Genomic DNA, 143,823 nt, shown 5'->3' with positions numbered 1-143,823 from the left:
AAAATATGTAATATTAAAATGGCTGCCCCTCAACTCTGCAGCCAACTTAAAAGCTAGAACATCACCAGTAAATTGCATCCACCTACCCCATCCCCAGACTTCCCCCACCCAAAGTAGCAAAATCTTGAATTTTATGCACATCATTCCTTTATGTTTTGTACATAATGTTTTCTCATATAAATGAATTATAAAATTGGATTCATACTACATGTAGCCTTCTGCAGGCAAGCTTATTTTACTCAATATTATGTTTCTAAGATGCAACCACGTTGTTCTGGAAAGCTGAGATTCGTTCACTTTATTTGCTGTATAATATTCCTTTGTGTAAATGTATCCTAATTTTACATATCCATTGGTCTGCCTACAGGCATTGGAGTTGTTTGCATTGTTGAGGTTTCTGTGCTGTACTCACACGCTACTGTAAACATTTTTGTACACATCTCATGGTGTCCATTCATATGCAAGAGGCTCTCTGGGCTGTACACCTACAAGCAACATGACTGGATCAATTGATATTCAAATGTTGAATTTCACGAGGTACTATCCAAAGCATTCTCACATTATCTCTTTATCTGCCTGCAATATTGTTTCCCATTATCACTCTCCAACCTATAAGAGCATTGATTATAAATCCCTACCCATATCTATGACTTGCAGCGCTTTGCTGTGTAGAATATACCTCCCTGCCACATGACTTGTGTTAGTTGGTGGAACATGAACAGGTGTGACAAGTACTTTATCTAAGCCAAAACTTTAGGAACCGCCACAAAATTCTGCCTCTGTTCTTTTTACCTCTGCCATGAGAACATCATGTCCTCAATGAGAGCCGTTCTACCAGGCTTAATCCTAGGATGAACATACCTGGAACACTGTTGCAGCCAACATAAATGACAAAAGAGAGTAGTGAGAAATAAATTTTTATTGTCTTAAGCCATTTAATTGTTTGTTACTGCATCATAATATAGCAAAAGCTGCCAGATACAAGACATTCAACAAATATTTACTGAGCATCTCCTACACATCAGATATTGTGCTAGGTTCTGTAAAAGCATGAATTCTTTGAGACAGACAAGACCCATGGCCCTATAAAGTTCACACTCTCAATAAACAGCAGGTCCCAAAGGCCCTAGAGACTTTCTAGGATAACTCCCAGAGAGAAACTCATCAGTTAGGAGCCTTTCTGTTAAAAATGACATACTTGATAGAGAAACATGGGAACTGGGCACACAGTGGCTCATGCCTGTAATCCCAACACTTTGGGAGGCTGAGGCGGGTGGATCACGTGGTCAAGAGATCAAGACCATCCTGGCTAACACGATGAAACCCCATCTCTACTAAAAATACAAAAAATTAGTCTGGCGTGGTGTCAGGTGCCTGTAGTCCCAGCTACTCTGGAGGCTGAGGCAGGAGAATGGCGTGAACCTGGGAGGTGGAGCTTGCAGTGAGCCGAGATCGCATCACTGCACTCCAGCCTGGGCAACAGAGCGAGACACAGTCTCAAAAAAAAAAAAAAAAGAAACATGAGAACTGATTGATTCTTATAAGCAGGGATAGATCCCAGAGCAAACAATATTATCAGGGCCCATTCTCTCCATCTCCCAGTTCGTTTTCCTCTATGTTTGTCTCCACTCTCAGACAGCCATTCCTTTTATGGTGGCAAACTGGCTACTCCTTCATAATTTAAAATCCTGGGCCTGACTCCCAGAGCTAAAATGAGTCGCAAGCCCATCCCTGAACCAATCAATGTCCAGGGAGATGGAATACACTGATGGTTCAGTCCCGGGTCATGCATCATCCTCAGAGCTGATGATAGCGTTATCATACCCAAAACTCATGGGCCAAGAATAGGGTGGGAGTTGATGCCCTGTGGAAAAATCGGGGCATTCTTGCCAGAAGGGGAAATGGATGCAGGACAAGTAAACCACACATTTCCACACAGCAAGCTCATTCCCCTTTCCAGTGGTATAGTAGAACTGGCTCATATTGGCCTGTGAAAGACACATCTCTTCCAAACTCCACATTCAGTGACATCACATTGGTAGCATGAAACCAACCACTGCGGGAATGTTTACACCATGGAAATAGGCAAGCGCCACAAATCAGGACTTGAATTTTCCCAGAAAACTTGTTGTTACACACTTACCAGCATACCATAGCCCCCAACACCAAGTGTCATGTTGGTTATATTTCCAGCTCTGCCCCATGACACAGTGTCACTTGGACCGTCCTTTGCTCTCTCTGGGCTTGATTTTTTTCAACTGCAAAGTGGGAAAGTTGGGCTCACTTCTTCTGAAGTTGTATTCATCCTCTGACAGTTTGTGAGCCTATGAGGCCCTGGAAGGGATGTGTGTGTGTGTGCATGCACGCTCTCGTGTATATGCACATGCATGGGTGTGAGCTTAAATTTGCTTTCCCTGCATCAGAAATCATAGATGCAGGCATTGGCTATAAACTCCAATACAATTTGGTGAGCTATACCTCTTCACTTGGGCTATTAAATCATTTTCCCTCCAAAGGTACACATGTTGTGGCATAAGGAGCAAACTGTTGACAGATGGTGGAGAAACTTCACAGGCCCATAATTGAGACTTATTTTCATACATTCGTGCCAGTTTGAAATCTAATTGCCAATAAAACAATACTGTGATACTGCCACATCTAATACCTCCGCCACTCTCCAAAGTTACACTTGAATCCACTAGTAAATTCTAATCTCCCAGAGAAAATTATTTCCCCCTCTCCGTCGGAAAAGCAGCACTATAAATCCACGTACAGTGGTTCATTTTCAAATGCAAACCTCCTTTCCCTGGTCCCCAAAGAGCCCTTACTCGGCTAATGTTAGTGCCTGCCTGAGAGCAGTAGATATTCTTTGTTTACTTGACAGAAGCACAAATGTGGCTTGGTGAGCCTGTGGTGGGGTCTTTTGCAAAGAAACACTTTGATAGGCCAGAGTAGCCTCCCCACCCCTTCAAGTGACTCAGTACTCCGCTTTGGTGCTATTTGTTTCAACAGTGGGGAAATGGCCCGAGATCCACCACTACTTGATGAGCAAGGGAAGGTGGAGGAGCCCAACTTCCCCTCCCTGCTCTTCTATTCTCAGTCACCTGATGAAAAGGTTTGAGGATAGATTGATCCAGATCAATTTGAAGCTGTAAATAAAAAAAAACGGGCTTTCAGTGGGAAGAAGGAGCATGTGGGCTGGGTTGGTTTGTGTGCCCTGAGAAACACAAACTGTCACCTCAAATCACAAGCCTGCTAGAACCAGTAATAGCCACCCTTCTCAAATTAGAGCTATGCCAGTTTACAAAGAAACAATTTTTTGTGTTTTGGACTTTTTTTTTTCTTTTTGAGACAGGGTCTCCCACTGGTACCCAGGCTAAAGTGCAGTGGTACAATCATGGCTCACTGCAGCTTGAACCCCTAGGCTCAAGCAATCCTGTCACCTCAGCCTTTCGAGTAGCTGGGACCACAGGCTCACACTGCCATGCACAATCTTTTTTTTTTTTTTTTTTTTTTTTTTTTGTAAAGCTAAGGTCTCCCCATGTTGCCCAGGCTGGTCTCAAACTTCTGGGCTCAAGTAATCCTCCCCTCAGCCTCCCAAAGTGCTGGGATTACAAGCATGAGCCACTGTGCCTGGCCTTACAAAGAAATAGTTCTTGAGGGTTCACTCTGCGGCAGGTCTGTGCCAAGCCCAGAGATGCTGCAGTAAATGTAGCAAATATGGTCCCTGCCCACATAGTCTGTACATTACCCCTGGGAGGCAGATTATTATTTTTCCTGTTTTACAGATAGTAAACTAAGGCTCAGAGAGGTTAATTCTTTCTTCAGGATGCACAGTGATTGGCAGAAGTGAAATGTGAACTTGATCTAAGTTCAGTTCTTTTGTTTCAAGGATTAAGTGAGATAATTAACTAAAGAAAGCTTCCTAAAGTCCAGTTCCCTTCCTCCTACCCCCACCCCACCACTGCCTGTGGTCCTGGCTCTTCCACTTTGGAACATCTTCCTCACCTTGCACACAACAGACCTTTAACTATCTGAAGACTGTTATCATAGCTTCCTGGAGCTTTTTCCCTTTTGGTTGCAATGTATACTCAGTTTCTTCAGACATTCCCCCAAATCATGGCCTGAACTCCCGACGGGGCTTCTCAACCTTTAACTGGCAGAGGAACCATATGGAGAATTTGCTGAAATACAAATTGCAATTCAAAGTTTGCAGTATCCAATATTGCTAGCCACTGGCTACATGTGAATACTGAGCACTGGAAATGCTGCTAGTGCAACAGAGAAAACAAAACTTTTATTGTATTTAATTTTAATTATTTAAAATTTAAATTAGGCTGGGAGTGAGTGGTGGCTCACACCTGTAATTCCAGCACTTTGGGAGACCGTGGCTGGTGGATCACTTGGGGCCAGGAGTTTGGAACCAGCCTGGCCAACCTGGTGAAACCTCATCTCTACTAAAAAATACAAAAAGTAGCCGGGCACGGTGGCACGCGTCTGTAATCCTAGCTACTTGGGAGGCTGAGGTACAAGAATTGCTTGAACCCGGGAGGCGGTGTTTGCAGTGAGCCAACATTGCATCACTGCATACCACCTGTGTGACAGAGCAAGCCTCTGTCTCAAAAATATAAATAAATAAATAAAACTTAAAAAATAAAGCCGTATAAAATATTTTTTCACTAAACACAACTTATTATTTCGGTAGGAATCTATTTCAGTTTAATCAAAAATCGAGCATCTGAATTGAGATGCGCTGGAAGTGTAAAATATATACTAAATTTCAAAGACTTAGTACTTAGGGAGGAAAAAGAATGTAATATCTTATTAATAATGTGGTTATATGGATTACATGTTGAAACGATAATGTTTTCGATATCTTGAGTTACCTAAAATATATTATCAACTAGGCATAGTGGTTTGTGCCTGTAATCCCAGCTATTCAGAAGGCTGGGCAGGAGGATTACTTGAGCCCAGGGGTTCAAGACTAGACTGAGTAACATAGCAAGACTCCATGTCTAAAAACAAAACAAAATAGGCCGGGCGCGGTGGCTCAAGCCTGTAATCCCAGCACTTTGGAAGGCTGAGACGGGCGGATCACGAGGTCAGGAGATCGAGACCATCCTGGCTAACACGGTGAAACCCCGTCTCTACTAAAGAATACAAAAAAACTAGCCGGGCGAGGTGGCGGGCGCCTGTAGTCCCTGCTACTCAGAAGGCTGAGGCAAGAGAATGGCGTAAACCCAGGAGGCGGAGCCTGCAGTGAGCCGAGATCCGGCCACTGCACTCCAGCCCAGGCAACAGAGCCAGACTCCGTCTCAAAAAAAAAAAAACACACACACACAAAACAAAATAAAACAAAATATATTATTGGCTACTAGAAATTATATATATTTATATATATGTATATGTATATTTATATATATATATACACAGATGCTCCTTGACTTACAATGTGGTTACATTCTGATAAATCCATCATAAGTTGAAAATATTGTAAATTAAAAAATGCGTTTCATACATCTAACCTAACCTAATAAGCTAACGTTGTAGCTTAGCCTAGCCAACCACAAATGTGCCCAGAACACTTACCTTAGCCTACATTGGGCAAAACCATCTAATACAATGACTATTTCATAATAAAGTTTTGACCACTTTATGTAATTTATTAAATACTGTAGTGAAAGTAAAAAACAGAATGGTTGTATGGATTCTCTAAGTATGGTTTCTACCAAAAATGTATTGCTGGCCCACCACGGTGATTTATGCTTGTAATCCCAGCACTTTGGGAGGGGGAGGCAGGTGGGTCACTTGAGGCCAGGAGTTTGAGACCAGCCTTGCCAACATGGCGAACCCTTGTCTCTACTAAAAATACAAAAATTAGGCAGTAGTGGTGGCACATGCCTGTAATCCCAGCTATTCGGGAGGCTGAGGCAGGAGAATAGATTGAACCCAGGGGGCTGAGGTTGCAGTAAGCTGAGACCACGCCATTGCACTCCAGCCTGGGCGACAGAATGAGACCTTGTCTCGAAAAAATAAAAGTGTATTGCTTTCGCACCATTGCCAGGTCAAAAAGTCCTGAGGTGAACCATTATAAGTCAGGGACCGTCTGTATGTCAGTTGTACTTCAGTATCTGTGGGGGATTGGGTCCAGGACCCTAAACACACACATGGATACCAAAATCCATAGATGCTTAAATCCCTTATATAAAATGGTATAGTGTTTGTATGTAACATACATACATTCTCCCATATACTTTGAATCATCTCTAGATTACATATGATACCTAATACAAAGCAAATGCTATGTAAATAGTTGTTATGCTATATTTTTTAGGGAATAATGATGAGGGGGAAAAAAGTCTGTACATGTTCAGTACAAATGCAACCACTCAATTTTCCTTTTGTGAACACTTTTGAATATGTTGGTTGAATCCATAGATGTGGAACCCGTGGACAGAGAGGGCCAGCTGTATACACACACACACACACACACACACACACACACACACACAAAAGGTTTACATCACATTTCTACTGAACAGCTGTGGTCTACATCATACAATAGCCTGATCACCTTCTCTTGGGTCGAGCTCTAGCTTGTCAACATCCGCTGACAACATATGGTCAGGACACTACACTCAAACTGATATTGCCTGAGTCTATAGGGTATTTTGCATGAGTGTTGAGGGTAACCACTTAACATCCACATCTCTATTATTTTGAATCACCTAGTGTCCTGCCAGGTCTCCCCTAGCCTTCACATGTATGCTCTAAATTTTTGAAATGTTACCATTTTCAAGACATTACAATTTTCCCCTTCAATTTGTCCTGTTTGTTTCAGCCCATCCTCCCTGCCAGTCAGGGTCTCCTTGCATCTTGATTCTGTCACTCAGCATATCCTTCTCAACCTCACAGCTTCCTCATCTTTGATAAGCTTGCCTTCATGTCTTCAACCAGGGCAGCAATTAACTTGTTGATGGGGATAGGCCACATCTAGAAACTTATCTTTGGCCCCCAGAGTCCTGCTTCCAGGTTGACAGCAGCCCATTTATCAGTACCTTTTGGGTACCATTGTTCATGCTGGCTGGCTGTGCCATCACCCAAAATCTGCTCCTTCCTCTATCTGCAGGAAGGCAAAAGAACTTGTCTGCAACTCAGCTGAAATTCCATTGTCAGGAAATTGCCCTAAGGAAATAACCATGGGTATATGTAAAAGTCAAGCCATAAGGAAGATCATAACAGTGCTGTTTATAAGAGAAAACAGTAAGGAATAACTTGTGTGATGTCTGCACTAGGAATTGGTTAAAACAGAATATTAGTCCACTTACTAGAATGATCTGCATATTTTTAAATGATGTTATAGAAAAATATTTAATGACATGGAAAATCGTCCTTAGTATATTTAAGCGCTAAAAGCATATTATAGAATGATATTATTTTAGGTATGTATTTATATATTTGGAAAAAAGACTGTTACAAAAAATACACTGAAATGGTAAACACAGTTATCTCTCAATGATGAAATCCGTTTTATTTTCCAAGCTGCGAGATCTGTTTTCATTGCCTTGTTTAATACTTACAATTCTGTGGAGTGGGTGGGATCATCTGCCTTTTACAAAAGAGACAAAAACTGAGATTCAGAGAGATTACCCAGCCTATCCTAGGCCCTTCAGTGGAAGCACAGGGCCACTAGAGACCCAGTCTTTTCATAGGCAAAGCCAGAGAGCTCTTTGCCAAGATTTACCAACCCCCTCCTAGAGAGTGGGACCTGAAGGGTATGGGATTTCTATCAAACGTCTAATTACAGCCAACCTTCCATGGTTAGATCCTCCCTTACCTACTCAAGAATGTGGCTTCAGCAACCCATCCCCCCCGCCTCCTATATCATGTTCACCTTTCTACAGAATCATCCCTTTCAGCATATAAACATGCTATCGGGCCAGGCAGTGCCTCACACCTGTAATCCCAGCATGTAAGGAGGCCAAGGCCGGCAGATCACCTGAGTTCAGGAGTTCAAGACCAACTTGGGCAACATGGCAAACCCTGTCTCCACAAAAAATACAAAAATTAGCCGGGTGTGGTAGTGTGCACCTGTAGTCCCAGTTACTTGGGAGGCTGAGGCAGGAGAATTGCTTGAGCCTGGAAGGCAGAGGTTACAGTGAGCAGAGATCACCACATTGCACTCCAATCTGGGTGATGGAGGGAGACCCTATCTTAAAATATATATATAAGAAAAAAAAAAAACTATCATAAACTATCATACTATCAGTCGAGTGTGGTGGCTCATACCTGTAATCCTAGCACTTCAGAAGGCCAAAGCAGGAGGATCACTTGAGCCCAGGAGTTTGAGACCAACCCTGGCAACATAGTGATATTCCATCTCTAGAAAAAATTTGAATTAGCCAAGTGTGGTGGTACACACCTGTAGTCTTAGCTACCTGGGAGACTAAGGTGGGTGGATCACTTGAGCCTAGGAGTTTGAGGCTGCAGTAAGTTGTGCTTGTACCACTCTACTCCGGCCAGGACAACAGCGCAAGACTCTGTCTCTAAAGAAAAAAATGTTTATTTAAATGCTATTTTCTTTTAATTAAAGAAAAAAAACAGCCTCTCCTAACCCCACTTTTCCCCCCCGGTTACCACTCCATGTCTCTCTTTCCTTTTTCAACAAAACTCCTTGAAAATGGAGCACAAAGAAGTCTTCAACAAATGATGCCTGATAGGGTTTGGATCTGTGTCCCCACCAAATCTCATGTCAAACTGTAATCCCCAAAGTTGGAGGTGGGGCCTGCCAGGAGGTGGCTGGATCATGGGGGTGAATTTCTCATGAATGGTTTAGCATCATCCCCTTTGACATTGTCCTCATGATAGTGAATGAGGTTTCTCCTTAGATCTGGTTGTTTAAAAATGTGTAACACCTCCTTCCTCACTCTCTACTGCTCCTACCATTGTAAGCTACCTGAGGCCTCCCCAGAAGTTGAGCAGATGCCAGCATTATGCTTCCTGTATAGTCTGATGACTGGCCACAGGTACCCACCATCGGTGTGTGCCACAACCTGTCTAAACAGATGGGCCTCGTACCCCTTCACTCTCTCCAAGGATGGGGCTCTTTCCCTTGGCTGCATATGAGTAGGCAGGAGGCAGAATTATTCCTTGCATTTGCTTTACTGACCTGACCTGGAGAGGGTATGTTCTCTGGGTGAGGGCCAACATGGTTGGAGGGTAAAGAATCTGATCTTAGTTTCTTGGAACACAGGAGAAATTCTCTAATGTAATTTTACATTTGCTATACAATTTACATATTGTCACCTGGTAAAATTAACGGTTCCTCAGTGCTATGGACTGATTCATGTCCCCAAAAATTCATATGTTGAAGCCCTAATCCCCAATGTGATGGTAGCTGGAGATGGGTCTTTTAGGGAGTAATTGGGGTTAGATGAGGTCATGAGGTTGAGACCTTCATGATGGGATTAGTGCTCCCTTTAAGAAGAGACTCTACAGAGGCTCTCTCTCTCTATCTTTCTCTCTCTCACTCTCCCTCGCTCTTACCCTCACTCTCACTCTCTTTCTCTCCAACCGTATGCACTGCAAAAAGGCCATGTGAAGACAAAACAAGAAGACAGCTATCTGTAACCCAAGGAGAGAGCCCTCACCAGATACCAATCCTGCTGGTACCTTGGTTTTGGACTTCCAGTCACCAGAACTATAAGAAATATGTTTCTGTTGTTTAAGCCACTCAGTCTATGGTATTTTGTTATGGCAGCCCAAGCTGACTAGGACACTCAGTCATTTAATCTGATGTACAAAAAATACTGATGTGTATAATCATAATGTTTTGGAAATACTTATCAAAAATATAATATTTATTAAGACAGTTAATCTTTTCCATCAGTCAAACTTTAGGTGCAAAAATAATGACTCAGCAATTTCTGAAGAAATAAATGCTTATGAGATAGTTCAGTGCTGTTCTCAGGCATCCTGGATCTTTATACAATCCCCCTCCCACCTTGATCTTGGGTGTGAGGCAAGAGCCTTCTTTTAAATTTCCAGGGAAATTAAAAAGAACATAGGTTTTTGAAAAAGACCAAAGCAGACCTGAAGTGGATAAGAAATTAGACCTCAGGAAAGAAATGAAAGAAAGCAATAAAATTAATTATGGAAATGCAAACTGTGTTATTACAGAAACAGTTAAAACAGAAACAGTAAGAAGTAGATACAGAATCAAGACATGAAGACAACTTTAGAGAAATTTGCAAAACTTAAAAAAATCAAAGAGATAATCTCTATATTGAGGATAGATAAATTACATACCACAAGCACTTTCTTGATGTTCTTGAATTATTTTTTTTAAAAATTCATAAAGCAGAAAAATAGCCAAAGATATGATAGAAAATGCTATGCTTTGAATGTGTCTCCCAAAAGTTTATGTGTTGGGACTTAATCCACAGACAATGTTGAAAGGTGAGATCTTTAAAAGATGATTAGGCCATGGAAGCACCACCCTCATGAAGGGACTAAGGCTGTTATTTGAAGGTGGGTTAATTATCTCAGGAGTGGGTTCTTGATAAAAATGATGAGTTCAGCCTGATTTCCTCTCTCTGTCTCGCACACTCTCACACTCTCTTTCCCTTCCTTGTGATGAGATGACTCTCGCTAGACACTGGCACCATGCTCCTGGACTTCCTAGCCTTCAGAACCAAGGCCAAATAGTTTATGAGCCAAATAAACTTTTTGTCTCATAAACTACCCGGTCTGTGGTATTCTGTTATAGCAGCAGAAAATGGACAGAGACAGAAGACAATATACTAAAATAAAGAAAGATCTGAAACTGCAGATAAGATTTGCAAAGCTACAATTTGTGCTCTCAGACTAATTTACTCAAGAAATAAAAACTCCAATGGGCAACCCAGCAAAGAAATCAAGTCATCTATGAGGGGACACAGTGAGCTTGCCTCAAAGTTCCTCTCTGCAATAGTCCAAGTCAAAAGAGGAAAGGAAAACTCACAGAATTCAGGGGTTGGAAGTGGGCAGGATATGACTCACAATTTTTTATAAACCCAGTCAAAGTGTCACCATGTATGAAAACAAATGGGAATTTCTCAGGAAATAGAGCACCAATCAAACCCTTCGTAGTGATAAGATCTAGCCAACCAATAAAGGAATCGAAAAGAGGCCTGGCCTTACTGAGCTGATCACTAATGAGCTGGGAATACCAGTTGGGTCAGTGAGAACCAGCTCCAGGACCTCTGCTGAGGATTTCAGGAAAAGGGTACTCTGTCTTCTGCTGGCATTGTTTAGCCAGTAGGATGTACACCTGAAGCAACTGGTGGCAATTTTTGAAGACCCTGTCTGAGAAGTAACCCAACACAGAAGAAGCAAAGCCTCAAGATATTTCTGATAATAAAATAGGTCCAATAATGCCTGGATTCTCATATTTTCAGTTACTAGTGTCAATAAATTTCTCATTTTTCTTAATCTAGTTGTGTTGAGTTTCTATTATATGAGTTTGTTTCTGTTCTGGCTAGGACCTACAGGACAAGGCTGAATACAAGCAGGAGGGCAGACATCCTTGTTTTGTAAATAATCTTGAGGGGAAGCATTCAGTCTTTCACATTAAGTATGATGCTAGCTGTGGATTTTTCATGGATGTTCTTTATTAGGTTGAGGAAATTTCCCCTCTGTATTAGTTTCTTACAGCTGCCATAACAAATAGCCATAAGATTCATGACTTAAAATAACAGAAATGTATTATCTCACAATTCTGAAAGCCAAGGTTTAAAAATCAAGGTGTTGTAGGGCTATGCTCCTTCCAAAGGCACTGGAGGAGAATCCTTTTTTGCCTCTCCTGGCCCCTAGTGACTATGTATTCCTTGGCTTGTGGCTGCATCACTCAGTTTCTGCCTCCATCTTCTCATGAACTTCTTCCCCGTGTCTTTATGTCTTTTCTCTCTTGTAAAGACTCATGTCATTAGATTTAAGGCCCACTAGAATAATCTCATCTCTAGATCCTTAACGACATCTGCAAAGACCTGTTTTCCAAATAAGGTCACATTCACAGGTTCTGAAATGTGGACATATTGGGGAGGAGGGCACCATTCAACCCACTACATCTTCTATTCCTAGTTTGTTGTGTGATTTTAATATAAAACCATGTTGCATTTTAAGTGCTTTTTCTGTACCTACTGATGTGATCATGTGGGTTTTGTTATTCATAATATTGATATGATATATTGCATTGATAGATCATTAGATGTTAAACTAACCTTGCATTCCTGGGATAAATGCTACTTGATCATGGCATATAATCCTCTGTTTATGTTGCTGGACTTGATTTACTAGTATTTTGCTGAGGATTTCTGCATCTATATTCATAAAGGATATAGTCTTTAATTTTAGTTCTTGTGATGTCTTTGGTTTTGGTATCTGGGTAATATGGTATCTGACTTCACAGAATGTGTTGGGAAGTGTTTCTTCTGCTGCCGCTATTTTTAAGAGTTTGTGATTGTTACTAATTTTTCTTTAAATATTTGGTAGAATTCACTAGTGATGCCATCTGGCCCTGGTATTTTTTTTGTGGAAAGTTTAATTACTAATTCAATCTCTTTACTCATTATAAGTCTGTTCAAATTTCCATTTCTCTTGAGTCAGTTTTTGTAGTTGGTGTCTTTTTAGGAATTTGTTCATTTTACCTAGGTTATCTAGTTTGTTGGCATACAGTTGTTCATAGTATTCCCTTATAACCCATTTATTTCTGTAAGACCAATAGTTACATTTTCTTTTTACTCCTGATTTTAGTCACTTGATACTTCTCTCTTTTCTTCTTAGTCAATCTAGGTAAAGACTTACCAATTTTGTTAATCTTTTTAAAGAAACAACTTTTAGTTTCATTGGCTTTCTCTATTGTTTTTCTATTTTCTATTTTAAGTTTGTTGAAACTTGGTTTATGGCATACCATGGTCTAAACTGGAAAATGTTCCATGTATACTTAAGAAGAATGTATATTTTGCTTTTGTTGGATATTCTATAGGTATCTGTTAGGTCTAGTTGGTTTAGAACATTGCTCAAATCTTCTATTTCCCTGTTGATCTTCTGCCTTATAGTTCTATCCATTATTAAAGGTGGGGTATTGAAGTCTTCAACTATTATTGTTGAATTGTCTATTTCTCCCTTCAATGCTGTCAGTTTTTCTTTGTATTTGAGACTCTGTTGTTAGATGCACATGTTTTCATAATTTTTATGTCTTCATGATGGCCTGACCCCTTCGTCATTATGAATGTCCTTCTTTGCCTCTAGAAGCAAGTCCCATCTTAAAGTCTATTCTATCTGCTAATAGTATAGACATTCCAGCTCTCTGCTGGTTATTATTTATGTGGTATATTTTTTCCATCATTTTATTTTAACCCTATTTGTATTTTTGAACCTAAAGTGTGTCTTTTATAGATAGCCCAGCAGTTTACTTTAAAACAAATGCCAAGCATCACATCATTTCATCTGTAAATCCTTCTGTAGATATTTCTAAAGGATTGGGACTTTTTACAAAATGTAAACACAATACCATTATCACAACCAAAAAAAATTTCACAATAATTTTCTAATATCATCAAATACCCAGTCAGCAATTAACATTCATTCTTGAAATTCCGAACTCACAGGCTCCTGGGCATAGTTCTCTCCTGGTCTCTGCTATATCTTGAAGCACTCTCCTCTTTCCATGGGCTACAATTTTTGTCTAAATCTTCAAAAGATATCTCTTTTCCCTGAAACTCTGTCTTCAACTCTCTGATCTTCCATCTCCACATCCTTTCAGGCAACACATCTTTTCCTTGGGGACCAACAATCAGTTCAATATGAGAGATATCCAAGATTTGTTTGCATGCATGAGTTTCACACTTTCATCTGTGTGATGGAGCATCTGCATGGGAGCCCCACTTCAAACTTCACATTTCTCAAACTTAACACCTGATCTGGCACCCAGACTTGCTCTCCTCCCATCTTCATCCTCGTCACTCACCAGCATCCTTCTAATCAGCTACACTAAAGATTCCTGTCATCTCAGCTTACCTGTTTACCACATCCCACATGAGCCTACAGGCACACAATCCTGCCAGGACTGCCTGGGGTGCCCACCACTACCTGTCTCTGCCCATTTCCCTCTGGCACATCCTTGGAGTTTCTGCTGTCATAACCCATCCTTCCTGAGGGGGATCCATGTCACTGTACTGCCATTCAGCATGTCTCATCATCAGCATGTCCTCAATGAATCATCCTCTCACAGTCCCTTAGGTTTGTACAGGGTTTGGGATATCTTCTTTGAGACTCAAACTGCAGGTGAGGAAGTAGTGGCCCAAATAAATTAATTCGTTTCTCAAGGATGCACAGGTGTTCATTGGAGGCATTGAGACTTCATCCAGGTCTATCCATCTCCAAGCTGTTACTTCCTGATTGGTATGAGGTACTTCACTGGTTTTCTATTAGGTTGGTGCAAAAGTAATTGCAGTTTTTGCCATTACTTTCAAGTGGCAAAAGTCGCAATTACTTTTGCACCAACCTAATAGAGGGGATAAAGATGACTAAGCCATAGTCCTTTTCTTCCAGGAGTTCATCATCTTGATGGGAGCCAGAACATAAATAAGAAAAAAGTCTATTTTTCAAAACAGATTTAAAGCTCAGCAAAGCAGCAACATAAGAGACAAGAGAAGGATTTTCCAGATGCTTGAGGGATAAGTCTATATTTCTATTCCTATTTTATAGGTGAGAAAAAGAGGCTCAGAGATGCTAAATATTCTCTCAAGTTCTCAAGGGTCGTAAGTTTTGGAGCCAGGACTTCAATCCCAGCCCATCTGTCCTCTGAGTAATATACTCCACCATTGTCCCTGCTGGGCCATTCCTCTTTGGCTAGTTGCTAGACCCACTCTAACTTTGTTTTCCCTATTTCAAATAGACTCAGTGGTCTCTAAGGTCCTTTTCAGGCCAAGGAGGCAGACAGCATAGTTTGAGTTTGCAGTTCATATAGTGAAGCAGGTATCTCTCTCCTCTGCCTGTAAAGTGACACCCCTGTAAAGTGACAGTGAGGGAACTAAAAAGGCACAAACCCGAAACAACAAAGAGAACAGGGATAGAACATTAATGGAGAGAAGATTTCACATATATCTTGAATATAGAAACTGATTAGAAATTGATGACGTAGAATGGAAGAAGAGGCAGCCTAGAACACATGGGAATGGGGTTACAGCCAGTGCGGAAGCCATCCTGCCATGTCCCATCACAGAGATGTTTGAGACTCAAAGTTGCCAGGTAAGAAGGAGGGTGGGAGGGCAGAATGGGGGTGAAAAGGGAAGGGTTAAATTGAAGTTTTTATGAGGAATGCCTCCCTTTCCCTTCATATCCAGTTAAGGAAGGATGTGAGAAGGAAGTATGTGCTCTCAGGAGCTGGAATAAACTACCTGGGAAGACGAAAGATAGCTCGTGTGAGCATTGTGGCCTCCACCTTCTGGTACTGAAACTCTCCCATGGTATTAGTAATTTCCTGCTCACCCTCCATGGGGGAACCCTGCAAGCCCTATGTCCTCAGAGCTTCCAAGCACCTCTTTCTTATACACAAAATGGACAACTAAGGATCCTCAGCACCTCTTTCTTATACACAAAATGGATAACTAATGATCCTCAGCCATTTGAGGCAAGCCTCCAACGCAAAAGTGAGAGACCAAAAGATAGAAAAACAGATCTTTGAGGAAGTATCAAAGTGGCAAAGGCAAATTTTATTCAGTACTATTGCAATTGGGGAACAGAGTCCCCAGAATAGAACTAGGCTCCATTCCAAATACAGCAAGGACAAGTGCAGATTTATAGCCAAGGAGCTGGGAGGTCAATGGACAGAAAATTACTAAGGAGATATCAAGTGTGGGGGAATTCTGGCTGAAACACTCTGAAAGGATTTCTGCTGAAGGCAGGCCAGGTAATCAGATATGCTGGGTAGGGAGCAAGGGTTTTTTTAAATCAGATTCATAAGTGATCAAGTATCAAGGGTGTGGGATTCTTACTAAACTAACTTAACACAAGGCTTTTTGTCAACACAGAACTTTGCAAGGAAGTACACAGATGGGCCTAAGAGAAAGTTCAGACACCTACGTTTTGTCAAGTAAAGAATCGCTGTCAGAAGGTATGATAATTCAGTAAATGGAAAAGCAGAGACAGTCAGGGCAAGGTGGCTCATGCCTGTAATCCTAGCACTTTGGGAGTTTAAGGTGGGCAGATCACCTGAGGTCAGAAGTTCAAGACAAGCCTGACCAACATGGCAAAACCCCATCTCTACTAAAAATACAAAAATTAGCCAGGCGTGGTGGTGTATGCCTGTAATGCCAGCTAATAGGGAGTCTGAGACACGAGAATGACTTGAACCCGGAAGGTGGAGGTGAGCCGAGATCACACCACTGCACTCCAGCCTAGGTGACAGAGCAAGGATCTGTCTCAAAAAAAAAAAAAAAAAAAAAAAGGAAAGAAAAGCAGAAGCAGAGAGATTCAAGAAGATATTTAATTCAAGAAGCAAGAAACATAAGACATGAAACAAGTACAAAGTATGGTGAAAACCAGAACAAGAAAAAGCTGCTGGAAATTTAAAATGAGATTATTGAAATAAAATTTTCCATAAGGGTTAGAAGACAGTCAAGGAAATTCTCCATAAAGTATTTGTGCAAAAACAATTGAGGAGATAATCCAGTGATTCATCCAAGAGGTCTAAAGAAAAAGAGAGAGAGTAACTTCGTCAGAGAGATGTCTTCTGACAGTGATGGGACAGGCATTTCAGACAGAGGGAACAGCATGTGCGAAGACACAGAGGACTGAGAGAGCATGAGCTGTTGAGGGGACCACAAACAGTTCTGTATAACAAAAGGACAGGATTCCTGAAAGGAAAGGGAAGGCAGTGAGATCTGAGGTAGATCCAGAACGTTATTGTGAATAACACACAAAAGTGTTGGCCTTTAACCTACAAGCTTGTGAGGGTTTTTTAAACAGAGGAGTAAGATGATCAGGTTCACAATAAGGAAAGATCCGTCTAGAGTCCAAAATATAAGACATGAGCTGTTCCAGTTATCAGTTGCTGAGTAACAAATCACCACAAACAGTGGCTTAAAACAAAACAACAATGGTCTTGCTCAGGTGTGGTGGCTCATGCCTGTAACCCCAGCACATTGGGAGGCTGAGACGGGCAGATCATATGAGGTCAGGAGTTTGAGACCAGCCTGGCCAACAAGATGAAACCCTGTCTCTACAAGAAATACAAAAATTAGCTGGGTGTGGTGGCACGGGCCTGTAATCCCAGCTACTTAGGAGGCTGAGGCATGAGAATCGCTAGAACCCAGGAGGCGGAGGCTGCAGTGGGCCAAGATCGCACCCCTGCACCCCAGCCTGGGCGAGAGAGTGAGACTGTCTGCAGGGCTGTTGGGGGGAGGAGTCTTATTTTTCCTTGCAAATATGCAATTTGGACAGGTCTTGGTGGGGACAGTTGTCTCTGTGGCACCAGTGGCACCAGTTGTGTGGCACCAGTTGAAGAGGTTCAAATGCTGGGAGTGACTTGATGGCTTCAAGGCTGGAATTAAAATAGCCGCTGCAGCTCCTGCCTTACATCCCCTTCAGGAAAAGTGAGAGAATGGCTTTCCCTAAATTCCCAGCAAATGGCTCATTGAGCCTCAGAGTCTCTGATTGGGTCTCACATATACATCACTGAGCCAATCACCATTGATCAGTTAATACAGTGCAATGATTGGCCCAGCCTTGGTCAAATGCTGGCCCCTCACTTGAACTGGAGAGAAGGCCCACGGTAGCACGGATTGAGAGTGGCAAATGAGAGCATCCCCAAATGATAGGCAGAGGGGAAAACAAGATGGATCCTGGAGGGCAAGCATCAAGCATGTAGGCCTCTCTATCTCCTTGCTACTCCCCTCCCCTTCTGCCTGCACTTCCATGGAAGAAAGGCCCTGCTCCCATGTCTTGCTTGGTGGAAGGAATGCTAATTCCTCTAACTGGAGAGCTCTGTACTCAGAAGGCCCATTTACACTCTGCTCAATATGACTGATGAAGCATAAACTAATTAATTCTTAGAGTGTGAGCATCCCTATCAGGTTTTTCCCAAATAGTAATGAATCATTATCAGCCAAAACCTTAACATCTGCCTAATCAATCCACTGCTAGTCACATGCTATTAATGTCAACTGCACTGTCGCCCCAGTACCAGGCAGCCTGGATCCCCAAGCCCAGAGTCTCATTAGCCTATGTGGCCAGAGGACCTCAAGCCTGTAAGAGTCTGAGAATTTTTTTTTTTACCAGCACTCGGGTGAGACATGTTGGGGGATAGCTGAGGGCGCAGTGAAACAGTGACCTATTTCCAACTCTTTATAATCAGAAAATCTCGGAGCTGAAGGGAACTTTGAGCCAAAAGCTCTTCCGATCTCCTCTTACACACCTCTGCTAAAGGCGAGGTCATGATTTCACATGGCAGCACATACCATTTAACACATCTGACTATTAGAATTTCTCAGTCTGTCCAATTAATTAGTTAATTATATCCAAACTTGAGACAGCTTGAATGGTTGTGTCCAACGCCAAGGGGTAAAATGAACAGCAAAATAAATCAAGTAGTATGACTAGCATGATTAACATTAGAAAAGCAAACCATCCCATTCTATAGAGCTACAAATTTGATGTGAAGTTTCCTTGTGGCCAAAAGAAAGAGGAAACAACCATCCCTTACAAATCACAGCATCAGTAAGAAATAAATAAAAGATGCATAGATCATTAGACAGATACATAGATAACAAAAAAAAAAGTTAAAACAACTTGTTGCTGAAGTTTGTTTTTCCTGAACGTGTTTATTTGTACTGAACCACAATCTATCTCCCTCTAATTTCTACACATCAATTTAACTCAACAGACATTTAAGAAAGCCCCAGTGACTGTCTTATTCCACAGACTCCCAATGTCTGTGCTGAGCAAGACATCACATATGCTCTTTGGAGTTCATACTCCCTAACTCATATCCTTTATTCCCCGTGAGACCTTCAGCAAGTTTCTTAATTAACTCACGAGCTTCTGTTTCCTCATCATAACGTGGAAACAGACAGCCCTACTTTGCAGGGTGGGTTGTGCAAATGATACATGAGCTCTGCTCCACCCCTCAAAGATTGAGTCCTACTCTACCTGTTCGATCTTATCATCAACCACTCCCTTTCACAAACTGCTGAAGGTGAATCTACCTTCCTGGTATATCCCCCAGTTTTCACTTCTCAGTCTGTCTTGCTCAAGCTGCATCTTCCACTCGGAATGCCTTCCTCCCTACTCCTACTCCCACCTCCAATCTTTAAATCCTGCCCAGCCTTCACAGCCCAACTCCAATGCCAGCTCCTACCGGAAATCTGCTAGGATTCCTACAGCTGCTAATTATATTTACCTTCCCCAAATCCTTTAGCTCATATCTGCACCTGCCTCCACACTAGTGTATCCACTCAGAAATTCTTTTCTAAATTTAAATTTCCTTTCTAAACTTAAATTTCTCAGGAAGTCTAAATGTTTTCCAAATCTCAATTCCCTAAGAAAAATTGAGAAAACAAGAGAAAGTATCATAATTCTCCTGTGAGAATTAGAGCTTATCAATTCAAAGACATTACTGGTTCAGAGGAATTCACTGATGTCGAGCCACTCCCAAAAATTGGAAACGCTGACATCCAGAGTTAAAGGTTAAGTCTGACATCAGTCAATCTTACGTGTAACTGTTGTCATGTTATTGGTGTGTGTTTGTTGCTCTTTTTGCTGTGATCAATGAGTTATTCTTGCAAATAAAATAATATTAACATGTTCATATGCATTGTATACTTTACACAAATTCTATGAGTGGTGTTCCAAGAAATAAGTTTTGGAAACAAAAGAGAAGTCCCTAAATTCATAATTTTGATATATGATTCTGCATGGTACTGTTAACCTTGCTAGGAGATCTCAATGTTACATTATTTAAATACTGTCCAATAATGTTCCCTGGCATTTTCCCGTGGTTTAATATCCACTATAGGCTATAGTTCTACAATACTAACTTCATATTTCTTATTTCTTAAACAAAACTGTATTTATACATAATAATGAGCAGACAAAATGAAGGACATTAGTATCTGAGATCTGGCCACTGCACTCCAGCCTGGGCGACAGAGCGAGACTCCGCCTCAAAAAAAAAAAAAAAAAAAAAAATAACTTATGATTTTAAAAATTCCCAAGAAGCCAGTGGAGTTCTGATTTTCTTTTCTTTTCTTTTTTCTTTTTTTTTTCTTCCAGAACCCTGAAGATTGGTATCACTACATTAACATACTCCTGCTTTCTATTTTGTATTACAATTATTCCCTCACTGTCTCAGCTCCTCTAATAGACTGCTGGGTTTGATGACAAGGTTCACATCCAGGCACCTGCTAAAACTCTTACCTCACCTGCACTGCTTAGCATGGACCCTGCAGACAGAAAATCAAAATGGAGTCTCAAGATAGAAAGAGCACAGGCATTGGAGTGTGAATGTCAGCTTCATCACACTCTCATTGTCTGGACCTATGAGTGGCTTAACTCTCTAAACTTTAGCTTTCTCATCTGTAAAATGGGGTAATAACAATGTCTCTCTCAAAGGGTTGCAATGAGAATCAAGTGAGATAATGTGTATGAAATACACCCAATACATATGTTACCTTTCTTCCCAATAAAAGCTCAGTGCTAATAGGATGGATGGTTGAACAGATAAATGACTAAATTGTATTGGAGAAAATGTCAAGTGCTTCCCATACACACACTCCCTACTCCTACCCCCCCAAGTTCTTGTCTTAATCAGAGAAAGAGACTAAGCTAAAAGATTTTAATGAGAGACAATGACATTGCCCTAGTTGCAGAGAAAGGAGCCATCAAAAGCTAGTGTACTATCTGTGATGCCATAGACCCAAAAGAAGCAAGAATAGATCCCATGTTCTTCAGCAAAACTGTGGAGATCTGTTGTCTCTTAAAGGGCAGGACCATAATCCTGCTAACAGGGACAAATTTTTCCTTCCATACAGGTTTAGATTGTGCTTCTCTAAAAAAAAGAAAGAGAAAGAGGGAGGAAAGGAAGGAGAGAGGAAGGGAGGGAGGGAGAAGGAAGGGAAAGAAAAGAAGGAAGGAAAGATTTTGAGTAGTGGGCTCACTCTATTAGTCTCCTCAAGCTGCCATAATAAAATAAAATAAACTGGGTGACTTAACAACAGAAATTTATTTTCTCACAGTTCTGGATGCTGAAAGTCCAAGATCAGGATGCCAGCGTGGTCAGGAGTGGGATCTCTTCCAGGCTTGCCGATGGCTGCCTTCTCACTGTGTGTTCACATGGCTTTCCTCAGTGCTTGTGCATGAAATTGCGGGGGAAGGGGAGGGTGCAAAGGAGCGAAGGGAGAGCATAAGCTCTGATCTTTCTGATATCTCTTCTTATAAGGGTTAGTTTCATCATTAAGCCCCAACCCTACTTACGTCCCAAAGGCCTCATTCCAAATACCATCACACTGAGGGTAGAGCTTCAACATATGAATTCGGAAGATACAAACATTTAGTTCTTAACAGTCACCTAGTAAGGAAATTAGCAAGTCAACAGTTCTCATTCATGGGAAGATGAAATAACAATTAGTGAGCCATGTTTTTTTTTTCTTTTCCTCATTGGCGTGAAACTCACTCATACATATATACTAGCCTTCAAGGCTGGGCCATCTCAGACATGTGGGATTAGTCAATACTCTTTCAGCTGCAAGTGACAGGAATCCAGCTCAAAATGACTTTAGCAAATAAAATGTATTGTCTCCAGTAAAGTCCAGGGTAGATCTAAATTCACTCAGAATTGAATATAGGAGTTCAAGCCCTTTCTTCAAGCCTCTTTCTCTCCCTCAACTCTCATTTTCTCTCTCTCTCTCTCTCTCTCCCCCCTCCATTTTTCAGCTCTGCTCCCCTCTGTTTTGAATTCATTCTCAGGGATACAGCCTCCCTATGGTGGCTCTTGCCTGGCTTACTTTTCACCAGCTTAGCAGACTCTAAAAAGGGAACTTCTACACTAGCAAAAAAAAAAAAAAAAAAAAACACACAGTTAAAAATGAAATTTCCTCCAGGCACTGTGGCTCACATCTATAATCCCAGCACTCTGGGAGGCTGAGGTGGGTGGATTACCTGAGGGCAGGAGTTTGATACCAGCCTGGCCAACATGGTGAAACCCCGTCTCCACTAAAAATACAAAAATAAGTTGGGTGTGGTGGCATGTGCCTGTAATTCCAGCTACTTGGAAGGCTGGGACAGGAAAATCTCTAGAACCTGGGTGGCAGGGGTTGCAGTGAGCAGAGATTGCACCACTGCACTCCAACCTGGGTGACAGAGCGAGACCGTCTCCAAAAAAAAAAGAAAAAGAAAAAAAATTCTTTAAAATACTTTTTACAGTAGCACCAAAAAGTATAAAATACTTTGTAATGAACATAATAAAAGACCTCTTCACTGAAAACAATGAATCATTACTGGGAGGAATTAAAGAAAAACTAAATAAATGGATAGATATACCATATTCATGGAACAGAAGACTCACTATGAATAAGATGTCAGCTTTCTCCAAATTAATCTATAGATTCAATCAGATACCAACCAAAATCCCAGAATGCTTTCTGAGAATCTAATATTTATATAAAAACATAAATAACCTACAAAGTAAACAATCTTTAAAAAATTAGGAAATGTATACTGTCTGGCTTTGAGACTTACTATAAAACTACCAAAATCAGGTCAGTGTGATATTTGATTAAGAACATACAAATAAATAAACAGAAGAGAATGAAAAGTTCTAGAACAAGGAAAATAATCTATAGTGATAAACATCAGAATAGCGCTTGCCTCTGGTGTATGTGTGTTAGGGAGAGGGTGGCATTGACCAGGAAGAGACAGAGGGAACTTTCTGGCATAAACTGGAAAAGAGCCTATTGGAATCTCTTAGGGTGATGAAAATGATCTATATCTTTGTTTGGGTGTTGATTACACAAATGTGTATACATTTGTCAAAACTCTTTACACTGAACTCTAAGGATCTATACATTTTCACCCTATGTAAATCACATCCCAATTCAAGAAAAAGAGAGAGCTTCTCTGTTATAAAGTTCTAATAAGTTATCAGAGCTGCCTCTCATTGCACAGATGTGGCTCACACGTTCATCCCTGGACCAGCCACTGACCAGAACAGGATACTCTGATTACACAGGACTGATTTACCTGTCTGTCTCTGGAACTCAGACATGGAGTCAGCACCCAAGGACCACATGGCCTGGAACAAGGTACTTCTGCAAAGTAAAGCCAGGGTGTTCATCCCTTCATGGAAAGGAAAAGATGGGTAGAGGGAAGGGAAGCTGGAGGTGAGGTCAAAGTATTCTACCTTTCCTCTTCAAGCTGTGTTTCACTTCGAGGATACATTAGAGAGATTGAGAGGAAAACCAAGGCCATCCAAAAAACTGAAGACCTACTTCCCATGTCTATTAGCAGGAGTCTGTGAGCCTACAAGAAAAGCCACTCATTTCCAACATGGCAGAGGGTGATGGCACAGTAAGACTGCAGGAAATGGTCTGACGAATGAGCCTGTGGCAGCACCCCTGACACTCCATCAGGAGAGCACATCAAAGTACCAAGAGAACAGAGGCCTGAGATCAAACAAAGAGGCCACCATGGATAGGAACCTTGTGACTTGAGGACAAATGGCCAAAACCATAGAAGCCACCAGCAGCCTATCACCAAGGAGGCAAGAAGAGGCCTGTCATGCCTTAGTGGCCTACAATCCAGGGAGCAGGCTGGACTAGCCCTGGATATGGAAGACACAGTGTGGACCTGAGGCTCCTTATCCCTGCTGTCTTGTGGTTACAGTAAACCCCTTAAATACCCAGGCACCATCTTGGAGAGGAGAAGGAAAAAGAGTGAAACTCTGAAAGATGGAGCTTTTACTTAAAGAGTCATTGAGTAATCCCAAAAGGACTATTTGAGTCAGCCCTGATAGCAAGATAGAAAAGCCAGAGTGGAAACATTTTCACTGAAAGAGACTAAATAGACGGGTAGACACTCAACTGGCATGTTAAGTGTCCCTGTTCTCCTATAGAAAAGGGGCTCAAAAGGAAGGTATGATAAACTAGAGGGGCTACATGTTGCAGCATATTAAAGTATGGTTTGAGGAAATTTACAGGTTCTACCATTTAATTTTAGTGTCAGAAAAGCAAAGTTCCATGCCCAGGATCATACAGATGGTAAAAGAAGTGAACAAATGTGAACCTGAAAGAGCAAATCCTTAAAGATAGATCCCAAGTGGCTAACCGGGCCTAAATTTAAAACAGAGCCAGTGGCCATTTGCTGACTAGAGGTCACATACTCTGAGTTCTCCAGAAACCCACAACTTTTTAACTTTCTGAGTTCACCTGAACTCAGAAACAATCAGAGCTCACCTACCTCAACTAACCAGGGCTCAGCTGTATTGACCAATGGAACTCAGCTGTGTGAACCAATTAGAACTAAGCACGTTTTAATTCTTCATTTGCATAAAGAAACCTGGGCTGGAAATTTTGCTATAAAACTCAAACCCTGGCCTGGTGCAGTGGCTCGCACCTATAGTCCCAGCACTTTGGAAGGCTGAGGTGGATGGATCGCCTGAGCTCAGGAGTTTGAGACCAGCCTGGGCAATATAGCAAGACCCCATCTCTACAAAAAATACAAAAATTAACCAGGCATGGTGACATGCACCTGTAGTCCCAACTACTCAGGAGGCTGAAGTGGAAAATCCCTTGAGCACAGAACATCCAGGCTGCAGTGAGCCATGATCACGCCACTGCACTCCAGCCCAGGTGACAGAGCAAGACTTTGTCTCAAAAGAAGAAAAAATGCTCAGCCCTCTCTTTGTTCTCTGGAATGTACCTTTGTTTTACACTGAAGGCTGCCTCTCCCTGGTTTGCAAACTGTTGACTGGAATAAAGTCTCTTTCCTCCAAATTTATTTTCAGATAACTCTTATTCACAAAGACTAGGCTGAGAACTGAACAAGATCTGCCATGAGCCAGAGATGCATTCTTGATGCTGACCTATGCCACCCACCTGCCTCCCTGCCTTCCAGGGTCTGTCCTGCTGCATCTGGAAACTTCTCCCACTGTCTCCACCAACCCTGACATGCCTTTCTCTTGAGGGATGTTTCTGCCTAAACTAGATCCTTCCTGTTTCCCACCTGCTAAGGGGATAATGACTCTATGGGCAGACAGCCCCAGCACTAATGCTCAATGGTAGCCGTAGGAACTGCAGACTCCCAGGCTTCCTATTCCCCCTCATTAGCATGCCAAATCCCACTCTAAATGTTCCCCCATAGCCTGAGAGAGCACAGTCAAACTCCTCAGCCTGCATGCCTGACAACTCCTGATCTGGCTCCAACCTGCCTTTTCTCTTGCCCCCTCTGTTCTTACACATTCTCAGTGCCAATCAGCTCTGCCTACTCTTTGTCCCTGAGCCCTTTGTGTGCACTCTCATCTCAGCACCTTTGCTTGCCACCCTCCTTGCTTCCAGGCCATCCTTCATCCTGGAGTCCCTCCTCAAGACTATTCCACCCAACAACGGCCTCTGCTTCCTGTAACTCCAAAACTCTTTCACTGGGGAATTGTAGCTGGGTGGAGACTTTTGAAAAACAGACAGATCTGGGTTCAAATCTCACCTACTAGTTGTTTGACATTGGCAAGTCACATAATCTCTTGATGCCTCAGTTTGACTCATCCACAAAATTGGAATGTAATTGCTTACCTTAGAGTAGCCATAGGAGTGAAATGAGATAATACATGCCAAGTGTCTAGTGGGGCCTGGCACATAGTAAGTGCCCTTTTGCTGCATCCTGATGAACTTCCTAATTTTATTCTCTTACCCACAAAGGAATAATAATGTAAACATGTCTTATCTTGTCTACTTTAGAAGGGTGACTTATATCCGGAAAACGGCACAAGATAGCAAGGATGGCTTTTAAAAGTGCATACTTGGGCCAGGCATGGCAGCTCATGCCTGTAATCCCAACACTTTGGAGGTCAAGGCAGAAGGATCACTTGAGTTCAGGACTTGAAGACCAGCCTGGGCAACATGGCAAAACCCCATCTGATATGGTTTGGCTCTGTGTCCCCACCCAATCTCATCTTGAATTGTACAAGATGTTGTGGGAGGGACCCGGTGGGAGATAATTGAAGCACTGAGGAGTTTACCCCATACTGTTCTCGTGGTAGTGGATAAGTCTCATGAGATCTGATGGTTTTATCAGGGGTTTCCGCTTTTGCGTCTTCCTCATGCTCTCTTTGCCTGCTCTGCCACTCATGTAAGGTGGGACTTACTCCTCCTTGCTTTCTGCCACGATTGTGAGGCTTCCCAAGCCATGTGGAACTGTAAGTCCAATTAAACCTCTTTCTTTTGTAAATTGCCCAGTCTTGAATATGTCTTTATCAGTAGCATGAAAACAGACTAATACAGTAAATTGGTACCAGTGGAGTGGGGCACTGCTGAAAAGATACCTGAAAATGTGGAAGCAACTGTGGAACTGGGTAACAGGCAGGGGTTGGAACAGTTTGGAGGGCTCAGAAGAAGACAGGAAAATGTGGGAAAGTTTGGAACCTCCTAGAGATTTGTTGAATGGCTTTCCCCAAAATGCTGATAGCAATATGGACAATGAAATCCAGCTCGAGGTGGTCTCAGAGAGAGATGAGGTACTAGTTGGGAAATGGAGTAAAGGGGACTCTTATTATGTTTTAGTGAAGAGACCAGTGGCATTTTACTCTGGCCCTAGAGATTTGTGGGACTTTGAACTTGAGATAGCTGATTTAGGGTATCTGGAGGAAGAAATTTCTAAGCAGTGAAGCATTCAAGAGGTGACTTGGATGTTGTTAAAAGCATTCAGTTTTATAAGGGAAGCAGAACATAAAAGTTCAAAAAGTTTGCAGCCTGACAATTTGATAGAAAAGAAAAACCTATTTCCTGAGGAGAAATTCAAGCTGGCTGTATAAATTTGCATAAGTAACGAGGAGCGGAATGTTAATCCCCAAGACAATGGGGAAATGTCTTCAGGGCATGTCAGAGGTCTTCACAGCAGCCCCTCCCATCACAGACCAGGAGGTCTAGGAGGAAAAAGTGGTTTTGTGAGCTGGGTCCAGGGTCCCTGTGCTGTGTGCAGCCTAGGGAATTGGTACCCTGCATCCCAGCCACTCCAACCATGGATGAAATGGGCCAATATAGAGCTTGGACCATGGCTTCAGAGGATGCAAGCCTCAAGCCTTGGCAGCTTCCACATGGTCTTGAGCCTGTGAGTGTGTAGAAATCAAGAATTGAGGTTTGGGAACCTCTGCCTAGATTTCAGAAGATGTATGGAAATGCTTGGATGTCCAGGCAGAAGTTTGCTGCAGGGGTGAGGCTCTCATGGAGAAATTATGCTAAGGCAGCACAGAAGGGAAATGTGGGGTTGGAGCCCCCACACTGAGTCCCCACTGGGACACTGCCTAATGGAGCTGTGAGAAGAGGACCACTGTTCTCCAGACCCCAGAATGGTAGATCCACTGACAGCTTGCACCATGCACCCGGAAAAGCTGCAGACACTCAATGCCAGCCTGTGAAAGCGGCCAGAAGCGGGGGCTATACCCTGCAGAATCACAGAGGCAGAGCTGCCCAAGGCCATGGGAGGCCACATCTTGCATCAGTGTGAATTGGATGTGAGACATGGGGTCAAAAGAGATCATTTTGGAGCTTTAAGATTTGACTGCCCTGCTGGATTTTGGACTTGCATGGGTTCTGTAGCCCCTTTGTTTTGACCAATTTCTCCCATTTGAAATGGCTGAATTTTCCCAATGCCTGTACTCCCATTGTATCTAGGAAGTAACTAACTTGCTTTTTGATTTACAGGTTCATAGGCAGAAGGTACTTGCCTTGTCTTGGATGAGACTTTGGACTGTGGACTTTTAAGTTAATGCTAAGATGAGTTAAGACTTTGGGGGACTGTTGGGAGGGGATGATTGATTTTGAAATGAGAGAACATGAGATTTGGCAGGAGCCAGGGGCAGAATGATATAGTTTGGCTCTGTGTCCCCACCCAAATCTCAACTTGAATTGTACTCCTATAATTCCCACCTGTTGTGGGAGGGACCTGGGGGGAAATAATGGAATCATGGGGGCAGTTTCCCCCATACTGTTCTCGTGGTAGTGAAGAAGTCTCACGAGATCTGATGGTTTTATCAGGGGCTTCTGCTTTTGCATCTTCCTCATTCTCTCTTTGCCTGCTACCATCCATGTAAGATGGGACTTGCTCCTCCTTGCCTTCCTCCATGATTTTGAGGCTTCCCCATCCACGTGGAACTGTAAATCCGATTGAACCTCTTTCTTTTGTAAATTGCCCAGTTTTGGTATGTATTTATTAGCAGCATGAAAATGGACTAATATATGGCCAGAATTGAGCCATTCTGTCAAGACCCATCCTAAGCAGCTGGCTGCAGGGGAAGAAAGCTTAAGAGCAAAAGCCTTTGAGATGGTCCTCGAAGAGTGGTGGTTGAGGGGAATCAGAGGAGGTCAAGTTGAGCCACTCTTGGGGATGTCTAGTGGACAGCCTCCCTTCCTTTGGGATCTCCTGGGAGCTCATGCATGCATTCCAAGATCAGTTTAGGAGCTACCACATAGGGATTCTTACCAGAGACAGCAAAAAGAGGGCTGTGTGAGAGCCATTAGCCACCCATATTAGTTAGATAGGCTAGACTATGCTAAGTAACAAAGTCCCCAAATCTTTGTGCCTTATGACAATACAGAAATCTTTCTTGTTCATTCTTCATGTCTGTCTCTACTCATCCTAGTGGAATACATGCTCACATGGCATTTACTATATTAAGTCCCATGGCTCCACCTAACTTCAAGGGGACAGAAAAGTATAACCTTATTATGTGCTGGAAGGGCAAAAGAGCAGGCTGTGGCCCCTCCTCATGGCCAGATTCTCAGGCTGATTGGCAGCTGGCCTGAGAGGAAGGAGAGGATGAAATTAGACATGCAATTGCAATTTGAAGCCAGACTAGACTTTCATTTTAAATATTGAAAATGAAAGGAGTCTGGGGGCTCTGCATATGTCTTTATAGTAGGATGATTTATAATCCTTTGGGTATATACCCAGTAATGGAATTGCTGGGTCAAATGGTATTTGTAGTTCTAGATCCTTGAGCAATCACCACACTGTCTTCCACAATGGTTGAGCTAATTAACACTCCCACCAACAGTGTAAAAGCATTCCTAGTTCTCCACATCCTCTCCAGCATCTGTTGTTTCCTGACTTTTTAATGATCACCATTCTAACTGGCGTGAGATGGTATCTCATTGTAGTTTTGATTTGCATTTCTCTAATGACCAGTGATGGTGAGCTTTTTTTCATATGTTTGTTGGCTGCATAAATGTCTTCTTTTGAGAAGTGTCTGTTCATGTCCTTCACCCACTTTTCGATGGTGTTGTTTTTTTCTTGTAAATTTGTTTAAGCTCTTTGTAGATTCTTTGTCAGATGGATAGATTGCAAAAATTTTCTCCCATTTTGTAGGCTGCCTCTTCACTCTGATGATAGTTTCTTTTGCTGTGCAGAAGCTCTTTAGTATAATTAGATCCCACTTGTCAATTTTGGCTTTTGTTAACATTGCTTTTGGTATTTTAGTTATGAAGTCTTTGCCCATGCCTATGCCCTGAATGATATTGTCTAGGTTTTCTTCTAGGGTTTTTATGGTTTTAGGTCTTACGTTTAAGTCTTTAATCCAACTTGAGTTAATTTTCATATATGGTGTAAGGAAGGGATCCAGTTTCAGCTTCCTGCATATGGCTAGCCAGTTTTCCCAACACCATTTATTAAATAGGGAACCCTTTCCCCATTGCTCGTTTCTGTCAGGTTTGTCAAAGATCAGATGGTTGTAGACTCATGGTGTTATTTCTGAGGCCTCTGTTCTGTTCCGTTGGTCTATATATCTGTTTTGCTACCAGTACTATGCTGTTTTGGTTACTGTAGCTTTGTAGTGTAGTTTGAAGTCAGGTAACATAACGCCTCCAGCTTTGTTCTTTTTGCATAGGATTGTCTTGGCTATGTGGGCTCTTTTTTGGTTCCATATGAAATTTAAAGTAGTTTCTTCCAATTCTGTAAAGAAAGTCAATGGTAGCTTGAAGGGTATAGCATTGAATCTATAAATTACTTTGGGCAGTATGGCCATTTTCACAGTATTGATTCTTCCTATCCACGAGCATGGAACGTTTTTCCATTTGTTTGTGTTCTCTCTTTTTTCCTTGAGGTTTGTAGTTCTCCTTGAAGAGGTCCTCCACATCCCTTGTAAGTTGTATTCCTAGGTATTTTATTCTCTTTGTAGCAATTGTGAATGGGAGTTCACTCGTGATTTGGCTCTCTGTTTGTTATTGGTGTATAGGAATGGTTGTAATTTTTGCACATTGATTTTGTATCCTGAGACTTTGCTGAAGTTTCTTATCAGCTTAAGGAGATTTGGGGCTAAGATGATGGGGTTTTCTAAATATACAATCATGTCATCTGCAAACAGAGATAATTTGACTTCCTCTTTTCCTAATACCCTTTCTTTCTTTCTCTTGGCTGATTGCCTGGCCAGAACTTCCAATACTATGTTGAATAGGAGTTGTGAGAGCAGCTATCCTTGTCTTCCGCAGGTTTTCAAAGGGCATGCTTCCAGTTTTTGCCCATTCAGTATGATATTGGCTGTGGGTTTGTCATGAATAGATCTTATTATTTTGAGATATGTTCCATCAATACCTAGTTTATTGAGAGTTTTCAGCATGAAGAGATGTTGAATTATGTTGAAGGCCTTTTCCGCATCTATTGAGATAATCAGGTGGTTTTTGTCATTGGTTTTGTTTATGTGATGGATTACATTTATTGATTTGTGCATGTTGAACCAGCCTTGCATCCCAGAGATGAAGCCGACTTGATCATGGTGGATAAGCTTTTTGATATGCTGCTGGATTCGGTTTACCAGTATTTTATTGAGGATTTTCGCATTGATATTCATCAGGGATATTGGCCTGAGAGTTTCTTTTTTTGTTGTGTCTCTGCCAAGTTTTGGTATCAGGATGATGCTGGCCTCATAAAATGAGTTAGGGAGGATTCCCTCTTTTCCTATTGTTTGGAATACTTTCAGAAGGAATGGTACCAGCTCCTCTTTGTACCTCTGGTTGAATTTGGCTCTGAATCCATCTGGTCCTGGATTTTTTTTGGTTAGTAGGCTATTAATTGCTGCCTCAATTTCAGAACTTGCTATTGGTCTATTCAGGGATTTGACTTCTTCCTGGTTTAGTCTTGGGAAGGTGTATGTGTCCAGGAATTTATCCATTTCTTCTAGATTTTCTGGTTTTTTTGTGTAGAGGTGTTTATAGCATTCTGTGATGGTAGTTTGTATTTCTGTGGGATTGGTGGTGATATCCTCTTTATCATTTTTTATTGCATGTTTGATTCTTCTCTCTTTTCTTCTTTATTAGTCTGGCTAGCCGTCTATCAATTTTGTTGATCTTTTCAAAAAACCAGCTCCTGGATTCATTGATTTTTTTTTGAAGGATTTTTCGTGCCTCTGTCTCCTTCATTTCTGCTCTGATCTTCGTTATTTCTTGTCTTCTGCTAGCTTTTGAATTTGTTTGCTTTTGCTACTCTAGTTCTTTTTATTGTGATGTTAGTGTGTCAATTTTAGATCTTTCCTTAGTGCTATAAATTTCCCTCTACACATTGCTTTAAATGTGTACCAGAGATTCTGGTACATTGTGTCTTTGTTCCCACTGGTTTCAAAGAATTTTTTTTTTTTTTTTTTTGAGACATAGTCTCACTCTGTCACCCAGGCTGCAGTGCAGTGGCATAATCTCTGCTCACTGAAATCTCTGCCTCCTGGGTTCAAGCTATTATCTTGCTCAGCCTCCCAAGTAGCTAGGATTACAGGTACCCACCACCATGCCTGGCTAAATTTTGTATTTTTAGTAGAGGTGGGGTTTCACCATCTTGGCCAGGCTGGTCTTGAACTCCTGACCTCGTGATCCACCTGCCTCAGCCTCCCAAAGTGCTGGGATTACAGGCATGAGCCACCGCACTCAGCCCCAAAAAACATCTGTATTTCTGCCTTCATTTTGTTATTTGCCCAGTAGTCATTCAGCAGCAGGTTGCTCAGTTTCCATGTAGTTGTGCAGTTTTGAGTGAGTTTCTTAATCCTGAGTTCTAATTTGATTGCACTGTGGTCTGAGAGACTGTTATGATTTCCATTCTTTTGCATTTGCTGAGGAGTGTTTTACTTCCAATTATGTGGTCAATTTTAGAATAAGTGCAATGTGGTGCTGAGAAGAATGTATATTCTGTTGATCTGAGGTGGAGAGTTCTGTAGATGTCTATTAGGTCCACTTGGTCCAGAGCTGAGTTCAAGTCCTGGATACCCTTGTTAGTTTTCTGTCTCATTGATCTAATGTTGACAGTGGGGTTTTAAAGTCTCCCACTAGTATTGTGTGGGAGTCTAAGACTCTTTGTGCATCTCTGAGAACTTGCTTTATGAATCTGGGTGCTCCTGTACTGGGTGTATATAGACTTAGGATAGTTATCTCTTCTTGTTGCATTAATCCCTTTACCATTATGTAATGGCCTTCTTTGTCTCTTTTGATCTTTGTTGGTTTAAAGTCTGTTTTATCAGAGACTACCATTGCAACCCCTGGTTTTTTTTGTTTTTTGTTTTTTGTTTTTTTGTTTTTGCTTTCCATTTGCTTGGTAGATATTCCTCCATCCCTTTATTTTGAGGCTATCTTCACATGTGAGATGGGTCCCCTGAATACAGCACACCAATAGGTCTTGACTCTTTATCCAATTTGGCAGTCTGTGTCTTTTAGTTGGGCAATTAGTCCATTTACATTTAAAGTTAATATTGATATGTGTGAATTTGATCCTACCATTATGATGCTAACTAGTTATTTTGCCCATTAGTTGATGCAGTTTCTTCATAGCATTGATGATCTTTACAATTTGCTATGTTTTTGCAGTAGCTGGTACTGGTTGCTCCTTTCCATGTTTAGTGTTTCCTTCAGGAGCTCTCATAAGCCAGGCCTGGTGGTGACAAAATCTCTCAGCATTTGCTTGTCTGTAAAGGATTTTATTTCTCCTTCGCTTATGAAGCATAGTTTGGCTGGATATGAAATTCTGAGTTGAAAATTTTCTTTGAGAATATTTAATATTGCCCCCCAATCTCTTCTGGCTTATAGGGTTTCTGCCGAGAGATCTGCTGTTAGTCTGATGGGCTTCCCTTTGTGGGTAACCCAACCTTTCTGTCTGGCTGCCCTTAACATTTTTTCCCTCATTTCAACCTTGGTGAATCTGATGATTATGTGTCTTGGGGTTGCTGTTCTTGAGGAGTGTCTTCATGGTGTTCTCTACATTTCCTGAATTTGAATGTTGCCCTGCCTTGCTAGGTTGGGGAAGTTCTCCTGGGTGATACCCTGAAGAGTGTTCTCCAACTTGGTTACATTTTCCTCGTCACTTTCAGGTACACCAATCAAACATAAATTTGGTCTTTTCACATAGTCCCATATTTTTGGAAGCTTTGTTTGTTTCTTTTCACTCTTTTTTCTCTAATCTTGTCTTCTCACTTTATTTCATTGAGTTGATCTTCAATCTCTGATATCCTTTCTTCCACTTGATCAATTCGGCTATTGATACTTGTGTATGCTCCATGAAGTTCTCATGCTGTGTTTTTCAGCTCCATCAGGTCATTTATGTTCTTCTCTAAACTGGTTATTCTAGTTAGCAATTTGTCTAACCTTTTTTCAAGGTTCTTAGCTTCCTTGTATTGGATCAGAACATGCTCCTTTAGCTCTGAAGAGTTTGTTATTACCCACCTTCTGAAGCCTGCTTCTGTCAATTTGTCTAACTCATTCTCCATTCAGTTTTGTTCCCTTGCTGGTAAGGAGCTGTGATCCTTTGGAGGAAAAGAGATGTTCTGGTTTTTGGAATTTTCAGACTTTTTGCACTGGTTTTCTCTCCATATTCATGGATTTATCTACCTTTGGTCTTTGAAGTCAGTAACCTTCAGCTGGGGTCTCTGAGTGGATGTCCTTTTGTTGATGTTGATACTATTCCTATTTGTTAGTTTTCCTTCTAACGGTCAGGCCCCTCTGCTGCAGGTCTGCTGGAGTTTGCTGGCTGTCCACTCCAGACCCTGTTTGCCTGGGTATAACTGGCAGAGGCTGCAGAACAGCAAAGATTGCTGCCTGTTCCTTCCTCTGGAAGTTTCTTCCCAGAGGGGCACCGGCCAGATGCCAGCAAGAGCTCTCCTGTATGAGATGTCTTTTGGCCCCTACTGGGAGGTGTCTCCTAGTCAGGATACACGGGGGTCAGGGACCCACTTGAGGAGGCACTCTGTCCCTTATCAGAGCTCAAACGCTGTGCTGGGAGATCCACTGCTCTCTTCAGAGCTGCCAGGCAGGGACGTTTAAGTCTGCTGAAGTTGTGCCCACAACCGCCCCTTCCCCCAGGTGCTCTGTCCCAGGGAGGTGGGGGTTTTATCTGTAAGTCCGTGACTGAGGCTACAGCCTTTTTTTCAGAGATGCCCTGCCCAGAGAGGAGGGAATCTAGAGAGGCAATCTGGCCACAGCAGCCTTGCTGAGCTGCGGTGGGCTCCGCCCAGTTCAAACTTCCTGGCGGCTTTGTTTACACCGTCAGGGTAAAACCACCTCCTCAAGCCTCAGCAATGGAGGACGCCCCGCCCCCCACCAGGCTCAAGCATCCTAGGTCAAGCTCAGACTTCTTTGCCGGCAGCAAGAATTTCAAGCCAGTAGATCTTAGCTTTCTGGACTCCGTTGGGGTGGGACCTGCCAGCTACACCACTTGGCTCCCTGGCTTCAGCCCCCTTTCCAGGGGAGTGAATGGTTTTGTCTTACTGGCATTCCAGGTGCCGCTGGGGTGTGAAAAAAAAGACTCCTGTGGCTAGCTCGGTGTCTGCCCAAACAGCTTCCCAGTTTTGTGCTGGAAACCCAGGGTCCTGGTGGTGTAGGTACCAGAGGGAATCTCCTGGTCTGCAGGTTGTGAAGACCATGGGAAAAGCGTAGTATCTGGGCCAGAGTACATGATACAGTCCCTAATGGCGTCCCTTGACTGGAAGAAGGAGTTCCCCAATCTCTTGCACTTCCCAGGTGAGGTGACACCCCACCCTGCTTTGGCTCACCCTCCTTGGGCTGCACCCACTCTCCAACCAGTCCCAATGAGATGAACCAAGTACCTCAGTTGGAAATGCATAAATCACTCACCTTCTGTGTTGATCTCACTGGGAGCTGAAGACCAGAGCTGATCGTATTCGGCCACCTTGCCAGCAAGGGGAAGTCCTTTATAAAACCAGCAGATCTCATGAGAACTAACTCACTATTATGAGAACAGGATGGGGGAAACTGTCCCCATGATTCAATTATCTCCACCTGGTCCCTCCCATGACGTGTCATGTGGGGATTATGGAAAACACAATTCAAGATAAGATTTGGGTGGGGACACAGCCAAACCATATCACCAATCTTCATCAGCTCCTCCAAATCTCTGTGAGTAATTCTCTTAGAACTCTTTACTTGAGATGGAGGACAAATTCCCCTCTAACCTCTCCCTGAGAAATCAGGGGAGCCACAGTCACTATCCTCCAAGGACTCCCTAACCTCTTGAGATAAATTCTTTGAATATCTAAACCAGCACTGTCCAATAGAAATATAATGCAAGATAGATATGTAATTTTAAATTGTAGTCATATTTAGTCATATTAAAGCAAGTAATATGACTATTGGTTGAATTTTAATACTATATTTTATTTAACTCAATTATCTCTAAAATATTGCAACGTACTCAACATAAAAAATTATTAATGAGATAACTTCACACTATTTTATTGCATAAGTCTTCACCATCCATTGTGTATTTTACATTTATAGCACATCTCAGTCGGGACTAGCCACATTTCAAATACTCAACAGCCACCTGAGGTTAGTGACTACCATTATTGGACAGTGCCAGACATACTTTCATCTGTTAGGCTGGGACTATGTGGGCTTCACACAGGGCTGAGCTTCAGTGATAGCTGGAGGTAGAAGAACCCATTTGGTAGCTTCGGGAGGGTTGCCTGCTCCTCTTTGTTTTGAGTATTCTTTATGACACAAGTGCATTCTGCCTCTTGTCCCTACCTTTACTTCCTGATGATCCATTCTGAGGCAAGGGGAATTCACCATGCTTTTAAACATGTGAAGTGCTTAGCTCAGTGCTTAGCTCATAGTCCATATTCAATAAACACTATTATCCCACATCATGCCAAGAATAGGGACGGACACATGGTAGGTGCCCCCAAAGAACTTGTTGAGTGAATTGACTTTTACTTAGTCCCCAGGTAGAACTTCCAAGTTCCATCAAGTTATCCCAACACCAGGTGCAGGGCCAGGCACAAAACAGGACTCAATGAGCATATCCACCCTACAGGGCCTGGTCCTGGGTGCCAACCACAGCAGGTGCTCAACAAGAATACACTTGCACTTCACAACGAAGTGGAAAGGAGTGTTCAGTGTAGAAGTGGAAACTAGACTCCTTCCCTCAAAGCACAAAGCTATAGCCAATTAAGGAATTTAAAACATAGATAACAGTGTAGAATGTCAAAGCTAGGATAAAATGTCTCTGAAAGGCTGCCTCATCCAACCCCTTTGTCATGTGGAGAGTGGGAAGCTGAGGTCTAGAAATTGAAAGGAATTTGTAGACCTGGGAAGGACAACCCAAGTCCCCTCTCAGCAAAGCAAGAGCTTAGTTTAAAATAAAGACTCCAAAATGTTTCTCAGGGCTTTTAATGCAGAGGAAAAGCAATGTTCTGACTTTGTGGGTGGAGGGGCTGTTAGAAGTGAATCTGAAAGCTCTCATCTTGACTCTGCCTCCAACTTCCCACAAGATCTTGAGAAAGCTCCTTTCCTCTTGGATACCCATCAGGTTCCAGAGGACAAAGAGAATAATCGAGCAAATGAGATGCTGCCAAGCTTCTACCAAGGTGTCATAGAATCACACAGAACATCCATCCCACGTTCCATTTTACAGATGGAAAAACTAAGGCCCAGAGATGGAAAGGGACTTAAATAAGATCACCCAACAAATTAGCAGCAGATCCTCACTCCCACCCTGAGGTTATAGGACTCTTTCTTCCATGCCAGAAACATCTCTCCAGATAACAGCACTCACTTCCTTTCCATCCTACCTCTTTGATTCTGAAATATTGGGCAGAGGCCGCCACTCCTTTGGAAGACAGAAGGGATCTGGAGGATGAGTGGGCAGTCAGCTGACTTTTCTAAAGATGGCTCTGACACTGGGGGGGAAAAAATGGGAATTCAGGGGCCAGACTGGGATGAGAGCTGACAGCCAACAATCAGGCCTAGAGAAAAATGCAAATGAAATGCTGCTAAGAAGAAATGCAAAGATCTGAGGCCAATTCCACCAAGCTTACACACATACACACACACACACACAGCCACAGCCTCAGCCTTGCATCCCACGTCATTCAATTCCCCTGCGTGTTCTAAACCTAGATGATCTGATAATAAGAGGTTGAGTGGTATGCATAACATCAAGTTGATTAAATTTGTTTACTGGTAATTCTTTCAGGTTCCCATGAATATCGTGTAATTTCCTTGCTGTATTTCAAACAGATTTGGGCTAATGCATTATTGACAGCACCCTTGCAGACCATCTCCACAATGTCATTCAGGATAATTATTTCACAACAGATTTCCAGGGCCTCTGGTTCCTGTTGGGATTCACTTGGGCATAAATTACAGAGCCGAATATTTAATCAGGGTCCCCATTAGAACCCTGTGGCTTATTTTTAGGAATTGAGGAGGGAGAGCGAGTGGGAGAGACGATACTTGTATTATTATGGCATGAATACATTTCTTCTGGGCTGGGTGGGTTGTTGTACTGGTGTTTTTTTTCTTTTTTCCCAAAGCTCAACCAAGCTGAAAAGCAGCCTGAAGCATCCTTGCCTTTTTTAGAAATAAACACATGCATTAATCTTTGACTGCATTAAATTAAATATTAATGTTAACGGATCACATAATGCGAAGTTAAAAAAACGATTAACATTTACACCACATTCTCTCTTCATGACTTTTCTGTTACACAAATCAGTCCCTCTCTTAACTAATAAGACCTAAGAACTGTCATTCTGGAGCGGTAGGACCAGGAGGCAGGAGCTGGGTGATTGTTTAGGGCATTTCTGAAACAAACAAAAAAAAAAAACAAGGGGAAAGGTGTCCACCGGCAGCCACGAACTCAACCTGCCTCCTGCTCAGGTAGTTCAGCCATAACTCAGGTGTGATGGAGTTGCTTCCTTGCAAGGAATAATCTCAGAGCTAATTAGCAATGCCGAGTCGTGGTATGCCAGGTCCGGCAGTGTTTGCATTTCCGACTAGCTGTGTAGTTCTAGCAGCAGCATTAATCCTGCCACCATCGTGCCCTAGAAAACCACACTGGGCTGCCATCGGCCTCCTTGCTGCCCATTCCAACCACTTCTCTTCAGCCCTCCCCAGACCGGCCTCCTCTGTAGCTGTAGAGTTGCTATTGCCCCTCATTTGTAAAAGGGTGTGCCTCTGGGGTGTTGAGACTTCTCCTGACCCCTTTTCACTGTATTATACACAGCACAGCCCCTCAGAGGCCACCAGGCAATGTAGTCTCCCCTACCCTTTTCCCTTCTTTCTTTTTGTTTTTGTTTTGTTTTGTTTGTTTTTGAGACAGAGCCTCGTTCTGTCACCCAGGCTGGAGCACTGCGGCGCAATCTGGGCTCACTACAACCTCCACCTCCCAGGTTCAAGCGATTCTCCTGCCTCAGCCTGCAAGTAGCTGGGATTACAGCCATGCACCACCATGTCTAGCTAATTCTTGTATTTAAGTAGAGACAGGGTTTTACCATGTTGGCCAGGCTGATCTCGAACTCCTGACCTCAAGTGATCCGCCTGCCTCAGCCTCCCAAAGTGCTGGAATTACAGGTATGAGCCACCATGCCCAGCCATGGATCTCTTTATTCTTGCATTGCTAGGCTCCCAGACAGAGTGAGATATTAATCCTCTCCTCAGAGATGGCAGTCAGGACTTGGATTCCTTGATATTGCCCACCCCATGGGCAATATCCTTTATGCTTAAATATCAATTATACCCTTTTTTTTTTTTTTGAGACAGAGTCTCGCTATGTTGCCCAGGCTGGAGTGCACGATCCTGGCTCACTGCAACTCCGCCTCCCAGGTTCAAGTGATTTCTGGCTAATTTTTGTATTTTTAGTAAAGTCAGGGTCTCATCTTGTTAGCCGGGCTGGTGTCAAACTCCTGACCTCAAGTGATTCGCCTGCCTTGGTCTCCCAAACTGCTAGGATTACAGGTGTGAGCTACTGCGCCTGGCAAACTACACCGTTTTCAAAGCTATCCTATCTATTGTCCCACCTCATTGTCAGAGCCCACAGGTGAAGTAGACAGAACAGGTCTTTGTTATTGGCAGGGGAGGTTGATAGGGACCAGACAGCATGAAGGCTGGGCCTCAGGACACTTAAGGGTACATTTGTTATCATTACTATTAACAGCAATAATGCAAGCCACCACTTGTTAAGGGATGGCTATTTGCAAGTACTGTGCTAACACTTCATATACATCGTGCAACTCTGCCATGTAGGTATTTGGATCCCCATTCTAGTAATAAGAAACAAGCTCAGAGAAGTTAAAAAATGTGCTTAACGGCATCAGCTACTAAGTTCAGAGAAAGGACTTGAATCTAGGTCTGTCTGGCTCCAAAGTGATAATTCTTAGCCACTATATTAAATGGCTCCCACTGTTGGCCACTGCCTAGCTCTCCAGACAAGCCACATAAGCCAGGGTCCAGTGTCACTAGCTGCAAAGTGAGTGCTCTGACTTGCACACTGACGTTTAGATTCTCCAGGTGAAAACAGAGCTCCCTTGAGACAAGGTTTTCTTGAGCTAAGCTCTGGTGGGGGAAGGAATTTAATTAGAACACAGGTCTCCTGAATCCCAGCACCAAGACTCAGTGGACAGGCTCACATCCAGCCAGCCATGGAGCCCTGATTGGACATGCAACTCATCATTAGTAAGTCCTCTCTCCTGTTCTTTGGGCTGTCTTGGAGGCAGGGGGCTGGCTGGACAGGTGGGAATCGCAATGCTGATCCACTCCACCAGCTAATTGGGAAGGATTCTAATTACAAAGCCCCAGGAAGCAAGTCCTGGGGGGCAGGTTGGATCTGCCCATTACTGTGCCTGCCTGTACTTTGCCCCAGGGGCAGTGCAGAAAGGGAGCACAGAGCAAAGGAAGGCTGGTCAGAGAAGAGAGGGCCTATCTCTGCCAGTGAGGGAAGGGGATGGCAGTCCTGCATGGTAGCAAGGAGAAGGACTGGGTTCTAGGAGGCTCAGGTGAGGGCCCAAAAAGCTGACTCAGCCCTTCCCAGTGCTCAGAGGAGATGGAGCCACACCCACCCAGCCCAGGGGGACCAATTAGGGCATTTACAGGAAAACAGGGGAGGGGAAGCACCTTCCGGCTCCATCTTGCCGCATTGGTGGAAGGAGCACCTATGACATTACACAGATTAACACTCCACTGAGCAAATTAATCCTTGGGATTTCACTCACTACCTGTGGCTTATACATTTTAATTGGCTCTAAACTGCCACCTGAATTGATGTGAGTGCTTGGTAATGTGAGGGAAGACATCAGAGACAGCACCACCAATGCACACGTGTAGCTTGGGATGGAGGGGAACCATGTTCCAGGTGCCAAAGGTGAAGGGAAAAGGAAACATCTTTCAGGTTCCCATCCCCAGTATCGCCATCTGCATTCAAGGAGGTGGGAGGAGGAAAAAAGGGGCAGGCCCCCAGCCTTCTCCCTCCCTCCACTTGTCCCACGTTCACTTGACAGCTCAATGAGCTTTGGTGGAGCATCGGTGTGTTCCTCGTCCTGGGCTGGGTGACGGGGAGTCAACCACTCCTCATCACTGGGGTTGCAAGAACAAAAACTCACTCAAACTATCTTGGGTAAAAGTGGGGGCAGCATTGATTTGAAGACACCTAGGTGTCACGGGAACTGGAAGTCCATCAGGGCCCCATTCTCTCTGCTTCTGTCACATGCAGGGGTGCAGGTCTGCTGCCTTGCTCCCTCTCTCTACACAGACAGGCTTCGCATCTCCCTGCACTCAGCCTTCCCAGCCACCCAAACATGGCAGCCCCAGGCCCTGAGTCTAATGACCTTCCAACTCACCACCACCTGCCAACTGTCCTCGACCTTGGGCAACAAGCGTGCCCTCCACTTTTAAAGTGTTCCACTCTGGTCCTTCTGTGGCCACACCCCTCTCTCTCCCAAGGTGAGGAATCTGTGGATCCAAGGGTATATGCCAATGCAGACACCATGGGCCCCTTCTAGACCAGCACTGTCTTGCACAACTTTCTGCAAGGATGGAGAAGTTCTGCAGTTGCACTGTCCAGTGGTAGCCATGGCCTGCATGTGACAATGGAGCCTTTGGGATGGTGGCTGCTACTACTGAAGAACTCATTTTATTTTTCTTTAATTCGTTTTACCTCCCACTTGGCTCCCAGCACTGTCAGACTTCTTCTGTAGCCCCAGCCCCACTCAATAGCAGTTTTTGAGTCACTCCCCACTCCTATAAAATGTCGAGTGATCCTCTATCACCTGTATTTCAGAATAAAGTCTAACTTTTCAGCCTCATGCCCAAAGGTTTTGTAATACCACTTCAACTCCTGCCATTCTTCCTCCTGGCCCCTCAGCACACAGACGCACAAAGCAACGTCTGCACCCTTTCTCTCTGTTCTTTGAACAACTCCTACCCTTTCTCACCTCTGTGCCTTACAAAGACTGTTCCCTCTGCTCAAAATGTCCCTCATCCCACCATCGCTCCAGTGCTAGAAAACGATTCATCCTTCAAGACCCCAAGTGAACTGTCACCTCACCACCCACCGTGACCTTTCCTGACCCCCTTCTCTCTGCCTGTTGGTTATGCCTGGCTCAGTGCCCAGGGACCAAGCTCAGGCCTGTACAAGCTTTGGGCAGACCTAGACCTGTGAAGACTTAACACTGAGATCACATTCATATAACTACTCTTCAGGCCAGGTGTAGTAGCTCACGCTTATAATCCCACCACTTTGGGAGGTTGAGGCGGGTAGATCATAAGGTCAGGAGTTCGAGATCAGCCTGGCCAACACAATGAAACCCCATCTCTACTAAAATAAATACAAACATTAGCTAGGTGTGGTGGCAGACCTCTGTAATCCCAGCTACTTGGGAGGCTGAGGCAGGATAATCACTTGAACTCGAGAGGCAGAGATTGCAGTGAGCCAAAATTGCACCACTGCACTCCAGCCTGGGAGACTCCATCTCTCTCTCTCTTACACACACAGACACATACACACACATACACATACACACACACATATATATATATAATCTATCCAATGTCCCACACATACACAAGCATCCCTGCAGGCCTCTGCAAAGGAGTAGTTTGTCATTTTGCAGAGATGTGGGTTAGAATCTCAGGTGGGAAGGCTGGCATGCAGGAGTTGTGCAGCAGACACCTGAGCCCAACTAACCACCAGCATCCACATCTCAACACGTATTGGTTATTCTCTAGTCATTATTTATGAAGTAAAGTGATTTTTTGTAATGAAAAAAATCTTTATTTGTTAAAAAAAAATGCCCCTCTCATCAACACCAACCAAAAAGAGCTCTGTGACAGTGGTGTATATAAATCCAGATGCAGGCCAGGCATGGTAGCTCACACCTGTAACCTGAGCAGTTTGGTAGGCCAGGGTGGGTGGATCACATGAGGTCAGGAGTTCAAGACCAGCCTGGCCAACATGGTGAAAGCCCGTCTCTACTAAAAATACAAAAATTAGCCAGATGTGGTGGCATGTGCCTGTAATCCCAGCTACTTGGGAGGCTGGGGCAGGAGAATTGCTTAAACCTGGGAGGCAGAGGTTGCAGTGAGCTAAGATCACAAGGCTGCATTCCAGACTGGGCAACAGAGCGAGACTCTGTCTATAAATAAATAAATAAATAAGCAAATCAAGATGGTTTCAGCATATAACCAGCCTCCCGCAGTGGTTCTCAGAGGGTGATCACTACACTGGAGCGTCAGTGTCCCCTGGGAACCTGTTAGCTATGCCAATTAGCAGCCCTCATCAGCCCCAGTGCATCAGAACTCTGGGGTGGGGCCCAGCACTCTGTGTTTGAACAGGCCCTGCACTGGTGCTGATGCCCAGGTCCAGGTCCATTTATGTATTGTGAGTTTTGGAAGGTGGGGGCTCTGCCAGCCTCAGCTCTCCCTAGCAGGCCCTGGACCAGTGCTCTCGAGTGATGGGCCTTCCTTAGCTTCACATGTATGTGTTCAGTGAGCGAATGAATGCATGCATGGTGAATGAACAGAAAGTTCAAAACAAGTGGAAGAGAAATTGAGCATCAGATACAAAAGAAGCTCAGCGCACTCCATTCAGGCTTTCATTCAGCCCTGCTGATCCAATGAGGAGGAAGAAAAGGGTGGCAGAGGACAATGTAGGTGTTGCAGACTCCCCTCTCCCACTGGGACCTCACCTCCCACTCCCACCCGCCCCCCACCTTCACACCTGTCCCTGAACTAAGGCCTGAGTGACAACCCTTCACCACTCAACCCCTCCAAGCTAAGTCCCAGGTGAAAACTGTCCCAATGATTATTTCCTCAACCCCCAGAAGCAAGGGAGCACTTGGTCCTAAATGGCCTGTGCAGGACCCATAAATTAATTACTTAATATCATTTACAGAAGGCCAGTTGCTCTCCAGATGAATGGAACTAATGCTGTTCTTGGCATCCAACTTAAAGATGCAAGGCGCCAGAAATACAAAGGAAGGTTTCTTTCAACTTCCAGACTAGACTGCTAAATAAAAGTGGAAGGATGGGATGAGGGCCCCTATTCAAGGAAGGAATAAAGGTTTCTTTGGTGAAGAAATATTAATCTCAATATTCACATGGCATTAAAATATATGTTTGAGATCTCCAGAATGAGATGTTCATAAATAGATAAGCTCTAAGTGGATGATTTTTTAGCCTTGATTTTCCTTTACTGAAATATAATTAACACTTCCTGAAACCAGCTAGCTTGGAATAATTTAGTTCAATTGTAAGTATGCAAAACACTTAACAATTAGCTCCATGAAATGAGACCAGCAAGCACTGAGCCGACTTCATTAATGCCCTAAGTGCATATGCTCTATTATAAGAGCTTTCAGAAATATTGTATAAATCTGAAATATCCCCACAGAATGGAACAGGGAGGGAGTTTCGATTATTTCCATTCATTTGAAAGCTACATCTCATAAATGCAGCGGTCTGAAACATGATGGCAATTGGTTTTAATATTTTTATAGCCACTTCCAAGGTGGTAAAAAGAAAAGAAACTGAGATATTGTAATGGGGTCTTTAAAGCCAGTGTGACTAAACCTTCCATAAAGAGGGGCAGCTTGGACAGAGGGAAAACTCATGGGTTCTCGGAGTTAGAGGCCCTGGTTTCAGCTGCCTGGCTTCACACACATTCTTCCCCTATCTGAGTTTTCTCATCTGTAAAATGGGGATAATCAGTTACTCTTTAAATAGGTAACCATCAGTACAGCATGGGCTCTGACCAATTGGAGTGGACGGTGGCAGTAACCTGCTTGCCCATGCATCCTTGTTGAATCGGAGCGGAATAATAATACCTCACTCAGAGACCTGTTGAGAGCATTGCAGGAGGTAATGAACAGGACAGGGCTTCAAAAGGGAAAAGCCTCTATTCAAATGCAGGAGATCCAGATGAAAAGGAAGATTAGGGACAAATCTTTCATGTGATTAAGATCAACTCAGGCTACTTCCCCTTCTAGAAGCTCAGAGTAGAGTGAAAATGAAGAACTGCCAAAGCCAGAATGCAAGCCAAAAAAAAAGTGAAGAATTTTCAATGTGTGCATTTACCAATATATTGTTTTAACCCACCAACCCAAAACAAAGTGCAATGCAATATGATTTTGCTGGTCGTAAAATAAATCCTGTATTCCTGACAAGTATGAAGTCAAAGTCAAGGGCACGACAGGTAATGAGCGGCAGGACTGAGGCATGAGTTCAAAACCCCAAGATGCACATCTTCTTTCAGGCCCACCAGCTAGCTCTGGGACTGCAAGTATGACCTCATGGGGAAATGACCTCAAAAGTCCATATCTGAAGCCTTCGATAATGTGAGCCCTGAGCTGAATGTCCCATCCATGCCCAAGTGGGACAGGCCCCAGGTGAGGACAGTTATAACATCTGGGTCCCCCAAAACAGGAGAGGTATCAAGGAGATGGTTCAACCTCAGGAAAGCCCTGGCTAAAAGTGAGCTTTTTGTACTGCCTAGTCCTGATTCTGTCCTTGAGGAGACCCACCAGACAGGAAACACTCAGCATGACCTCCAGAGTCAAAGGGGCTCTCCTAGGGAAGAGAATCCCCAGATGCATCCAAGCCTGGGAGAAGGAGGTAGCAAGATGGATTGGGTGAGAATCTGCCAAGTGCCAAGCCCACCACGTCAAGTACTTTTCCTGTGTTAAACTCTCTACTTTGTAGATAAGGAAACTGAGGCTCAGAGAGGTCAGGTGACTGGCCCAAGATTACACCACAAATGAGAGGGGAGCTGGGATTCCTGCTCAGATCTTCTACATCAAAGCCCACTCAGGCCAGGTGCGGTGGCTCACCACTGTAATCCCAGCACTTTGGGGGCCGAGGAGGGTCAGGAGTTCAAGACCAGCCTGGCCAACATGGTGAAACCCCATCTCTAGTAAAAATACAAAAATTAACTGGACGTGGTGGCGTGCACCTGTAGTCCCAACTACTCAGGAGGCTGAGGCAGGAGAATTGTTTGAACCTGGGAGGCAGAGGTTGCAGTGAGCTGAGATCACACCACTGCATTCCAGCCTGGGTGACAGGGCAAGACTCTGTCTCAAAAAAAAAAAAAAAAAATTATGACCTTACAGTTCTAGAGGTCAGAAGCCCAAAATAAGTGGGCAAGAGTGCACTCCTCACAGAAGCTCTAGAGGAGAAGCTGCTCCCAGCTTCTAGAGGCTGCCTGTGTTCCTTGGCTCATGGCCCCCCTTCTTCCATCTTCAAAGCCAGCAACAAACCACCCTTATCTTTCTCTGTGTGTGACCTTTACGTCCATCATCCTATCTTCTCCATCTCAGATCCTCCTGACTCCTTCTTATAAGGACCTTTGTGGCTACATTGGGCCCACCCAGATCATCTACCACTATCTCTCCATCTCAAGATTCTCAATTGAACCACATCTGCAAAGTCCTTTTTGCTATGTAAGTTAACATATTCACAGGGTCCAGAACTAGGACTGGGATATTTTGGGGAGCCGTTACTCAACCACAGACCTTACTAAATGAAATCATAATGAAACCACTCCTATAGAGTTGACAGGAATTGCATGCTGAGTTCTGAGCAAAAATATACTTATAATTAAGCATTAATCAGGCTGCATTTTGGTTCACTTCCTTGTTGCTGAAAGTCATGCAGCACTAGATCCTGACCAATTGTATCCCCCTGTTCCTGTAGACAGGATTTCTGACATTAGGATCATAACACTGTTTAAAAATTGACTTGCGGCCGGGCGCGGTGGCTCATGCCTGTAATCCCAGCACTTTGGGAGGCCAAGGCAGGCAGGTCACCTGAGATCAGGAGTTCAAGACCAGCCTGTCCATCATGGTGAAACCCTGTCTCTACTAAAAATACAAAAATTAGCTGGGCGTGGTGGTGCATGCCTGTACTTGGGAGGCTGAGGCAAGAGAATCTCTTGAACCCGGAGGCAGAGGTTGCAGTGAGCCAAAATCAAGCCAGTGTCCTCCAACCTGGGCAATAGAGCAAGACTCCATCTCAAAAAAAAAAAAAAAAAAGAATTGACTTGCATTCCCATTGTTCCCACAGACAGGGTCTCTAACATTAGAATCATAAGGCTTTTGTTGAAGGATCACTTAAGATGTTTTTCAATCACCAATTCCAGCAACCAGTTTGAAGACTCCAAGAGAGGAACGGGATTGGCACAAGAATACAGCTGCTGCTTCAACCTGCCCAGTGACTTCACCCTTCACTCTTCCACCTCCACACTTTGGCCCACTCCAAATCCCTTAAAACCCTACCCCAAATTCCTTGCGGAGATGGATTTGAGGTCCCCTCTCATCTCTTTATTCAGTGACTCTATGATCAAATCTCTTTATCGGCTGCAACCCCATGTCTCCCGTGTCTTGGCATGTTGACTTGCTGTGTGTGTCGGGCAATGAACCTATTACGGTAACAACTAAAGAACTTATTCACGTAACCAAACACCACCTGTTCCCCAAAAACCTATGGAAATAAAAATAAAAAATAAAAATAAAATAAAACCTATTAAGATTACAATAATAGCCATGCCTTCTTTAGGTCTTAACAAAAAATTATTGCATTAATCAGACTGCACTAAGTTGCAACAAACATAATTCCAGGTTTTCAGGGTAAGACTCAGTATCAAATACTGGCACTTCTTATCAATAATAATAAAAATTTAGAGCTACCACTTACATCCTTGGCAATGTAATAAGTGTCTTCCAAGGACTGTATCATTTCATCCTTAAAAAACATCCTGCAAACTTAAAATTATGGGTCAGGCACAGTGGCTCACACCAGTAATCCCAGCACTTTGAGAGACTGAGGCAGGAGGGTCGCTTAAGCCCAGGAGTTTGAGATCATCTTGGGCAACATAGTGAGACCTCATTTCTACAAAATGTAAAAAACACTAGCCAGGTGAGGCAGCACAGGCCAATGGCCTCAGCTACTTAGGAGGCTCAGATGGGAGGATAGCCTAAGCCCAGGATGTCAAGGCTGCAGTGAGTTGTGATTGAGCTACTGCTCTCCAGCTTGGGTGACAGACTTTGTCTCAAAAATAAATAATAATAATAATAATAATTTACCAATAGGAAGCAGTTATGCTGACTACTGATCAAGTATTGTTAAACAGGATTATTAAAGAATGTGGACAAATAATATATATGTATAAGAGATAATGTAAAAATAAAATTTAGGGGGGAAAAACTTTGAAACTAGTAAATTCAGATTTGAGGAGGTTCATGTTTGGGTCGAATAACTCTCCAAAGGAAAGAACAAGTGGAGAAAAGCATATAGTCCTCTAAAAAGAAATTATAAACAGCTTAATAGCATTTCTTAAATAATTGCCACTAACAAGCCAACAGGCTAAGAAGTTAGAGTGGCTGAGATTTGAGCACAGCAGACACACAAAACTATGAAGTTCTGTTAAACTCTTTAAGGAAATATTGAATCTTTGCTAGGAACTATGTGGGAAATAATGAGCAAAACATTCTTACCATTGCAAAAGATCTCAGATGCACTAACATGGCTAGGGAAAATTATGACAATCGTTTAATTCATGGAGTGTTCAAAGTGGAGGGGAATTAGATGTAAACTGGGTGCTGATTAAAAGTAAAGCACTCAGCCAAGTTTGCGGGTGAACTTTTCCTTAGTTCTGGAAATAGCAATGGGAATGGCAAAAAAAGTTACAGAAGAAAACGATGGCTGGCAGGAACTCTTTCCCTCGGGCAACAGTGAATGTAGCCCTGAAGGAAATAGATAGAAGGTTTTGATGTCACCTCATTAATATTTTCATATTTGAAAATGATGGAAACTTTGAATTAAAAAAATAGCTTCACAAAGAGGATTAGAGATGCACTAAATGAAGTAGTTTGAAATTGTTCTTTAGTTCTTTTTTCTTTTTCTTTTTTTTTTTTTTTTGAGATGGAGTCTCGCTCTGTCGCCCAGGCTGGAGTGCAGTGGCTGGATCTCAGCTCACTGTAAGCTCTGCCTCCCGGGTTTACGCCATTCTCCTGCCGCAGCCTCCCGAGTAGCTGGGACTACAGGCGCCCGCCACCACGCCCGGCTAGTTTTTTGTATTTTTTTTAGTAGAGACGGAATTTCACCGTGTTAGCCAGGATGGTCTCAATCTCCTGACCTCGTGATCCGCCCGTCTCGGCCTCCCAAAGTGCTGGGATTATAGGCTTGAGCCACCGCGCCCGGCTAGTTCTTTTTTCTTAATGGGACCTGACCCTGGACTTTAATCTCTGATCTGAAATTTACTGACTTTATGATTTTGGGTTAGTACTACAATATTTTCAAATCCCACTGTCTCAGTTTCATAAATGGAGATGATATTTACCTCACAGAGGTGCTGTGAGGGATAATGTGGAAGATAAATGTCTCACTTTTAGTAAATGGTCAGTGATTAATAAATTACCTTTGATGACTGCTTCTAAAAAAATAAAAATTAATAAATAATAAAATAAAACACATCCTGTAATTAGACATTATTATCCCTAATTTACAAAGTAGAAACTAAGGTTTCAACAATTGCATGACTTGCTCCAGGTCAGACTTATTAAATGGTGGAGCTGGATTTGAACCTCGCCTATCTGAGTTTAGACTGACCATCCAATCAGGAATTGCTGGCTTAGGAATTATGGCCACTGTACAAACAAACTATGCATGGAAGAGAAGGTGCTCTGGAAGATACAAAGATGGTCTTAATATTAAAGGGAAGCACATGAAATAATATGGAAGTATCTGGGGTCAAATCCCAGTTCTGCCACTTGGACCTTGATCTCCTCATCTGTAAAATGGCCTTAATAACACCCACCTCCTTGGATTGTGTGGAGATTAAAATGAGGTAATGCATGTGATGTGATGTATTGTAACAGGGTTCAGAAAGGCCAGGCAGTCTTACGAGCCCTAGAACAAGACTAATCCTGGTCGACCTTGAGCTTCTTCTGTCTGGACCCAAGCCTCCTCTCATATACTGTGGAAAACATGAACTAAATGCTCTCCAAGGCCCTCCTCTTCTGACTTTTGGGAACAAGACCTTACAGGCTTCCCCTGACTCCAGACCAAAGATCTCTGGCTTCCCAACACTGCCAGCTTTTCCTTCCCCTGGCCCCAAGGTGTCCTCAGAATCAATGGGAATGTGTTAAAAGGTCTTAAAGAATCTTGCTCAGAACCACTTTGCACAGATGCCCTTCAAGCCTCTAAAGCAGAATCGTTTATCAGGCCCGTGAAAATGACTGTGGGGCCTGGAGCCCGGACCCAAACTGCGTATTGCATGTGGATTAATGACTGGTGTGATCAAGTAGGAAAGGCTGGCTAGGGCAGCTTTGTGCTGACGCCCTCCATGCAGCTCCTTTTGTCCCTGGGAAGAGAAGCTCCATCCCTTGCTGCCTCACACTCTTGGGACAGTCCCATCCATACCCCAGCTGCAGTGGGCGGAACAGGCAGGTGGGCCAGGCGACCAGCTACACCTGTGTCATGAGGCCCAGGGCCCTGCCCCCAAGCCGGCAGCAGGACAGTGGCAACACAGCGGCCCCGAGTGCAGGGAAGTGGCTCGTGACTGTCTGCTCTGCCTCTGATAATTCTGTGACCTTGAGCAAGTCACCACCCTCTCAGTGCTTCAGTTCCATCGACTATAAAACAGAGGAAGTAATGTACCTATTTCACAGGGCTGTTGTGAATTAAAACATGTAAGGTGTTTAGAAGAGTGCTCACCCATAGTAAGCACTATATACTATTAGTAGCTACTTACTATCTTAGTAGAACTTGGCTCCGAGTCCCTTGACTGCAACATTAATGCTCTTTGCATGACATCAAAGCCACCTCTTGCCAGGTTAGTGCTCTGACATTGCTAAGTGTTTTCTCTCATCAGCTAAAATGGAAATCCTGAAGCAACAGGAACCCAAAGTCTTCTCTCATTCTCCCAGCTTATCCAAAATAGGACTGGCCCCTTCACCACGTACTCTCAGTGGTGGCTTCTGCAGTAGCTCTAACACAAGGAGTTTATCGTAATGACCTGGGAGCTTCAAACTAATAGCCAAAAGCTCTCTCTCTGTGCAATGAAGGCAACCAGGCAGAGGGGAGAAGGCTGTCACCCAGGTTCCAGAAAGCCAGCCAAGCCAGTTGGTGCCTGCTGGGGAGAAGCTGTCTCAGATCCGGAGGGTGAGAGAAAAGCTGCTGCTTGCTCCCCAGCCTTCCGAGCATCGCGGGGCGGCTGCCACTTCTAGAGGCAGGAGGCCTGTATGGAGGGAGCAGGACCTGGTTGGCTGTTGTGATAGCCAATTAAGGACAGTCACCTTGTCACTTTGCTCACTAAAAGGCCTAATGCTAAGGCCTCCTTTTGTCTCTCTCTCTCTCTCTCTCTCTCTCACGTGCACACACACACACATACACACAGCTTGTTATTCAGTAAAGACATGACTCCAACATCAGGAGAGTCCACAGGGGCACAGGGGACATGGCTGGCAGGGGCAGCTCTGACAAACATGGTCCTGCTCAGCCAGCTGGGCCTGCAGAGCTCCCAGACACAAACACAATGCCACAGTGTGGAGGCCAAGCATCCCTGAGACCCCAAGATGGGGAGCACCAAGCAGGAGGAGCAGGATTGAGGACAGGAGGCAGAAATGAAGGAGGAAGGTAGGAGGGGCACACGCAAAAACCCCACTCCCCATCCCCACTTCAACACTCACAGTAACCAGCTCAGGTCAAGGCCATGACAACATTCTTCCCCAGGCTGCCCCTTGGCCAGCAGAGATTCATCTTTGCCCAGAATTTTTGTATTGTGTGATAAGAGGCCATCAGGCCTGGGCTCCAATTCACATTGTTACACTTACTAGCTGTGTGATCTTCTGTAAGGAACTTAACTTCCCTGAACTTCAGTTTTCTTATTTGTAAAATGGGTTTAAAAGGGAAGTCTCTTGAATTAAATGGGGATATGATTTTTTTTAATGGAAATTCTTTCATAGGGTTGTTCTAAGAATTAAAAGGGACACGGGCCAGGCGCCATGGCTCACACCTATAATCCCAGCACTTTGGGAGGCCAGAGCGGGTGGATCTCCTGAGGTCAGGAGTTTGAGACCAGCCTGGCCAACATGGTGAAGCCCCGTCCTACTAAAAACATACAAAAATTAGCTGGGTGTGGTGGCGTGTGCCTGTAATGCCAACTACTCAGGAGGCTGAGGCAGGAGAATCACTTCAACCTGGGAGGCAGAGGTTGCAGTGAGCCGAGATTGCGCCCTTGCACTCCAGCCTGGGCAACAAGAGTGAAATCCCATCTCAAAAGAAAAGGGGTGGGAGGATATGTATATGTAAAACCCTTAGTTAGCATGGTCTCTGGTCCATAGTTAGCTTGCAGCAGCATTATCCGTTGTGCACCATCATATCCCCAGCACAGCCGTGGTACCCAGGAAGCACTCAGTAAGTACTTGACGAACGAATGGATGTGACTTCATTTGTGTAATGGTAGTAATCAGGTCCTTTTTTTCTGGCAGGCTTGTGAAAATGAAATGAGATTCCCTGAGTAAAATGTTGAGCACAGTGCCTGGCATGTGGGAGATGCTCAGAGCAGGGTATTATTAGACTCTTGAGTTTGTGATTGCAGGTCTCCCACAGCACTCCGTCTTCTTCATGGGCTCCCAATGACTTGAATTCAAAGGGAAACTCACCAACCAATGGCTGTTTCATGGTCCTCCCCAAAAGCACAGTCTCCCAGCTCAGAGTCTTCAGAGGCAGCTGCACGCTCTGAAGAGATCAGACCATGAGACACTGAGCCCGGGAAGCCATGCTCCAGGTTCTGCCCTCCCACTGATGGTCTGGAGTGAAGCAAATGTCCTCAGCTAGCCCCTGGTCCAGGCAGATGTGTTAAAGCATCTTTGTCTTAGGTGCAGCTCTAGGAAGTATGAAGCCATGGTTGTACCACACACTCTCCCTTGATTACAGATAGATACCTGCCCTAAGGACCTCAAAGCAGATCATCCAAGAGGATAGTTACTCAGAGGAGGAAGGCTGGCTGTGCAGGGCAGTCATCTATAGCCACACCCTCCAGGCCGTCACGGCCATTGTCAAGGCTGCAGGCAACCTACAGACTGACTTTGCCAACCTTTTCTGTATGGATGACACCAGGCAACGGTTTGCAATGTTTTGCACAGTTGTGGGCCAGGGTGCACTCCCTGAGGACCTGTCCAGATGCCACCTGCAAACTGAAGCTGTCCAGCATCATCCAGAGTCTCTTGGCTGCCCACTGGATTTGCTCCATGGGATGCCTGTTTCATCCTGCTTTGGTTACCCATAGGACACCAGCTCCACAGCTCAGCCGACTTCCACCTGAATGACCTGGAGTCACAGGGCACAGAGTGGGTGTGACTCACACAACAGGTTGGGCTGCGGAGCTACTTAAAGATGCCCTTTACCTCCAGGGACCTACTCTCTTTGAGATGGCTGAGGTGGTGGTCAGCAGTCTGGGCAGCAGTGGACCCACTGCTTTGAGGGCATCACAGCCACCATCTTCTGTGCAACCTTGAGCATCTTGGCCTGAGCTGAGGATGAGCTGAATCAGCCCTACTCAGCCAGCTGAGCACACACCAGAACATGAAGCTGTTTGGCAGCATCTGTGTCAAGTGGTCATGGAAACATCTGTCATCCTCTTCATCAAGAAGAAGGACCTGTGTGAGGAGAAAATCACACGCAGCCCCCACCACCTGCTTCCGAAAGTACACAGGGGTCAGCAAGTCTGACAAGGCCTCCAGCTACATCAGAGTAAGTGAGAGGGCCTGAATAGTGCAAGGACACCAGGGAGATCCATGCACACGTCACCTGTGCTGTCACCAACACAAAAAACAGAATGTGTAGAGCATGGTTGACGTCACCATCAAGAACAGCCAGAAGAGCTGGGTGTGGTGGCTTATGCTTATTATTCCAACACTGTGAGAGGCCGAGGCAGGAGGATATCTTGAAGCCAGGAGTTCAAAATTAGCCTGGACAATAGAGTGAGACCCCATCTCTACAAAAAAAATTTTAAAAAATAGCCAGGCACAGTGACATGCACCTGTAGTCCCAGCTGCTTGGGACTAGGATCCTGAGGCAGGAGGATGGCTTAAGCCCGAGAGTTAGAGGCTGCAGCGAGCTACGATCACACCACTGCACTCCAACCTGGGTGACAGAGCAAGACCCTGTCTCAAAATAAAAAATCATAGCCAGAAGAACTGTGGCCTCTTCTGAGGAGTGATGAGGCTGGCAGGATGGGCCAACTCTGTGCCCCTGGCCCTGAGGATGATGGGGTCAAGAAGACCATCCTCCTTCTGTCTGTCCCCCTGGCCACTTTTCCCAGTGCCCACAACAATGGGATAGCGCTTCCCATGGAGCATTCTGAAGGGGCCGCAGGGCATCTTCCGAGGCCTCTTGGCCCTGGGTATAGACTATGACTCCACACTGTCTGAATGTTCTTCCCAAGGGCCCAAGCCCCACAGGCCTGCAAAGATTTTCCAAAATTCCTGTGGGAGTCTACAGATGAGGCCACCACGGAACTCAGGACACCATGGCCCAGCCGTCTTTGAAGATGAGAAGAGAGATGTGTAAAATATTCCTCTCTCTGTTCTTGGCTCCCCCGTCTCCTCCCTCAGCTCCAAAGATGGGAGGGGTTGCCACAGGCCTCCCTGTTTGAAGCCTGCCCTTGTTCTAGGTGCCTGGAGTGGCCACAGTACCTGCTTCCTAGGCATCCGTTCCAGTTTTTAAACATTGCCTTGCTCTGTGATGGGGAAGGGGACACATGCTGAGTCTCCCAAGGCCTGTGTCTGGAGGGGCACTCACTTGTCCAGCCTGGGCACCCACTGACCAGCATCCACCCACCCCTTCCAACGATTCTGAGCCTTGAGTGCATCTGTGGGTTGATGCCACCCCTCCTCTGGGGACACCACCCCTGCCCTGCCTTCCACAGAGCTAGGTTCCCAGGGCTGCTCCAGACAACAATCTGCTAATGTCACCATCAGGCCTGCCCCTGCCCTGGCCCAGTCCCCATTAACCTAAATGCAGCTCCTCAGCACTAACCCGGGAGCCACCGCCGCCTCCTGCCCCCATACTCTTACTCCATGCCCAGGCTTTCAGCACTGGGCACATCCTTGCTTTTTTCGCATGTTTTATGGAATTCTTCGCCTAGTTTAAAATCACAAAATGTAGAAAGAAAAAACAGAATGTAAGTAAGATGGTGATGGCATTTAGGGTTGTGTGTGGTCATGGCCGCAAGGGGCCCTCTAGAAAACCAAGCTACCTGCAAACTGAAGCTGGAGGGGGGAGCACAGAGCAGAGAAGCCAGAGCAAGCAGGGGAAGCCTGGCTCAAATTGGAAAACAGAGCAGAAGCTCAGAAATAGGCAAAGAGCTAAGCCACACTTAGCCCAAGAGAGACGGGAGACAGAGAGAGCAGCTGCTCCCTCTCTGGGGTTTCCAAGATCCAGTTCTCACCAGCCGCTGTCCTCACTGTCCATCTAGACATCCATTCCTGTCCCACTCCAATAACCGTGCCCTGCCCGGGCCCCCCCCATCTGCAACCCTCGTGTCTGAGCTGGCTGCATAGACTCCCGCCCACAACAATGGGATAGCGCTTCCCGTGGGGCACCCCGAAGGAGCAGCGGGGCATCTTCTTGGCCATGGGTACAGGCTATGGCTCCACATTTCTGATTGTTCTTCCCAAGGGGCCAACCCCCACATGCCTGCAAAGACTTCCCTAAATTCCTATGGGAGTCTGCAGACAAGGCCACCACAGAACTCAGGACACCATGGCTCAGCTGCCTTTGAAGATGACAAAAGAGATGTGTAAAATATTCCCGGAGCCACTGCCCTTCACTGAGGAAGTTTCAGCCCAGCCATGGCATAAAGAATTGTTTGTTTTGGTCGCCTGGAACTGAAAGCGTCTCCTCAACTAAATAAAAATATAACCTTTCAAGGCCAATCTAGCATTAGCCAAGCAGGCCATTTGGAGACAGAAGACCGGGGTTTAAATTCTGGCTCTGCTACTGCCTATCCCTGTGGCCTCAGGAAAATTTCCTAACCTCTCTGTTGCTCAAATGTCTCCACTCCCATGGAGATAGGATCTGATGGGTATGGTTTGGGAACGATCTAGTAAAATAATGCATCTCACATAAAATATTGAACGAGGTTATCCATCTGCCTGCCTTTCTTTCATTGTAAGTAACCAGCAACAAGTAGGCACTAAATAAACATGTTGTGATGGGGTGGGTGGGGGTGAGCTGATTGGTTTGTTGTTTGGTTTTAAGAAACTCATCTGTGGTGGGGGGAGTTCTACCAGAAGGAGAGAAATTCAGGTAGAAGTGTGAATAGTGCTTTATTTTTTCATAGGAGCTGATCTTTTCCCAACACTTTCACAAATTATGTGTTTGCTCATAACAAACATTCTGGGGGAGGCAGAACTGTGATCCCAACTCACAGAAAAATTATCTGACTCCCGCCTGCCCTTCCCACCTCTCACTGGGATGATCCGACTCCCCTTTTCAGAGAGGAGCCCCACATGGGTGGACCAGTTGTTCCTCTCCTGGGCACTCCCTTTCCCAGCTTCAGGGCCAGAAGGAAGTCCCAAGCCTTGGAGCTGCTACCTTTTGTCTGTGGGTGGTGGGAGGGACCCCTGGAATAGGTCCAGGATGATTAGCACGACCGGACTGTTAGATCTCAGAAAGTCAGGAGGGCTGCCTCTGCCCAGTGAAGCAACAGATCACTTCTGTCAACCCCAGAGCCACTCTTGATGGACGCAGTTCAGAGCCTTCCTCTCCTGGGGGGCACCTCACCCCCTCTGTATCACACAATATGTCGCAGAACTATACCCCATAGTCTGCTGCACTGCAATTTGTTCCTGTAGGTCAGCCTGCCCCAACATGTAGATTAAAAGCACCCAGGTATTAAGAAGCACCCCTCCCCCTCTGCAGGTGACTGGCTGTGCTGCCCACTGCCATTAAACACACACATCACAGAGCATGCTCACAGCTCCCACTAAACCACAAACCCCTTGAGAACAAGAGCTATATCTTCTTCATTCTGCTATCCTCCAATTCCCACTGCAGGCTCTGCCACAGAGTGGAAGGATGAAGAAATCAATGAATGGTTTCCTTATAGCATGTTCCCCTCCAGAATTGTTTGGCTCTAGTTATCAAGAAAATGCATTTAGGCCGGGAAGGGTGGCTCACGCCTGTAGTCCCAGCACTTTGGGAGGCAGAGGCAGGTGGATTGCTTGAGCTCAGGAGTTCAAGACCAGCCTGGGCAACATGGCAAAACCCTGTTTCTGCCAAACAATAAAAAAAATTAGCCAGGTGTAGTGGCACATGCCTGTAGTCCCAGTTACTCGGGAGGCTGAGGTGGGAGGATCACTTGAGCTGAGGACGTCAAGGCTGCAGCAAGCCATGATCGCACTACCGTACTCCAGCCTGGAAGACAGAGCAAGACCCTGTCTCAAAAAAAAAGAAAATGTATTCTGTGAATTCTCACCAGTTGCCTGGAAGAGCCAGGAGCCTAGGTACGTGCTTTGGACCGGGATTCCCATCAAACTGGGATGGAGCACACCCACCATGGATCACGTATCTGTGAATGTCGCTGGGTCACTAGGCAGGGACACTCCGCTTCTTCTGAGCCCAGGAACAGATTCTCAGCTGGGACACTGGCTCCCTGCCAATCTCTCTCGACCCACACACGCTAGGGAAGAAGGCTACCAACCAACCTCAGCTAGAGGGTCCCAATCCTCTTGGACAGTTGAGTGGCAGCCAGGAGTTGTGGGGAGCTGGCCAGGCCAGAACTCATAGAGATACCTCAGGGTCCACACAACACAGGTCCTTTTCCTGAGGACTGTCCTGCCATGTGTAAAATGTCAATGCCAACGGAGATGGATCCAACTGGGCTGCCTATTCAAGGGACCAGATGGAATCTGGGGGCCAAATTCTGCAGCAAAGTCAAGGATTAAGAAAGCAAAGGGAAGTCAAAGATCAAGGAGATTAAGAATTCAGACCAAGAGCGGAACCTAGAGGAAGGATCAGGGTGAGGGCACAGGGGCTGGCCTTATGGTCCCTGTCTTACCCCAATTGGTCCCTCCAGGCCACCTCCCATAGGGGAGACTTCACTATCCTCACCTACTGGCTACATAGCATCCAAATGAGAAGATATTATGTGGTCAGCCACCCCACCCCATCATTAACCCTGTGGTGGGATGAACGGCAGGGGTGAAGGTTTGGTGCAGAGGAGTCGACCACAACTCACCCATGGATGATTGAAAGGAGGGAGGTGCTAGAAACAGAGTCAGGAAACCAGCCTATCTTTTCCCACTCCCCACCCTGCACTTTTGACCCTAGGAACATGGAACTGCTCCAAGTTCTTAGCACATGCTAGTCCATGCCTCCATGCCTTTGTTCTTGTTGTTTCCTTTCCCTGCAATGCCTCCTATTTCTCACTTTGTTACTTATTGCAATTTGAGACTGAGCCCAAAGATCATCCCTCCCAGAAGCCGTTCCTTTGTGCCCAGGAAAGGTGGCATATTCATGCCCTGTGCTTACCTTAGCTCTTCCCATTTCATACTGAGGATCTCTCCTTGGGTAAATGGCTCCCACAGTGCCAAGAGTTCTTTGAGGGCAGCAACCATTTTTGGTTGTCCCTGCATCCCCAGCACCTATCACAGGACTTTGTGCATAGTACTTGCTCAATTGAGTGCTTGTGGGGCAAATTCTTACTATAGAGAAAACACTGGCTTGGATTGTGGGAGAAAGAAGGGAAGGAAAGATGATGAGGTTGGGTATGAGCAGACTGAAACTGGTGGGATAGCTTTTCCCGCCTTAGGGAAGAGGTGGAATGGTTTCAGCCCCCTACTTCTGTTTCTCAATAAGACAGAAACAGAAGTCCACAGAGGACTCCTGCAGAGAAAGCTCAGGGCTGGTGGAGGAGACTTGGGGGTCTCCCGCACGGAGGGGATAATTAGAGGCATGGGAGCAATTTGGGTTGGGAGGTGACTTAGGGATAGAAGTGAAGGGGAAAAGCAGGAGGACCTCATGATGTTTCTAAAATCTTTCCAGTCCTAAACAAACCCTCAGTCTAAGTGTGTGCAACAGGATCTCAAGTGAGATTTTTTGTTTTTAACTGTAGCCCCAAGACACTGGAAACAAAACTAAAGGCAAACATGTGCTCACTATCACATATCTAAAGAGACCCACCAGCGGCAGACATGTCCCCAAGGTCTTCATCGAAAAGAAACAGAACCAGCCCCTCTAATACCAGGCTCCACTCCAAACCACAAACACACACCGTCTATAGGAAAGACTGATGAGGGAAGAGAAAAAAGAGGGAGTGGGGGACGTGGTCATGTAGAGAGCCATCATTGTGATGAGAGGAGCTCCAAAAGAATCCCTCATAGAAATGGGAGTGCCCCAGGGAGGGGAGGATCACACACCGGGGCCTGTCGGAAGGTGGGGGTCTAGCAGAGGAATAGCATTAGGAGAAATACCTAATGTAGATGATGGGTTGATGGGTGCAGCAAACCACCATGGCACGTATATACCTATGTAACAAACCTGCACGTACTGCATATGTATCTGAGAACTTAAAGTATAATAAAAAAAGGTATTTTGATATTTACCTTTTACATTCTTTCGGTTTTTGAATCATGTAAATATATTATTTATTCAAAACTTAAATGTAAAAAGAGTCCCCAGTCTTCCTTATCACAGAAAAAAAGAAATGGGGGTGCCTGAAAGATGGAAGATGGCGTTTCCCTCCCCAGTCAGGTGCCTGCCGACCTGCAGGATCTGCAGTACCACTCTGTGGCTGCCGTGGGAGAGGAACAAGATCTAGGGAGGGAGTGCTCCCACGAGGTTAACCCAGGACACCTGGAGCTTGGGAATAGATGTGAGCGTCGGTGCCCAGGTCCCCCTAGAGATCTCGGAAGGCAGAGGGCTTGTGGAAGACCCCACACCACCAGCAGGGTATGGAAGACACAGGGTAGACTGCTCAGGAATAAAAGAGTGGGGGCCTCTGCACCCCCATTTCACGGCCCCTCCTGTGGAGCCACATGGAGATGTGGAGGTCAGAGGATGGGTCGGAATCCCAGGACAGTCCAGGAGACACAATGCCCCACTCAGAAAGAGGGCTGGGGGAGTGCACCACTCACAGGGCTGAAGAGAGCCCCCAGCTTCTCTCGGAAGGGATATTCAGTGATGGATGATGCTGGCATGAGCTGAACTCTGTCCCAAGGACACCTGCCCCACCATCTACATGGAAACCACCACACCAGCCAAGGAAGCAAACTGTTGATGAAGCAGGGTCACAGTAGAGTCACCTTCCACCCCCAGAGGAAGCCCTGCCTCCAACCCCAGACAGGAAGACCCAAGACTCTGGAGTGGGCAGAGGCATGAGAGAAGAGACACTGCCCCTCCCCACTTTCCTCACCCAAGCACGGGTCTGGCCTCCGATGGGGAAGGTGGGAGCTCCAACAGAAATGAGCCAGTTTTGAACCAGACTCAGCTACAAGTGACCATAAAACTCTGGACTCTGCTGCAGCTTGGGTTAAAGATAATTTGACAGAGTTCAGCAGAGAGAAGGATCTGGAGAAAAATAAAATCATTTCACATCTCTATGCCACCAACATGACACTCGTCAATAAGCCAGTCACATGGAGGCCAACACAGAAGCCCCTCTCTAAGCAGATGGGCAAAGTAAAGAGGGAAGAGGTGGAATGGTCTCAGCCCCCTACCTCTGTTTCTCAATAAGACAGAACTTAAGTCAAAACCTCCTCAGTCTTAATTACCAAACAAAAAAATAACCAGACGAGCCTCTCACTGTATGTCTTTATTTATACTGTCATCTGCTCCGGCATTTTAATATCCAACTTTCCGTTGGAAGACAGATGCCTGGATGTTCACACCCCGTTCTAATGGCTTAATACCCTGGGTACTGGAGCAGGGAGGGGCTGCGAGGAAGGAGGGGGATGAGAGCCACCAACACATTGAGCACAACTTTGGAGCAAATGGGCTTGAATATTCATTGAACAACATTTAATTTAAACACCCAAACTCTGAAAGCAGCAGCATATGGCCTGTTTTATTTTACATAAACTGAATAGGAGGTTGGGCCATTAGTTTCTGCAGACATAATGTTCATTACCAATGAAGAATGCTTTCCTTTGAGGAGGCCCCCACACTGTACTGGGCCCACTGCCCCACTCCCCCACCACAGGGTCAGACAAGCTCAAATCGAGGGCTCCGTGGCAGCCCCACTCATGGTGGCACAGCGACGTTGACCAAATCCCATTAGGGTGCAGATTAAGAGCTTCACTGGCTCCTTGGTTTGCACCTGGGGAGAGTGGATTGGGTAGAATTCTGATCCTCCTGGATTGGGCCTCCTTAGTGCCTGGGGGCAGTGTCCAGATGGCATGAATCTGACCTCCTCTGTCCACCCTGCCTAGAACTTAGAATTGTGTGCACATGTGTACAGGAAGCGCTGGGTACAGAGCCAAGCATATGTGTCCACATGCTTCTGTGTGTGAGCATGTGTCCCAGCAGCTCTGTGGGCAGGTATAAGTGTAAGTTGTGTGTACATTTCTGCGGGGTGTGTGTGCACATGGCCCCATATGCTGCATACAAGCATGTGCATGTACACATGCAGTGTGTCTCTGATATGCCTGTGACTGTGTGTGTGTGTGTGTGCACAGCAGGCCCACCTGGAGTGGGAAGAGGTGTCTCCTGTAGCTTTCTCTGTGGGTAGGAGAATCCTGGTAGATGCATAGGTGCATATATCTACACAATGTAATACACACACACAAGCATTTTTTGAACTACCTGTCACCCAGGGGTTCTTAATTTGGGATGCACAACCACTCCCCATGGGGTCCATGGATAGAATGCAGGGGTCCCATGAACTTGGATAGGAAAAAAGTTACATCTTTATTTTCACTGACCTCTAAGATTTTTTTTTTTTTTTTTTTTTTTGAGACAAAGTTTTGCTCTTTTTGTCCAGGCTGGAGTGCAACAGTGCAATCTCGGCTCACCGCAACCTCCACTACTCGGGTTCAAGCGATTCTCCTGCCTCAACCTCCCGAGTAGCTGGGATTACAGGCATGTACCACCAGCCCAGCTAATTTTGTATTTTTAGTAGAGATGAGATTTCTCCATGTTGGTCAGGCTGGTCTTGAACTCCCGACCTCAGGTGATCCACCCACCTCAGCCTTCCAAAGTGCTGGGATTACAGGCGTGAGCACCGCGCCTGGACCTGACCTCCAAGATTTTTGTTTTTTTTGGTTCTTTTCTAAGATTTTTCCAACGTGAATGTAGATAATAAATCCCTGTACTTTGAGCATTTCCAGAGACTTCGTGGCCAGTAGAAATCACAGATATTTTCATATAACATCACAGCTGCTACAGATATTTCAAATGTCACTAGGGTCTCCATCCCTACTTTGAATTATAGTAGTAATTAGGCCTGCCACAAGATAGCTATTATTGCATTAATAAGGAAACATTTATGTTACTTCATCACAAATGTTGAAATATTTTGCTAAGTGTACTTGAACAGACTTGGTTTTCTTTGTAAGTTCATGTTTTTTCTGCATGTATAAATATTCCAGGAAGGAGGCCACTGGTCATCACCTACCAAGGGGCAAAGTAAGGTAAAGAACCCCACCTGTGGGGCAGCAGGAAGCCATCTGTAGCTCTAGTAAGCACATGCTAACAGGTGCCCATGTGGACGTGTGCACAGACCTCTGTCAAAGGCGTGATCAGTGCTGTCGCCTCTGATCAATACCCTCCCAAGAGGGTACGTGTCCACAAACAGAAGGGAAGGATAAAAAGCCAGTGACTCTGTAGGAAGACAGATTTCTTTCCATGGCCCCAACGGTGCTAGAAACCATGCTGACAGCCCAAGCTGCCCCACTTTCAGGAAGAAACAGCTCAGAGGATTTCTTGGCACTTGCCCTCCAGGTCTGCTGGGAGAGAAGGCTTCTCAGAGGAGCGGGACTTAGGCAGGACTCTGGAACACATTTCAAGCAAAATCCACATCTGGCCAGGCATAGTGGCTCACACCTATAATCCTAGCACTTTGAGAGGTCAAGGAGGGAGGATCACTTGAGCTCAGGAGTTCGAGATCAGCCTGGGCAACAAAGGGAGACCACCTCTCTACAAAAATAAAAAATAATCAGCTGGCCAGATGTGGTGGCTCACAGCTGTAATCCCAGCACTTTGGGAGGCCGAGGCAGGAGGATCGCTTCAGTCCAGGAGTTCGAGACCAGCCTGGGCAACATAGGGAGACCCTGTCACTACAAAAAATAGGAAAAACAAATTAGCCAAGTGTGGTAGTGTGTGCCTATGGTCCCAGCAACTCAGAAGGCAAGGCAGGAGTACCTCTTGAACCTGGGAGGTTGAAGCTGCAGTGAACAATCATCACACTACATTCCAGCCTGGGTGACAGAGCAAGACCTTGTCTCAAAAAGAAAATATATATATACACACATATATTTTATATATGTACACATATATATTTATTTATATATATATACACACACACACACACACACACACACACACACATATATAAATATATTTTACCAGGCATGGTGGTGCACGCCTGTGGTCCCAGCTACTTTGGAGCCTGAGGTGGGAGAATCACTTGGGCCCAGGAGGTCGAGGCTGCAGTGAGCTTTGATCACGCCACTGCATTCCAGCCTGGGCAACAGAGTGAGTCCTTTTCTCCAAAAGAAAAAAAAAAAAAAAGAAAGAAAAAGAAAAAATAGTCACATCTATCTCTGGCCATCCCCATCCACACCCACACTTCCCCATGATTGCCTATCACTCAAATATCAGTTAAGATTTCTTCCTTGACAATGCTAGGATTAAACAAGGGGCCGCCCAGGATTTTGTCACTTTGCTTCCTGCAGATGGGCCTTGCCTCTGGGCTCTGTCACCCTGACACTCAAAGTGCTCCTTACTGCTACACCTTCTCTTGATCTTAGAAAGGTGAGAATTTTCCAGAATTCCTGGGGTTCATGAGTAACATGGAGAAAACCAACAAGAAACCAGATCTTTAGAGCAAAGACCAGGCAAATAAATGATCTCTATCTCATCAGTGATCAGGCCAGAAAATCTGTTTCGGTTTTGCTTCTATTCTTCCTCAACTTGGCTATGTGTCTGTCTATAATTACGTGTGATATTTGTGTTTCTTTTCTTTCTTTCTTTTTTTTTTTAAAATAGAGACAGGTCTCACTATGTTGCCCAGGCTGGTCTCAAACTCTTGAACTCAAGTGATCTGCCTGCCTCGGTATTTCTGTTTTTTTATTGCTCTCAGAGGGTAAGGATAATATAGGTCTTATTCCCTATAAGAATATATTATAGAACCCAGCACACAGAAAATCTTTAATACAATTTTTGATGAAAATGGAAAAACTTCTTTTTTCTTTTCTTTCATTTTTGAGACAGTCTTGCTCTGTTGCCAGAGCGAGTGCAGTGGCACTATCTCAGCTCACTGCAACCTCTGCCTCCTGGACTCGAGCGGTCCTCCTGCCTCAGCCTCCCAAGCAGCTGGAACTAACAGATGTGTATCACCACACCCAGCCAAAAAAAAATGCTTTTTCAATAACAAATGACAGATAAACCAACTCAAACTACCTTAAATAGTATACAACATTTATTAGCCCCCATAACTAGAGTCCAGGGGTTTTCATTCTTCAGGGAGGCTTGAGCAAGACTCTGGCTGTTTCCCTGCTGTTCTCTCAGCTCTGCCCTGCTCCAAATTGTCAACTGTGTCCTCAGCCTGGCTTCACTTGTGGTAGCAAAACGTCTGCAGCAGTTCCAAGCCTCAGATCTGCACATCATGACCTCTGGAGCAAGTGTGACCTCTCCAACCATCAAATGAGAGCCTTCTCACAACTCTGGTTGCACCAGCCTCAATCAACCACTTTGGCCAGGGGCAATTCCATGCACTGATTGGTTCAGGTCTGGGTCATTGCCTATTCCTAAGCTATTGCTACGGCAGGAGTAGACGCCACACTTTCTTGGCTTGAGCCAATCAAGACACACCCCCAAGAAAAGCAAACTGTGGGAGCAGAAGGGGAATAGAATGAATTCTTGAAGAGGCAACCAGAAGATCCTCCGAGGTCTGTGTTTCCTCAAACTGCTAAGCAGGCATCTCATCTTCCAAATCGACTGGCAGTGCCCTAGGACAGGAGCCATCTTCTGACTCCCTATTCACCAACCTCAAGGTGACCACTGAGAAAAGCACTTTGTATGTGTCCTCAGTCACCACAACAGACCCTCAACCAGCCACCAAGTTCACTAACAGACACTCACAGTCACTGCCACACTGGTCTTCCCACCAGAGGCATCTCCCCCTCACCCACAAAGAGAGGAGAGGCCTTTAATAACGAGATGTACGGCCAGGCACGGTGGCTCATGCCTGTAATCCCAACACGTTGGGAGGCCAAGGTGGGTGGATCATGAGGTCAGGAGTTTGAGGCCACCCTGACTAACACGATGAAACCTCATCTCTACTAAAAATACAAAAATTAGCCAGGCATGGTGGTGTGCACCTGTAATCCCAGACACTCAGGAGGCTGAGACAGGAGAATTGCTTGAACCTGGGAGGCGGAGGTTGCAGTGAGCGAAGATGGCACCACTGCACTCCAGCCTGGGTGACAGAGCAAGACTCCATCTCAAAAAAAAGAAAAGAAAAGAAAAAACAAGAAGATATCCATCTGGGAGACAAGGGGTGCTAAGTTTTGCCCCTAACTTGGTGAGGAATTCCTTTTGTGTACCTCAGTTTCCCCACATGCACTAAGAGGGGATTAGGCAAACTAAATCTAAAAGCCTTCTCGAGTGACCGGTTCATGTGCCACAGCAGAGGAAGAGTTTCTAAACTTGGCATTTCACAGCCCCAAGAACCACCATCATCTCCTGCCTGAGTTTCTGCCGCAGCCTCTGCCTCACAGTCCAATCCACTCCCCACACAGCCGTCATTCCGTCAGTCAGTCAGTCATTCAACAAGTATTTATTTAGTCTACTGTGTACTGTGTCCAATGCATTGTTCTAGGTGCCAGGGGTACAGCAATGAGCTAATTAGGAACACAGACCAAAAACAAACAAACAAACAAAAAAAAACTGTAACTTCACGCAGCTTCATTTCTAGTGGGAAAATATCAATAAACAAGAAAATAATAAAATCAACTGCTGAGGAAGAAAAATTAAGACTAGGAAGGCAAGCCTAAAATGTGGTAGGAGCCGCTGGAGCTGGAAGGTGGTGGGAGGCCAGAGGCCAGGTCATGGAGGATTGTGGGGGCTTGGGGAGGTCTTCGGCATTTGGGTGAGTGAGATGTGGAGCCCTGGAGGGTTCTGAACAGAGGTGCCAGCTCATCTGACTCCAATTTCCATGGTGCACTGCTGGCTGCTGAGTGGAGAAGAAGGTGGAAGGATGAAGCATCCTCAGGAATGCAGCAAGGTGGGCATGACAGTGACATTGGTGGCCCAGACCAGAGAGCTGGGAAGGTGGGGAGAAGCAATTGGATTCCTGGTGGATTTCAAAGAAAGGGCCAAAACACTTGTTGACGGCCTGGATGTGGTATGACAGAGTCAAGATTGCTGACAAGGCTTCCGGCAAGTGGAGGAGCAAGTCGCCGTCCACAGGGTGGGGAGAACCAGCAGGACTAGGTGAGGCAGGCGACATCAAGTCTCCGTTTCTGACCAGTGCCCTCTCCAAAAGTCACGCCTGGCAGCACTGTTCTCTGTTTTCAGTCTTCCTCCAGGTAACGCCCACCTGTAAATACCTGCCACAGCCCCTCTGCAACCTGCCACATGTCCACACACTCCACGGTCCTGGCATTTCTACCTGCCACACAACCCCCCGGCTTTCTCTTGCCTTCTAGTTCTTCACATCTGTGCATCTCTCTTCCTGGGAAATTCTTCCCAATGCTTGCACTCCAAGCCCCAATTCCCTCATCTGCAAAAGCGGGAAGGAGAGAGTAGTCTCAGAGGATTGTCCAGGTGCCTTCCAGCTGCCCTGTTCTGAGCCTGTGGCCTGGGATTCTGAACCTCCCTCACTTGGTACCAGGGAAGATCAGCAGCAGTCAGTGGCGAAGCTTGAAGGAAGAGCACTTGGGAGGGCTGTAAAAGCCAAGTACCTGCAGGAGTTCAAGCCTCAGAACAGAGGGAGGAACGAAAACATCATGGTCTGGAGTAAACAAGAACCCCCACACCAATCTGCCTCTGCCCCACAGAGCCCTCCACCAGAGCCACCTTTCCCTTCCCTTCCCACTCCTCCTTCACAGCCAGTGCCAGTGGCTCCTTCCCTGCACTAATCCCCAGCCCTCCTCTGCCTGCCCAGGCTCTCTGGCCATTCGCCCAGCAGCACTCCAGGCCAAGCCTTAGGATCTTGAGGAGCACCCTAGGCCACCCATGCCCTGGGAAAGCTCACCAAGTCATAGCCTTCACCCACACCACGTGACTAGGAGGTAGGAAAATTGAACTCCAGGGTGCTCTCCAGGACTGTTTCCAAACTCAGCTCAAATCCCCCTTCCCTAGGTTGCCATCCTGCTGCCTCCAGACCATCCCGCTCTGCAAATTGGTTCATGGTAGACATGTTGGTCTCCTCCCAAGCTTGGGGCTCAGGCTTCACCTTGCCCACCTTGATGTCTACCCACTCCCAGCCCTGAAAGAGTCCACCTGGAGACTCACGCACCCATATACTGTGCCCAACACAGGAGCTTCCCGCTGGGAGACACCCCTTCATCCAGTGAGCAACCTGCTCTTTACGAGAGGGGAAAGCCAGCAGGGCTGTGGTGCAGATGCTCCCCCAGCCCTGGCCCGCTCCTGCTCTGCCATTTCCTCTCCCCTTCAGGAGGTGAAGAAGCCAAAGAGGTTCCTTCTCCCCTCTCAGGCTCCCTCACCTTCCACCCAGGGATGTTAGGAGAATTAATGGGGTAACAGATGTAATGACTCCAAGGAAACGGGCCACATAAATCCAAAGTGTTGTTATTAAATTCCAAATTTAGCCCTCGGGATGGGCGAGACATGATGAATCTGGGCTGGGAGAGATCCCAGCTGTGTGAACAGGAAGTCCCTATGAAATCAGAAGCTATGACATACAGGCTCTAGGCGTTCAAGGAAACCCTAAAAATCCCCCAGGACTCTGAACCCAAAGAGTTTCTACAACCGCCTCACCTAGAAAGCAGCCAGGCTCTGCTTGTGTACCACCAGCAACAGGAAGCTTGCTGCTTCCCAGGGGCAGGCCCCTTCCATTAGCTTTGAGGTTTTCTCCTTTTTTTCTTTCTTTACTTTATTTATTATTATTTTTTTTTTTTTGGTGTTGTTGTTTCTGTTTTTTGTTTGTTTGTTTGAGATGGAGTTTTACTCTTGTTGCCCAGCCTGAAGTGCAATGGCACAATCTCGGCTCACTGTAACTTCCACCTTCCAGGTTCAAGCGATTCTCCTGCCTCAGCCTCCCAAGCAGCTGGGATTACAAGGTGCCCTCCACCATATCCAGCTAACTTTTTGTATTTTAGTAGAGATGGGATTTCATCATATTGGTCAGGATGGTCTCAAACTTCTGACCTCAGGTGATCCACCCACTTCAGCCTCCCGAAGTGCTGGGATTATAGACGTGAGCCACTGTGCCCAGTCTGCTCCATGTTTTAAAAACTGCCTGCTATCCAGGCCAAATCATTTCCCCATATGTTCCACACTCCAGGACAAATGTTACCCTTCTTTCACATGATAGTCCTTGACCAAGGGTACCTCTCTCTCCTTATTTCCAGCTAAACAGGGCTCACTCCCCATCATCTCAAGGCAGCCCCCATCAGGATGCTCTTGTCTGAATGGACTCTTCCTCGTGACTTCCAAATCCAACATAACCCCTAGAAGGGGTCCAACAGGAGATAGGGCAGAGCAGAACCTGCCATGCCTTTGCTCCAGATGCCCACCTCCCATGGCGGCAGCTGAGGGCAACATTTGCTTTTTTTTAGCATCTTCATCACACCATGAAATGGGGACAATAATCCCCACCTTGTAAAACTCTTTCCAGGACAAAAGGTAATATATACAATGTGCCCAACACAGTAAACAGTAGGCACTCAATAAAAGGAAGGTATTAATGTTACATTCAAAGTCTCCTGGGAACCCTGACAGCAGTTTCCAAGGACAGAAAAACCAGGAACTAGGCCAGGTGTGGTGGTGGGCACCTGTAATCCCAGCACTTTGGGAGGCTGAGGCAGGTGGATCACTTGAGGGCAGGAGTCCGAGACTAGCCTGGCCAACATGGTGAAACCCCGTCTCTACTAAAAATACAACAATTAGCTGGGAATGGTGGTGCACGCCTGTAATCCCAGCTACTCAGGAGGCAGAGGCATGAGAATCGCTTGAACCTGGGAGGCAGAGGTTGCACTGAGCCAAGATCAAGCCACTGCATCCAGTCTGGGAGAAAGAGCAAGACTCTGTCTCGAAAGGAAAGAAGGAAAAGAAAAGAAAAGAAAGAGAGAGAGAGAGAGAAGGAAGGAAGGAAGGAGGAAGGAAGGAAGGAAGGAAGGAAGGAAGGGAGGGAGGGAGGGAGGGAGGGAGGGAGGGAGGGAGGGAGGAGGGAGGGAGGGAAGGAGGGAGGGAAGGAGGGAGGGAAAGAGAGAGAAAGAAAGAAAGAAAGAGAGAGAGAGAGAGAGAGAGAGAGAGAGAAAGAAAGAAGGAAGGAAGGAGAGAAAGAAAGAAAGAGAGAAAGAGAGGAAAGAGAAGAAAGAGAGAGAGGAAAGAAAGAAAGGAAAGGAAAGGAAGGAAGGAAGGAAGGAAGGAAGAAAGAAAGAAAGAAAAGAAAGAAAGAAAAGAAAAGAAGGAAGGAAGGAAGGAAGGAAGGAAAGAAGGAAAGGGACAATCCACAGAATGGGAGAAAATATTTGCAAACCATATATCTGATAAGAGATTTGTACCCAGGATGTATAAACTAACACGACACAATAAAAAGACAAATCACCCCATTTTAAAATAAGCAAAGGATTCCAACAGGCATTTTTCTAAAGAAGACATATAAACAGCCAATAAGCACATGAAATTATGCTCAACACCATTAGTTATTATGAAATGCAAATCAAAACCATAATGAGATACCACTTCATACCTACTTGCATGGCTAAAATCAAGTACAGATAATAACAAGTGTCAAGAAGGACATGGAGAAATTAGAACCTTTGTACATTGCTGGTGGGAATGTAAAATGGTGCTTCCTCTGTGGAAAACAGTTAACCAGAGAGTCACCATAAGGCCCAGCAATTCCACATCCAGGTGTATATCCAAAAGAAGTGAAAATGTCCACACAAAAACTTGCACATGATTTTTCATAGCTGCAAAATTATTCAGAATAGCCAAAAAGCAGAAACAACACAAATACCTATCAACTGATGTTGATGTGGTAAATCCACACAAAAGAATGTTATTTGGTGATTAAAAGGAATAAATTACTGATACATGCTACAGTGTGGACATAGCATGGAAATATTATGCTGAGTGAAAGAATCCAGTCATAAAAACCTATATACTGTATGATTTCATTTACATGAAGTTTCCAGAATAGGCAAATTTATAAAAACAGAAAATAGATTAGTGGTTGCCAGGGGCTGGGGCAGAGGTTGAGGGAAATAGGGAGTGACTGCTAATGTCTACAGGATTTCTTTTTTTTGTTGTTTGAGACAGAGTCTTACCCACTCTGTTGCCCAGCCTAGAGTGCAATGGCAAAACCTCAGCTCACTGCAACCTCTGCCTCCCAGGTTCAAGCGATTCTCCTGCCTCAGCCTCCCAAGTAGCTGGGATTACAGGTGCTCACCACCGTGCCCGTCTAATTTTTGTATTTTTAGTAGAGACAGGGTTTTGCCATGTTGGCCGTGCTGGTCTCAAACTCCTGACCTCAGGTGATCTGCTCGCTTTGGCCTCCCAAAATGCAGGGATTATAAGCGTGAGCCACCTGCCCAGCTAAGGGTTTCTTTTTGGCATAATAAAAATGATCAAAAATGGCTGGGTATGGTGGGAGGATAGCTTGAGGCCAGGAGGTGCAACATAATTTTGTAGAGACTCTGTCTCTACAAAAACTAAAAAAAAAAAAAGAAGAAAAAACAATAGCTGGGCATGGTGGTGTGCACCTGTAGTCCTAGTTATGCGGAAGGCTGAAGTGGAAGGATCTCTTGGGCTTAGGAGTTCAAGGATGCAGTGAGCTATGATCACATTACTGCACTCCAGGCTGGGTGACAGAGTGAGATCCCATCTCAAAACAAATAAAAAATAAAATGTTTAAAAATAAAATTAGGTAGTGGTGGCGGTTGCACCACTCTGCAAATATATTGAAACCCATTGAATTGCACACTTTACAAGGGTGAATATATGGTCTGTGAATTAAACCTCAATAAAGCTGTTATTCTTTTTTTAAAGCGGCCACTTGCAGAGGTCTGGGAGTGACAAGAAGGAGAGACAGACAGATATCTCAGCAGGGTGAGTGGTGGCTGCAGTGGACACATCAGCAGCCCTCCTGCCCTCAACCCTTCCCAACAGGTGCTCCTCAACCCCAGGGAAGTGGGAGTGGGCTCCATGGGAGTGGGCACCAGTCAGCGTCTTGTCCCTGGGAAGTGGCAAGGAGGATGCAGGTCTAACTAACCTGGCTGGAAGTTTGGAATGGGGAGCAATAAAATCCTGGTTGTGGCAGCCATGGGGCAGAAAGGGGGGAAAAAAGCCAGCCTGGAGAGAGAGAGAGAGAGAGGCATAGACTCAAAGAGGGGGAAGGAGGGGAGAAGGAAGAGCTGATTTGTTCTGAAATGATTTTCCAGACCCAAATCCAGGGAGGCTGCCAGCACCGCCTACCTTTTGGTTTTGTTAGACCACCCACCGCTTCCCAGTAAACTTCCCCCTTTTGCTGGGAGGCTTCTGTTGAAAGGATCCCTATGAAGCAACCATTTTCTTCCTGCTGTGGCAAAGACTGGTCATTGTCCCCAAAAACTGTGCTCCCACATCCACCTGAGCTGGAACAAGCCTATATTTCCCAGCCCACCTCACAGTTATTAGGTGTTGCAGGAGACTACATCCTAGCTGATGGAAGAGGAGCAGAAAAAACATAGGTGACTTCTGATATGTCCTTTGTGGTGAGTGGGTGGGGCCTCCTGCAGGCCCCAGGACTAGGGCAAGGTGCTCTTAGGGTTGAGGAGATACTGGCCTTGCACTAGCAGCACCGTAGGTGAAGACCTCCTTGGATTTCACATGCTGAGTGCTTCATTGCCTCATCAGTCCCAGCCCCACTGTGATTGGCAACTATCCCTCAGAATGACACCAGTACTGGCAGCAAAGTGGAGAGAGAAAACATCTAGGCCTTCGAAGACGCTGTTAAACTGCAGTGTCCACCAACCCTGAAGGCCCCGGGGCATCCAGGGGGTTCTTACAGGAGCTAATAAGCAACCTCACTGTTCAAGGCAGCGCAAGCTGACTTCTCAGAGACTTGCAGCAGAAGGTCTCCTCCCTAACACACCGTCTAAACCCAGGACAAAGCCAGCTCAGGAGCACCAGTGGGCGATGTTTCAACTCTAGCTTCCCAGGGTACGTTTCCGTACCAGTGACACACTCTGTGAGATGGCACAGGGCAATAAACTGAACAGCAGGGAAAAGGTACCCCAAGCAGCATGCAGTGCTTTGTTAACTTAAAAATGCAAGAAACAGCACTTGAGTAGCAAACGGCTCACTTGCTGTCCGGAGGGGAGTGAACTCCAGGAGAAGAGGCCTGAAGCTCCCTCCTTTCCCCAGCATGAATGAGCTGAAGGACTTGGGGTAATTCATCTACCCTCTCTGTGCCTCATCCATAAACAGAAGAAAAAGCAGCACGTCCCGCATGCTGCATGAAGGTGCCAGAGGAACTCAAGAGCTCTCCTTCCCAGCTCCAAGGAGGCCTGATGGAAAGAGACATCATGTTTAACTTGTTTCCTCCAGCAAGGACAGCTGCAGTTAACAATGTTTGCCTATGGGTTGGGCAATTTTTTTTTTTTTTTTTTTTTTGATATGGAGTCTCTCTCTGTCGTCCAGGCTGGAGTGCAAGCGTGTGATCGCGGCTCACTGCAACCTCCCTCTCCCAGGTTCAAGTGATTCTTTGCCTCCTGAGCAGCTGGGACTACAGGTACCTGCCACCATGCCCGGCTAATTTTTGTATTTTTAGTAGAGATGGGGTTTCACCATATTGTCTAGGCTGGTCTCGAACTCCTGACCTCATGATCTGCCCGCTTTGGCCTCCCAAAGTGTGGAGATTACAGGCTTGAGCCACCGTGCCCTGCTGGTTTCTGACCAGACTCTCTGAATATCACCATCGATGGTGGGAGCCAGCAGAGGGTTGGACCACTCTCTTGAATCGCCTTATAACCCAGGGATGAGCACATCTATAGCACTCTGAAAAGGCAGTTCTGGAGATTTCCTGCCTAGGGAGAGCAGTGGCTCAGCCGGGTGAGCAGTCACCGAGAGTATAGGATGCCAATCCCTGCATTAATGATGTGAATGCCAAAGACCCTCTGAGGCAATGTATTTTTGGAAGAAATACACACTGCAGCAGAAAAGAGAACATGGTATAAATTTTCCTTCTTCCCAACAGTGCAGAATAGAAACCTATAAAAGCAAATCCTGGATGTCTGAAGATATGGACTTTTTAAAAAATCTAGTTTGAGAGATTCCACCTTACTGCCTTGCACCATATCACTGGAAACGTTTACTTAAGTGGCTACTGGAGATGGATGTCATGTCGCAGGGCTTACAGCTCCCCTGCAATCCGAGGTCCTTGAGAAGCACAAGGCGGTCTCCTCCTCCACTCCCAGGGCAGGATTTTCTAGTGGAAAGAGACGCTGGCAGCCACCTTCTCAGCACCACTATTTCATCCTACAGTGTAGGAAACTGAGGCCCAGAGGAGAAAGGGGTCTTGCCAGAGATCATAAAGTGTGGCCGGGCAGAGCTAAGGCTTGAAAACAGGTCTTGGACCCAGCACTGTGGCCCCGGACCCATGCTTGTCAAAAAATAGGACAGAGTCATAGCACTGTAGGGAGAAGGCTGAAGCAGAATTGGGCTGCTGGGGTTCCCAGCCTTCGCACCCCCCGCCCCATGGAAACCGCAAGCTGCCTGGCTGGGCAGCTACAAAAGGGGGAATGCTGTTTGCACAGGATCTGCAGAGACCTGGCAGCACGGATGGGTAGACATCACCATGCACATATGAACAGCAGAAAGCCCTCCAGGTTCAGCTTCCCTACGAGGGCCCAATCCTATAAACAAGATTACCACTCCCATTAGACCTTCTCTGAGAAGAAAGAGTGACCTCTCCAGTTGATCTGGCATCAGGCTTTTTTCACGCTTCCACAAGGGTAGCGGTCTTGACAACAAAGCAGACAGCTTCCACGCCTGTACCCACAGTGCCCCCTCGTGGGAGTCTGCATGGTGCATCACATGTCTTTATTTCACCAAGTGAAAAGGCAGGGATAGGGCAGTCTACAGCACTGTCCTTCCGGGTCTCCATAGCTGTCCCCCTCTGGAATATCCTCCCCTGCCCTAAGCTCAGTGGTTCTCAAACTTTAGCGTGCATCTGAATTACCTGGAGGGCTTGTCAAAACACAGGTTCCAGCTGGGCGCGGTGGCTCACACCTATAATCCCAGCACTTTGGGAGGCGGGGGTGGGCAGATCACCTGAGGTCAGGAGTTCAAGACCAGCCAGGCCAACATGGTGAAACCCCATCTTTACTAAAAAGCACAAAAAAAAAAAAAATTAGCCGGGCGTGGTGGCAGACACTTGTAGTCCCAGCTACTCAGGGAGCTGAGGTGGAGAATCGCACCCAGGAGGCGGAGGTTGCAGTGAAGTGAGATCATGCCACTGCACTCCAGCCTGGGCAACTCAAAAAAAAAAAAAAAACAGGTTCCCTGGCCCCACCCACAGCTTCTGATTCAGTAATTCTAGGGTGGAGCCCAAGAAATTGTATTTCCCTGGTGACGCTGTTGCTGCTGTCCAGGACCACACCTGGAGAACCGCTGCCTCAGCTAATCACCTCCACCCATTTAAGGTTCAGGACCATTTCTAGCTCCTTGGCGAGATGTTCCACAAATGCCCCCAGACTTATCATAGGATGCCACAGTTGTGTAACTTTAACCAAGTTCCTTAACCTCTTTGAGCCTCAATTTCCTCATCTATAAAATGGGGGTAATAGTACTTTCCTCCGAGTGTAGGTAAATGAGGCCAGGTGCAGTGGCTCAGGCCTGTAATTCCAGCACTTTTGGAGGCCGAGGCGGGTGGGTCACCTGAGGTCTGGAGTTCAAGATCAGTCTGGCCAACAAGGAGAAACTCTGTCTCTACTATACAAAAATTAGCCAGGTGTGGTGGTACATGCCTGTAATCCTAGCTACTCAGGAGGCTGAGGCAGGAGAATCACTTGAACCCAGGAGGTGGAGGCTGCAGTGAGCTGAGATCGCACCACTGATGCAATCCAGTGCTCCAGCCTGGGCAACAGAGGGAGACTCATTCTCAAAAAAAAGGTAAATGAGATAATCTGAGCAAGACTTAGCTCAGTACCTGGCACATGGTAAACCATAAATGTTACCTATTCTGCGATCATTAATTAGCAATAGTATTACTGTTCATTTGCCAGCTTCTTGAGGACAGGGACAGTGTTCCCATTAGAGACAGAATTCTCAGAGGCAGAAGGGATCTTAGAGACCCTTCACTCCAGTTTCCCAAGCCTGACCTCACCTGGGAAGCTTCAGTCCAGTTCCCCAAGCAGCCTCACCTGGGAAGCTATTAAAACGTCAGATGTTTGGGGGCTACCCAGATCTACTAACTCTGAAAACGGGGGCAAGAGGCTGGGCATTTGTTGTTGTTTTTGAGACAGAGCCTCGCTCTCTCGCCCAGGCTGGAGTGCAGTGTCATGATCTCGGCTCACCGCAACCTCTGTCTACTGGGTTCAAGCAATTCTCGTGCCTCCACCTCCCGAGTAACTGAGATTACAGGCACGTGCCACCATGCCCAGTTAATTTTTGTATTTTTAACAGAGATATTTCACCATGTTGGCCAGGCTGGTCTCGAACTCCTGACCTCAAGTGATCCACCTACCTCGGCCTCCCAAAGTGCCGGGATTACAGATATGAGCCACCACACCTAGCCAGCATTTGTATTTTTAACAAGCCTCCAGCCTGGCCAACAAGGTGAAACCCCATCTCTACTAAAAATACAAAAAATTACCCAAGCATGGTGGCAGGCACCTGTAATCCCAGCTACTCGGAAGGTTGAGGCAGGAAAATCACTTGAACTTGGGAGGCAGAGGTTGCAGTGAGCCAAAACAGCACCACTGCACTCCAGCCTGGGTCACAGAGTGACACTCCATCTCAAAAAAAAAAAAAGCCCCCACGTGCCAGGTTTGGAAACTACTCATCCAGCCTGGATAGCAGACACACGGGCACAGAGAGGGAAACAGAAACCCAGAAAATGGAAGTCTTTTGCCCATCCATGGCCCCAGCTGATTGGAAGCTGGGTGGAGATCAGGAACTGTGTCTCCTGATTCCTGATCTGGTCCCTTTTCCCGAGTTACTAATACTTGGGGCCAGGCGTGGTGGCTCACACCTGTAATCCCAGCACTTTGGGAGGCTGGGGTGGGCGGATCACCTGAGGTCAGGAGTTCATGGAGAAACCCCATCCCCACTAAAAATACAAAATTAGCCAGGCGTGGTGGCGCATGCCCGTAATCCCAGCTACTCGGGAAGCTGAGGCACGAGAATCGCTTAAACCCGGGATGCGGAGGTTGCAGTGAGGCAAGATCTTGCCGTTGCACTCCAGCCTGGGCAACAAAAGCCAAACTCCGTCTCAAAAAAATAAATACTTTGATGCCATCTCATCGACCTATAACCTTCTACACAAATCGCCTCTCCAACATGCATGATGAGCAGCCAGAGTGTTGATCTATTCCCCACTGACCTCTCCAGCCTCATTTCTTACCAGAACCTCACCTGTACTCTCTCATCCAGACTGTGGGCACTGGGAGGCAGGTCTCATTTCTGCCTCCCCTCAACATCTGGCATGCGGGAAGTTCAAGGGTGAGTGGATGGGGAAGGACAGTTGGATGAATGTACGGAGGTGTGTTCACAGAGCTCTAAAACCCAGGAGAGCCTCCCTGCCAGCATAAATGAGTCAGGTGTCATACTCCTGAGCTCTCGCAGCCAACCTGAAGACTATTTTTGAAATGGAGTATCTCCCACCAGAAATGCATTGTGCAAAACTCTGCCCAAAGGCAACAAAGTCACGCAGGGCCTTCCATCTTGGTGATTCATGTCTACCTACCCACTCTGCTCCCACCTCCCCAGTCTCATCTTCACTCTTCCCCCCTGTGGAATGACTGGTCTCACCTTGTCCCACACTGCCTGCTCCCATCTCCCTGCTTTCTTTCCTATTTTTCATGGCCTCAAATGAAATTACAGTAATCCTCCCTTATCCATGGGGCATACGTTCCTAGACCCCCAGTGGATGCCTGAAACCACAAACTCTATCTATACCAAGTTTGTTGCTATATATACATAATTAAAGTTTATAATTTAGGCAGATATTAACAACTAATAAACAATTGTACTGTAGTAGGTTGCATGAACTCTTTTCCTCTCAATCTCTAACTGTATTCACACACGTGATGGGAGATAAAATACCTATGTGGTGAGAGGAAGGGAGGTGAATGACGTAGGCATGGTGACATGTGTTAGGCTACTATTGACCTTCTGATGACAGTTCAAGAGGATCATCACTTTTGGGTGATCCCAGACCATTGAGCCATGGTAATTTTCCAGACTGCAGTTGACGGACAGCAACTGAAACTAGGTAGGTGGGGACTGCTATATGTCTCCTGGAAGCCTTCCAAAACCCAGCCTCCCTGCACTGATCTTCTTGGCTCTCAATTTCTATCATGTCACAGTCATACACTATCCGCTACTTCACAGAAAGGAACAGAAGCCAAACCATGAGATCGTGGTTAGCTACCTCAGAGCTTTCAAGACAGAACAGCTTCTTTATCCCCAACTTCCAGAACTGGGACACATAGCAAGTGGTCAGTAAATGGGGAATTTGACTAGCCAAATAACACTTGTCCAATAAACCCACTGCAACTGGCACCCTGCTAGCAGTCGTAAGTTTTATATACCATTATATGTACAATGCAAAGTAGCTTAATACTGGAGTGCCTGAAAAAATGCAGTGTTTTGGAGTCAGATTATTGCATTCCAATCCCATCCCCACCACTTGATGGCTGAGACACTGGTAAGATGCTTAACTGCTCTACACCCTTTCCAGCGTGGGTCCAGTAAGACATGCTTCTTGGAGTTACTATGCAGATTAGGCTGGGCGCGGTGGCTCACACCTGCAATCCCAGCACTCTGGGAGGCCAAGGCGGGCGGATCATGAGGTCAGGAGAACGAGACCATCCTGACTAACACAGTGAAACCCTGTCTGCACTAAAAATACAAAAAACTACCCGGGCATGGTGGCAGACACCTACAGTCCCAGCTACTTGGGAGGCTGAGGCAGAATGGCATGAACTCGTGAGGCAGAGCTTGCAGTGAGCCAAGATTCTGCCACTGCACTCCAGCCTGGGCGACAGTGAGACTCCGTCTCAAAAAAAAAAAAAAATATATATATATATATATATACACACACACACACACACACACGATTAATAGAGATCATTGTTCAGAGTTTAGGACAGCACCTGTCTCAGCTCCATGAGAGCACCATGTAAGATGCCGTCTTTAAGGGCAGCCTAAAATAAGCAACTTGCCAGGGAAGAAAGGAAAAGTGCAGAGTTGAAAGCTGCCTGATTACATAGGCACATCCAGCTACAAATAGAACTCATGGGTGTGGTGCTAGGAAAAGCTAAAAAAGCAGCACCCCAAATATTCACTGCAGGTACTCTCCCAGAACCACCTCTAGCTTTCTCATCACTCTTCAAAGATCCCTACTATCTCTCATTTAAGCCACAGCTTCCCACCAGTGCCAAGCGGAAGGATATGCTCCCTCAATATTGATTCAGCTTAGTCAAGTTTGCATTTTATGGAGGCTCTTCCAAAGCCTGCTAACAGCACAGGGTAGCCTGGTTACTGAGAGGGCCTACAATGTGCTGAATCTGTCCACAATTTTGAGTTCCCACAAGTCCGTGCTTCCTGACACACAATTGCTTAGCACTAGTTTCCGAACTGTTTTCTTTTTTTTTTTTTTTTTTGAGACGGAGTCTTGCTCTGTCGCCCGGGCTGGAGTGCAGTGGCCGGATCTCAGCTCACTGCAAGCTCCGCCTCCCGGGTTTACGCCATTCTCCTGCCTCAGCCTCCGGAGTAGCTGGGACTACAGGCGCCCGCCACCTCTCCCGGCTAGGTTTTTTTTGTATTTTTAGTAGAGACGGGGTTTCACCGTGTTAGCCAGGATGGTCTCGATCTCCTGACCTCGTGATCCGCCCGTCTCGGCCTCCCAAAGTGCTGGGATTACAGGCTTGAGCCACCCCGCCCGGCCCCGAACTGTTTTCACAGTTGTTACATCCTCAGCCTCAAAAAAGCCTTGTGAGCCAGGGTAGTTAGCAGATACCCCTGGGAGCCCAATTTAAATGCAAACTAACCCAAACAAGGTACCAGGTGACTTCCCCAAAAACACACTGGGATGGACTAGATGGAAGAGAAGCAGGCAGCAGGGACAGAAGACCAGAGGGCAGGTAGAGGAGGGTGTTAGCTGGCTGTAGGAGCAAAGGCTGTGGAGACTGGAAAATACCTGTGCCGAGACGCAGCCAGCCTGGAGCCCTGCCAATTGTCATCACACAGGAAGGTGGGCTACTATTGCTGCTTCTGATATTTCAAGAGGTGGGAAATCCAGACCTTTATGTATAATTTGCCAAGTTTCCAAATGTTATGCCTAACAAGTCTCACAGCAAGACTGCCACATTTTCTTTAACATCCCAACCCAAGCGGATCCTCTGGAAAAACACGGCCGAGCCTGAGTTTCATCCCACCTCCCTTCCCAAGGCTACTGGCTGAAAGACTACTACTTCTGCCCTGAGCACAGTCCAACAGAAAAGCCTCCCCACTTTGTGACTTTGATGCCAACCTTCAATCATTCAGGCTCTCTGCAGCTATGCCCTTTTTCTTCACATCAGAAACTATTTCCTACCTTTCAGTTCTCACTCACTCAATTACTTCCTTCCACTCTCCCTGCTCAACTTAGCAATCAACTCCAGCTCCATGTCCCATCCTGTCCCTGCAGCACTGTCAGGATCCTCACCACCTTGCCTCCGCAAGTTGCTCATAGGGTGCCTTCTCTGCTTCCACACTACAGCTCAGTCACAGGAAACTGCATCTCAAACCCCAAGCTTTGCTGCCCCTAGCATTACCTTCAGCCTCTATGCACTGTTCATCAAAAATGGCCAATCACATCAAAGACCCCATTCTTCCACACTAGCAAGCTGTTTCCTGGTTCTAGCAAAGGAGTAGCAGATTCCTTAGCAAGAGAACCCACAGGGCCAGAGGCCCTACAAACCAAAGTACACAGCCTCTGTAGATACAAAAACAGAACTCCAACCACTCCCTGGCCAGCAGGCCCAGCCCCATGACTTAACTCTTCATAGCCCTGCCCTCCCGTCTGTAGGTGCTCCACGCAGGGGCTCTCACCATCTTTTCTCCACAACATTCCACCACCCTTCCTTCCTGCAACCTCAACCCTTCTGCCTTCATGGTATTGCTTCTCCTGGGTCCCCTTCATGCCCAACCAAGTCTCAGTTCTCTACTGCTTCCTGAGATTTCTCCAGTTTATCTAGACATGCTACTTTTTAAAGACACTCTTAGCCGGACGTGGTGACTCATGCCAGTACTTTATGTGGCCAAAGTACAGCACTTTGGGTGGCCAAGGTGGGAGGATGGCTTCAGCCCATGAGTTCAATCAAGATCAGCCTAGGTAACGACACTAGATCCTGTCTGGACAAAAAAAAAAAAAAAAACCCTCACTGTAGCCTCGAGTTCCTGGGCTTAAGTGTAATCACCCCACGCAAGCCTCCCAAAAGTGTTGATTACTGTGAGCCACTACACTGCATCCAGAGCAGCCATGGTTCTTACACAGCATTTACAAGTTTGACTCCCAGATGAACCCACCTAAGCTATAAACCAATCAGCAAACAAACACCACCCCATGACATTAAGTTTTCACTGAATGCTTCATGGAGCATGTGAACTTGGGCAGCAACTGAAATCAGCAGACTAACCACCTAGCAGTCCCAATAAACCGCAAATACATTTCAAACAACCAGACACATGAAAGTTTTTAGTTTATTAATCTGCTCGTGAAAAATCCAAAATGGACACAGGTAGCCTTTACTGCAGCAGCACCTTTACTCCTTCGGCTGTGAATCAAGAGAAAGAAGTTTAGTCAGCAACTGCCTTTAAAATTCTTTAAAGTCTTAAATTCCAAAAGTAGTAACATTCATGCACCACAATTACTAGTAACCTAGAATATCAAGTTATTTTGATGTTATATTAACACAATGTAAGCATCAAGAAATAAAACTTACATTCAAGTTAGAAATAAAACAAAAATAATGTCCATCTGTGACAGACTGGATAAGAAAATGTGGCACATATACACCATGGAATACTATGCAGCCATAAAAAAGGATGAGTTTGCATCCTTTGTAGGGACATGGATGCAGCTGGAAACCATGATTCTTAGCAAACTATCACAAGAAGAGAAAACCAAACACCGCATGTTCTCACTCATAGGTGGGAACTGAACAATGAGATCACTTGGACTCGGGAAGGGGAACATCACACACTGGGGCCTATCATGGGGAGGGGGGAGGAGGGAGGGATTGCATTGGGGAGTTATACATGATATAAACGTCATGCACATGTACCCTAGAACTTAAAGTATAATAAAATAAAAAATAAAAAAATAAAAAAATAAAAAAAAAAAAAAAAAAGAAATAAAACAAAAATAATGGGCTAAATATTGCTAAACCTTAAAAACAAAACCATGTCACTGTATTTTAAAAGGTTACAACTCTTCAGAATATCTGTAAATCTACTTCTAAATGTACTACACATGATCTGCTTTTACATTGCTACATCAGTACACCAAGGAGTCTAGTGATCTACATGACTACATGAAAAGCTTGAATTATACCTGTGATCCAATCTCCAGCTCACTAAATCAGTGGTGGGGAAGGGAAAAAGAGAAAGGAGGGAAAAGAAAGATTTCATTAATAGTCCCTTTTCAAACTCAGAAATAATCTGCATTTAAGTGCATGCAATCAGGTACCTTAAAGTTGACCATTTTGTTCTTTGCAATTGTATACAGAGCACTCCTTCGAGACTCACTGATTTTATTCCTCCCAATTCTGACAATACCTTCCCTGATTACTGTAGTTCTTATGCAAACAAGGTAGCCCAACTTCACAATGAAGAGATCATTAAGCCAATGTGGTACCCAGGATGGCCTTGCCCACTTGTCAATGAAGTACATACCTGAGCCTCTGCCCCTGTGCTCTGCCCAGCAACACTGTGCTGGACACACACCAGGAACAGATATGAGAATCATTACAGATTCAAGTCTAATTTAACCTCAATGGGAGTGCTCTAAATGATCAGTCAAGTCTTTTAAAAGCTGCCTCAGTTCAATAAAAGATACTATTCACAGCCACAAAAGTAGTACAAGTTAGTATTTAAAGAGAGGCATCAATTTAGCTGAACTAAAAATACAATTGCTCTTCAGATATGAGACTACTAATGCCTTAGTATAAGTAACTTAGTATATAACTCCACTGCAACCAAAAGGCAACAACAAACACCAGTTCTAACATCTGAACAAAACTGAATTAAAAGCAATATTGCTATGGCATTTCTTTGGAGCCAAAGAATTTATGTACTCAAAAGCACTGATTTTTCTAGCTGGCTTCTCAGAACAGTGCTGGTACGAAGCAGGAATAGTGATGGCTCAGGTCTCCACAGGTAGCTCCTCCGTACATGTGGGACTCAAAGGCTAAGCGAACTAACTCATAGGACTCAAAGGCTGGATGAAGAGAAGAATCAATGTGTTAAATCTCCTTCAGACCTAGGTCACAGGACAAATTTTGACTAATTCTTTTGCAACTTCTCTCAACAGGTACAATCCTGACAAACAGGGAGCAGTTAGTGAGTAGTTCTGCTGGCAGTTCATTCATTACACACTCCATGGCGCTGGGACGTCAATGTGATTACAGTCCTGGGCAGGCAATCCCAGGTTTACTGCCTTGCCTGGCACGGAATCACTGCAAAAGGATGCCACAAGAACAAGGGCCTTCATTGATTCAAAATCCCACTATGCCCACCCCACTCCTACCCCACTTTACACATTACAATTTTAGACTGTTCAGATGTACAAAATTTGTTTTAAATCAGGTAACAGGCTGGGCACAGTGGCTCACACCTGTAATCCCAGCACTTTGAAAGGCTTAGACAAGAGGATCGCTCAAGTCCGGAGTTCAACAGCAGCCTGAGCAACACAGCTAAATACTGTCTCTACAAAAAACTGGCAGGGCATGGTGGTACATGCCTGTGGTCCCAGCTACAAGGCTGAGGTGGGAGAATCACCCAAGCCCGGGAGGTACAGTAAACCATGATCATGCCACTGTACTCCAGTCTGGGTGATGAGAGACCCTGTCTCAAAAAATAAATAAATGAGGTAATGGGCCATTTTAACCAAGTGCTTGTGGGAAAAAGCATATCCACCAAGGACTTTGATATGAATAATTACCTCAAAAATTTTCTATTTAAAAAAAAAAAAAAAAAGACACCAGGCAGAAAGTTGGAGATTAAGTAATTAAAAAGCAATGGAAATGGTAAAAGGCAGCTCTGCATGTATCCAAACAGGACAGAGGCTTTGCCAGATTTCACAGACTAGTTTATTACCAGAGCTGCCAGGCTGGTTTCATGGCTCCAGAGAGGACTGCTCCTCGGATAAGACAGCCCTTCCCAAGCCCAGTGTTAACTGAAGCCATTTCCTAAGTATGTGGATACAGCATTCCCCAAGTGCAAGTTAAACGGTGCCTACTCGGTAAAGCACTCACCTTCCTCCTGTGAGTCACTTCACATGTAACATGCATTTTGGAGTTTCCAAAATAAACATGATTTTAAAAGTTGTCTCCTTTGCTCATAATATACTACCTTAAAACATATTAGGTTAGTGCAAAAGTAATTGCGGTTTTTGCCACCACAATTACTCTTGCACCAGCCTAAATAGCACTGGCATTATAATCGACCATACTATAAAACTGTCATCCAAAGGCCAACATGCAAAGCATCATCAAAGCAAACTCAGTGAAGGTGATGCATCCCCACACCGTGCTTACAATCTCAGTACCTGCCAGACACTTCATTTCTGATGAACAAGAAATCCAAGAAAGTAGAGAGGAAAAGCAAAAAAACAAAAAAAAAAGTTCACAGAACACTTGATTATTTGTTAATTTAACAACCCAACACCTTAATTCTATTCAATGATTTACAATGTCCAACTATTTACAGCTAGCAAAGCTGGTAAAAAGCTGCTTAACGCTAAAATCACTTGTCTTGGCCAACTGGAGAGGAACGCAATCCTGAGATCTCAGTTGCCTCTCCAGTGTGCCAGGAAAACACGGGCCACATTGATCCAACTGCTTCTTAAACCAGTGTCCATACTAACAAGTAAAATCACAGGGAATGAGATCCGCTCTGCATTGAAGGTTCTATGCCAATTAGTAAAATTAAAACTTCTTGTGATAGGCTTGAAAGGTGCCCACCAGGATCAACGAACCAATGTGGCCCCCAGATTGTGCTGTGAGGTGACAAGGGGTGGGCCAAGCTACTCTACTGAAGTGTTAAGACACTATGCTACATAATTTCTTAAAACATGTTACCTTCTGTAATCCAGAAGAAGAGGGAAAAGAAGAAACATTAAGAAACGTTATTTAAAAAATAAAATTCCTTCTTTCCTAGAAACTAAAGACCTACAATTAATGTTTCTGTATTTTCCTTGAACTATACCTTTTTGCCAGCACCAACATTGGCCTTTGCAGTCCCCCTGACTTTCTTCATTCTGTTCTTGCGTTCCTTTCGTTGCTTTCTTGAGGTCTTTTTCTTCTCATACAGGCCATGCTGAATGAGAAAAGAGTACATCCAGGTGACTTGCAAACATTAAAATCATTACCCACCACTCTGGTAGGGAAACTTACCCAGTCTGCACTTAACACAACTTTCTAAACCAAAACTTTACAAGTATATTCAATACTTGTTTTTGCTAGAACAGAAAGCATCATCAAGGGATTTTAAGTATAGAATAGCCTCACAGGAAAACAAATGGTCCACTCAATACTCTCTGAGCAGGAAGTTTGGGAGACTGGCTGTTCTTGTCCAGACTTGAGCTCACAGATCACTATTTTTTTCTTCTTTTGCACTACCAAAACAAGGCACCTCCCAAGTGGCTGAGGGATCTGTTCGCATTGCAACTCCCCATTACTCCCTGCTGACAGAGAAGCCTTTACAACCCCCACACCATGGAGATTCCGATCTGCTCATCGCCACTCTGCCCACCTTTGCACTTGCTGTTCCTGGGGCCTACAAGACTGTTTCTGTATCTTTACAAAGACTACTTTCAAATCTTTACAAGGATCTCAGCTTCAGTGTCACCAGCTCAGCAAGGTCTTCTGAGAACATGAATGCAAAATCAGTTAAAAATAGTGCAGCCTCGGCTGGACGTGGTGGCTCACACCTATATTCCCAACACTGGAAGGCCGAGGCGGGCGGATCACGAGGTCAGGAGTTTGAGACCAGCCTGACCAACACGGTGAAACCGTGTCTCTACTAAAAATACAAAAATTACCCAGGTGTGGTGGCACACGCCTATAATCCCAGCTACTCAGGAGGCTGAGGCAGAAGAGTCGCGTCAACCTGGGAGGCAGAGGTTGCAGTGAGCCGAGACTGCGCCACTGCACTCCAGCCTGGGAGCTACACTCTGTCTCAGGAAAAAAAAAAAAAGTGCAGCTTCTATCTATGACATCACCAGAATTTTCCCTCACAGCTATCCTATGGGAAGATTCATCTAACAGCATGGGGTAAAGTGGGTTAAAGGAACAAACAAAAGAAGCACTTCAAGGTAATGATGCTTACTAGAATGTATGCTGGGGAGCTTGCCCAGATCACTGCTATAGTTCACTCTGCAGTGCTTGACACTCAGTATACAATCAAAAACCTTTCCTGGTTCCTGGCTACCTATGGGTTTAAGCCCAGACTCAGACTTAATCCAAACTAAATGAATTCGGTGCCAGGCTACCTTTCCAAACACATCCCCTTACTTCCCCTCTGGAAAACAATCCTTACCCCAGCCCAACTCCAAGAACACTACTTCAGCTGCCCTTGTGAGCTCAGCTCAAATGCCAGACTTCAATTCTGAACCTCCGTACTCCACCTGCGCAGTTTATCAAATAACTTTTTCTTAATCCCTTCAGAGTTGTCTCCCAGACTGCTTGGTCTTGCCCACTCACAACACAACGCCATTGAAAAATAAATGTCTTCAGTAGCTGATGAACAAATGAAAAGACACCTACTCTTGCAAGTCTATGTTTGGGTTCATTTTTCTTTGCATAATCCAGGGAGTCATAAATCATGCCAAAGCCAGTTGTCTTGCCACCACCAAAATGAGTTCTGAATCCAAATACGAAGATGACATCCGGTGTGGTCTTGTACATTTTGGCTAGTTTTTCCCGAATTTCTGTCTTAGGCACTGTTGCCTTCCCAGGGTGAAGAACATCAATGACCTAAAAGGAGATATCAAGTTTAGTGTTCACTATGATAAAATACATCTTCAGAGTAAAGGACAATTAAGCAAAGATTGACGTGCCCTTCCTTACCATTTGTTTCCTCTGAAGTAGTCGGTTGGTCATGAACTTTCTAGTGCGGATAGTTACAGTGTCATTCTGAAAACAAACACTCTGGTTAATAAAACTACTCAAACTTTTCTTGGCCTTGCTGTGATTTTTCAAGACCTAGAATGTTGCAGTCCAATTTGTAGCCATTAGTCATGTAGCGAATTAAAGTAAATAAAACCCACTAGGCAGGGCCAAATTCACAGGATACACCTAACTAATAGAGAAAATACCAAGAAAATATAACGGTTTCACATGAATCTGTACAACTTACTTCACTAGGTTATGTGTATCTCTGGGGCAGGGTTTCTCAACCTCAGCACTACTGATATTTCCATACGGATAATTCCTGTTGTGGGGACTGTGTTTTAGAGTAACTATAAAAATCCTAGCCCTCTAACCACTAGAGGCCAGAAGGACTTCCCACCTTTCCCAGCTGTGACAATCAAAAATGTCTCCAGACTTAGCCAACTGTTCCCTTAGGGGAAAAATCACTCCGAGTCGAGAACTACTTCTCTGAGGTAAAAACTGCTGTGGCTCATATAAAGGTCACACTCAATGAACTGTGTTTATCATGTCTTGCACAAACGTGACCCAAACCTTGTACTCACTACGTGCATGTCATCTATCCTTCTAGAATGGCCACAGCAGAAATCAGAGAAAATGGTATTCCCTTCTGAAGGACTGAACTGCACCTTTACTTAATACCTAATAAAGAATGTAAGCATTAAGCAATTTACGCTAACAATTTTACCAAAAAGGAGGCGCAAGAGACTTTCATAGCAGCAAATGACTTGCTAGAGTTTCTCCATTTCACTCTGAGAAACCACACTAAATTAAATCCACGTCAGTGGTACTCAATTCTTGGGGGAAAAAAAAAGATTGTAGATAAGGTTAAAAACGGATGCTGGAGAAGCTAATAACGCATGATTGAGGGCAGGACCACCTTTTTATAACATCCCTTTCCAGGGCCTGTTTCCCCAGTATGAAACATGAAGACCCATTCAGCTGACAAGTTTTCTAGCTTACACATGGGAATGGTTTCGCTTGCCGCAACTCGCCCAGGCGCTGCCGGTACCTTCTTCACCTCTCGGGCTACCATCACCTGCAAGCCGCCTACCTAGCCCAATTTGGAACTGCAGATGAGATGTGTCTGCCAGTGTCCATCTATCCCGCCCCGCACCCCCATCCACTGTGCTCCACGAAGTCAACAAGCGCCAACAGTTCCTGCACTGCCCAGGCGCTGTGACCCGAAGCCCAGCGTGTCCGGCTCTGCAGCGCAGCCCGCCAGCCCGGATTCCCTGCCAACAGCCCCGAGCCTCTCGACAACCATCCTCCGACAGAAACGGCCAGAGAAGAGCAACCGGCCTTCGCGCGCCTATAGCTCAGATACTGGGACCCGGGGACGAAGGATGGCTCGGATACGCGGCAGATGACCGCACCGGCCAGGGAGACTCACCATGATGGCGTCCTATCTTCAGACAGTCAGGAAGGAAAAGAGAGCCACTATTCGCCGGCCAATCATATCAACGCGCACGGAAGGACCCCGGGAAGCGCCGGCGTGGGGGCGTGGCCGCGCCGCGAGGCTGACCGCGGCGATGCCTGATTGAAGCTGCCTACGGCCCCGCCTCACAGACCTTTGGCCACACCCCTGGAACGCTAGACTGGCCAATCCGCAAGCAGAACAACTGGAGCCGACTAGGTTTACGCAAGCAGGTGTTCAATTTCAGTTCAATTTATTATGTTGAATTGTACGTATTTGAATTCCGGTAAACCAAATTAGTTTAAATTGCCTTCTTCCGAGTTAGAGGTGGGTAAACTTGGAAGGCATCTTAGGATATCCTCTCTAACAGTCTTCTGTTTATACAGCTAGGGAAACTGCAGAAACCCTGACTCTAAAACCTTTGTTATTTCAAGTACTTAACATTGCCCATTCTAATTTGTTATTCCTAAGTATTATTTTTTGAGACTTTTATGATGAGTTTTTAATTTAAAAGATCTCTTTAATTTGTATTTTTCTGCAAATCTTGGTCCTTATGCAAAATTAGTGTTTGAAAAATATTTGGCTGGGCGCGATGGCCATGCCTGTAATCTCAGCACTTTGGGAGGGCGAGGCGGGCGAATCACCTGAGATCAGGAGTTCGATACCAGCCTGGCCCACACGGCGAAACCCCGTCTCTACTTTAAAAAAAAAAAAAAAATACAAAATACAAATACAAAATTAGCCGGGCATGGTGGCTAATGTCTGTAATCCCAGCTACTCGAGAGGCTGAGGCAGGAGAATCGCTAGAACCCGGGAAGTGGAGGTTGCAGTGAGCCAAGATCACGCCATTGCACTCCAGCCTGGGCAACAGGAGCAAAGTAAATCCGTCTCATAAAAAAAAAGAAAGAAAAAAAAACAAAAACTGGAGGCCGGGCACACTGGCTCACGCCTGTAATCCCAACACTTTGGGAGGCTGAAGCGGGTAGATCACCTGAGGTCAGAAGTTCGATACCAGCCTGGCCAAAATGGCAAAACCCGTCTCTAATACAAAAAAAAAAAAAATTATCTGGGCGTGGTGGTGCATGCCTCTAATTCCAGCTATTGGGGAGGCTGAGGCAGGAGAATCGCTTGAACCCGGGAGGCGGAGGTTGCAGTGGGCTGAGATGGCGCCATTGAACTCCAGCCTGGGCAATAAGAGCGAAACTCCGTACCCTCCCCCTCCAAAAAAAAGGAAGAAAAAATTTGGTTGCTCCAGAAATATTTTCCTTAACGTGAAACAGACATGTAAAGAACGTAAATATACATATTCCAGAGAAACAAGAAGAAGAATTTCCCAAATGTTGGTGCAGACGAGGTGTCCAAGGTGCAGGCTTTGCGGGCAGCTTTCCTCTTTTCTTCACCTCCCCCCCCCCCAAGACCAGGTCTCGCTCTTGTCACCCAGGCTGGAGTGCAATGGCTTGATCACCGCTCACTGCAACCTCTGCCTCCCGGATTCAAGCAATTCTCCTGCCTCAGCCTCTGGAGTAGCTAAAATTACAGGCCTGCGCCACCACGCCAAGCTAATTTTTGTATTCTTAGGAGAGACGGGTTTCACCATGTTGGCCAGGCTGTTCTCAAACCCCTGACTGCAAGTGATTCGCCCCTGGCTTGGCCTTTCAAAGTGCTGGGATTACAGGCGTGAGCCACCGTCCCCGGCCGACTATTTTCTTTTTATTAGTTTTTTTGTTTTGTTTTGTTTTGAGACTGCATCTCGCTCTGTCACCCAGGCTGGAGTGCAGTGGTGGGATCTTGGGTCACTGCAACATCTGCCTCCCGAGTTCAAGCAATTCTTCTGCCTCAGCCTCCCGAGGTGACCAACTATACTTCTTAAGAAAATAGTCGGCTGGCCTGGCACGGCCACAGGCACGGTGGCTCACGCCTGTAATCCCAGCTCTCTGGAAGGCCGAGGCAGGCAGATCACGAGGTCAGGAGTTCAAGACCATCCTGGCCAATATGGTGAAACCCTGTCTCTACTAAAAATACAAAAATTAGCCAGGCATGGTGGTGCGCACCTGTAGTCCCAGCTACTTGGGAGGCTGTGGCAGAAGAATATTTATAGAGTGATTGCAATGTGACTGTTAACATTCTAATTACTTTTACCTTCATTTTGCTATTTAACCTTCCCACTGACTCTAAGAAACAGGATACATATTACTCATCCATGTTATAAATGGGGAAACTAACACACAATAAGATTATTAAATAACTTTCCCAAGTTCACACTTTATATATATTTTTGTTTGTTTGTTTGTTTGTTTGTTTGAGGCAAAGTCTCACTCTGTCACCCAGGCTGGAGTGCAGTGGCACAATCTTGACTCACTGCAACCTCCGCCTCCCGGATTTAAGCGAATCTCCTGCCTTAGCCTCCTGAGTAGCTGGGATTACAGGAATGCACCACCACACCAGGCTAATGTTTGTATTTTTTAGTAGAGACAGAGTTTCACCATATTGGTCAGGCTGGTCTCGAATTCCTGACCTGGTGATCCTCCCAACTCAGCCTCTCAAAGTGCCGGAATTACAGGCGTGAGCCACTGTGCCCGGCCTACACAACTTTATTTTTTATTTATTTTTATTTTTATTTTTTTCTTTTTGAGACGGAGTTTCACTCTTGTCGCCCAGGCTGCAGTGCAATGGTGTGGTCTCGACTCACTGCAACCTCCACCTCCCAGATTCAAGCAATTCTCCTGCCTCAGCCTCCTGAATAGCTGGGATTACAGGTGCACACCACCACACCCAGCTAATTTTTGTATTTTTAGTAGAGTTGGGGTTTCACCATGTTGACCAGGCTGGTCTCGAACTCCTGACCTCAGGTGATCTGCCCACTATGGCCTCCCAAAGTGCTAGGATTACAGGCATGAGCCACCACATCTGGCTGCCTACACAACTTCAAATGGTGAAAGCTAGACTCCCATGATGGGACTGTGATTTCATAACTTTTGCTCTTAACCTCTAGAAAAGTCACTCACGATCCAAACCTTGTGGTATAATATTGTCAACATTAGAGCCGGGTGTGGGGGCTCACACCTGTAATCCTAGCACTTTGGGAGACCAAGGCAGGCAGATCACAAGGTCAGGGATTCGAGACCAGCCTGGCCAACATAGTGAAACCCTGTCTCTACTAAAAACATAAAAATTAGCTGGGCATGGTGGCAGGCATCTGTAGTCCCAGCTACTTGGGAGGCTGAGCCAGGAGAATCACTCGAACCCAGGAGGCAGAGGTTGCAGTGAGCTGAAATTTCACCACTGCACTCCAGCCTAGGCGACAGAGTGAGACTCCATCTCAAAAAAAAAAAAAAATTGTCAACATTATTCCATTTTTAAGTGATGGAGTACTGAAATAACTTAGGAAAACCTGATATGCCTTGTTTTTTGTCTGTGACATTGTGTTTTGTTAGTGAGGAGCCATGGCGTCTGAAAATGAGAGAGCATCCCTTCTTAAAATTGAAAGTTGTTAAAACACTTTTGTTCAGTTCTGTTTTGAGTTTCTCACAAATAATGAGGACTTAGTTCTAGGTTGTATAGCGCTGAGCCCTGTGGTGATGTGATTTCCTTGCTAGGCTCATGCACTAATATATCACACTAGGACCACCTCCCACAAGTTGTCACGGACTATAGACAATTTATTTCAAGACATGAATGATCTTTACTTTCCATTCTCCCTTTTCTTCTGTAGATCACCATGGCGGTTTTCGCTCTAACAGATTTTCAGCTGTTTTTATAATGAAGAATGTAAGTTTAATTCTTCCCCCCCCCCATAACTCCATGAACTGGAAGCGCATGTGCGCCCGTATTTTCTGCTGTTTTCCTTTGTTGGTCCTCCAGATAGTGCCCTCTGTTGGATGGGCCGGTTCATTTCAGCCTCCACCTTCCCTTAAACAATTAGAAGCTCTTAATTTAGATGGTACTGATGTTAATGATGATGGTTTTCCATTTTATGCAAGTTTTGACCCTCTGCTTGTCTAAAAGTCTTGAGGCAAAGAGTTATATGCAGCTTCTCTGCAGGTGTCTGATTACCTGGAGAAATTGACTATAAATGGGATTTTTAAAATACAGCGCAGGCCTTGGTGCGGTTTCCAGGAAGCGCCACCAGGTGACGGTGCCGAGAAAGGGGGGAAAAAAAAAAAAAAAACCGGCGTGCCGGAAGTCTCTCTTGACAGACAGACGCCCTGGCGAGTAGCGGAAGAGGAAGTGGACACGTGGGGCACTCTACGGTGGCCGAGAGGATACCACAGATGTGTTAGCGGCGAGTCCAGACGCAGCCCCAGGAGGTGCGGGGGGCATCGTTTCTCTAATCTGGCCTCCCAAGTGGCAAGGAGACATCCCGGCAGCCGTCATCATGGTGAAGGAGCAGTTCCGGGAGACGGATGTGGCCAAGAAAATGTAAGACGGAGAAAGAGTGGCCAAAGGACTGAGAAATAGGGCAAGGGGTCCGAGGTCAGCGGTCCGGGGTGTTGGAGGGTCAGAGATGGGGTACAATGGGAAGGGGAAGGCCACTACTCCATAGGTGTGACCAGCGCCCAGAAGTACCAGCGTAGGTCAAAGAGCATTGGTCAGGCTGAGGGGATTTCAGCACCTCGAGAGGTCCCTGGACTTGGGTGGAGAAATCGGAGTGGCCTGAGCCTTAATGATTTGTGCACCCTGGGCCAAAGCTCGCGTTCTCCTGAAGTCATACGATGATCCCTGTTCTTCAGCGAACCTATCCCCTGCTACAGCGAGGGGAGCAATCTGGGGTGGGGACTGTCTCTAATTCTGTCAGCCGCAGAGCGTCTGACACGAAGGCAGTAGTTGCTTACCAAAAGGATGAGGTTACCCACTGGAAAGCTATACCACAGCCCGACGAATGGCAGTGTCGGAAATAAAGTTGCTATATCCGGGCTTTTGCCTTCAGAAACACGTTATTAAGCGGTGGCTTCTTAAGAGTTCTCAGCAAGAAAGTGAATCCAGCGGGGCGCGGTGGCTTACTCCTGTAATCCCAGCACTTTGGGAGGCCGAAGCGGGTGAATCTCCTGAGCTCAGGAGTTCGAGACTAGCCTGGGCAATGTGGCGAAACCCCGTCTCTACCAAAAATACAAAAATTAGCCTGGGTGGTGGCGCACGCTTGCGGTCCAGGTACTCAGGAGGCTGAGGCCGGAAAATCACTTGAGCCTGGGAGGCGGAGGTTGCAGTGGGCAACCTCCTGCACTCCAGCCTGGGTGACAGAGTGATATGCTGTCTCAAAAAAAAAAAAAAAAAAAAAGTGAATTCATCATTCTTACAGCAGACACTGAGGAGGGTACTGCTTGTTATTCCAGTGTTGGACGTTAAAGATACGGTCTGAATAAAATTTTATTGCCTAATCTAGTTGGAGAAGGTACACAAATCAACACTGGGTACAACAAGTGCAATGACAAGGGTAGGTCCAGGGCGTTTTGAGAGCACATAATGGGTCCAGGCAAAAGAAAGGAGACCAAACTGTTTTCTTCAAGGAGCAGACTGGAGGGAGAGAGCACAGGTGATGAGAAGGAAGCAGAAGACTTGAAGCTGTGTTAAGAAGGCATCTTGCAGACAGTGAGGAACCATTGAAGGATTTTCAACAGGAGAGTATCTTGATAAGAGTTCTCCTTCTGGAAAATCTCTTGATTCATGGTGGAAAGAATTAGAGGTCGAGAGACCTTGAGATGGATATACAGAATGCCTTGCTTGGGCAGCTGTGTGGATAGTTGCCATTCATTAGAACAGGTGCCTTACCTAGGTGAATGCAGCATCCTCCCGTATGGTAGCTCCACATCAACACTGGCCCTTCACACCCACCTGCACACCTGCACCCAGTCAGATATAATACATTCTCTCTTTTTTTTTTTTTTTTTTGAGACGGAGTCTCGCTCTGTCGCCCAGGCTGGAGTGCAGTGGTGTGATCTCGGCTCACTGCAAGCTCCGACTCCCAGATTCACGCCATTCTCCTGCCTCAGCCTCATGAGTAGCTGGGACTACAGGCGCCTGCCACCGCGCTCGGCTAATTTTTTGTATTTTTAGTAGAGACGGGGTTTCACCGTGGTCTCGATCTCCTGACCTTGTGATCCGCCCGCCTCGGCCTCCCAAAGTGCTGGGATTACAGGCGTGAGCCCCCGCGCCCGGCCAATACATTCTCACAAAACAGATCAAGTGCTTCTGTCAAAGTGCAAATTAGGGGTATTGTCAATTTAGTTTAAAATCCTCTAGCAGAGGCTGGGAGTGGTGGCTCACGTTTGTAATCCCAGCACTTTGGGAGACCATGGGAGGCAGATCATGAGGTCAGAAGTTCAAGACCAGACTGGCAAACATGGTAAAACCTCATCTCTACTAAAAATACAAAAATTAGCCGGGTGCAGTGGCGCATGCCTGTAACACCAGCTACTTGGGAGGCTGAGGCAGGAGAATCGCTTGAACCCAGAGGTGGAGGTTGCAGTGAGCTGAGATCATACCACTGCACTCCAGCCTGGGTGACAGATCAAGACTCCGTCTCAAAAAAAAAAGAAAAAAATCCTCTAGCAACTTTCCATTGTGTGTGCCACCACACCCAGCAAATTTTTTGTATTTTTAGTAGAGACAGGGTTTCACCATGTTACCCAGGATTGTCTTGATCTCCTGACCTTGTGATCCACCTGCCTCAGCCTGCCAAAGTGCTGGGATTACAGGCATGAGCCACTGCACCCGGCCGCATTTACATTATTTAAATAAATTCCCTACCAAAGTTCCCAAGCTCTCATGCTTTAGCTCCTGTATGCTTCCCTGACTTCATCTTGTACTATTAGCTCTCTATGCTCCAGTATATACTGATTTCATTTGGTTCCTTGAAAATGCCAAGCGTGTGTCAGTCCCAGGATCCTGGCCCTAGTCATTCTCTCCACTTCAGATGCTCTTCCTTCTGATTGTCAGTTTTACAGCAAGGCTTTCTGACCATGCAACATAAAGTAATTCCTCAGGCTCTACTGCTTATATCACTTCTGCATGTGTTCACATTTGTGTATTTGTTTGTTTGTGGTCTGTCTTTCCCATCCTGACCTGTGAGCTCTGTGTTGGCAAGGACCTTGTCTGACTTAGCTAATCTGTATCCGCAGCCTCTAGGATGGTGCCTGGCACATAGGAAATAGCCAATTTGTTGGAAAAATGAATGAAAGGACAGATATGGGAGAAAAAGTTTTGGGGTCTGTTTTCAATGTGTGTGGTTTGAAGTGCCTGTGAGATATCTAGGTGGAACGGTCCAGCAGGAGTTGTCTGTACAGATGTCCAGTTGGGTAGCAGTAGCTGGCCTACAGAGATAGATTTGATAGGCATCAACATGTATGTGAGTGGCATGATCACTCAGGAGAATGTGTAGGATAAGAAGATAAGAGGATGAAGTTTGTAATGCTAGATGGTGCAGTACACCAATATTTAAGGGATAGCAGTAAAAGAAAAGACCTCAAAAGAGACTGTACAAGGAGCAGCCAGAGAAGGGAAGAAGAAAACTCAAAGAGTGTATGATGTCACCAAAGCCCAGAGAAAAGCACTTCAAGATTGGGCAGGGTGGTACCAGTGCTGCAGAGGTAAAATGAGGACGTTCTTATTGGATTCAGCGGCAGGCAGGTTGTCTACGTGGCCTTGGTGAGCACTGTTCCTTTGATGGTGAGAATAGGAACTGGATTCCAGTAAAATGAAGGGATGTTTGTGAAGGAAAAATGAGAGAGGGTTGAATGTATTTAATACTGGTAGGAAAAGCCAGTGGAGATAGTTGGAAGGATAGGTTGGTTATGGTGGGCTATGTATGTAATAGAAATTTTTGGTGATGGGTTTTGCTGTAATTTTCACCTTTTTCTTCCCATTCCAGAAGCCACATCTGTTTTGGAATGAAGTCACCTGAGGAGATGCGTCAGCAGGCACACATCCAAGTTGTGAGTAAGAACCTGTACAGCCAGGACAACCAACATGCCCCCTTGCTATATGGGGTGCTCGACCATAGGATGGTAAGGCCTCCTGACCCCTCCCGGTACCTGTGTCTTGCCCTGCTGATAAATCTGGTGGCTTACCAGATTGAAAGGAGCAGGGGCTTCCTTCCATCTCCCCAACTCCCACTGCACATATCAGACTAGGTCAAGAACTCTAGCCTTTAGTCAGCAACCTGATTCTGATTCTGAGTCATGAAAATTAAGAAAGAAAAAGAAAAACAGTGGGAAGTGATCTCAGAAAGGAGATTTAAAAAGCAAACGAAATGATTCTGTGTCACCTGGCCAGGCATGATGGCTGGGCCCTCTTTCCCATCCAGCAGTCTGTGTTGATCATTGGGTGTGCTTTTTTTCAAAGGGTACAAGTGAGAAGGATCGTCCATGTGAAACCTGTGGGAAAAACTTGGCTGACTGTCTAGGCCACTATGGGTATATTGACCTGGAGTTGCCGTGTTTTCATGTAGGGTACTTCAGAGCAGTCATAGGCATCTTACAGGTAAGCACACAGGTGCTGATTTCCAAGACGTAAGTTCTGGAGTGATTGGTCAGGGATGCTAGAATGAATTTAGGAACTATGAGTGGTGGGGGATACATCTAGGGGACTCTTTTATACTAAATACATAATATTTTCATCTCACACTACATGAAGCCACACAAGGATTATTTATTTATCTTGATAAATAGTAGATATGTGTTGTTAAAAAAATAACAATAGTGGTAATTCAGACAATACAGAATAGCACAAAGAAAAAAATAAAGTTAACAAAGTCTGGCTACTGGCCGTGAGTACTGCTCATCTGGTGAACACAGGCTTCCTCTCTATGCATATCTATAGTATAGAGCCATTTGCAGATCTGTGTGTATGGCCACTCAGTTAAGGGTACAAGACAGGGTGATGGCATTTTTAAAAGAAAAGAATTTTTCATTCTCCCTTATGCTTTTATCTGTCTTGCTTAATTTGAAAAAGATGATCTGCAAAACCTGCTGCCACATCATGTTGTCCCAAGAGGAGAAGAAGCAGTTTCTGGACTATTTAAAGAGGCCCGGCCTGACCTACCTTCAGAAGCGAGGACTGAAGAAGAAAATCTCTGACAAGTGCCGAAAGAAAAACATCTGCCATCACTGTGGCGCTTTTAATGGTGAGTGGAATGCACAGAAGGCTAAACGATAGCCCTTTTCACTCACTATCTTCTGTTTAGTTTATTAGGTTTACATAATGTTCTGGAGTCAGTTTTTCTCCTTATAAATTAGGCTTAAGAGCCCAACAACTGATGTCCTATTACAAAATGGACCTCTCATCTTTCACTGCTATAGTAGTTTCAGTACTTTTCGTTAACCAAACTACAACCTCTGGCCAATCTGAGAACCTAATTTTTTAGTTCTTGGTAAATAAATTAATCCTTATAGGTACTGTAAAGAAGTGTGGATTACTGAAGATAATTCATGAGAAATACAAGACCAACAAAAAAGTGGTGGATCCCATTGTATCAAATTTCCTTCAGTCTTTTGAAACAGCCATTGAACATAATAAAGAAGTGGAGCCTCTGCTGGGAAGGGCACAGGTGAGCCTGAGAATGCATGCCCGCCTTCCGCCTGTCACACACACACTCCCTCCCCCACCTCCACCCCACCCCTAGACACCCACTCTCTTCCAAAATGAGAGGTCCAGTTAGGTTTGACAGCTCTCCAGTAATTCTTCTGTTTTTGTTTATGGTGTTTTTTTTGAGACGAAGATGGAGTCTCGCTCTCACCCAGGCTGGAGTGAAGTGGTGCAAATCTTGGCTCACTGCAACCTCTACACCCAAGGTTCAAACAATTCTCCTGCCTCAGCCTCCCACAATTCTCCTGCCTCAGCCTCCCAAGTAGCTGGGATTACAGGCATGTGCCACCATGCCCAGCTCATTTTTGTACTTTTAGTAGAGATGGGGTTTCTCCATGTTTGTCAGGCTGGTCTCAAACTCCCGACCTCATGTAATCTGCCTGCCTCGGCCTCCCAAAGTGCTGGGATTACAGGCCTGAGCCACTGCGCCCAGCCTCCAGCTGCCAGTAATTTATGAACATTTTTTATGTCAATTGCTATGTTTGTCTAGTATCTTTCTTTTTTTTTTCCAATGGCTTGCTGCTTTTCCACATATGGATATACCATGATTTTATGTAGCCAGTAAATTGTCAGGCTATTTCCAACTTTTCGCTGTTAAGAACAGTTTTTATTACCTTCCTGTTCTCTCACATGGATAAAAAATAACAACCAAAAAAAACAGCTTTTGTGAGCATTCTTGTAGCTAAATTTCTGTGTTCATTTCTGAAGTTACACCCTTGGGAATAATTATGACAAGTGGAATTTTTGGCTTGAAAAATTGGAATAAAAGACATACACATTTTTAAGGCTCTTGCAGCATAGCATGTCATCCATAGAAATCTCTGTTGTCACTTATCTTAAGTGACAGATAGGTTAGAAAACATGGTGAAGGAAAACCTTGCCAAAGCTATGGAAAACTAATATAGTATCTCCATTTCTACCTTTCTTTGTTTCCATAGGAAAACTTGAATCCCTTAGTAGTTCTGAATTTATTTAAACGAATCCCAGCTGAAGATGTTCCTCTACTTCTGATGAACCCAGAAGCTGGAAAGCCGTCTGATTTGATTCTCACACGACTTTTGGTGCCTCCTTTGTGTATCAGACCCTCTGTTGTGAGTGATTTGAAGTCTGGCACCAATGAAGATGATCTGACAATGAAATTGACAGAAATCATTTTCCTAAACGATGTTATTAAAAAGGTCAGTGCCTCACATTAGCTTGTAAGTTTCGTAGTATATCTATCCAAGAACTTCTGGTCAAGAAAATGTGAGAAAACTCAAACTGACCAGGTTTGTGTCTGTTCGGGCTGTGCTGGTTTTAGCATCGGATCTCAGGAGCCAAGACCCAGATGATCATGGAGGACTGGGATTTCCTGCAGCTGCAGTGTGCCCTCTACATTAACAGTGAGCTCTCGGGTATTCCCCTCAACATGGCACCAAAGAAGTGGACCAGAGGCTTCGTCCAACGCCTGAAGGGAAAACAGGGTAGGTTTCCCAGAAGATGTGCAGAAGCTGGCCTGCTCTCTTTGGTTCATTTTCATAGAATGTCTGTCCAGCTTCTCTAGTTGGAAGTCACAGGCTTTCCTCAGTCTCTCTGTTCTTATTATTCCCATCAGCACATGGTATGTCATGGGGAACTATGACATGTTTTTGGCTATTTAGGTCGATTTAGAGGAAATCTCTCAGGAAAGAGAGTGGATTTTTCTGGCAGAACAGTCATCTCACCTGACCCCAACCTCCGGATTGATGAGGTAGCTGTGCCAGTTCATGTGGCCAAAATTCTAACTTTTCCTGAGAAGGTAAGTGACCACTCAGCTGCTCAATTCGTTGTTTTAAATTCAGTCTTTTACATTATATTTTGGTATTGCAAACAACAGGCAGTAGAAAGTCCCCAGTAACCCACTCGACCTACAGTTTGGTTTATATGAGTGTACGTGTCTTCCCAGTTTGTTTTATACATATATGGTGGTATATATTCTCTAAACCATCTGCAGCTACAGTTGTTTCTGGCTTCATGTGTATATACTCATATATATGCTATACTTTTTTGCAATGCTTTTTTGCAAGTAATAACATCTTGACTGAGCATGGTGGCTAACGCCTGTAATCCCAACACTTAGGGAGGCCAAGGCAGGTAGATCATCTGAGCCCAGGAGTTCAAGACCCAACCTGGGCAACACAGTGAAAACCTTGTCTCTACCAAAAATACAAAAAATTAGCCAGGAGTGGTCGCAGGCACCTGTGGTCCCAGCTACTGGGGAGACTGAGGTGGAAGGATTGCTTGAGCATGCGAGGTGGAGGTTGTGAGCCAAGGTCACGCCAATGCACTCCAGCCTGGTGAAAAATTCTAAAACAATTTTTTTAGAGATGGGATTCTCAGTTTGTTGCCCAGGCTGGTCTTGAACTCCCAGCCCTGTCTTAAAAAAAGAAAAGAAAAAAAAACTTAAGACACTTTTCTATGTTAGTTCATACCTCATATTTTAAACTAACTGAATGGTAAACATTACCCCTAGTTAATATCCTTGGGATAGGTTTTTATTCTTAAAACCTTACAATCACTGAGTCACAACATTTTAAGGCTATTGCTGCATGCCGAGAAAGGCTTTTTTTTTTTTTTTTTTTTAAGAAACAGACTCTCACTCTGTCACCCAGGCCGAAGTGCAGTGGTGTGTTCATAGTTCACTATAACCTCAAACTCCTGGCCTCAAGCCATTCTTACACCTCAGCCTCCCGAGTAGCTAGGACTGCAGGTGCACACCACTATGCCCAACTAATTTTTAAAAAATTTTTTTAGAGACAGGATTCTCAGTATGTTGCCCAGGCTGGTCTTGAACTCCCAGCCTCAAGTGATCATCCCACCTTAGCCTCCCAAGTCACTGAAAGTCACTGAGATTACAGGGCCCTATGCCCAGCTAGTACTTTTTTTTTTTTTTTTGAGACTGAATTTCACTCTATTGCCCAGGCTAGAGTGCAGTGGCACAGTCTTGGCTTACTGCAACCTCCACCTCCTGGGTTCAAGTGATTCTCCTGCCTCAGCCTCCTGAGTAGCTGGGATTACAGGCACCCACCACCACGCCCAGCTAGTTTTTGTATTCTTAGTAGAGACGGGGTTTCGTCATGTTGGCCAGGCTGGTCTCGAACTTCTGACCTTAAGTGATCCACCTGCCTTGGCCTCCCAAAGTGCTGGGATTATAGGCATGAGCCACCGCACCCAGCCCATACTTTCTTTTTTTTTTTTAATTGAGGTCTAAATAACAGAAGGGCATCATGCTAACAAGAGAATATTGATTGGCTTTACCTGTGAGACTCACAGTTAGCCCAGATCATAGATGTTCCTGGTCAGCTTGCGTCGTGTGTCCTCAGTTGAGTTACTAATGATCCAAGAGTTTATTTCTCCAGAATGGTGTCCCACAAGACAATTGTTTAAGAGGTTGCAGAACACATTCAATGCAAACCAGGGCTTGTGCTGGTGTCACAACTTTTAAACCTTACAAGACCCCAGTAAGTTATTGCAGATCGAGTTGCCACCTGTTTCTAGGATCACAGAAGGTCCCTATAGATCAATCTAGCCTACCCGTTTTACCAGTGAGGAAACCAAGCACCAGGAAAGGACTTGACCGTGTTACCCGGTGAGCAAACAGCTGAGTTGACACTGGAAGCTGGGGGCTTGTTTGCCAGTCCATTGTTCACATTATACTCAAGACCATAGGCAGCAGACTGCCCAGGATGCCTCTCTTTCTCCTAGAATCTGTACAGGGAAAGTAAAGATTAAGACATATTTCAGTATCATTTGTTAGCTTCTAGATACCTGAGAGTAACATTGTGGTTCTTCCCTGATACAGGTAAACAAAGCAAACATCAGTTTCTTGAGGAAACTGGTTCAAAACGGCCCCGAGGTTCACCCGGGAGCAAACTTCATTCAGCAGAGACATACACAGATGAAAAGGTAATCTTTTCCCAATCTAGTTGGATTTAACTACCTTTTCATGGCAAAGTTCACTGTGGTCACACTCAGTCACAGAATGCAATCCAGAATACAGTTTGTGTGACATTTTGGCATGTGGAAAATATCTGTTTAAATTTCCGTGAGCCGAGGTATGTCATTTGCTCTGTTCAGTTGTTCAATATAAATGAAATTCTCCTTTGTACTCAGGCTTGTAATGTTATTGGATCCAGGAGGACAAAATACCGTGGATACTAAAGTCTAAAGTGGATCGTTATGGCTGGGCTTGGTGGCTCACACATGTAATCCCAGCACTTTGGGAGGCTGTGGGCAGATCACTTGAGGCCAGGACTTCAAGACCAGCCTGGCCAACATGGTGAAACCCCTTTTCTACTAAAAATACAAAAATTAGCCAAGCGAGGTGGCGCACGTATGTAGTCCCAGATTCTCAGGAGGCTGAGGCACAAGAATCGCTTGAACCCAGGAGGCAGAGGTTGCAGTGAGCTGAGATCACACCACTGCACTCCAGCCTGGGCGACAGAGCAAGACTCTGTCTCAGAAATACAATAAATATATAAAGTGGATCATTGCCTGTGTCACCTAGGCTCTGAGGGCTTTTAGCATTTCTAAAATTAGGATATATCTTTTTTCTTTTTTCAAGACTGAGTCTTGCTCTGTCACCCAGGCTGGAGTGCAATGGTGCAATCTCGACTCACTGCAGCTTCTGCCTCCTGGGTTCAAGCAATTCTCCTGCCTCAGTATCCCGAGTGACTGGGATTACAGGCACTCGCCACCGCACCTGGCTAATTTTTGTATTTTTAGTAGAGACGGGGTTTCACCATGTTGGCCAGGCTGGTCTCGAACTCCTGACCTTGTGATCCTCCTTGAGGATCCTGACCTTGAGGCTGTGTGCCTCAGCCTCCCAAAGTGCTGGGATTACAGGCATGAGCCACCACGCCCTGCTGGATATATCTTAAGATCAATTTATCATAGCTTTTTGTTTTTGTTTTTGTTTTTTGATGAGGTCTTACTCTGTCACTCAGGCTGGAGTGCAATGGCACAACCGTGGCTCACTGCAGTCTCCACCTCCTATGCTCAGGTGATTCTCCCACCTTAGCCTCCCAACTAGATGAGATTACAGGCACACACACCCCACCACGCTTGGCTAATTTTTGTATTTTTTGTAGAGACAAGGTCTCACCATATTGCCCAGTCTGGTCTCTATCTCTTGGGATCAAGCAATCCACCCATATCAGCCTCCCAAAGTGCTGAGATTACAAGAGTGAGTCACCTCGCCCACCCTGTCATAGTTTAATAGGGAGCTTTTTTCTTGGCATGTAAAACTATATGACATTAAAACAGAGGCGTCTTAGTTTTGATGAAATAACATATTAAACATTGAATCCTGATCTAAAGAGGGAGAAACTTGGTGAGAGAGCTTTGTTTTCACAGGTTATGTTTATTGTTGGACATTCAGGTTTTTGAAATATGGGAATCGAGAAAAGATGGCTCAAGAGCTCAAGTATGGTGACATCGTAGAGAGGCATCTCATTGATGGAGATGTGGTGCTATTCAACCGGCAGCCCTCACTGCACAAATTGAGCATTATGGCTCATCTGGTGAGTAGGACTGCGTTTTTAATTTTCCATTATGTAGAAATTTGCCATGACTGTTCAGTGCTAAACTCTGGACTTCTAAAATTAAAATTGCCTGTTATCTCAAGTTTTCATAACCTTTTTTTTTTTTTATTTGAGACAGAGTCTTGCTCTGTCACCTAGGCTGGAGTGCAGTGACACAATCACAGCTCACTGCAACCTTGACCTCCCAGGCCCAAGCAAGCCTCTCACCTCAGCCTCCAAAGTAGCTGGGAGCACGGACGTGTACCACCAAACCTGGCTAATTTTTTTTTTGGTTGAGACAGGAGTCTCACTATTTTGCCCAAGCTAGTCTGGAACTCCTGGGCTCAAGCGATCCTCCTTCAGTCTCCCAAAGTTCTGGGATTATAGGCGTGAGCAGCACCCACACCTGGCCCAAGCTTTCATAACTATCGGTCTCCCTCTTCTCTCACATTTTAGTTTGGGTGAAACTTTTTAATTTCAAGCTTCCTTTTAGTAAGCTTTAATATTTTTTATATTAAATTTTTAATATTTGCAATGTAATATTCATACAAAACACTAAGAGAGGATTTAATTGAAAGTGACTTGCATGATTTCACAAAAACATACACATGTATATGTGTTGTGTGCACAAACTTATGTAAAATAGGTATGGCAGAAAATTGACTTTTTTTTTTTGGAGACAGTCTCACTCTGTTACCCAGGCTAGAGTGCGGTGGCACAATCTGGCTCATTGCAGCTTTTACTGCCTCGGCTCAAGGGATCCTCCCACCTCAGCCTGCCGTAGCTAGGACTATAGGCATGTGCCATGATGGCCAGCTCTTCTTTTTGAGACAGAGTCTCACTCTGTTGCTCAGGCAAGATGTGCAGTGGCGCAGTCTTGGCTCACAGCAGCCTCTGCCTCCCGGGTTCAAGTGAGTCTCCTGCCTCAGCCTCCCAAGTAGCTGGAGTTACAGGTGCATGCCACCACACTCCACTAATTTTTGTATTTTTAGTAGAGGCAGGATTTCACCATGTTGGCCTGGCTGGTCTCAAACTCTTGACCTCAAGTGATTCCCCCACCTGGGCCTCCCAAAGTGCTGGGATTACAAACAGAAGCCACCGTGCTCAGCGTTTTTTTTTTTTTTTTTTTTTTAGTAGAGCTGAGGTCTTGGTGTATTGCCCAGACAGGTTGCAATCTCCTATGCTCAATGGATCCTCCCAGAGTGCTGGGATTATAGGTATGACCCACTGTGCCCAGCCAGAAAATTGACTTTTGATTTAACTTTGCATATTAACTAAGCAACTAAAATGCTTAAAAGATTTTTTCTTTACAGTAGTCCTCCAACTAAGACCTTAAACCGTATTTTTTTGGTGATTTAGTTTTGCGACAGCAGTAGTCCCTTTTTCTGGAGATTTAAAATGGAAATGAGATACAGCTTTAATTTGTTCAATATTCATAGATTCTCCTATCTGTAAAGCTGTTAATCCATGAGCCTTTGCAAACAGTGTTTAAGCAGCCTCTTATGGTAATATTTTTTTCTAGATTCATTTTGGAGTAGTCTGGACACATTATATCAGTCTGTTTACCTAACAGTAGAAATAACTAAGAAGTAGTTTGTGATTATGGGATTATGATTGTGAGAATGTAGAGCGTTAACTAAAGCTTTCTCTTTCTGGAACGTTTTGCTTGGCTTTGGAATATTACAAAATATAATTTTTAGTTTTTTTTGACTGGCAATGGCACACACCTGTAGCCCCAGCTACTCAGGAGGCTGAGGCAGGAGGATCGCGTGAGCCTGGGAGTTCAAGGCTACAGTGTGCTATGATCACTAGCTGCTGCACTCCAGCCTGGGCAACATAATGAGACCCTGTCTCTAAAAAAAAAAGTAGAAATTTTTTTTGTTTGAAAATTTTGAGACCAGGTGCAGTGGCTCATGCCTGTAATCCCAGCACTCTGGTAGGCCAAGGTGGGTGGATCACTTGAGGTCAGGAGTTTGAGACCAACCTGGACAACATAATGAAACCCCATCTTTACTAAAATACAAAAAATTAGCCGAGTGTGGTGGCACGTGCCTGTAATCCCAGCTACTTGGGAGACTGAGGCAGGAGAATCACTTGAACCGGGAAGCAGAGGTTGCAGTGAGCCAAGATTGCGCCACTACATTCCAGCCTGGGTGACAGAACGAAACTGCATCTCAAAAAAAAGAAAAAGAAAAGCTTCAAATGTACACTAAAGTAGAGAGAATGATCTAATGAACTTACACATTCCCATCCTCTATATGCAATAATTTTCAAGATTTAGCCACATTTGTTTTGTCTTTCCTATTTTTTTTCAATGAACCCACATCTGTGTCGGTTTTCAATATGTATTCAGTTTACATTTGTAAGAAAAACTTACATAACCACGGTGCTGTAATCATACCTAACAAAACTAACAGTCATCTATCTCTTGGCTTTGCCAGGTCCATACCCTGGTTCATATTCAGATTTCCCCGTTTGTCTCAAAAATGTTTTTTTGTGGTTTGAGTCAAGATGCAAGCAGTGAATTCATTTTAATTAATTCATTTATCATCATTGCCTGTGTTATTTTATTGAGCTACAAAATGGAAGCTCACTTTTTGAATCTATCATTCATTTCACATTTTTTATCTAGAATTCTTGTAATGGAAAATACCCCCTTGTTAATTAGGTCTGTTTGCTTGCCCAGAGGAGCAGCTCTTAAAGCAAAGGCAGTGTAAATGGTTAAGTGTTTTTCCTTTATTGTCATTTTGGGTAGTAAGAACTTAGTGCTCCCCTGTGTTCGTGTCCTTAGGGAAAAAAAATTTTTTTTTAAAGAAAGGAGCGGGCACGGTGGCTCATGCCTGTAATCCCAGCACTTTGGGAGGCCAAGGTGGGTGGATCATGAGGTCAGGAGTTCTAGACCAATGGTGAAACCTCATCTCTACTAAAATACAAAAATTAGCCAGGTGTGGTAGTGCTCACCTGTAATCATAGCTACTCAGGAGACTGAGGCAGGAGAATTGCTTGAACCCAGGAGACAGAGGTTGCAGTGAGCCGAGATTGTGCCATTGCACTCCAGTCAGGGTAACAGAGTGAGACTCTGTCTCAAATAAAAAAGGAGGTTAGTGCTCAGTAACTTCCAACTAGGTTGGTTGGGGTTTTTTGTTTGTTTTGACTTTCTCTTTTTTCAGTGTCATTATAAACACATGGGTTTTTATTTAGTTGGTGTATTTTAATCAACTGTTAATCTTTTTGATACTTGAAACCATGACATCCTTGGCCAGTGGAAGCCTTCACATTGGCACCTTTGTTGAAATTCACTGCTTTGGTTCAATCTAATAAAGCTTTTCGAATGAGTCTTTTTTTTGTTCTTCTTTTTTTGAGATGGAGTCTCGCTCTGTCACCCAGGCTGGTGTGCAATAGCACGATGTTGGCTCACTGCAACCTCCGCCTCCTGGGTTCAAGCAGTTCTGCCTCAGCCTCCCGAGTAACCAGGATTACGGGCGTGTGCCACCACGCCTGGCTAATTTTTGTATTTTTAGTAGAGACAGGGTTTCACCATGTTGGCCAGGCTGGGAATAAGTCATAAATGATATATATCACTCGACAGAACATACTGGGAATCTACTTTCTTAAGCCAGTGCCCAGTTTTCCAGGAAATCATTTTTAATGTTTCAAAACGAGGAGCTTTTGGATAAATGCCTAAGTCCTCTTCCTGTTTTGTTTTGTTGTGTTGTGTTGTGTTGTGTTGTATTGTGTTTTGTGTTCCACAGGCCAGGGTCAAGCCCCACCGGACCTTCAGATTTAATGAGTGTGTCTGTACACCCTACAATGCTGACTTTGATGGTGACGAAATGAACCTTCATCTTCCTCAAACAGAAGAAGCTAAAGCAGAGGCCCTTGTTCTGATGGGGGTATGTAGGGTGGCACAGCCCAGCTTTTGCATAACAGCTCCTTGAAAGGAGGCAAAGGGGAACTTATGTGAAAACACCACCACAACTAACAATGCCAAAGAAGCCTGACTCTTTCTGTTCTTAAACCGATCACTAACTGCCTATGTATCTCTCTTTTTATTGGTTTCTTTTGAGACTTTGAAGAATCTCTCTTGGAAATTATAGTGTATACATGAGTTAGGGTCTGTAACAGATGTGTTGAGGGGATTTTCTGGCCTATAAATATGGATTCTGGGGAGAAAATGTATACATGAGGGCCAGTTATGACAAGGTACGAAAAGAATTTATCAATATATGTGTTGGATGTAACCAGGGAAGAAGACGTCCTACCTAAGTAAATTTTCCAGTAGCTGAAGATTCTTTAAGCACCAATACATTTTATTGAACATTTTGAATAGAAATCTTCCTCAACTATATTACATGCTTCATCTTCTTAAAGGATGCAGTATTATATGTAATGATAATAACTCTTACCACCATTTTATTTTACACATGCATAAGGAGTGCCCAGTAGGTCCTTCAGGAGATCGGCGATAGTGAGGCACATGCCTGCTGTTAAGGAGCTTACAGTTGGGCTTTAACTGTCGGCACAGGCCAGGCGCGGTGGCTCAGACCTGTAATCCCAGCACTTTGGGAAGCCTAGACAGGTGGTTCACTTGAGCTCAGGAGTTCAAGACCAGCCCGGACAACATGGTGAAACTCCATCTCTACAAAAACTACAAAAATTAGCCAGATGTGGTGGTGCACGCCTGTAGTCCCAGCTACTTGGGAAGCTAAGGTGGGAGGATTGCTTGGGCCCAGGAGGTTGAGGCTGCAGTGAGCTGTGATTGCACCACTGCAGTTCAGCCTGAGCAACAGAGCAAGACCCTGTCTCAAAAGAAAAAAAACAAACAAACCTGTTGGCACTACATGTACTATTCACTCCTGACCCAGCAATAACACAGTGGGACGTGGCACCTGCTGTGTAGGATTCTCCCCTCCTGAACTTCATGATCCCCAGCTATTGAGTATTTAAGAGCTTTAGGCTTTCTTTTTTCAGTATTCCAGCTTCCTATATTAGGAACTGGTAAGTCTTACAGTTGTAAGTGTCCCTACCTCCAAAAACACTTAACCATTTCTGATGTGATGCTTTTAAACTTGTTTTGGTTTAGGCTTTTAGTATCACATGCATAGTTTTGGGGTTTTAAGTTGTCTGTATGTTTAGATTTATTTTCTTTATTTTTTATTTATTTATTTTTTTGAGACAGTTTCACCCTTGTTGCCCAGGCTGGAGTGCAATGGCGTGATCTCGGCTCACCGCACCTCCACCTTCCAGGTTCAAGTGATTCTCCTGCCTCAGCCTCCTGAGTAGCTGGGATTACAGACATCTGCCACCACACCTGGCTAATTCTGTATTTTTAGGAGAGACAGGGTTTCACCACATTTGCCAGGCTGGTCTGGAACTCTCAACCTCAGGCGATCTGCCCGCCTTGGCCTCCCAAAGTTCTGGAATTAAAGGCGTGAGCCACTGCACCTGGCCTTAGATTTATTTTCTATAATGAGCATATATTATTTTTGTTACAAAAAGTAATGTTTAGAATGCTGCTAGGAATAATAGCCATCAGCTTGCAACCAACCATTTAGACTTCGTTGTTGACTCTGCCGTTGAGGATCCATACTGTGGACATTGTATTATAACTACATATTTCATTGGTTACAAATGGCAATAATAAAACAAAGGCTCCAAGGATTTGAGGGTAAAAGAATCCTTAGTTACCATGTGGACAAGTTTCCTCAATTTCAAGTGAGAAAATACCTATCATTCTGATTTAGGGTGCTGTTCTCAATGGAGTTATAGGGCTCTAATTTGGATGTGGCCCCAAATTACCCAGGAGACTTTCTCAGAATTCACGAATCTCAGCCCCTTGCACTCTGCTTCTACCCCTAGACTTCCTGTATCCCACTCAGAGAGAGTCTCTAAACCAGAAGTAAGAGCAGTCAGGCAGTGTGCAATGAAGAGGCACATCTGGCTGAACAGCTGTCTCCCACTCTGGTTGAAGGGTCCCTGCTTTGGATAGTGGCTCAGAAGTAGGTGGTAATAGGCCTTTGTCTGAGAGGACCCTGCTTTCTGGGTGAAAAGGCCCAGGAAACCCACAAACACATGTGCATTTTCACATCAAGATTAGAGCAGATGTACTCTGATACACACAGAGCCTTCTTTACATGAGTTAATTATGTTTTACTACCTAACACCTTTTTTTGCCCAACTAGGCCCTCATTAAATGTTTAATTAAATTATGTTATTGGATTGATTATTATTAGAATTTAATGTTTTAACCAAGGGACATTTAACAGGTCTGTTGTTATTGTGGACAAGTGTGGAATTGGTTGACTTCAGAGGTAACAACGCTCCTCCTCAGTCACAGAAATGAATTTTCTTTGGAGAAGTGCATTTAGTAATAACAATAGTGCTGGGTGCAGTAGCTTATGCCTCTAATACCGGCACTTTGGGAGGCCAAGGCAGGAGGATCAGTTGAGCCCAGGAGTTCGAGACCAGTCTGGGCAACAAAGTAAGACCCCGTCTCCACAAAAAAATGCAAAAGCTTAGCTGGGCATGATGATGTGGGCCTGTAGTCCCAGCTACTTGGGAGGCTGAGCTGGGAGGATTGCTTGAGCCCCACGAGGTTGAGGCTGCAGTGAGCCATATTTACACCACTGCACTCTAGCCTGGGCTATAGGCAAGAATCTGTCTCAAAAACAAACAACAATAAAATCTTCTTACATGGGTAGTTTTTCATAGAATTCTGAAATAACTTCAGCTGGTATTTCATTTTGGTGTTGGTAGGAACCTCCTAGGTCAATCTTGCTGGTATTTTTTTCTCTCCCCTTGACAGATAAAGGAACTGGGAGTTAGTGACACAGCTGGGATTCAGACCCCTGGCTTTCATTTCTCAGCCTCATCCTTCTGCTACTCTGTATTTGTTCATAACTATTCAAACACCTTGTGATTCAGGTTTTGGGCTGCATCATGCGTCCAAGAACAGCTAACTGACTGCACTTACTTTTCCTACAGACTAAAGCAAATCTTGTAACCCCGAGGAATGGGGAACCACTGATTGCTGCTATTCAGGATTTTCTAACAGGTGGGTTGGTGAAGTTCACTTGAAAGGAGACTTCTGACTGGAACACAGTGTTCCTCGTTCATAGTGATTCATGTGATGACTTGAAAAGCTATTTAATCGCCTGTGTTTAATTTGGATTTTTGTTTACTAAGTTTGATCATGAACCTCCTTGTGTGTTTTTTTTTTTAATTGGTTGGTTATTCATTAATTCAGCAAGTCTTTAGTGAGCTCCTCTCATGGACTGGGCATTTTCTAAACCTAGTGTCTGGCTTAGAATCTGTCCCCTTTGCCTGGGGATACAGCAGTGAACAAAACAAAGTCATGTTCCTGTGGAGGTAGATCCCAGTTGAAGGAGAAAGCCAGTAAGCGGCTGTTTGTTTTAATTCATGCTGTTGGTCATGGTTCACATTTATTTTAAAATTGAAACCTTGCACTGTTCTCACAATTTCATTCCTTTTCTTTGTTTTGTGTTGGTCCCTAATGCTTAGGTGCCTATCTCCTCACTCTCAAGGACACTTTCTTTGATCGGGCCAAGGCTTGCCAAATCATTGCTTCAATACTGGTTGGCAAGGATGAGAAAATTAAAGTTCGCCTCCCACCGCCTACGATCCTAAAGGTGTGTGCGGGAGCTGTGTGTCAGTGCACAGGTGTGTGTATGTGTTCGTGTGGGTGGACTGGTGAAGTTAATGGAACTGTGTTGGTGCCAGGCTCGAGTGCAGTCCCTGGGCCATCTGGTTTTGTCTACTGAAGGGGGATTGAGACCAGGCTCAGCCCACTGACTCTCAGGCTTCCTCCCATCCCTCAGCCTGTCACCCTGTGGACCGGAAAGCAGATCTTCAGTGTCATCCTCAGGCCTAGTGATGACAATCCAGTGAGGGCCAACCTGCGAACCAAGGGCAAACAGTACTCTGGCAAAGGGGAAGATCTCTGTGCCAATGATTCCTGTGAGTGGATGGAACTCGGGTGGGGAGGAGGAAGGACGGGACAGAAAAGCAAGTGGCTGGTTGTCAGTTTTGCTGGTACCTTCACTTAGCAAGCAAATTCAGTGTTTCTCTAAGCCTTAGGTGGAAAGTTTTTCTTCAGGAAAATGTAGCTGGTATTTCTTCTCTCAGATATAATTCCCCATTTCTCTTAAAAGTAGAGATCATGTAGACACGTGACGCAGTGGTTAGAATGTTCTCTCTAAATGTGTTTTGTCTTAAGTGACTAGTTTTTGTCAGTACAGTTTGTCTTTATTTTGTCATCTTTTTTTTTTTTTTTTTGGTCATCAACAAGGATTTTATTATTTAAGACATTTAATTTTTTTTTTTTTTGAGACAGAGCCTCGTTCTGTCGCCCAGGCTGGAATGCAGTGGCGCGATCTGAACTGACTGCAACTTCCGCCTACTGGGTTCAAGCGATTCTCCTGCCTCAGCCTCCCATGTAGCTTGGATTACAGGCACCCACCACGCCTGGCTTATTTTTGTATTTTTAGTACAGACAGGGTTTCACCATGTTGGCCAGGCTGGTCTTGAACTCCTGACCTCAAGTGATCCACCTTGCCCTCCCAAAGTACTGGGATTATAGGCATGAACCACTGCACCCAGCCTGGATTGATTTTTTTTTTTTTTTTTTTTTTTTGAGGCGGAGTCTTGCTCTGTCGCCCAGACTGGAGTGCAGTGGCCAGATCTCAGCTCACTGCAAGCTCCGCCTCCCGGGTTTACACCATTCTCCTGCCTCAGCCTCCCGAGTAGCTGGGACTACAGGTGCCCGCCACCTCGCCCGGCTAGTTTTTGTATTTTTAGTAGAGACGGGGTTTCACCGTGTTAGCCAGGATGGTCTGGATCTCCTGACCTCGTGATCCGCCCGTCTCGGCCTCCCAAAGTGCTGGGATTACAGGCTTGAGCCACCGCGCCCGGCTTTTTTTTTTTTTTTAAGACGAACAGGTTCTCCATACGTTGTCCAGGTTGGTCTCAAACTCCTAGGCTTAAGCAATCCTCCCACCTCAGCCCCCCAAAGTGCTGGGATTACAGGTGTGAGCCACCACACCCAGCCAGGGAAAGAATTTACATGCAGGTCATCTGAGTCCATCTAAACCAGTTCAACCCAAAGTGCAGTCCACAGAGCACTGCTGTTTAGCCAGCATCCATTGAGTTACTTTTCTGATGTGAGCACGTTGGCTCACCCAGACCACTACCAAGCAGTTCCCCAGCAGCCTAGTTTGAGTAGCACTGATTTACAATGGGCTTTGCTAGCGAGACCTCGGGACTAGAAGTGGAACTCCAGGACTCTGTACTAAAGAACTGAGTTGCAGAGTTCTTCTGAAGGTCAGGATTTCTGCTGTCTTCTAATGAAGAGCAAATGTTTTGAAGAGCACTGATACTCCTCAGGCTTATTTCTTTGGAAATATGCTCTCTGATCTTTAAAATACTTCAGCTTCTTATTTTAGACTGTTTTGTTTCTTTTTGGATATGAATTTCATTTTGTTGTTGTATAGGCTGTACATGATGGTACCTTTGTTCATTTTTAATATATGAGTAACAAATTGTTTACACTTTATAGAGCACTTCACTGTACGTTGTCTCCTCTGATGCTCAAAATATCCCATAACATAAAGATAACAAGTGCCTGATACTGTTACCCACAGTTCACAGATGAGGAGAGTGAGGGTCAACTGGTATATTTCAGGGTTAGGACTACACAATAACTGGAGTTTTTATATTTTTCAAAAATTCCCAGGTTTTCCTTTAATCGCCGCCCCCCCCCCAAAAAAAAAAAAAAAACTTTGAGGAGAATTTCTATTTGTTTTGCTTTAACTGCCAGTATGGGAATATATTTTCTCAATTGTCCCAAATTCATTTTGGAATTAAAGCAAAGTAATAAATAATTGTTTGTCTAAATATATAATCATTCTTCCAGATGTTACAATTCAGAACAGTGAGTTGATGAGTGGCAGCATGGACAAAGGAACCCTAGGGTCAGGATCCAAGAACAATATTTTTTACATTTTGCTGCGAGACTGGGGACAGAATGAAGCTGCGGATGCCATGTCACGGCTCGCCAGGCTGGCTCCTGTCTACCTGTGTGAGTATCTCAGCATCCTCCTTTTAGTTAAAGCTGTAGTTGTTAGAGTCTTAAGGGTTTCTGTTATTTTGTTCTTTTATTGCCATTTCATCCCCACCACACGTATACACACAGAAGAAGATACTTGTTCCAGGCTAAATCATGTGTGCTGTTATTAATGAAATTAACTCTACTGAATAGTTTCACAACAGATTGGAATTTGCTTTTCAGTTCTCTTCTCAAAACCAGCAATAGCTCCCTACCATCTTCCAGACAGGGTTAGATTATAAAACATCCTTAATGGGCTGCTTCCAAGGTACCTGTGGAAGCACTAGAACACTTGGGGCTGTCCATGATTCAGTTCTCCAGAATTACTCAGTGTTTGCCTACTATGCTTTCACTGTTCTATTTTTTTTGTTTCTTTGCTCATGCTTTGAGTGTGCCATGTGTCAAGTGATGTTTGCATGCCCCAGAAATCTGTATTCCACTCTTATACTTGCCTGGGTATACAATTTTAGATTGAAAATTATTTTCCCTCAGAATTTTGAAGGTACTGCTCTACTTTCTTCTTGTTTTCAGAGTTGTTGTTAACAGGTATTGTCATTCTTATTCTCCAGTTTTTGTATTTGATTTTTTTTTTTTTTTTTTTTTAAGATAGGGTCTTGCTCTGTCACTCAGGCTGGAGTACAGTAGTGTGATCTTGGCTCACTGCAGCCTCTGGCGCAGCTGGAACTACAGGCACGTGCCACCATGCCCAACTAAGTTTTGTAGAAATGAAGTCTCACTATGTTGCCCAGGCTGGTCTTGAACTCCTGGGCTCAAGTGATCCACCTGCCTCCGCCTCCCAAAGTACTAGGCTTACAGGCATGAGCCACCACGCCTGGCCCTTGAATTGTTTTTTTCATTCTAGAAACTTTCAGAATCCTCTCTGTTCTCACTCTGAAAGTTCACAACAATATACCTTTGGTGTGGATCTTTTTTCATTCATTGTGCTAAGCACCCAGTAATCTCTTTTAATCTGCAACTGTGTGTCCTTCCATTCTGGAAATTTTCTTATGTTATTTATTCAATAATTTTCTCTCTTTTACTTTCTCTGTTCTTTCTTTTTGGAACTTCTGTTAGTTACATATTAGAACTCCTAGATTAATTATCTAATTATCTTCTGTTTGCCATTTCTTTATTCTAGATTCACTTTATCTTTTAATACTTATATTGATTTTTAAAATTTTATCACTGTTATGTATTTAATTTCCAATATTATTTTTCAATATTCCTCTTCACAGGCAGTGTTTTGGTTTTTTTTGTTTTTTTTTTGAGATGGAGTCTTGCTCAGTCACCAGGCTGGAGTGCCGTGATGCGATCTCGGCTCGCTGCAACCTCCGCCTCTCGGGTTCAAGTGATTCTCCTGCGCAGCCTCCCGAGTACCTGGGACTACAGGTGCCTGCCACCACATCCAGCTAATTTTTGTGTTTTTAATAGAGACGGGGTTTCACCATGTTGGCCAGGCTGGTCTCGAACTCCTGACCTCAAGTGATCCACCCACCTCAGCCTCCCAGAGTGCTAGGATTACAGGCATGAGCCGCTGCGCCCGGCCTGTTTTGTTTTTAAAGCTTTCTTGTTTTGATCCCTGAGTGTATCTTCTCTGATCACTCTGAGATAATAATCATAGTTTTATTATATTTGCTTCCTGAATTTTCTGTGTCCTTTTGGTTTCTTTTTCCTGTGCATTTGTGTCTTTTGTCTTCCATGTTAAAATCTTTCCTCAAATATCTGGTGGTCCTTCAGGAGTAAGGACTGAAACATTGATTGGAAATGGAGCTGACTGGTTGATGGTCCTCTCAGTTTTTTTATTGAGGAAAAAAGTCTTTTATTGAGGGGCTACCAAATATCCTTATTCATGACACTTTTCTCTAGGGAAGCTTGATTTCCCGGTGGTGTCTTTTGCAGTCTCCATCTCCTAACTTAGGGTAGAGACCTGGCTACTGGGATTCCGGGAGCTGACAGGGAATCAGGCTTAGGGTTCTCAAGCATGGAATATACCGACTTTCCCTCAGTGTTTTTGTTTACAGTTATTTCATCTGCCTGGTATCCCCAGACCCAGAGCCTCTCTGATTGCATTTCACTGGGAGTGAACTCCCATCTCCTACAGGACTAAGGGCCTGGAGCTTTCCTTATACAGACTTTCCACTAGGTTTCCTTGTTCCCAGCACATTCATCATCTCCAGCATTTGCAGAACCTAATGATCTCATTTCTAAGCCTTTCCAGGCCCATTAATCCTCTCGTCTACAGGTACTTGTTGGTCATACCTTCCTATCCTACTAAGCCAGAAGCCATCATTCACTCACTTTATTTCTACATACAGTATATTGTGGCTAGGATCAATGGTGGCACCTAGTTCCATCAAAGGTGTAGTATACTTTGTGTGTGTGTATGTGTGTGACTCAGGGTCTTGCTCTGTTGCCCAGGCTGGAGCACAGTGATGTGATTATGGCTCATTGCAACCTCCACCTCCCAAGTAGCTGGGACTACTGGCATGTGCCACCATACCCAGCTAATTTTTTAAGGTTTTTGTAGAGATGAGGCTGATCACAAACATCTGGGCTCAAGCGAGCCTCCTGCCTCAGCCCCCGAAAGTGCTGGGATTATAGGCCTGAGCCACTGCACCTAGCCCTCAGGCCACCCTTTAGTGTTTAAATGTCACTCTGCTTTGGATAATAGTTGGAAACAGTATTGTGTTTCCCCACCAGTTCGTAAGGTCTCGGAGAGAAGTCAGTTGAGTCTTAGTCATTTGTGTAACTCCCTAATGACTGAGAAAGAAAGCCATTATTTAACTGAATTGTGATGAATTCTGTGAAGATATAAACTTTTTTATACTTTAAACTATATATACATAGTTTATATATAGTACAAACTATATCTAGCAGGCATAAACTATATTTAGTAGATTTACAGAGTCTCATTTATGGCCCTTTCTTCCTGCTCTACCAACTCTACAGCTAACCGTGGTTTCTCAATTGGGATCGGTGATGTCACACCTGGCCAAGGACTGCTAAAGGCCAAGTATGAGTTGCTGAATGCCGGCTACAAGAAATGTGATGAGTACATCGAAGCCCTGAACACGGGCAAGCTGCAGCAGCAGCCTGGCTGCACTGCTGAGGAGACCCTGGAGGTGAGCCCGGCCCTTTGGTTCAGGGTCGCCCCTGTCTGTGCACAGTGGCTAAGGTGGTGCCCTCTGGGGTTGGGCTGAGCCATGAAGAGAGGTAGCAAAGGAGTGGGCAAGTCAAGGTAGTGGCGTCTGCCCTGTTGGGGCCCTGGGCTCACTGTGTGTATCCTCATTTGTTTCCTGAGGGTAGGGCCTTTCATCAGATCCTCATGTGACCCTCCTAGCTTTCACATCCAGGTGGTGAAAACATAGCTATCTGTTCATTCAGCCACACGGGGTTGCTCTTGTTCTGGTGGCACACGCAGGTCCCTTCTCTAACTGGTACTTGAGTGCTCCTGCCTTTTCTATTTTCAACATCCTTCAAGTAGAAACTGACACCACAGCTCTTTGGTTTTTGGGGGTTCGGTTTGTTTTTGTTTTTGTTTTTGCTTGAGACTGAATCTCGTTCTTCATAGTTTTATGAAGCACTCCAGTATGATCTTGGCTCACTGCAACGTCTGACTCCCTGGTTCAAGTGATTCTCCTGCCTCACCCTCCCGAGTAGCTGGGATTACAGGCACATGCCACCACAACCAGCTAATTTTTGTATTTTTAGTAGAGACGGGGTTTCACCATGTTGGCCAGGCTGTTCTCAAACTCCTGACCTCAAGTGATCCGCCCGCCTCAGCCTCCCAAAGTACTGTGATTACAGGTGTGAGACAACACACCCAGCCAGTTTTTTTCTTCTTGTTGTTTTGTTTTAAGATGGAGTCTCACTCTGTCACCCAGGCGGAGTGCAGTGGTTCAGTCTCAGCTCACTGCAACCTCTACCTCCTGCGTGCAAGCAATTATTCCTGCCTCAACATCCTGAGTAGCTGGGATTACAGGCACGCACCACCACGCTCAGCTAATTTTTTTTTGTATTTTTAGTAGGGATGGGGTTTTGCCATGTTGGCCTGGTCTCGAACTCCTGACCTCAGGTGATCCACCCACCTCGGCCTCCCAAAGTGCTGGAATTATAGACATGAGCCACCACGCCCAGCCTCACCACAGTTCTTTGAGTGTATGGTCTTTGAAAGAGACTTGGATGCAGAAGAGGGAGAATTCATGTCTAATAGTCACATCCCCAGCCTGCTGCCCCTCATTTGAAACTATTTTAGCTAAGATCTCAACCAGCATGGGTGAGAATCAGAATCACCACCAGCCTGTGAGAACCTGAAACTCCCTGGAGCACCCAGGTCAGCAGTCTGAGTGCACCAGGCTTTCGCCTGGCCATCTTCTGCCTCACCAATAACCTGTGGCACTGAGCTTTGACTCACCTGAGTGTGGAAGAAAGGCTCTTTAAGCATCGGGAAGTTTTCTGGTAAAATACATTTTCTGAAGCAAGGAGAAACCAGAATTGTGTGAGGTATTTACCATTAGCTCATTCTTAATCTTACTTTCACTGAGTCTTAAAGAGAGAGAAAAGGATATCCCTCACTGGTACCTCCTAGAAAATTACTTGAGGCCTCGGCAGCAGCAGTTTTTCTTGGAACCAGACTCTTAACTGATTCAGCATCCTAGTTTGTAAGTTGAGGAGTAACTGTGTGGATGAGCTCATGAGCCGGAATATTCTTGTGAAGTCACCTCATCACATGCCTAGCTTGTGGACATTCAGATGTGTGCTTGGCAAGAATAAGTAGAAAGACAAATTTACAAACAGTGCAAGCAATTCTCTTTTACATACCACATATTGTCTTATACGTTTGTATGGGGTGCATGTGTGTGTCCACACAGCTATTTATATACAGATATTTTGTTGGATAGTATACACAAAGCCATACATTCTACCTTATGGGCCACTTAAAGGAGTTTTCAAGTTTTTATTACTGTCAATTTTAGGCCAGGCTTGGTGGCTTATGCCTATAATCAAGGCAGGAAGATCCCTTGAGGCCAGGAGTTCAAGACGAACTTGGGCAGCGTAGCAAGACCCCATCTCTACAAAAAAAAATCTAAAAATTAGCCAGGCCTGGTAGGGACATATACCTGTAGTTCTAGCTACTCAGGGGTCTGGGTCAGGAGGATCTCTTGAACCCGGGAGTTTGAGGCTGCAGTGAGCTGTGATTATGCCATTGTACACCAGCCTCAGCAACAAGATCCTGTCTCTAACAAAAACAAAAAAAAGAAAAACTTTTTGCCTTATACACCAATTTTAGAACCTTGTAGAAGATGCACGTGTTCGTATAGCCAGAGCATTTTGCTCCTCTCTAAGGTTCTGAAACATTTATTGATTGGAAATCGGGCATCTTGCCTCAGTATTTTCAAATTTCTTTAAATGTTAGATTGAACATTTGTAATCCACAGAGGCAATGAGGACAACCCACCGAGGATCTCCTTTTCTCCCACTAGGCACTGATCCTGAAGGAGCTGTCTGTGATCCGTGACCACGCCGGCAGCGCGTGCCTCCGGGAGCTGGACAAGAGCAACAGCCCCCTCACCATGGCTCTGTGTGGCTCCAAAGGTGTGCATGTCCCTCTCTCACCTGCTGGCAGTGTGTTCTCCGTACAGGCTGTTTGGCTCCAGAAAATGTGATAGTCACACCTCCAAACAGGCATTTCATTTATTTAAGGGGATCTTTTTAAATCAGAGAGACTTAATTATTTGCATTTTGGGAAATTTAACTGCTTTGGAGGAACTTGTTGGTGATGTGTGTAGATTCTGAGTTTGACGGTGCTTTGAGCAAACGTGGTCTTTAAAAAAAGATGAGGCCACATGCAGTGGCTCATGCCTATAATCCCAGCACTTTGGGAGGCCAAGGCCGATGGATTGCTTGAGCCCAGGAGTTCGAGATCAGCCTGGGCAATATGCTGAAACCGCGTCTCTATGAAAAAATACAAAAAACAAATTAGCTGGGCATGGTGACTTGTGCCTGTCGTCCCAGCTACTCAGGAGGCTAAGGTGGGAGGATCACTTGAGCCCGGCAAGTCAGGCAGGTTGAAGAAGAAAGAAAGCCAGGGATTTTTTAATGTACTTAATGATGTGGCAGAATTCTTTAATTTTGTAGATACCGAGGTCCTCAAAGCATTTGGTTTTATGATAATACATTCAATTCAACATCTCTGTGCTTCTATTTCTGTACACTTTTTTTTTTTTAACAGGATAAAGTCCAGTCTCTTTAACTTTGCTGCCTTTCACCCCATTGCTCTCCTGCTTCCTGCCCTCAGGACATAGCCCACACTTTCCCATTTCTCTGTCTTTGCTTCCCACTTTCCCCCCACTTGGGAATTCCTCCCCCTCTCCCTTTATGTCCAAATCATAATGTCCTCCAGGAGTCCAACCTGGACTTGCTGAAGCGTCCTTGAAGACTCAGCTGTCACTTCCCCAGCCTTTCCTCCAACCCACGTATGCTCCTGGCTCCTCTCGCCTTCATTCCGCCTTTCTTGGGTTCCTGACAGCTCCTTGTTGTCTTGATTGTATTTCTGTCTTCTACTGTTCCAAGACCATGACCTTGTTGAGCATAAGGGCCTATTCCTGTTTTACCCTTCCGATCTGCATGCACTTCAATTAGTGTTATTTTGGTAAATGAATGTTACATTTCTGGCCCACGTCCCCAGGTTCCTTCATTAACATATCACAGATGATTGCCTGTGTGGGACAGCAGGCCATCAGTGGCTCTCGAGTGCCAGACGGCTTTGAAAACAGATCCTTGCCTCACTTTGAAAAACACTCAAAGGTAAGCAGTAGCAGATCAGGTAGCACTGTGAAGACCTCTTCATGTACACTTCCCTCCAAGGAACACAGACCTATTCAGATCAAAGACTATTGGCCAATTTCATGTGGAGTTTTATATATGTATTTTTTTTTTTTTTTTTGCCATTTTATTAAGATACACTTCTGGCCAGGCGCAGTATCTCGTGCCTGAAATCCTAGCATTTTGGGAGGCCAAGGCGAGAGGATTGCTTGAGGCCAGGAGTTCATCTGGCCAACATAGCAAGACCCCATCTCTACAAATAAATAAATATATATATACTTCATATGTAATTATTACAATTATATTTCATATGTAATTTACCCATGTAAGGCATACAGTTCAGTGATTGTTAATATATTCACAGAGCTGTGCAGCCATCACTATAATCTACTTTTAGAACATTTTCAGTGCCCAGAATGAAACCCTGTAGATATTAACAATGAATGCATGGCTATGTTTTGGAGGTGGGCAGGTCTGACCCACAGGAAGGATGTGTTGAAGGTGTCATTTCCCAGGTAATGGGCAGGCAGCCTCCATCCACAGGGTGTCCTCTGAGGTCCTTGACTGCTTGCCTACTTTAAGGAGAGGAGCCAGATCTTAGGTTTCCCTCTCCTGTGCCACTTGCCTGCCACTGGCACCAGCAGCAGCCCGGGCTGGGCCCTCATTCTCCTTGTCCCTAGTATAAAGTATTTCTCCGTCAGGAAAGGGCATAGAAAGCCTACCATTTCGTGAGAATATACTGGCCAGGTATTTATAGTCTCAAGGTGGGGCATTTTCTGATTTGAGTGGATTTCAGAATCGTGGGCCTTGAACTTTTTTTGTTTGATTTTTCTTTTTTCTACCTCTCTTTAGCTCCCAGCTGCCAAAGGCTTTGTGGCTAATAGCTTTTATTCTGGTTTGACACCAACTGAGTTTTTCTTCCACACAATGGCCGGCCGGGAAGGTCTAGTCGACACGGCTGTAAAGACAGCTGAAACAGGATACATGCAGGTAACCTGAAGAAATGTAGGCCATTAGCAACAGAGCAGGACAGGGCTCTGTGGGTTTTGACTATTGAGTGTTTGCACGTTTTGCACATGAGCTGTAAGGTGTATAGTCTTGGGTTAAATTTAAAAGGAAAAAATTAGAAAGGTAGATGCCCTGGAAATGAACAACCAAAAAAATGTAGTATGTTCCAAATCATCTTATGATGATCAAGACCAGGCCAGAGCCATGCATAGCAAAGCGCTGTTAGAGGAGAACATGACTGGAAGTACATTGTGGGATATGTCATTCAACCTCACTAAGCCTTGCTTTACTAACACGTGACAATGAAGGTTATTGCGAGGCCTCTGCCTCTCTCTTTGCAACTATTTATGTAACTCATTATTAATATCATTCTAATTAACTCTAATGACCTATTCCAGTGCTTGCTGCAGGGCTTGGATGCTTAGAAGGAAAGCATTTCCCCAGAGAGTGTATAGCTCTGAGATAATAGACTCTGGGGCACAGGGCTAAACTAGAGGCTTCTCAGCGTTTGTGCTTCTCAAAGTTTGCCACAAAAGTACCCCTAATGACCGAGGAGGGAAAAACACATCTTCTTAATGTTCTTCCATAAGACCACAGGCAAAAGATGTCTTTTCAGTCCCTGTACTCCCTACTCAACAATTTGTTCATTTTTTAAAGTAATGTTTTTAACTACTTAAAACACCAGATAAAGTCAACGCTATAAGTTGCTGGGCCATGAACTTGCTGTAGCTTTGTGTCTTCTCTCTCACTACTGTGGAAGCATGGCCCTTTGCAAGTGGGAAAACCAGGGTGGATAAACCAGAGATGTGAATGAGTGGGCCAGAACAAACACTGTGATTAGTGTGACAGTGGACACCTCTTTCCAAATCAGTAGACGCCTATTTCCATCATCTCTCCTGTACCTCGTGTATCATTGTCTGATACTTTTAATCATCTTTTTTTGTGTGTCATCCATGGAATACAATTAATCATCTTTCAAAGGGAAATTACCCTTCAGTTTTGGAGCATGCTGCTTTTGTCAGAAACTCAACAGACTGTGAAATACTTTTACCACTCTTGCCATAATGTGTGTTTTGACTTAATTTTTTGTCTTTACTTTTTGAATTAGAGAGTATGACTTTGCCAGAGCAGTGTGTTAACGTAAACCAAATTAGTTCTGGCGTAAGGGATTTTTGTTTTGAAGTTGCCTAGAGGAAGATTCCTTTCTCTTTAATTCACTGAGCCACCATAGCATTCCTGGCTGGAGTGTTCAGCTGGTGGACGGTTCTCCCTAAGCAGATTTGAGAAGCCATTGCTGCCTGCTGGTTCTGACACAATACTGCTCCTGTTCTCTCTTCTTCCCCCTCTGTCCCAGAAGAGGGCCTGCACCTGATCCTTTGTAATTCATATTGAAGTCTGCAGGGGTCCTGGCTTAAGTTCTGTTTAGAAATGCAAAGCTATTGCATTAATTTATACCTTAGGGAGAAAGAGAAGGAAGGTAAAACAGCCTAGGAAAACAGTGTTTGCAGAGTCCTTTGTGGGTGATGGGGCTTAAGTTGCATGTGTTCTAAAATACACTAAAATGCTGGAGGTTGGAGCATATTCCAAATCCCACTGCACAGGCTAGTAAGGCATTCTTGCTCTTGTTCTTGGGGTGAGAGGACTCTTTTTAAGGGATTTCTAATAAAGTATTTTTATGTGATTAAAGTGCTTATAACCTTGAGACTCCTGAGTTGCAAATCTTATCCTCTCCACATGTGACTAGTCTTCCCAAAGCAGCTGAGCTTTTTCCTCCTTTTCCTTCAGCGAAGGCTTGTCAAATCTCTTGAAGATCTTTGCTCCCAGTATGATCTGACAGTCCGAAGCTCTACTGGCGATATTATCCAGTTCATTTACGGAGGAGATGGCTTAGATCCTGCAGCTATGGAGGGAAAAGATGAACCTTTGGAGTTTAAAAGGGTTCTAGACAACATCAAAGTAAGATTTAGCATTATATCTGGGGTTAGAGTGTTTTTAAGGATGTTTCTTTAGGATGGAAGTACTGTTTGGACTATCACTTGCAGTTAATAAATACTTCAGTATTTATAATCCCAAGCACTGGATTAGTATCTTTTTTGTTTGTGTTACTCTGCATAATTTTCCAATATTAAAAGGGAAGGGCCAGGCACAATGGCTTATGCCTGTGATCACAGTACTTTGGGAGGCCAAGGCAGGAGGATCACTTGAGGCCATGAGTTTAAGAGCAGCCTGGGCAGCAAAGTGAGACCCCATCTCTATAAAAAAAAAGAAAAAAACAATTTTTAAAAAAAATTTCCAATATTTAAAGGAAAAAGGCCAGGCGCAGTGGCTTACACCTAGAATCCTAGCAATTTGGGAGGCCAGCACAGGAGAATCACTTGAAGCGAGATGTTTGAGATCAGCCTGGGCAGCAGAGTAAAAACTCGATCTCTAAACAAATATTTTTTAAAGAATTAGCCAGGCCGGGTGTGGTGGCTCACGCCTGTAATCCCAGCACTTTGGGAGGCCGAGATGGGTGGATCACGAGGTCAGGAGATTGTGACCATCCTGGCTAACACCGTGAAACCCTGTCTCTACTAAAAAATACAAAAAACTAGCCAGGCGAGGTGGCGGCGCCTGTAGTCCCAGCTACTCGGGAGGCGGAGCTTGCGGTGAGCTGAGATCCGGCCACTGCACTCCAGCCTGGGCGATAGAGCGAGACTCTGTCTCAAAAAAAAAAAAAAAAAAAAGGCAAAAAAAATAGCTGGGCATGGTGGTGGACGCCTGTAGTCCCAGCTACTGGGGAGGCTGAGGCAGGAGAATGGCGTGAACCCAGGAGGCAGAGCTTGCAGTGAGCTGAGATTGAGCCACAGCACTCCAGCCTGGGCAACTGAGAGAGACTCTGTCTCAAAAAAAAAAAGAATTAGCCAGAGATTGGGCGGATCACAAGATCAAGAGATGGAGACCATCCTGCCAACATGGTGAAACCCCATCTCTACTAAAGATACAAAAATTAGCTGGGTGTGGTGGTACGTGCCTATAATCCCAGCTACTCAGGAGGCTGAGGCAGGAGAATCACTTGAACCAGGGAGTTGGAGGTTGCAATGAACCAAGATCGCACCACTGCACTGCAGCCTGGCAACAGAGTGAGACTCCGTCTCAAAAAACAAAAAAAGAATTTGCCAAGGATGATGGCATGCACCTGAAGTTCCAGCTACTCAGGAGGCTAGGGCAGGTGAATCCTTAAGCCCAGGAGTTTGAGGCCACAGTGAGCTGATCTCACCACTATATTCCAGCCTGGGTGACAGAGCAAGACCCTGTCTTAAAAAAAAAAAAAGACAAAAAAAAAGTTGTTTTCAGTTGAAAGTCTAGTGTTGGTAGTAATCAAATGCCAGCAGAAGAGGACTTTGTTTGGTTTCTCTCTGTGTCAAGTAGAGTGCACTAGAGACCAGTTTTGTAAGTCATGGGTATTGAAAAACAGGCACACTTCATATACTTTGAGAATATAACTTGGAACAACCTTTTTGGAGAGTAGTTGGACAGTATCAGTCTGAGTTTTAAATATGTGTCCCTTTTGACCCAGTAGTTTCCCTTACAGAAACTCCTTTTGTCCTCTAGAAATGGTCTAACTATGCCAAGAATGTTTTTTCCAGGCTGCTTACAGTAAAGGCAAACCATCACTAGAGGATAGTTCAAATACGTGATGGTCTGTCTGTACAAAAGAATAATAATGCAGCCATTAAAACATTGAGTCAACTTGGACAAAGCAGAGGAGAGAAAAAAAGAGGAAATTCTGTCAGGGCTCACACTTATAATCCTAGTTCTTTGGGAGGCCGAGGTGGGCCGATCACTTGAGGTCAGGAGTTCGAAACCATCCTGGCCAAGATGGTGAAACCCCGTCTCTACTAAAAATACAAAAAAATTAATCGGGCATGGTGGTGCATGCCTGTAGTCCCAGCTACTCGGGAAGCTGAGGCAGGCAGAAGAATCACTTGAACCTGGGAGGCGGAGGTTGCAGTGAGCTGAGATGGCGCCACTGCACTCCAGCCTTGGCAATCCGGCAAGACTCCATCTCAAAAAAAAAAAAAAGAAATTTATGAGCTTGAGAAGTGGGAGAGTATTTTCACTCTTGAAATGTTTGAGTTTTTTAAATAACAGTTTATATTTTTAATGTAAATCTAGTGGGGGGCGGGGAGGTGGCGAAGGCTGGGAAGTGATGGGACAACACCTGCTGAATAGCCCAGAAATTTTTGCGTAGGATGGAGTCTCCATTTATCCAGTTTTCATCTTCACATGAAAGGTAGAGTCCACAACTTGTTTTGAAAGAAAAATCACAGGTTGCTAAAAGCTCACCTCGGGTAAGGTCATTTTATCCCTTATAAGTTCTGTCATCTACTCCTGCCCCCTCTCTGTGGCCCCTACACATAATATAATTTTCTTTTAATACTTGAGGCAGTCTTCCCGTGTCCGAGTGAGCCTGCTCTCAGCAAAAACGAGCTGATCCTGACCACAGAGTCCATCATGAAGAAGAGTGAGTTCCTCTGCTGCCAGGACAGTTTTCTGCAGGTGAGCTCTGCCAGGTGCTGACCATTGCACCCAGCCTGGCTGTTGTAAAGAACTCTGTTTGCCAAGGACTGTCAAGTGGATTTTATAAGCTGGGTTTTTGTTTTTTAAGGTAGGGTTGTTCCTTTGTTAAAAAGTTCAAGAATGAGCCAGGCGTGGTGGCTCACGCCTGTAATCCCAGCACTTTTGGAGGCCGAGTCTGGTGGATCACTTGAGGTCAGGAGTTTGAAACCAGGCCAACACGGTGAGACCCTGTCTCTACTAAAAATACAAAAATTAGCCAGGCGTGGTGGCAGGCACCTGTAATCCCAGCTTGGGAGGCTGAGGCAGGAGAATCACTTGAACCTGGGAGGTGGAGGTTGCAGTACACCAGGATGGCACCACTGCACTCCAGCCTGGGCAACAGAGCAAGACTCCATCTCAAAAAAAAAATGACGGGCAGTCATTCAAAAATGGCCAAGGCAAAATCTCACCAGCCAACATGCAGAATTTATCTTTTTTTTTTTTTTTTTTTTTTTTTTTTTCTGAGACGGAGTCTCGCTCTGTCGCCCGGGCTGGAGTGCAGTGGCCGGATCTTGGCTCACTGCAAGCTCCGCCTCCTGGGTTAACGCCATTCTCCTGCCTCAGCCTCCCCAGTAGCTGGGACTACAGGCACCCGCTACCTCGCCCGGCTAGTTTTTTTGTATTTTTAGTAGAGACAGGGTTTCACCGGGTTAGCCAGGATGGTCTCGATCTCCTGACCTCGTGATCCGCCCGTCTCGGCCTCCCAAAGTGCTGGGATTACAGGCTTGAGCCACTGCGCCCAGCCAGAATTTATCTCTTGACTTTCTTAGTTTATGTCTTTCAGTCAAGCCATTTCCCTATTAGAAGAAAAATGCTGATTTTGTTTAAGCCCTGTCCCAACACCAGCCTACTACCCACTCTCTCCTGTGAGCCAACTGTTCCCTCAATCATTCTGAATCCCAATAATTATTATTAGTAGTAGTCTTGTTTTGACACCTTTTAAACTGCTCTTTCTTTTGCCGTTTTATGGATCAAAACTCCATTGAATCAGCCTTTTCTATTCTTCCAGGGAGCTATTACCTTGATACCCTCTTAAGGTTTTTTCGTTGGTTTGTTTTTTGTTTTTTGTTTTTTTTTTTTTTGAGACGGAGTCTCGCTCTGTCACCCAGGCTGGAGTGCAGTGGCCAGATCTCAGCTCACTGCAAGCTCCGCCTCCCGGGTTTATACCATTCTCCTGCCTCAGCCTCCCGAGTAGCTGGGACTACAGGTGCCACCACCTCGCCCGGCTAGCTTTTTGTATTTTTAGTAGAGACGGGGTTTCACCGTGTTAGCCAGGATGGTCTCGATCTCCTGACCTCGTGATCCGCCCGTCTCGGCCTCCCAAAGTGCTGGGATTACAGGCTTGAGCCACCGTGCCCGGCTGTTTTTTTTTTTTTTTTTAATGGTTCTGACCTGCTCAGGCAGCTCCTTCATGTTTATAATCATGGTTAGGATCAAAAGCAAAGGGATACAGAAATCAGTAAATGGTTTCCTTTGTGTACTAATTGGTAATTCAAATGTAGCACAAGATCAGCAGGCCAAAGAAGAATGTATCTCTTTCAGTAGATCAAAAATAAAAACAGCAAGTGAAGCTTAAATATTTGTGTTAAGAAAGCTCCTTGCTTCTTGTGTTCATGTGTCAAGGTATGAAAGGTGAAAAAGAGACTCTTCCAGATTTTAAAATCAAGAGTGTGGCAAGGTTGGGTGCCTTTGTCTGTTTTTCTCCTCCAAAGGCTTTCTATTCCTTTTTTTTAACTAACAAATCAGAGTTGTAATTTGGTTTTTCTTCACGCTTATGTTTACGTATTTATCTGTTTGTCCTCGAAGACCTTAACTGAGACAGGTTGTGAGAGCTATAATGAGGTAACGTGCTTAGCATGCTGTGAACGCCAACAGAAAGGGCCCACTCCAGCAGCACCCCAGCATTTGCCAGCACCAGAAAGAGCAGGTTTCTGTCCCGGTTCTGGCAAACACTGCTTTGCTTTGGACTGGTTCCTTTCTTGCCCTTGAAAGCTTTAACAGGTGACCTCCTACCCAGCAGCATTTGTTTATTCAGTGAGCACTGGTTTAGCCCTCACCATATGTCACACAGTCCACAGATCCTGGGGATGCAGGGATGACTAAACACGTCCTTGCCACCGGCAGCTCACAATCTGATGAGCTCAGATTTGCCGAGAGGGTCCAGAATCCACTGGCCAGAACAGATGTGTCTGAGCCCGTGAAATGTTCTCCAGCCCTAGCCCGTATCAGAGCTGAGGTGACAGAGGTACTCCTGAGTGGCACTGAGCCCTAGTCCCTGCCAGAGGCAGATGCCTGTGCTCAAAGGCCTGCTGTGGAGCATGAGACGCTAACTTCTGGTTAATCGTGTGATGAATTGCCTGCCAGTAGCCATGTTGTGAGTTTGTTCCCTCTAGTATGCATGGGTTGACTCAGTGTGAATTTTTAGCAGATTGTTTCACTTTTCATTTCCAAAAAGTGAGCAGTTTTCTTTTTTTAAAATTTTTATTTATTTATTTATTTATTTATTTTTATTTGTTTATTTTTGAGACAGAGTCTTGTTCTGTTATCCAGGCTGGAGTGCAGTGGCGTGATCTCGGCTCACTGCAAGCCTCGCCTCTTGGGTTCACGCCATTCTCCTGCCTCATCCTCCCGAGTAGCTGGGACTACAGGCGCCCGCCACCACGCCCAGCTAATTTTTTGTATTTTTTTTAGTAGAGACGGGGCTTCACCTTGTTAGCCAGGATGGTCTCGATCTCCTGATCTCGTGATCCGCCCGCCTTGGCCTCCCCAAGTGCTGGGATTACAGGCGTGAGCCACCACGCCTGGCCTCTTTTTTAATTTTTAAACCTAATTTCTAGAACCTTTGTGTAGGGAAAGTCATTCAGCAAACCCATGGGAAGCATGTCCACTGGGGTGAAAGCTGAGCTATGTCATTCCCAGTGCCTAAGCCGGCAGATTGTTTTAGGTGTGTTATTTTTACTCCATATGTGTGCATAGTCCCTTGCAGATGAAAACCTTCTGGGTCTAAGGCTTGGCCTTAGGTTCTGCTCCTGTTTTTCCTGTGCCAGCAGGTAAGGCAGCTTTTAACAACTGATGATCAAACAGCAACATCTGGGCCAAAAGGGCTTTTGGGACCTTTCTCAAAAGGACCCAGCCACTGCCAGGCAAAGCCCCCTCTTACACGGAATATACAGAGGAAAAATTCAGTGGCAGCAAGTGCAAATGCCTTTGAATGTTCTGTTAGAGCCGTGCCGGGAGAGGTTGTCCTACTGCCCTCTCCAGCTTTATTTTTCATCTCTGGTTTGCAAAAGGTGACTGTATCGAAAACATGGTGTCAGACTCATCATTAATAACAAGGACTCTGGAGAGTTTCTCTTTAAAAAGAGTTTCTTGAGAACTCTAAAGTTCTTGTGAATTACTAAAAGTTCTTTTTTTTTTTTTTTTTCTGAGACAGAGTCTCACCCTATCACCCAGGCTAGGGTGCAGTGGCACGATCTCAGCTCACTGTAACCTCCGCCTCCTCAGTTTAAGTGATTCTCCTGTCTCAGCCTCCAAATAGCTGGGACTACAGGCACATGCCACCATACCTGACTAATTTTTGTATTTTTAGTAGAGACGGGGTTTCACCATGTTGGCCAGGCTGGTCTCGAACTCCTGACCTCAGGTGATCCACCTGCCTCAGCCTCCCAAAGTGCTGGGATTACAGACATGAGCCACCACACCCAGCTGGTAAAACTTCTTAAATAAAAAGCCCTTTCTATGTAGAACAATGATTGGGCTGCAGGGTCACCCTCCGTGGGTCTCTGCACTTTCTCAGTGGGAAGAAAGAGAGTTGGCCAACACAGGCAGTCATGAGAAAGCAGTATTCATGGGAACTGACAGCCAGAATGTGATGGGCCCCCGAGGTAGCCCCTTGGCTGCCTGGGCTCCTGGGAGACAGACGGAATTTCCCAGTAGGCAAAGATTACATTGAAGAAACCCCTGTTCAGAGAAAAGACTTTGAAGAAAGCATCTGACTTCATGGAGAGGTTGGTTGCCTTGGCCAAGCACTGACCTCATTCAGCCCTTCAGTGCCCTCTGCTCTAGGGTGGTGGGACTAAAGCCATGCCACCTCACAGGGAGGTCTTGCCAAGTTGGGCAGCAGCTGGCTGGGAAAGGCATAAGACCATGTGGGCACAGATGCTAAGGCTATTTAAACAAGAACATAAAGTTCTAGCGTTTTGCTTGTAGAAAGGGTAGTCACTAGAAATGGCTAGTTAGGAGGCTAATGAGATTTCTTTTTGCAAAGTTAGGACGGAATGGGGCTAGGAAGTCTTAAGCTGTCTGTGGGTACCTTACAGGATTTTATTTTTGCGAAAATGGGCTCCTGGTTCAGGCTTAGGCATTTTCAGCCACACAATAGGCTGAGTGGACTTCGGGCAAGGCATGCTGGCCTTCTCTCTGGGGGACCCTCAGCGTACCCCAGAATCAAGAAACAACTTCACAAAGCTTCTTAGCCACCACATAATGCAGTCTGCCCTCACCCTGCTTGTCCTCCGTGTGTGGGCGTCTGTAGTCATCCACCCACACACAGCAGCTGGATGCCTGCATTTGGCCAGAGTGCCATTCAAGCTTACTGCCACTGTGATTTCCTTGCTGCTACAAAGGAGGGCCAGTCTATCTCCTCTTCCCCATATTCTCAGAGACTGTCCTGTCCCTGGGCCACACCAGAGCAGCCAATGCCGGCTCCCAGGATGGCAGAATAATGGCCTCTGGAGGACAGTTGCTACTGCATGGCAGGTGCCATCAGCTCACCCTGAGAAGTGCTTTAAGAGCCACTCTGCTACCCCGGAGTAGCCCTTGATGATTGACCCACTGTGAGCAGGATGTTAACTGCTCCTCTGTAAGTGCTCCTTCCCTGTGAGCGCTCCCCAGGGGAAGGTGCTGGCTGATCTTGGCTTTAGGAGTGGTGGTGGGCTGGGTCTCTTTCATAGACACTCTGTAAATCCTAAAACAGATAGTTTTACCCATCTGAGTGGTCACCAGAAAACCGGAGTCAGGGCTGTAGTCTGTAGCCCTGCTCTGATCTTCCACCTGTGTATTTGTCACCTTCTTGCTCTACTTGGTCATCCTCCTGGGGCTGAGAGTGCTATTCTTTTTTTTTGTTTTTTTTTTTTTTTGAGACGGAGTCTCGCTCTGTCGCCCAGGCTGGAGTGCAGTGGCCGGCTCTCAGCTCACTGCAAGCTCCGCCTCCCGGGTTCAGGCCATTCTCCTGTCTCAGCCTCCCGAGTAGCTGGGACTACAGGCGCCCACCTTGTCGCCCGGCTAGTTTTTTGTATTTTTTAGTAGAGACGGGGTTTCACTGTATTAGCCAGGATGGTCTCGATCTCCTGACCTCGTGATCCGCCCGTCTCAGCCTCCCAAAGTGCTGGGATTACAGGCTTGAGCCACCGCGCCCGGCCGAGAGTGCTATTCTTAAATAACAGTGGGAATCGCAGCATATACCGATGCTTCACATCTGGCTTTGACAGTGGTTTCCAGGAATCCTTACAGACTTCTAATTGTGTGTGGGAAGAGAGCATAGGCCTAGGCCTGTGGGGAGAGGTGGTTACCAGAGGGGAAAAGATAAGCTGGGTTTGGAGAGTGTTTTCTTTGAAATGAGGGTAAGCTCAAAGTGTGTTTGAAATGCATGAACTGTCAACAAAGCTACGTTTTGTTGGTAGTATTTAAACTGATCATAATAGCTTCAGAAGAAACCCTCAAAAATTAATCCACAGAAGAAGAGTATAAATGCTGCAGTTGTACCTGTCCTGAACTGTGTTCTTATAGCCCTCGTGGCACATTGGAGAGGAAGAATGAAGGCTCCCATGTGCTGTGTGGGCTCTGTAGATAGTGCCATGAGAGTGGTTGGAGGAGAAGGCCTTAGAGACACCGTAACCAATGGAGTGTGTGTCTGGGGTATGGACAGTGTGGTGTGCTCTTTGGAAAACCACTTTGTAGTAGAAGCAGTATCCAGATTGTGTCCTTTATACTATATATGGAGCTAACACTAAAATATGATAGACTTGTCATATACAACTGAGGTTTATGAAATGAATTATGTCATCTGAATGACTGTGAAACTTACAAATGATGTTTGCTATGTAATCTTTCAGGAAATAAAAAAATTCATTAAGGGGGTCTCTGAGAAGATCAAGAAAACCAGAGATAAATACGGCATCAATGATAACGGCACAACAGAGGTAATATCCCTCCAAGACATGTTAGAACCCTGAGCTGTTTGTAGGTGCTGCCGGCTCTAACTCTATGCTTGGCTTGTATTCTTCCAGCCCCGTGTGCTGTACCAGCTGGACCGCATCACCCCCACCCAAGTAGAAAAGTTTTTGGAGACCTGTAGGGACAAGTACATGAGGTAGGGATGCTTTTGTCTTTTACTGACTGTCATCCACATAGTTCTCACGTATCCTTTCTGTTTCTCCATGTGTACAAAACCCTGCACCAGCTCACTTGTTAACTGACAGTATTTGATCAGGTTCTGTCACATTTTCTCTAGGGGGTCTGATGAATTGCGAGGCTGAATACTCCAAGATATGGAAATAATTGCAAGGAAATTTCTTAATGTCTTCTCCCCATGGGGAAACTGCTAATCAATATGGCAGATGCCATATTGGTTAGCAGACCACTTAGATTTTCTGCATCTATTACATGCTGACCACAAGTAGCCATGCAGAATTGAGTGGCATTGTCGTCCCCTCTCTGACCATTACTTACCCCTGTCTGCACCTATGCCAGGCTCTTTCTCTGTCACAACCATACCCTTCCCGACCCTAATAGCATCTGTATTCTCTGTTGAAAGGTGATAACCAGAAGCCTCTCCCCAGCAGTTTTGCTGGACTTTTCTTTGGCATGCTGCATTCTTATCCATACCTTTGCCTTCTAGGGCACAGATGGAGCCAGGTTCTGCAGTGGGCGCTCTGTGTGCCCAGAGCATTGGTGAGCCAGGCACCCAGATGACCCTGAAGACTTTCCACTTTGCAGGTGTGGCCTCCATGAACATCACCCTGGGCGTACCCCGGATTAAAGAGATCATCAATGCTTCCAAGGCCATCAGGTGCCTGCTTTCATTTCCCTCTTGTTCCACACATGCCTGTGCTGTTTCTTGAGAAACAATGATCCTCGTGTCACATGCATATGTGTGATATCCTCATAGGACTGTGTCTCAAACTCTGGGTGGCATGCATGCTGTGTTAATCCTATTTTGGTTTTTAAAAAAGCCACTTAAGAAAAAGTCTAAACTGGATACAGTCAAAATAGAAGCAATGTTTTTTTCTATGGCCACAAGTAACATGAAGAGAGAAAATGTTAAAAATGACTGGAAAAACTGGAGCAATGTGTCAGTGGAGATTTCATCCTTTTGATGTCATTATTCCAGCCTAACTAGGCCTGACTGAAGTGTCTGCCACTTGGCCTGTGGTCATATTCTGTGAGCCCCTGGTGATTTCGTGATAGGATTTCTAGTTGATCTAAGGCTAGAAGAAATAGAAATGTTTTACCGTGCCTTTGATGACAAAAATCATGATTTTTACCTGTGATCTATATTTAACAAAATAATGATACATAGCATTAAATGAAAGATAGTCAACTGGGTGCAGTGGCTCACGCCTGTAATCCCAGCACTTTGGGAGGCTGAGGCGGGTGGATGATGAGGTCAGGAGATTGAGACCATCCTGGCTAACACGGTGAAACCCCATCTCTACTAAAAATACAAAAAATTAGCCAGGCGTGGTGGTGGGCGCCTGTAGTCCCAGCTGCTCGGGAGACTGAGGCAGGAGAATGACGTGAACCTGGGAGGCGGAGCTTGCGTTGAACTTAAATCACTCCACTGCACTCCAGCCTGGGCGAGAGAGCGAGACTCTGTCTCAAGAAAAAAAAGAAAGATAGCCATACTTGGTTGTAGAACCACAACTGTAGACAACCAGGGTGTTAGGAGCTCTGCCTGCCCCTTCTAGGCTGGTCAGATTAGTCAGTCCCAGGTGTGTATTCTGGGGATCCTGTCCAGAACAGTGAGGACAGAAGCTGATGGCCAGTGATCAGAGGGGTTGGAGGTGTTCCTGGAGAAGCGGTGATGGGAGAGGAGAGGGATGAGGGAAATTGTAATATACAGAAGGTCACTTTACAGGCCAGGCCTGGTGGTTCATGCCTGTAATCCCAGCTCTTTGGCAGGCCAAGGCTGAAGGATCACTTTAGCCCAGGAGTTTGAGACCAGCCCAGGCAACAATGGAAGACCCCAAGTCTACAGAAAATTTAAAAATTAGCCAGGCATGGTGGTGCACACCTGTGGTTCCAGCTACTTGGGAGGCTGAGGCAGAAGGATCGATTGATCCTCTACCAGGATATAGAGGCTACAGTGAGCTGTGATCATGCCGCTACACTCCAGCCTGAAACAGAGCGAGACCCCTTTCAAAAAAAAAAAAGTGTGGGTGGTCAGTTTACATAGGGAACAGAACTAAAATAACTGCTTGTTACGCTTGTTAGGACCAAAGAAAAACAGGTAGGGATCACTTTTTTTTTTTTTTGAGATGGAGTCTCGCTCTGTCGCCCAGGCGGGAGTGCAGTGGCCGGATCTCAGCTCACTGCAAGCTCCGCCTCCCGAGTTTACGCCATTCTCCTGCCTCAGCCTCCCGAGTAGCTGGGACTACAGGTGCCTGCCACCTCACCCGGCTAGATTTTTGTATTTTTTAGTAGAGACGGGGTTTCACCGTGTTAGCCAGGATGGTCTCGATCTCCTGACCTCGTGATCCGCCCATCTCGGCCTCCCAAAGTGCTGGGATTAGAGGCTTGAGCCACTGCGCCCGGCCGACTTTTTTTTTTTTTTTTTTTTTTTGAGATAGAACCTCACTCTGTCTCACTCTGTTGCCAGGCTAGAGTGCAGTGGTGCGATCTTGGCTCACTACAACCTGTGCCTCCTGGGTTCAAGCGATTCTCCTACCTCAGCCTCTTGAGTAGCTGGGACTTGGCTAATGTGTGTATTTTTAGTAGAGACGGAGTTTCGCCATGTTGGCCAGGCTGGTCTCGAACTCCTGACCTCAGGTGATCTACCTGTCTTGGCCTCCAAAGTTCTGGGATTACAGGCATGAGCCACCACACCCAACCAGGGCTCACTTTCTAAGGAAGAATTTTCTGAAAGTCTTTTCATTCACTTCAGGAGTAGATTGCCTGGGGACCACCAAAAATAGTAAGTCTAAATGAGAATGTATATGAAGCCCTTAGTAGCATACCTGACGGTAAATATTCAGTAAACTGGGGTTGCTGGTAACATTATGATTCTAAATAGCACTTGGGTTTAGCAAAGCAGTGGTCTTCAAACAGGCTCCTCCCTTGTGCTAGCGTCATTTTTCCTTTGCCTCTCAACAGCACTCCAATTATCACAGCACAGCTAGACAAGGATGACGACGCGGATTATGCTCGCCTTGTGAAAGGGAGAATTGAGAAAACCCTCTTGGGAGAGGTAAGAAGAAATCCCTATTGATGACAAGAAAACTAGCTCAGCAACATTGCAAGGAAGTGTAAAAATCAGCTGCCATGGATTGACCAGCCTGTGGCGTGCACACTACTCCAGCTCTTCAAAAAAAGCAAGCAGTCACATGCTCTTAGGAAAGGGGAAAGTGGCTGATTAACACTCTGATCTTTTGACACTCCAGATTTCCGAGTATATTGAAGAAGTGTTTCTTCCTGATGACTGCTTTATTCTCGTCAAACTCTCCCTGGAACGGATTAGACTTCTGAGACTGGAAGTGAGTCACATAATTAAATGTAGAGAGGAAGTCATCCTGTTAGTCCCAAGATAGGTACTGATAAACTAGGGCAAGAGCTAAGCAAGACAGAGGAAGCATTGCAGAAGCTTCTGTTTGGTTTCTAGTTTTTGTGATTCTGTCGTCCCCTTACATTTTCTCTTTCTAAATTCTGACCTTGATGCAAATATAGCCATCTAAAGACACACAGGAAATTAGTTGAAATCTTGTGCAGACCACAATACCAGTTCACTGTGACACGGTATTATGATAAGTGGTCTTGTTGTCCCCTCTTCCCAGTGTCTGGAAGGACCCTAGGGCTGGCTCTCTTACTCATATGTGGGTCCCCAGCGCCCAGCATGGCAGCTAGCCTAGGAAGTTCAATAAATGTGTTTAGATGGGGAGATTAACCTGCCTTCTTAAACTGGCATGCACGGGTAATAGGCAACAGTTGAAAGATGATCCGCCTTTCTCACAAACAGACCAACTTGGGGTGCAAACTTAGTAACTTCCCAACACCCTCTTCTTTCTCTCGGGTAGTTAAAGCTGTACTAGTCAGTTCGTTCTCTCACGCACCAAGGTCATATGTTACCCATATAACAGTTGACTCTGAAATGCAGCAACCTGCTCTCCAGTTTGGGGATTTCTCTAGCCTGTCTCTTGCTGCCTGCCTTGCGGCTATTTTGCAGAAGAGCTGAGTTGCATCCAGGAATGTAGCAAGTGAACCATTGTGGAAATGTCAGGAAAAGGGGAGGCCCCACAGAAGCTTTTAATCAGCCTGGCCTCCAACCTCCAGCCTCCCTAGAGCTTCCCACAGAGGTTGCGTGTGTTGCCGTGAATTGAGCATGAATTTTCAAGGGCAAATATTTTGTTGTAGGTGAAAAAAATGCTATTTTTATGAGTAAAGCACAGATATATATACATAGTGCATAAAACAGATACGTAGTATATCTATGGTATTAATTTCATGGTGCGGGTAGGGGGTGCTTAGAACAAACCTGACTAAAAGGACCTCTTAGAGGGGCAATAATGAAATAAAGGACGAAAAACACTGGAATCGAAGCCCTCAAACCTCTCAGTAACACCTACTCCTGGCCATGTTGCAGGTGAACGCTGAGACAGTGCGATATTCCATCTGTACATCCAAGCTCCGCGTGAAGCCCGGCGACGTGGCTGTTCACGGTGAGGCTGTGGTGTGTGTCACCCCCAGAGAGAACAGCAAGAGCTCCATGTACTACGTGCTGCAGTTCCTGAAAGAGGATCTCCCCAAGGTGAAACAGAAGTCGCTTCTCATGGAGACGCAGCATCTCCCTGTGGTGTGACACCCAGGGCTGGGACCTAAGGGCTTTGTCACTTAGTCCCATTTCTTCATTTCTTCTGGGCCTTATCCCCAAGGAGTTAGTCTGTTAGATTCCTCTCTGCTCTGTCAAAAAACTGATGTTAGAAAGAGGCACAGTCCCCTCCCTTATCCCTAAAACTAGCTCTAGTGTGTCACAGATGACCACTGCTGAAAGCTGGGGTGATCAAGGTGATCATCCCAGGGCATGGATCACACCGTCCTCACAGGCTTCTCTGTCTCTGAATCCAGGTGGTGGTGCAGGGCATTCCAGAGGTGTCCAGAGCTGTCATACACATTGACGAGCAGAGTGGAAAGGAGAAGTACAAGCTTCTGGTGGAAGGTGATAACCTGCGGGCAGTCATGGCCACGCACGGTGTGAAGGGCACCCGAACCACCTCCAATAACACCTATGAGGTACCGCTTAGCCCACGGAGTCGCCTTAGGGTTAGGTTGTCTTCCTTGTGCCATCTGCAGGCCTTCCACTGGTTCCCAGCATACTTCTCTGACCATCCATTTGCCCTGGGTCTACAACTAAAAATTGCCCAGCAATCCATTTCTGGAAAACGGCACAGGGTTTGCTTTGAACTTGCCGGGCAGAGGAGGAAGTGGAGAGAATTTGCAGTGGCCTCCCGAAAGGGGCTGTTTCTGCTCATTCCTGGCTCTCTGTAGGTGGAGAAAACTCTGGGCATCGAGGCTGCCCGGACAACCATCATCAATGAAATCCAGTACACCATGGTGAACCACGGCATGAGCATCGACAGGAGGCACGTGATGCTGCTGTCCGACCTCATGACCTACAAGGTGTGTGGCAGGAGGCCCCTGGGCTGCCTGGGCGTCCCGAAACTCACTTTCAGGAGAATAAGCCTGTGGAGTTTCTAAGACATGTAGAATGCGCCGCTGTGAGGACCATCAGAGAGGGAAAATAAGATGTGAACATTGCTCAAAAACCAAAGTATGCTGATCAGGCTGGGTGTCCTGGTCAAATCCCAGTATGAGAATTACAGCCTCATGGCAAACTCACACCCAGTCGGTGGAGTGAAGAGAGCTGGAGCTTGGTTCCATTCTTATCCTGAGTGTCATCCATCCTAAAGCAAAATTAGCCATTGCCAAAACCCAGAGAGTCCCATGGCAAGTTGAGGTGTTTCTTTCTTATCAAACCCATCCATCACTCTTCTGTAGCCATTCCCAGGAAAGAATAAGTTAACATGATCTGAAGTTGGGGGCAGGAGGCTGAGGTGGGTTGGTGTTTTGATTTTTTTTTCTCTCTTTTCCAAAAAAATGTATTTCCCTCTAGCTGTGCCTTAGGGCAGCAGGTTTTCATAAGGCTTCCCCAAACAAGTTGATAGTGTATTACAGAATATTTAGAAACCAGGTGAGGGAAATGGCTGTCGGTTCGACGTCTTCTGTGAAGTCCTATTCTCTATGTATCTTTTACTTTAGTTGCAGGAAACCATGTGCATGCAGTTTTTGTTCTGACTTTTTGTTTAACATCACAAATATTTTCCATCTTGTTTCATGGTTTTAATAAATATACTTTTAAAATTATGGCACAATATTCCTTTGAATAGAATTACCTAAATTTAATTAATTATCTTCATACTTGAGGTTTTTACATTCTTTTTTTTTTAGTTCTTTGAGCCATAAGAAATCTCTTCAGAAGTACTCCCCTTTTTTAAAGTTAGTCTCTGAATTCTAGTTCTCAATTCTTCTTTGTTCTGGTGGCATCTGGACGCGAGTGTGAAGTTCCATGTTGCCGATGACTGACCACCTCAGTGGGACACAGAGGGCGGACACATAGCTCCCCAGGGCCTTTCACACCTGACGCTGGGTCTTGGAGGATTTTTGTTGATTGTATTGAAGGTGCACCGTGCTTTGGTTTCAAGCTTTTGCCATTGGCGAGAGTACCACCGTGACTCTTTCTGCCTTGACGCAGGGTGAAGTCCTAGGCATCACTAGGTTTGGCCTGGCCAAGATGAAGGAGAGTGTGCTGATGCTGGCCTCCTTTGAGAAGACAGCTGACCATCTCTTTGACGCTGCCTACTTCGGGCAGAAGGACTCCGTGTGCGGTAGGTTTGATGTTTCTATGAACAGCATCAAAGGCCTTTACTATTTACGATTTAGACCATGTCTAGGCTTCTAAGGGAATGAAAGAAACTGAGTGGCAGAGCATTTATTTTTTCAAGAATAATGTCATAGATCATGAATTGGAACTGCTGGGTCTTTTATCTCCAAAGCCTGACTGTAGCATCCTGCCTCCCCGTTTACATCTGTTGGATGACTTCCCTCTGTCAGCACAGATGGTTTTTGGTCCAAGAAGAAAAGAGCAACCCTGAGCATGTAAGAATTTTTCTAGCCCTTGACTTTGTAGTTAGCCACACTGATCCTGACCCCTGTGTATGACACCAGGGCTGACAGGAGAGGGTACTGGCTGGGCACTGGGCAGAGCAGAGTGTCCTGCTGTCCTTGGGAGGTAGCTCATCGATGCCTGCTCAGCCCCTGTGCCAGGCACCATATGTGCTAAGTATCTCAACCCACCCGTGGGGTGTGGATATTAAGCCCTTTGACAAGTCAGAAGACCAAGGTGACCTAGCTTGCTGTCGAGTCTACCAGCAGAGCCTTGCTCTGCACCATGCCTCATCCCCACCACTCAACAAAGCATGGCTCTGATGGGGCTGTACTGGCCTGCGGGAGAGGGAGCACGAGGGGAATTCTCCCCAGTGTCTGGCTTCCCTGCCTCTTCTGTGAGACCAGCACTGACTGCTAAGCTTTGCTCGAGCCTTTCTGATTCCACAGGAAGACCCTGCAGGCCTGCGGTGGGAGCTGGTGAGGGGCTGGAGTTCGAGAGGGTCAGCAGCCTGCCCCAGGGCACACGCTAACCAGGCCTGCAGAGATTCCAAGTCTGGCTGCCGTTTCCAGGCCAGAGCTCTGCTTCCCAGTAGCCCTTTGCTCTCTTACCTCCTGCTTTTGTCTAGATTGGCATCATTAGAGTGTATACCTATTTTTTGCCTCTAAGATTAACTTTCTGTTTTCAAAAGGGACATGGATTGGAAATGGAGGGAAAAAAATATTACATAATTCTTTAAGATAAAGAAGGATGAGAGCCAGGCATGGTGTTGCTGTCGCCCCAGCTACTCAGGAGGCTGAAGCAGGACAATCACTTGAGCCCAGGAGTTTGAGACCAGCCTGGGCCACATAATGAGACCTCATGTCTATTTAAATTTTTTTTTTTTTTTTTTGTATTTTTAGTAGAGACGGGGTTTCACCGTGTTAGCCAGGATGGTCTCGATCTCCTGACCTCGTGATCCGCCCGTCTCGGCCCAAAGTGCTGGGATTACAGGCTTGAGCCACCGCGCCCGGCCTCTATTTAAATATTTTTAAAAAACAAGCGTGGGCCAAGCGCGATGGCTCACGCCTCTAATCCCAACACTTTGGGAGGCCGAGGCGGGTGGATCACGAGGTCAGGAGTTTGAGACCAGCCTGGCCAAGATGGTGAAACCCCATCTCTACTAAAAAATACAAAAATTAGCCGGGCACGGGAGCAGGCGCCTGTAATCCCAGCTACTCGGGAGGCTGAGGCAGGAGAATCTCTTGAACCCGGGAGGCAGAGGTTGCAATGAGCCAAGATCGCACCACAGCACTTTAGCCTGAGCGACAGAACAGGACTCCGTCTCAAAATAAAAACGAGCATGAAGGGAAAGAAAAAGGAGCAGCAGTTAGAGTGGGGCGAGAGGGAGGTACGTGGAAGACTGGAAGAAGGCCCAGGGCCAGGAGAAGAGTGAGTCTGCCTGACAACAGAGCTGAGACCCAGCACTCAAGCCTGACACCCGGAAACCCGGCCCTTGCTGCAGCTCTGCGGCCCCACACACCACCAGTAACCTCCTCGACTGCCTGGCTGCCACCCCACCCCCAATTTGAAGTTTTCCCCTCCTCCTGGTTTTTCAGCACATTGTAACCCAGTGTTCGCCCTCATTGCATGTTGGTCTTTAGTTGCTTGCCTCTCTGGTTCCTTGTTAGCACAAAGTCTATAAGACAGTAGCCATTTGCTTGCTCGTCGCAGACTCAAGGCTTATGCCAGGTTGACATGGGGCTTGGAGAAAGAATCTGCACCACCCCCTTGCTCCTGTAACTCTATAAGTGCCCTGCCTTCTGGGTGTTTCTCATCAGTGCTGTAGATCATCAAGGCTCAGATGCTCTTAAGCCTGGCCTGGCCCCTTCCCCTGAGCACAGCTAACAGCTGCCTGCTGCAGTTTCCAAGGGATTGTATTCTACTCACTACTGTCCCAGTTGTTTGCTTTTCTTGTAGGCTCTAAGTTAAGGAAGCACTGGGTGGCAAACTTAGAGTTTCCTGAGCATCCTTTCGTATTCTTGCTAAGTTGTATTCTCAAAGGCACGGCCCTCCCAGGGTGCCTTTGGCTTAGGTGGGAGAGGAGAACTGGTGGAGCTGACTCTCCAACAAACTCCTGGGCTGTGAGCAGGCACTGCTCTTCCCTGAAAGCATATAATCCCCCCGGCCTGCACTCCACAGCCACCCTTCTTTTCTAGATTGGAAGGAAAGGGATTTTCCAGAGTTCAGCCAGTTGATGTGGAGTGGCGCTGGGACTCACATCCTAATTTTCTGACACTTAAGCCAATAGTCTTTCTTCCTGAAAATGTAGCTTGTGTTTAGAGGCTCTCTGATGTTCATTCTGGTTGGTTTCAGGGGTGTCTGAGTGCATCATCATGGGAATCCCAATGAACATTGGAACCGGGCTCTTCAAGCTGCTCCACAAGGCCGACAGGGACCCAAACCCTCCCAAGAGGCCGCTGATCTTCGACACAAATGAATTCCACATCCCCCTTGTCACATAGTCCAAGGAAAGAGGGGACCATGCCTGACCTTGACTCCTTGTCCTGGCTGCAGCTAATGTGAAGAGTTTTGTGCTCCCTGGGACGGGGGTCCTGAGGTCCCCACCTATGCCAGCAATCAAAGAAGCCCCCTTGGCATCCCCAGGAGCGGCTCCTCCTCTGATAGGGCGCAGCTCACACCAGTGACCCTGACTGTGCCATACTGCTTGGGAGTGCTGAGGGTTTTATTGTTTGCTTGCTTGAAACTCAATCTATGGACGGCCCCACAGCTCCTGCACACCCTGCCTACCTGGACTTAAGGCCCAGCCAGGTGTCATGGCCCATCCCAGCTCACTGCATACATCCATCGGCTCCCCATGGTGTCTTCACACCTGACAGTGAGCCAGGCCTGAGCCCTGCACAGGCCAGGGCACGTTCTTGGATTTTCCATTCCTTGGTCATGCTGGAATCTCTCAATGTGACATACTCATGTAAATATTGTTACTATTATTTATTTGTTCCAGTTGAGGGATTTGGAATTTTTGTTATTTTAGTTTTATTTTTGAAACCAAGCATCTATAGAAACCAGGAAAGCCAGCATGTAAGAGTCACTGGAAAAACTGGTTTAAGCAAATAGAGCCGTCTGGGGTTTGTAACTGAGCTGCAACTGTCATGAGGCCCAGGCAGCTCTGTAACATCTTCTGTAGATGCCCCTGGCTACCCTGTTGTTTTCATCTACCTCAGACCCCTATCATGGGGCTCTACCCTGTGACAAGAGCCAAACCCATTCTCCATGGCCTATGGAAGCCTCACTGGAGTTTGGAGCCTGCGATGGGGATGAGATGGTTTTTTGTAGAATTATACTTACGTTCCTTGGATGATCTGTAGTTGATTTCTGACGTTCTGAGTTGATGCTGTTAAGGTATCTGGGGTAGCCATTGGTTCTTGGATCTGTGTTAGAATGAGTGCTTTCCCTTCATACTGATGAGACTGTGGATTAAGAATTCTTGATCTAAGTGATTTTTGGCCGGTGGTTGGGTTTAACATTCTATTAAAATTTGTAGTTTGGGCTGAGTGCTGTGGCTCACACCTATAATCCCAGCACTTTGGGAGGCCGAGGAGGGTGGATCGCTTGAGCCCAGGAGTTCGAGAGCAGCCTGGGCAACATGACAAAACCCCGTCTCTACAAAGAATACAAAAATTAGCCAGGCATGGTGGCACATGCCTGTAGTCCCTGCTACTGGGGAGGCTGAGGTGGAAGGTTCACTTGAGCCTGGGAGGTGAAGGTTATAGTGAGCCAAGATAGTGCCACTAATCTCCAGCCTGGGCAACAAAGCAAGACCTTGTCTCAAAAAAAAAAAAAAAAAGCTTAAAAAAATTAATTAGTTCTTATAAAAAATTGTAGTTTGACTTTATGATTTCCCTGCATCTACAAGGTAGACCTATTAACTTCTCTTGGGGTATCAGTGACGTGAAAAAATGCCATTTTTCTTAATATTTAACCCCCCTTTATCTTTCAGTCGAGCTAGAGCCTGGTTTAGGACAAAGGATTAAGTTTGTTAATGAACACTAATTCAGGGCTTCTACTTGAGACCCCATTGAGATCACTGCTTCTCATGTAACCTGGGAAGAGCCATAAAGGGGCACCCCCACCCCAACTGCCTTCCTGGAAGCGTGCCTGGGAAGTAAGCTGTAGGCTTGATCTGAGCCAGGACCACTGGGATCCGTGCGAAGACCAGGGGAGAGTAGAATTGAATCATGGGAGGGAACTTTGGCACCCGTTTTCTTCTGCTGGTGACGCACACTTTAAATGGAAGAGAGGGCCGGGCGCGGTGGCTCAAGCCTGTAA

The 143,823-nt window shown here is 45.3% G+C and overlaps 2 protein-coding genes across 10 annotated transcripts; one reads left to right on the top strand and one right to left on the bottom strand.

Annotated features, from left to right (window-relative positions):
* Positions 1-71,149: 71,149 nt before the first annotated feature.
* On the bottom strand, positions 71,150-88,538 carry RPS24 (ribosomal protein S24). 7 transcript variants are annotated; one of them, XM_033209419.1, is made up of 8 exons: positions 88,362-88,506; positions 86,888-86,953; positions 86,585-86,794; positions 85,026-85,136; positions 84,899-84,901; positions 84,367-84,384; positions 82,153-82,174; positions 81,282-81,373 (listed from the first exon to the last, which is right to left on the bottom strand). In XM_033209419.1, the coding sequence occupies exons 1-6, from the start codon at positions 88,362-88,364 to the stop codon at positions 84,379-84,381; spliced, it is 399 nt and encodes a 132-aa protein (XP_033065310.1). In that variant the 5' UTR covers positions 88,365-88,506; the 3' UTR covers positions 81,282-81,373; positions 82,153-82,174; positions 84,367-84,378. The 7 variants fall into 7 exon arrangements, with proteins under 7 accessions (XP_033065313.1, XP_033065315.1, XP_033065310.1 ...); XM_033209422.1 differs by lacking the exons at positions 81,282-81,373; positions 84,367-84,384 and adding an exon at positions 71,150-71,160; XM_033209420.1 differs by lacking the exon at positions 84,367-84,384.
* A 4,077-nt stretch (positions 88,539-92,615) lies between these two features.
* On the top strand, positions 92,616-143,048 carry POLR3A (RNA polymerase III subunit A). 3 transcript variants are annotated; one of them, XM_033209415.1, is made up of 31 exons: positions 92,617-92,804; positions 96,250-96,385; positions 96,723-96,860; positions 97,332-97,503; positions 97,772-97,926; positions 98,903-99,142; positions 99,265-99,427; positions 99,605-99,741; positions 101,785-101,888; positions 103,363-103,504; positions 107,257-107,397; positions 110,489-110,558; positions 111,026-111,153; positions 111,343-111,481; positions 113,436-113,600; positions 116,577-116,749; positions 119,111-119,222; positions 120,316-120,434; positions 121,305-121,442; positions 123,246-123,416; positions 125,889-126,002; positions 132,176-132,262; positions 132,350-132,432; positions 132,961-133,131; positions 135,435-135,528; positions 135,722-135,814; positions 136,918-137,082; positions 137,400-137,564; positions 137,820-137,951; positions 139,084-139,216; positions 141,850-143,048. In XM_033209415.1, exons 1-31 carry the CDS (start codon positions 92,761-92,763, stop codon positions 141,996-141,998), a joined length of 4,173 nt encoding a protein of 1,390 aa, XP_033065306.1. In that variant the 5' UTR covers positions 92,617-92,760; the 3' UTR covers positions 141,999-143,048. The 3 variants fall into 3 exon arrangements, with proteins under 3 accessions (XP_033065308.1, XP_033065307.1, XP_033065306.1); XM_033209417.1 differs by lacking the exon at positions 121,305-121,442 and having other exon boundaries at positions 92,616-92,804; XM_033209416.1 differs by lacking the exon at positions 125,889-126,002 and having other exon boundaries at positions 92,616-92,804.
* Positions 143,049-143,823: the final 775 nt, after the last annotated feature.

This window comes from Trachypithecus francoisi, unplaced genomic scaffold (genome assembly GCF_009764315.1).
Source record: "Trachypithecus francoisi isolate TF-2019V2 unplaced genomic scaffold, Tfra_2.0 Lachesis_group9, whole genome shotgun sequence".
NCBI classification, from domain to species: Eukaryota; Metazoa; Chordata; class Mammalia; order Primates; family Cercopithecidae; genus Trachypithecus; species Trachypithecus francoisi.
Note: the sequence above shows the minus strand (reverse complement) of the source record. Positions and strands in the feature narration are given on the sequence as shown.

Coding starts and splice junctions, on each gene's coding strand:
- RPS24 (XM_033209418.1), bottom strand. Junction 86,795..86,887: donor TACTTCAGAGGAAACAAATG/GTAAGGAAGGGC, acceptor ATCTCCTTTTAG/GTCATTGATGTTCTTCACCC. Junction 85,137..86,584: donor CCAAACATAGACTTGCAAGA/GTAGGTGTCTTT, acceptor TTTCTCATTCAG/CATGGCCTGTATGAGAAGAA.
- POLR3A (XM_033209415.1), top strand. CDS start 92,761: ATGGTGAAGGAGCAGTTCCGGGAGACGGATGTGGCCAAGAAAAT. Junction 107,398..110,488: donor AGGCCCTTGTTCTGATGGGG/GTATGTAGGGTG, acceptor CTTTTCCTACAG/ACTAAAGCAAATCTTGTAAC. Junction 137,565..137,819: donor CCTCCAATAACACCTATGAG/GTACCGCTTAGC, acceptor GGCTCTCTGTAG/GTGGAGAAAACTCTGGGCAT.